Here is a 109,700-nt window from a genome sequence, read left to right on the forward strand (position 1 = left end):
ATAAACTTATGGAATTGTATTAAAGCCAATGAATAAAATGAATCATAAATCTTGAAAAAAAAAATTTAAATATATTTCAAGAGGCTAAAACTTAAAATTAAAAGATGCAAATATTCTATTACTTCACTTGTGTCCCATTATTCACAAATGTCTAACAAAAAGAGAGACCAAAGGAACCAAATATAAACTTATGGAATTGTATTTTTTAAATCTAATGAATAAGATGAACCATAACTCTTGAAAAAGAAAATTTAAATGTATCTCAAGAGGCTGAACAAACTGAAATACTAAGATACCAATAATCTATTACTTCATTTGCATCACCATTATCTTCAAATGACTAACAAAAACAGAATACCAAAGGAACCAAATATAAATTTATGGAATCGTATTTTTTAAATCCAATGAATAAAATGAAAAAAAAAAATTAATTAAAATACTTAAAATTAAATCTATTAATTCAGTTGCATTAAAAATGGATAATTATATGTTATTAGCTTGAAATCGATGAGTCCTTTTGAAGCTGTTGTAAGAAGGCCAACGGTGAGTACGTAACACGAAGAAGTAGCTAGCCGCCATCAGGCATGGGCCATGGGCCGTGAGCCGTGGCCGCAGACGAAGAAGTCGAACCGAGGTCGCGGCTGCCCCCACCGCGTGGAGCCGCAGAGCCGCAGCCGAGCTAACATTGGCATTGGGCAAGCGAGTTCGGATAGGTAACCTCCGCAGGTACAGGTACGTGTACGTCGGCGGCGACGCGGTGGTGCAGGCGGGGTGGGGGGACCGGAGGCACACAACACAACGGTTCCCAACCACGAACCTTCCCAGCGGTCAACAGTCTTGGATTGCAACTCACTCGAACTAGATGTGCGTCTCAAACGCACCCGAACACTCTCAATCAGGGTACTACTCAAAAAGCTACGACTGAACTGAAGTGCACGGTGATTTTTTTTTTAAAAAAAAAACAAGGATTACGTTGTGGTGTGTGGTGTGGTGTGGTGACACGATTATTCTTTATATTTTCTTTTTGTTGGATTATCACAGTGACTCGGTGCCAACATGCCGAAGATCTTCCTCATCAAGAACAGGTTGCACCAGCAACAGCTGCGGCTTCAGGAGAGTCAGAACGCCACAAGCAACAAGCAGGAGCTGCTCATCGGGGATTCGCAACCCTTGAGTCTCATCGTTCAGAAGAAAGATGGTAACTTCATCATTTTAACGATCTTATCTTTTGTTCTTTAAATCTAGCCATTAATCATTCCATCAAGTTCCAACAACCATTTTTTAAAAAAATGTACGTTGAAAAATATTTAACCAAATCAAAAATCTAATAAACTTAAAATACAACTAAATAACTAGATTATGTTGAGAATATTTCTTATAGTTATTATAAGAAAAAATCTTTTAAGCATCCATAACAAATTTAACATTTAAAAATAATTACTTATCTATGTAAATTTTTTAATAACTTGTGACTCTTAAATTTATATATTTGAAAAAGGATATTTTAGTTTCATTATTTATACTTCTGTATGAATAATACACTTTTGAGCTTTTCTAAATATAAAACGAAAATTAGCATCAATTAAACGATAAACTCATTAATACAAATGATTGACACTAAAAACATTTACGTGCACATTTATGAAACAGTAAAATTAGAAGGTCATATTTCTCATAAACTATAAAAGAAAATTAAGTAGATAATTGGAAAGATATTTTATAATAGTAAATTATAAAACTAATTTTATTTTTTATGATTGTGAATGTATTTTTAATGTCAACTTAAAAGTATATAATTTTTCATTTTGATTCGTCCATGTTTTAAATATCAATATTTTCTTTATATATCATGATGATAAACTACTGAAAAACATTTAAAACTAAGAAATCCATTAAAATTTCAATCTAATATAAATAAATAATTAATGTTAACAAATTTTTTGATTATCTGACATTTATTTTTTAAATCAGTATCAATTATGTTACTTAACTAAACTTTATAAAAGTTGTATTTTAACATATATTAATATGGAAAAACAAGAAACACATATTTTCATTACATTTTCTAATAAACAATTATTAATTTTAATTAATGACATTATATTTTTTATTAAGCAAAATTGGAATGTTTTCTTTTGTATTTCGGGTTCGTCGCTTGATGGCTCGTTCAAGTCTCTGCACAAGCCTCAAATTCTAACGTTACGCAACTCCAGGAAACAATGTGATTCAGTTTTATAGAAAATTTAAATGAAACGCCTCGTATTTGATTATTCAAAACACGAATCACCTGTTTGATACGTCCGTAAAACTGTATAATCGTACCGGTTCCTCGTTTTTATCGACGGTCCCAATCTCGGACCCTTCTCGGTAAAACTGCCCTTGAAATCGACCCCCTTCACACTCCTACCCTCAAACCAGTCCGTTTTAACCCTCCAACAATCCAACAAGTGAACATGTTAATCTCTGTATTTTTTATTTAATCATGTCGAATCCACATCGAATGTTTTCTCTAGTATTTCTCTGTTTCTTTGTGATGAAATACTTTTCACTAGATTAGTCATTAAGAGATGACAAAAATAGAATGAGCTTCGCCCACTGAAAGAAGAATGTAGATGACGTAAAAAACAGTCGGTTTTCCATGAATCGTTCTTAATGGATGTTAACGGTTATCGACGATAATTCCTAATGCATCTCCTTTTACCGAAATTCGAGTGAGACAAAGCGTACGCCTCAAGGCTCGGCACTAGGGTCAATACCATTTCATTGCCGAATACATCGTGTACGAAATAATAAACGGAAGAACAGCAAAAAATTATTTCAATTGTCTTAACTTTTATACCCACATCAAATATGTTGAAGTATTTCTTTCATTTCAGCACTATAAAAATTCTAAGTTATACTTTCATTAAAAGAACCAAAGCTTCTGAACGCAAAAACAAAGAACTCGATTAACATTCAAGTCGTACTCGAAATAAAAACGTGCTCGTCCCAAAACAACAGTTACTAAAATACCTTCAAGTAATTTTTCGACCTTCGCTTCGTCCAGTTTTGCGTCGATTTGTACGGTTTTTCGCCTCGACAATGGATCATTGTTCTTCGTTCACAAGATGACCTTCGATCTCTCCGACTTTTAACCGTAATTTTAGTTTGATTCTCTCCGGTACAAGATTGTTTTTAGCATTATATAAAAATAAAGATACAACAACAACAACAAAAGTATTTTTAGAAGTTTCCTGCAACTGAAAACCTACGACGCAGGACTGTTTCATTCGCAGCAGAAACGACATTGTTCCTGCATGCCTATAACAGAACTCATCCTTTTAAAGTACGCGCACGTGTCCGTGGATCGATGAGCAAAAACGGGGGGGTCCGAAAACACCTTTGTCTATCAGCAGATCCACGTGCACGAATCGATCGCGTTTCCCCAATCGCATCGGAATCCGAGATCGCGGAGAAGGGTACATTAAGGTTAAGTTCAAGGTGAAAAATGCACCATTGCCCAACTAACAGCGATCGGAACGGAAGAAAGTGGTCGGGGACTTTCACCGCGGCGCGTAACTATGATATAACTCCGGTTATCTCATCCGATCCGGGTCATTATCAACGAAGAAACCGTGCCGTAATTTCACCTACTTTTTCCTCTTTCTTCGCGGCGCATCGCCTCGTTTTTTGTTTATTGCGATCACGTACCATTCGGATCTAATAAAACTGATTAATTTCAGTCGATGAAAAACCATAAAAGCAGCCCCTTATTAAGACCGAACGAAATTAATTATTTTATATGCCCTTTTGTGTACGAGATTGTTTGCATTATTTATGACGTGTTTTTCCTGTCGGCGCACATTTTCCTTCCATTATTTAATGGTCGACGATTAGTTTTTATCTTATCAATTTTAATTGATTGCTTCTCATACTTTTTGCCTCAATCAATCACAAATTCATTGAATAAACTGAATACATTTGTTAACATCTTACAGGGATAAAAAAGGTAAAGAATTGAGGCCGCAAACCGCAACATAAAAAGCCCATAAAAATCAATTTAGAACCTCACAGAAAAATTAATTTTGTGGTAAAAATAGAAATTTTTGAGGTAGATAAAAAGACGGCTAATTTTGGTTGGCTAATTGGCCGACATGTGTTTCCCACACAACATCTGCCTCAACCTTTTTCTGGACAATAAAAGTCAATGAGTGGGTAATACCAGTGATTTAGATTCCCGTACCAGAAATCACGTTAATTTCGTCGATAAAAACCTCTAATTACTAGTTAATAACAACGATAATAATAACCATGTATTATGTATTTGAAAAACAAACAAGTGAGTAATAATATTCAGCAGAAACATACAGCGAAAGAATGTGAATTCCGTTAGTTGATTGAGTTTAGCCAATAGTAAATATTATTCCTCCGTTTCGAATCCATTAACATTTAAATATCAACAAGGTTTCCGACTTTTTTTTCAAGACGGTTTCCCTGCATTTATCTCGATTTGCATTTTATCGCCGAAACCGGCGCTCAAACCAAATTCACCTCGCTTCGTTTCACTTGTGATTTGTTATTCAAGGATGTACATTGAACTTGGCTTTTTTATTATTTTTGTTGTAATTTATGCATGTGTATTATTCGGAACAATGCGAATGTAACAATAACTCAACCTGTCTCTATCTGTCTATCTCTGTCGCTTGGTAAGACACCAGGAAATACAAGTTCTTTGTTCTAATTGTTGGTTGTTCAGGTATTGGAGAATAACTGGCTGAATTTTGAGCCAGACCAGGAAACTGTTCTGCAACCAGTTTTCTCCAACATTTAAAAAAGAATCGTTCGGTTGAATAATGTTGATTTCGTGCAGTTATCCTTTCAAGGCCCCTGCTAAATCGTTTCGAACCAGACCGAGCAAAAATAATTGCACGCTTTTACTCTGGTTTATTACCCAGTTTGGTTGTGTGTGTTCTCACAGACTTACCTCTTCAAACTCACTCATTTTTACATTTAATTATTAACATTGCTCTGCTGAGACAGGATGGAAAAATTTATTTTACCTTGAGAAACTAGTAGACATTTTTACAATCATATGTTAACAGATATTATATAAAGCTTAACGGTATAATAGTTATTAATAACCGGTAAAAGGTTAGCGTTGTGTTTAGAATGTTTAAGTACTATTTTCACAACACCAGGAAACATAATCCTGGATCAATGTCGAATTTTATAGGTCACACTCTGCAATTACCAACTCCTGCAGACCTGTTCTCAATACACAACCAACCACACATCTTAAAACAAATGTTCAAATTTATAAAAAAACTCTTAATTGTTGTATATTAATAAACAAATATAAATTATGTAACGTACACACACACACACACACACACACGCACGCATTCAGACACATTGAACGGTTATAGAATATAACGGATATTGTCCGATTGTTTTGTCAAGGTTCTATTAATTAATATTTTCGCGAGGTTCGGTCAGGTCAACAACCGCGCACGAAGGATACATTATCTAATTAATTTGAAAGTCAAATTTTTTATAGGCTCTTTTTAACAAAGCATTACCATACATCGATACCATTATTGAACAACGCTCCGTACAAAAAATAAACTCTTGAATCACTCTTTGTGATTCACTCCCCGAAACTTGCACCTAAAAAATTGTTTAGTTGCTCACCGAATCATTGTAAAACTGGGTCAGCTTTGTGTATGTAACGCGACAAAAGGGACGAAATCATAATGGTTTCATGGTCTACTTACGGTGAATTTAAATGGCCGACTTTAAAAAGTGAAAACGCCGTTCAAGGGAGACCCATTTCGGTCGATTAACACTCGCACTAGATGTTTAAATTTAAATTTAAATCAGACAGACACTCGCACAATGTTATTTATTGGGTCAAAACAAGGATGTTACGACATTCGCTCTGTGCATTTTCATACCGTTCATTCACCAAAAACAAAACAAACTCACTTATGCACTTTTCAATTGTTCCAATGAATATGTGCATGCATAATGCTCTGTGTTATCAACTCTCCATTTCTCTCAAATTATTTAACATAATAACATAATAAGCTTCTAAGCCTTTTCTATTTATTTACAGAAAAAGAATCGTCAGAAGATTTGCGCAAAACCAAAACCCCACCTCCAGAAGACAAGCGTCCCCAAGAGCCGACCAGAAGGTTCAAGTCGTCGATTCTAGGAGGCGGCGTCCCCTACAGCGGCCACGTGCTGACCCGCGCGGAAAGAAAGGAATATCCCCCCATAGTGAACAATGAAAAGGTCACGATCCCCCCGGCAAAAAAGCCGCCAGAAGACACGCCCAAACCCCAGAACTTGGCTCCGATCAGACACTTTTCCGTCATCCAAAGAACACCGAAAACCACCTCGAAAAAGGAAGAGGATGTCGACACGAGACTGCCCCAGTCCATAGTTATGCAAGAGCCCGAACAGGATCAGCCGATCGACTACCACATCCCAAAGCGACGCGGCGAAGTGGAAGACGAGAACGAGGAAAAAAGGATCAGAGAACAAAGGAGGTCTCACTGCAGCAAAGTGAGCAAACCTCTCATTTCCGTCAGGACTATCGCGGGAAAGCTTCCTGTCACCATGTCCTGCGCGGCGGGACACGGACGAGGATCCTCAGGTGGTCAAGGCGGCGGCAATCAATCGAGTAATAATTCGGGAGGCGGAGGCGGCTCCATAAATTTCACTGGGGGCTCCTCCGGAGGAAGCAGTGGAGGATCAATGGGCAGCGGAACTGGAGGTGGAGGAATGAACCCAGGAAGAGACGGACGTCAAAACTACGGTCCTAGTAGTCCCCCAACTGGAAGTCTACCTCCTTTTTATGAATCACTCAAAGGTATATTTTAGATTTAATTATTTCTCTTTCGTTAACTACACATATATTTTTATAATTTTAAACATATTTTTTGAAAAAGATGTGAATTTTTTAGGCGTGAACAACGGCAACAACTTCAACGCTGGTGGTAACTTCTCCTCAAGTTACCTCATGTCCAACCAACACATCATGGATTGCGACACGGGTCAAGATTTGGCAAACTTAAGTCTAAACGGTTGTCAAAGCCCTCCAAAACAGTATTCCACCTTACAGAACGCCTCGTATGGCATAATTATGAAAGACGAAACCGACCTGGAGTTCGAATCGAAAGTGGATCCCATGAACCAACTTCTGCCGGGCGGTTATTCAAACTACGACGAGAGTATGATGGTTGACATGGTCTCCGGAGCAGTCGTCGATCCTCTACAATTCACCGCCACTTTAACATTCTCCAGTTCGGCAGAACACGCCCTCCTGGAAAGTCTTTCAGACGCGGCAGATTTATCAACATTCCTACAAAGATTGCCAAGCGAGGACAACAACGAAGATGAATTGAACTCCAACAACATGCACTCCCCATCCATGACACCGGATTCATCAAACATTCATCAGGTCGAGAACCTCGACGGCTTCAACGACAACATCCTGTCCCGGAACTACGAAAGGAATTACAATCACAATTTCTCAAAGATCTACCAGGACACTCTGCCGTCATATCAATCATCTGTCAACAACGATTCCCTTCAAGTGCAACTGCAGCAAAACCAAATGCTCTCTCCGACGCTCTCCTTCAACGGAAGCGGTCTGGATCTCGACTCCCCGACAACCATGTCTCTTCCGAGTCCCGGAGCCGCGAGCTGCAGCCTCGAACCACACGACAACGGCAGCATCAGTCCTCCGGCGAACGTCACATCGAGGAGAGACAGTGCGAGCAGCGAGGCGCCATCTCTACAAGGCAGAGTAAATGTCCTGCAACGGGTAAGCATCAATATGATGAAGGCACACGACACTTTAACTCTATCACTGTTAGACTTGAAGCTCCGTTTGTAAATATGCCCGAAGTCAAATTGTTGCTGAACTGAAGTCCGTATTCTCTTACTAATTGAATATCTTTTGCAGCTTGGTTTGCCCTCTGAAGTGCAGTTGGAGTTTGTGAACGGCGGACACGGCATCAAAAATCCTTTAGCGAGTCAAGAATCTGTACGGACTGGAACCAGAACTGAGGAGAAGACGAAGGTCGCTTCAATCACAACCGAAGACGGACAGACGAGTTTCGTCTGCAGGATTTGCAACAAAACGTTTACGCTGCAACGTTTACTGAACAGACACATGAAATGCCACTCGGACGTCAAGAGGTACCTTTGCACGTTCTGCGGCAAAGGTTTCAACGACACCTTCGACCTGAAGAGACACACCAGAACCCACACAGGTAAACAATAAGCCTATTATTTGATGAGTGAGCGCTTGACTAAAACATTTCTTAATTTGATTCACAGGAGTGAGACCGTACAAATGCAGTCTGTGCGAGAAATCGTTCACGCAGAGGTGTTCGTTGGAGTCGCACTGTTTGAAGGTGCACGGTGTGCAGCACCAGTACGCGTACAAGGAGAGGAGGACAAAGGTGTACGTGTGCGAGGAGTGCGGCCACACCACGAACGAGCCGGAGGTCCACTATCTGCACCTGAAGGACAAGCACCCGTACAGTCCGGCCCTGCTCAAGTTCTACGACAAGCGTCACTTTAAATTCACGAACTCGAACTTTGCAAACATGCTTTTGCAAGTACGTACATAAGTATATTTTTATTATTATTTTTTATTCTTTTATTTATTTTTATTTATGGAGTTTAGAACGTTTAGGTTGGCTTGTCTCTCGAAATTTTTCTTAAATAAATGTCACGAAGGAGACAAACTCTCTTAATTTCTTCTGTGATAATATTTAAATTTAATCTCTTCAACTTGATAACTGTGAAGTTATCTTCAGGAAATGGAACACAAGACACTTCATGTCGTAACAAGGAAGACGTAAACGTCGCACAATCTGAAAAATAAATAAGCGGAAGAGTTAATGAAAATCGGGTTTTTTGTGCAATCAGGTGGAAGGAACTGGGTTTTAATTATTTTGTAAGTTTAGTTTAGTCCAGAAAAGAATGGAACTGTATAGAAGAGACTTTCAATACGAAACTGGAGCGTAGTTAGAATTCAGAATGGGTCGTTCTTGGGACAATACAAAATACAACACAAAATAGTTTCTTTCTTCTATAATAAACTTTTCTGGGTGAGGATTCGAATTCGACAGAGAAACATTCTGAACTTTAACACGTTCCTCTCTTATTTTTGTTCTGGTGCTTCATAGTATACATGATGAACTCTATGGTGCTCTAGAATTAAGTTAGTTCGCTACACAATGGATTATTTTTTACTTTCGATTTCACTTCGATCTACAACGAACAATACTACTGCAATACTTCATTTGTACTTAGTCTTGTTGAAAAGTGAGAAATTGTTAATATTTTGTATGTATGTGTTGAGTTTTTTGTATATAGAGAAAAGTATTTAGGATTTTTATCTACTTTAAGTACCTTTTTTATCTTACTGTTGGACTTTTCGGTTCGACATTGTTAGTTGTACTATTTAATTTTATTTTGCCAGTGTACCTATAGAATGTTGAATTGAATTATATAATTTATCTCTTTTATCTATCTTTTTTTACATCACAGTATTCATGTCTTCTAGATTTTGTATATTTATTTTCAAGGAACTGAGAATTGTATGTAAAACAGCTTTTATTTAAAATGAAAACGTTAGCTTTAATCACGAATCTACATAATTAACTCTTTATTTTGTATTTATATATCTCATTTTCGATGTTAAAATGTAGAACAAAATATGTATCTTTTCCTAACGATTGTTATACAAATAAATTATATACATATATAAAGAGCAGGAGTTTTATTTTGAAACTACCTTTCGAACGATTCAAAGTAAAATTACGTTTTCACTAATTCCTATTTAAATAAAATACAGAAGACAAGTTATTGTACTTAATTTTAAGACTTCTACAGGTAAGTTGTGCAAAATAATTTCAACACATTCTATTCCAACACTATTGAAAATGTCCAACATGTATCAATAACATTACAATTTGACACATACCAATTTAGCCAACACACATATATTATTACATTATATTTTGTATAATTATTAATGTTATTAAATGTCCTTTTTGTTTTCAGGACTGAAACTACTGCAGCTGCTGCAGAAAGTGCGACTCTTGAAGTTTCAGACACAAAGCGGATCTCCAAAGAACTGAAGAACAAAAACCACACAATCTCAGCAATTTTCTTCTAATAATTTATCTATGTTATTTATATAATTTATTATAAACGATTCCGTCCCAGTTTTTTTGGCACAGTTTATCCCCTTTTTTGTTATCGGAACAAAGAGGCAGTCTTCTTAATTTCTTCTGTGATAGTGATTTAAAATTTAATCTGTTTACTTACGTGTTACTTCGAGACTACAGATATGAACAGTTGGAGCATTTTTTTCATTTTTCGAAAAAATGCGGAAGAGTTAATGAAAATCGGGTTTTTTGTGCAATTTGGTTTATGGAACTGGGTTTTATTAATATGTAAGTTAGATTAGTACAAGAGAAAACTGTAAAGAACTTTTACAGGGACGTCGTTAGAATTCAGAATAATGAATAAATAATATTTCAGTATTTTATTCTGAACTTTAACACGTTCCCATTAATTGTTCTGGTGCTTCATAGCTTTGATTTAACTCTATGGTGCTCTAGAATACATAGTTCGATCTTCAATGGCTTTTTGGACTTTCATCTCGAAAAATCTGCAACGATGACTGCAATATTTTTGTATTTTTAGTCTTGTTGAAGTGTGAGAATTGTTTGTTAATATGTATGTATGTATGTGTTGTGTTTTTGTACATAGAGAAAAATGTTTAGGAGTTTTATTATCTACTTTAAGTACCTTTTTTAATCTTATCGTTGGACATTTCAGTTTGACATTGTTAGTTGTACTATTTAATTTTATTTTGCCAGTGTACCTATAGAACGTTGAATTGAATTATATGATTTATCTTTTTTAACACTCTTTTACATCACAGTATTCACGCCTTCTAGATTTTTGTATATTTGTTTCAAGGAACTGAGATTTGTATGTAAAATGGCTTTTATTTAAAACGTGTTAGCTTTAATCATTCTACACTTAACTTTATTTTGTATTTATAACTCTCATTTCCAATATCACTTAATGTTAAAATGTAGAACGAAACATGTATTTTTTCCTAACGATTGTTATTACAAATAAATTATATACATATATAAAATGTATTTATTTATACTTTTGTGTTGATTCAGGAAGGTGGTGATCGCACAAAATAAAACAAAAATACGCAAAAAGCGCTATAATTAAATCGACAATATAGAATCCATAAAAATACATCGTCACTAGAAAAAGAACGAGGAACATCGATGCACAGGTCTTAGTTCATTCATCCACTTCTGAATTACCCTGTATTATTAGAAGAACACTTGTCGAAACTGCTCTAACTGGTGTAGTGCCTATATTTCTTATTTTTGTTTTTTTTTTAATTACACTATTAAAACTCAGTCTTTTGTGAATATCCTGGCGTGGCTCATAACCTTTGCTTTCTTCAATAATTTTCCTTTTCTCTTTTTCTTTTTCTTTTCTGTGGTTTCTTTCTGTTCATCACAGCTGTACGTTTGTTTCTCGTAACTGGCCAGTTTGTCCGGCAGACTTTTTGACTTGCTCAGGTTGTTTTTCTTCATAGGAACATCGATGGCAGTTTGACGTTTCAATCTGCAACAAATTCATTGATTATCCGTCCCATTTATAAGATGAAAAGTGAGGGGAATGTTAGACTGATTATGGTATACCCTATTGGCTTTTTCTTGGCAGGTTTTGGGTCCTTGACCGGCTTTTTATCCGATCGTTTCTTTCTATTTTTCCTGCAACAATCGTTTAATTATAACTTATTAAAAATTTTGATGAATTACTTTTGAGGAGATGATAGCATATCGGGTGGTACGAAAACACCCCCTCCATGTCCCCAAGAAAGAGGCTCTTCAGATTTCATCCCAAACCATAATTTGTTCTTTAACGACATTAACTTGGCTTGAACTTCGGCCAATTGATGTGTTATTATGTTTTTCCTCTCTTGCAACTGGGATCTAAAAAATATCAAGGATCAGGATAGCATTTCTATTATAAATAGGAGCTGTACTTGTTTGTTATTGGTTGAGGTGTCTTTGATCTTATTATATTTGGTTCGCTCATCATTCCTTGTGATGGAATCAAGTCGCAAACAGTTACTCCGTTTTTTTTCGTGGTCAGTTCCGTATCGGAATCCCCATGAATCTAAAATTTATAACTTCACTTTATTGACCAAACACATTTAATGTATTGAACCTCTTTTTTCTTGATACTTTTTTTCTTTCTCCGTCTCCTTCTAGACTTTTTGCCTTTTTTAACAGTTTCGAATTCCTGTTCAGTATCAGCAGAATCGGAATCAGATTCAGATCCGTAGCAGTTGTTTAAAGACAAACCCAAAACTGTTTTGCAAATCTACCAAAAGAAATGTAATTATTAATTATTATACTATCTCAAGTTGTAATAAAAAATTGAATAAAATGTGTTAGTTTTCACCAAGTTACACACACGTTAAGAGAAAAGTATCAAATTAATATCTTACCCAATTTTGGCGATGTGAGGTTTAGGAGTAGTAAAATTATGTAAAAATATTTGAAAAAATCTACTTTATTAATTAATACTGATCTCAATGTGTAAAATTGTTATAAAAAATATCAAAATCTAACTTTTTAACTCTCCTATGTAAAATAATTATCCAACTAAAATTCATTAAATGATAAACTCTCCCTAGAGTTATTGACTTGAAACTGCAGAGAAAATTTATCATTTATTAGGTGAAATCTAATCGACAGAAAAACTAGAAGTGGAGGAATATGTCAGAATTACGGGCAGAGGTTTTCTCGGGGCTGAAGGACTTTTGACCACCACTTTCTGGGACTTGAACGACTGTTGTTGCTGAACATGAACAATCTTCTGCCTGACTGGTCGTTTTGGGTAAACCATTTCCGGCGATGGAGGAGGAACCGTTGGAAAACCGTCACCTCTTCCCACCTCGTTCGATGACGTACTTGATGAATCACCATCATCGCTAAAGAAAGAACGGAAAAAAATGAGAAATGTAAAAATAAAAAGATTTATAGTAACACAAAATAGCAACAATGAGGCTTTTAGAAAGCTAGAACACTTCGTCATCAACAATGTTTTTGTTAGTACATGTTAAATAATCAAATACGAAGGTTTTGGTGTATTTTTACCTATTATTTCGGTATAAAATTGTGCAAAAAGTGTGTGGAGTGTTTAGTTGTTGATAAGTTGTTTTTTTGCTTTAGTTTTCTTTAGTTTTTTTCTTCTGCGCCTGAAAAATTGGTATACAGAAGTAATTACAAAAACATATGCAGTTGTAGTCATTAAAAAATTCAAAAGTATACAACTGTAGAATATTAAGTATATAAAACTAAATTAAGTTTATAATTGTTAACTTATGGTATACTTATCCCTTTTGTTATTTGTTCTCTTTTATATTTAAAACATTTTTCTCAAAAAAATTATTCGGTTGACATCAAGTTGTAACTTGCAACTCGTGCAGCAACTCACCTTGAGTAGTCGCTCAATCGAATATTAGTGGGCTCATCCGCATTGGAGCCCTCTTTAAACAATCTCTCGACAATCTTTTCTCTCAGTTTCTCCTAAAATAAAACACAACAATTAAAACCACAGAAAATTTATTAAACTCCCCAGACCCCAAAATAAGAAAACAAAAAACAGTACACAAGATCAATAATTTTCGCGGAAAATCGGGAGGACGCAACACAACATGCAACTGACAATAAAAAAGTAGGCCAGATAAATCAGGAAGGCTAATTTCATGTCACTTCTGCTGACCTTTTTCGGATCATCGTCGTAGTAATCCAGGAGCGTTTGGCAGAACGATTTGCCCATTTGTTCATAGTCCTGGGTGTTGAAATGAGTGTCAGCTCTGTTGCCCAGCGTGGAGCCTGCAAATGTTGCTTCCAGGGTGTAACTGTTAGCTATTCCCATCATCCACATCACTACTCTTCCTGTTCCTTCTTTTGCTTTTTGGATGCGGAACGTGCAAGACTCGAATGAAAACTAGGAAAGAGGTAAATATAATTAATAATTTCTAGGAGAAATTGTCACATTTACTTTATCGGCAGTGTTCTTATGCAACATAAGAGGGAACACCTGTTCCTGCAATCGTCTTTCGGCACCCCTACGAGTCTCGCAGCCGTAAATGAAGATGTTGTGGCGTCTGGAATGAGCGTGGAAATCACAGTAAAGGGCCACACCACAATCTTCCAATAATCTACAACAATTACAGTTGTTCATTAGTAGCAGCAAAAAACTAATTCATTAAACAATCATTTACCTTCTGACCATTAATTTCGTATACCAAATAGAAGGATAAGCATCCCGTATGACAGTTCTATATTGTCTATTCAAATCTTTGGCAGCCAACGAACAACGATTGTTGCCGACGATCACACCGTCCGGATTCAACATCGGTACTATCTTAAAAATAAATTTCTCCCTCAGTTCTTTTGCTGGTCCCGCATCGCTCGTCAAAAAGTCTAGGCAACCCTTCATCATCCACGAGGAAGGAGTCTCCCCCGGGTGGACCCTGGCAGTCAAAACAATCGCCCGTTTCTTCTGCAAGACAAATTGGACAAAAAGAGTCTTTAACATTGACAAATACCTATACTTACTGGATTATCTCCTGAATTCGGAGGTGAAGTTATGGTAATATAATAAACATTGTTTCCAGCTAAAGTTTTACAAAGCAGGCGTACGGAAGTGTAAACGGATTTGATGGGATGAATTGAAAGTTCATGGAGATAATCCTGCAAATCCGAGTAAGTGTAAGGATAACAGTTAGCGATGTACACTTCGTCTTTTTCGTGTGGGAACTCCATTGTAAATGTTAAGGTATATGTCATTTGTTGATCCGGATCATCTGGACTCCTTCAAAAGAAATAAAATTGCTTTTTTTTAAACAGTGGGTAAGTAAAAGAACATACACGTTGTCGTTTGAGTAATAGGTGATGTTGTCCCCACATCTTCTCCAACCGATTGAATGAAGTTGGGCATCTCTTTTAGAGTACATTACCGGCCTCATTCCTTCATTATACAAACTGTTTTCTTTGGAGAAATTCACGATGGAAAAGCTGAAAACGTAGGTACTCAATTAACTCAACAACCGGAAACACATTAATTCAACGTGCGTCAAAAACTAGGAGTTTCGTGTTGTCTAGACACGAAATCATAAACTTTCCGTTCACTTTTCCTCGTTCTATGACGAATTTCAAACACGGAAGCTAATATACATTTTCAACGAATGTTTAAAGTTTGCCAATTAACCCTTTTATGGTTTTCAATTCAGAAACTATGAATTTAATCCAAACAATAAAGGACAAATTACTTACCGATAAAGGTATCGTTTCTTCATGTTGGTGACGCGGAAATAGAACCATTGCATGTGTCTGTTTGTGTACAGGTCGGAGCGCAGATGCAATTCGTAATAGTTGGATGTGATTCGGACGGCCCTCGCCAAATTGCCACATTCGAATCTCGATTCGAACTTCAGAGAATCTTCTTCCGGGCACAAGTTCGAGGAGAGCAAATATTTACTTCCGCCCACACTCGATCTACTAAACTGAAAAGTGCATTTTTAATTAGCAGGAAATACATCACTGCACAACGTTATTTACATAGTTAACAGCACTGATGGGATTGTACTGAAAGACGATGATTCCGCATTCATCTCCGACAGGTTTGGGTTGCACCTCCGTTCCAGTGACCACGTAATAAGGTTCCACTGTCGGGGGAACGTAGCTTATGTGGGTCACCCTTTCGTCCAACACCTTTGGCAAACAAGCACTCAATCATTAGTTAAATCAGAATAATTTAATTTGGAAGTTTACTTGGCATTCGGTGGGCCATCTGGGCGGTTGTATAGAAAATGAATGTTCCTTGAAGCCACCACCGAATAACTCCTTGCTGATGGACTCTCGGACGCGATTTCTACAGTCGTCATCCTCGTTCTCCGAATAGGGAGGACGGTTTTTCACCAGGAAGTTGCTGAAGAAGCTCGCCGAACCGGTGTACTGAGGCGGGAATAACGTCGCCTGCAGCGATTTCACCTGACTTTCTGAAATTTGCACCATTATCACGTTTCTCACAAGTAATGATGAAAGTATGATTCAATCACTTTTCTAGGTTACTACTCCTTGAAGGACTCAAAATTTAAATAAACCATTACACATAAATATAAGAATCGGACAAAAAACATAAATTTTTATACCTGGATTGCAATAATTGGTACATGAGGATGACTGAACAGGTGAAATGACAGTGTGGATTTACAAGTGGGATAATCGGCCGAGGTTAAAAGTTAAAAGGTTGCGAGTGACGAAAATAGATGCGTGTCACTTTGTAAAATGAATTAGTTGCATGTATTTTTAGTATTGGACGTTTAATGTTAATATTATACCAGGACAAAGTAAATACTAACTCATATATAATGTAATATTGTTAGTTCTTTATAATCAACATTTTATTTTAAATGTTAAATAAACTCGACGATTTTATTTTATTAGATTTAGAATTTAAAAATTAGATCTCCTACAAAAATGTGATAAAAATGCATCTTAATATAATTTTCGAGTTACTCAAAGCTAATTTAAAAAAATGAACATTTGAACCCTTGTAACCCCAACACAAATCTAGACAGAACATTTAAACTGATGTGAATTCTCGATAGCATAAAGTAAACATAATTGCTTGAAACACGCACTGCAGTCAATTAAAATCGATCGGCTCGTTACAAAGTATCACAAACGGATAAATTGGTTAATTGACAACAGAAATTTGAGCCGGGACAAAAGTTTACGTTCGCAAAAGAAGCGGGAGGAAAAGTTTTGAAATTCGCGAGTTCACTAACCTGCTTTGTCACTTTCATTTTCCAAATTCATCGTAAAAAACTAATGTCCGGAGAGAATTTTCACTAATCATACATCACCCCTTATTTGTTTGTTGTGTACTGTCATCTTGACATTAAAAATTTCCTCATGGTTGTTTCTACGTTTTCCGGGCAGTCGAAAATTGAACACAATTGTGGTGTTTTAATGGAAGTTCGTGCGCGACTGTCTTACCAACAGGCTCAGCGACTTAATATTTCCATGGATATCACTAGGGCTGATCGATACCCCAAAAAATTGCCCGGGACGGGAAAATCAATTTTTATTTACATCTCTCAATCATTCACCCACATTTACACTCATATAATTATTAAAAATAGTAATTGGTTAATTTAATAATTTATTTTAATATACAGAATATACAGAATATACAGAATATACAGAATATACAGAATATACAGAATATACAGAATATACAGAATATACAGAATATACAGAATATACAGAATATACAGAATATACAGAATATACAGAATATACAGAATATACAGAATATACAGAATATACAGAATATACAGAATATACAGAATATACAGAATATACAGAATATACAGAATATACAGAATATACAGAGAATATAGAAAATATATACAAAGAATATAGATCATGGGTGGCTAAGCTCCTTGATAGTCCGAGCCATTTTTCAAAATTTGATGTTTCGCGAGCCGCAGTATTTAAAATGTATGCAAAAAGATATTAAAACAATTTGTTTGCAGAAATTATATATTATTGAAAACATAAAGTACAAAATATGTGTATTGAATTTAAATATTAAAAATTAAACACATTTATTTTACTTCTCTTGATAATTCTGGAATGAAAAGGGCATGTGGCTTACTAGCCGCAGTATGGCCACCTCTGATATAGATAATATAGAGTATGTAGAGAATAGAGAGAATGCGGAGAATATAAAGAAGAGAATATCGAGAATATAACGAATATAGAGAACATAGAGAACATAGAAAACATAAAGAATATAGAGAATATGGAAAATATAGAGAATATGGAGAATATAGACAATATATATACACAAAATATAAAGAATATACAGAATATACATTCTATATATTCATACTTAAAACATTTTTGATTCTCCTACCAAAAAATTTAAATAACTCTCCAAAAATACCTGAGGTAAACGGTTACCAAGTGAAAACACAAATTATCCATTGTTCCACGTTTATTTTCGTCTGGATGCGGTTTAATGACTGATCATTTCGCAGCCGCATAAACACACGTTTATTAAAAATTTATAGCTGGATTTCGTGCCAAAAACGCGACCTGCCAAAATTATATTTTTATTACTATCGATTTAATTAAATATGAAATGTGGAAATCGCACCTGTGCAACTGTTTGTTTTGTTTTGTTTTTGTATATATATTATTTAGTAAATATTTACATACATATAAAATCAATCAAATATATTAACATTAAATTAATATAAAGTAAAAAATTGGAAAATATTTTAATTTTTCAACACAAACCATTAACATTGTCAATAAAATTTAGAAATTGAGATAAGAAACAAGTAGAAATATATTCAGAAGAAAAGGGAAATTATTCCTGATATAATTGTACTTGTGTGGGTTAAAATAGGAGTTTCGTGTTAAGAGTGAATAAATATTGCACCAAAAAGCGAAACGGATTGTGCAGGAACGACGATCGGACGATTATGCAGTAAAATATGTATGTGCTGTTTCGTCCCAAACTTGTTATGTATTACTTGATGGATCAATATCTAGTCTTGTACTTGTATATATAGTTTCAGTCTACTGTTACGTCTTAGAAAGCAAGTTTAACTTAATTTTCAATAAAATTTAATTATCTAAACACAACAGATTTATAGATACAAATCCCTTTTAATGTTAACATAAATTAGTTATTAAAATATCTTGTAATTTAATCTCAAATAAACAATTTTATTACCAGGTCCAATAAAATCTCACTTTACAGAAAACCTTGAAACTCTCCGACACAATTATTAATAGAGCCAAGTGAAAATCAAACTGAACGAAAACACACATTCAACATACCAATTTCCATTTTATCATCACGTCTGAAAATGATCCTGAATTTTAAAAACACTATAACCAACACAGAAATCAACAGGTGAATAATGGATTGTGGTCCGATTCGTTTCGTAGTTTTGAATGGAACGGCAGAAAATCGAGAGAATCCCATAAATTTCATACGCTTGGCAAACATAAATCCACTTGGAATTCGACCAAAAACTGACACATTAAAAGGGGAAATTTTTTTAAGATCTACCAGAATTTTTTTAATTAATATCAAAAGGAGGCGAATTTAATCGTAAATCAAATGTTTTGTTACGATTTCAAAGGATTAATTAATCTAGACTCAAAATATTATTTAAATCATTATATAATTAACTGTAATTAAATAAATAGTTTCGAGATATTTTTTAACATTTCAGTCATTATTAATGATTTATATTTATGAAGGTGAAAAATTAATAGGGTTCTTTTTAGAAACACTTGAAGGCAGTAGATGCTGAAATATTGGAAAGTAGTTTGTTCCAGTCGGTGCCAGTTTCTCGTGATCACTACATATTCGCCACATTTTATAGAATCGCCCTAATCGATAACTATTTTTGGCTTCAAAAATTTTATTATTAACATGCCTTTGTATAATTAACAATAAAAAAATCTATTGAGCCACTGCAAAGCAAAATATGGATTAAATAAATAGTCTTTATAAACCCTCTTGTTGAAAAGTAATTTTAGTTATACCATGTGTTATAAAATGTGTTTTATGTAAGTCACTGAAAGCATAATGGTTTTTTGATATATTATTTTTTTTTCAATTCATTATTAATTGATTAATTATTATATGTAAATAATAAAAGTACGGCAATAAATAAATTGCAAATATTATTTTTTTTACTTTTAAATATACTCAACTACTTATATTACTTAAATATGTTACTTAACAAATGTATACATGTAATTTAAAAATTTAAATATATTTTAAAATGTTTAATTGACAGGTTCGCCAATAATGCAACAAATAACACAAAAAGTTTTGTCTATTATTATTTAGCTTCAACAAATTCAATTTATTTTAACGATAAAAAATAAATGTATTAACATAAATTAAATTATATTGCACTCTTACCAAGCATCATTGTTGTTATTTAATTCTCAATATTGATTTTATTGAGTTGGTATGAATTCAGGTTTTCTACGTTAGACAACAGGGGGTTTTCTATGTTAGTCAAAGTCGTTTTAAGGTTAAGTTAGTTTACAAACATTTCCTACTCCTATTAAATAAATGAAAGGTTTTATCTTTGTTTTTAAATCTTTATTTGTTAATTACGTAATGGTTGTAAAATGATAAAATAATTCGAATAATAAGATATCAGTGACGGCTATAACCCAACTTTTTTGTCTACAGAATCTTAATAAATAAAACTGATATAAAATGGGCAGAAAAGTTACAATAGCAAGTTCCACCCTAAATCAGTGGGCTTTGGACTTTGAAGGCAACAGAGATCGAATTCTTCAGTCGATCTTAGAAGCTAAAGAATATGGTGCAAACTTTCGAACAGGACCAGAACTTGAAATCAGGTTAATTTTTTTCTTTTTTTTTTCATTTCTGTTAGAACAAATTAAACGTTTAATTTTTTAGTGGTTATGACTGTGAAGATCATTTTCATGAAAGCGACACATTTTTGCACAGTTGGGAAGTTCTAGCGGAACTGCTAACTAATCCCATTTGCAAAGACATGTTGATAGATGTTGGAATGCCAGTTATGCACAAAAACGTTGCGTACAACTGCCGCATCATATTCCTGAATCAAAAAATATTATTAATAAGGCCCAAAAAGGCAATGTGTGATGATGGGAATTATAGGGAGTCCAGATGGTTTAGCAGTTGGAAGAAAGAGAAGCAGATCGAGAGTCACTATTTACCCAGAATTATTACCAAAATAACGGGACAAACGGAAGTTACATTTGGTGATGCAGTGATTTCTACCAAAGACACATGCATAGGTAACAAGTTAACAACAACAATTTATATAACTACTTATATCAATTTTTGTCTAGGATTTGAAATCTGTGAAGAATTGTGGTTTGCTAAAAGCACCCATATAGATTTGTCTTTAGATGGTGTTGAAATTATCTGTAACAGCTCAGGAAGTCATACTGAATTAAGAAAGGGATATGTAACAGTGGATTTGGTGAAAAGTGCCACCATGAAAGCTGGTGGCTGTTATGTTTTCAGTAATTTGAGGGGATGTGGAGGTGAAAGGATGTACTATAATGGTTTATCTTCAATTGCCTTAAATGGAGATATATTGTGTGTAGCCAAACAATTTTCCCTTGAAGAAGTGGTGAGTAAAAATTTATATTCTTGCTGCCATAAATCTTTAATTTGTAAATTTAGGAGGTGATAACAGCAACAATTGATTTGGAAGACATTAGGACATATAGAAATGCAAAAAGAGCACATGCTCATATGGCAGGTGATAGTAAAGCTTTCCCTCGCATCAACGTCGACTTTTCATTATCACCAGATCATGATGCAACCCTTCCAACAGCAATGCCAATGCAATGGGTTAGTCTGCGACCAGAACAAGAAATCGCCTTGGTACATACAAATATTTTAATACTTTATGAACCAATTGAAAACACATATCTTTCTATTAGGGCCCTGCTTGTTGGCTTTGGGATTATCTTCGAAGATCGGGGCAAGGCGGTTTCTTTTTGCCTCTAAGTGGTGGAATTGATTCTTCTTCAACTGCACTCATTGTGTATTCAATGTGCAGACAAATTATAGATCTAATTAAACATGGAGGTAATTGAAACACTTATTATTAAAAACATACAGTTATTGTTATATATTGTGTTTGTAGATGCTAAAGTATTATCAGATTTGAGAAGAATCACAGGTGATCCAGAATATACTCCTAAGTCGGCTTCTGAATTATGCAACAGGTTTTTAGTTACTTGTTACATGGGGACTGAAAATTCTTCCAAAGAAACCAAACAAAGAGCATCCTCTCTGGCTGCATCAATTGGAAGGTGAAATAATTCTACTATTTATAAATATATTTATGTACCATATATTTGTTTTTCAGTTATCATATGCATATTGTGATAGACAAAGCTGTAAACGCAGTTTTAGAAATCTTCAGCACCGTAACGGGAATGTTTCCAAAATTCGCAGTGAATGGTGGTTGTCCAAGACAAAATTTGGCACTACAAAATATCCAAGCCAGACTCAGAATGGTTTTGAGTTATTTGTTTGCACAATTAGTTCTATGGGTGCGAGGTAGGCCTGGAGGGCTGTTAGTTTTGGGATCCGCGAATGTGGATGAAGCCTTGAGAGGTTTGCTTATCTTTATGCCTTCCTTAGGAGGAATATTTTAATATTGAATTTTTTTTAGGGTATATGACGAAATACGATTGTTCAAGCGCCGATATTAATCCGATTGGCGGTATTTCGAAGACGGATTTAAGAATGTTCATGAACTACGCAAAAGATGAATTCGGCATTCCGATTATAGGTGAAATAATTACCGCACCGCCAACAGCCGAATTAGAACCTTTGAAGCATGGCCAATTGGCACAAACTGATGAAGAGGATATGGGAATGACATATGCAGAACTCAGTCAGTTTGGAAGGTTAATATTTTTTCCCTAATTGTAAAGCCCTGGAAAATTAATTTCTATAACCTTTTATCATTTTTTTATAGGTTGAGAAAGATAAATAGGTGTGGGCCTTATTCCATGTATTGTAAACTAGTTCAGACGTGGTCTAAGGAATTAACTCCAAAGCAAGTAGCAGAAAAAGTGAAGCACTTCTTTAGGTTCAGTTCTTTATCAGTTGTGTGAAAAATTTAAATAACATAAATTTGTTTGTAGATGTTACGCCATAAACAGGCATAAAATGACTGTTTTGACACCCTCTTATCATGCTGAAGCTTATAGTCCTGATGATAATAGATTTGATCACAGGCCATTTTTGTATAGAGCAAATTGGTCCTGGCAATTCCGAGCCATTGACAAACAAGTAAATTTTATATTATTTGTATTGTACATCATAAACATTTGATTATTTTAGGTCGAATTTCAAACTGGTGTTAAACGAGGAAATCAAACAAGCACAACACACTCTAATAAAAGACCTGAAAATATCAGGACAGGAGTAACAGTTTAAATTTACACACATAAAAGAAAGGCTTAAAATAATAAAGATTAGAACATTAAGTTTTAATTATTTTATTAATTATTATTTTTAATAAACATTTTAATATAGATATATTGTTGTTTTTTTAAAACATCTGCAAGTTTATTGTATTAACCAATGTACAATTTTAATAACTCACAATAAATTAATTAAACCTGAATTTAACTTATAACAGGAAATAGAAATTATATTAGTAGTTATTATCACAGTATCAGTAGAAATTATTTTATACCAAAACTTGAACTTCATAATTTACATATTTTCATAGCCATTTTTAACATTATGAGTAGTTTTTGCGTATAAGCAAACATTAAATATATTCATTTATGTAAATTTATATAATTAACATTTGGAGACAATTTACCCTACTCAAATAATTGTCATCTTAAATATGGAAATAGTTTCTTTCAGCTGCCACAAGTAATATGAAGCTTAACTAACAATTCATAATCATCCTGGTATTTGTGATTCAATTGTTTCCCTTATTAAGTATACATGATACAACGTCCTATTGATTAATTGAATTTAAAGATTATTTTATGTAATCTTAACCTAACCATCATATTCATAGTCAAAATTTCTGAACACACCAATGACTCAATTTGAAAAGGCTTAATATAATTGATGCATTGTCACGTCGACCTTTATACTTATCAGACCAATCATATTCATGAAATCCTCATAAATAAATATAGATTATACTGTTTGAACAAGTATGGAAATAAAACATTTCGGAACAATGTCACTCCAAAGAAGCTCTTTACAATTGAAATTATCAAATAACTAAAAATAAATGATTACTTGCCATAAAGAGATTGTTTTAAAAATCCAACATTTAAAAATGGATAACATTAAGGCATGAATAACAAGCGTATTTTTGACATATTAACAATAATTAAATATGTTTAAACCTTAGGCACTTTGAACATTGGTCCATGTCCAGGAATAATGAAATCAGCCAAATCTAAAATCTTTTTTCTGTTCTTCTCATGTAACTCAGGATGCATGCTATTCTCCTTCCAAATCTGATCATCCTCCAGATCAGCTTCACACTCGAACAAATCGCCGGTAATTGCATACATTCCATCTGGAGTGTAAACCAGCACAGTCACATCTTGACTTGTGTGTCCAGGAGTTGGAATTACTTTAACATCTTGGTTTATCACGTATTCTTCGCCGTTTTTGAAATCGTGATCGTAGTATTGATCAGTGTGCGACACATCAAATCCAACAATGTGCAAAGCGTTTTTAAACAAGTAGTTGCAACCAATGTGGTCGGAATGACCGTGTGTGCAAACCACGAAGTTTATATCCATGGGGTTCAAATCGTGTCTGGCTAAATGATCCGTTAATTCGTCACCATCCCAGGAATTTAATGTGTCCACTATTATGTTTTGAGGACCCTTAATTAAGGTACAAGAACCTCTTGCGTAGTAACTGTTGTTTTCATCGAAGGAGTAACCTTCGAATAACACTATAGGTTTGTTGCTCATCGTATTTCACTATTAAAGCAGATATATGTACGCGTACGTATTTGCCAATGTTTTTAATCTTGACGCTTATTTTTATAGGTTATGTAAATATGTGTAACTGGTTGCATATATTGAATTACTACTTTGATCTGTTTTTACCAAAAAATTTCAAAATAGAAATATCACTAAATTAGTACAAAAAATACAATTCTAATTTCGGTAAAATTGCATTATAGAGGCCTGAAATTATGTTAATTCCCGTAGGCGCATTTCTATTAAGAACTTTCACAACGTTGCCGCATATGATATTTTATTACTTATTGAGATATTTTGTGACATTCTGATATGAGTCACAAAATGATGTATGAGTACATAATGTACATTACAAATAAATAAAACGCTGCAATCAATTAAAAATTTCCTTTAACAAACTAAAAATGAAAAAAATTTCGGAAACAAATTGATCTGATGTCCCAAACTGACCCTTTTTGCCCTCATCCACATGTATGATTGTAGCATGAGTGTAGATCTCATCTTTTCAATTATACAGTACAAAAAGAGTTTGATCCATCTGAATCCTGAAAGAAGCATCATATATATGATACAGTAAAGTACAATATAGACAGTAAATCTCCCATTATGGGACAGACTTCTACTGTCTCTGTCATGCATGATGTCTCTCTCTAAATTCAGACGGGTCAAATCCTTTTCATACTGTATGTCCTCCACCCATTTAAGCCAAAAAAAATTAAAATATTGAGTTATCGACAATTTTTTTTTCAAAATATTAAGGAGTATGTTTTGAACGAATAAAAAAAATAATATTTCTTAAAGGAAAATTAATATTAAATTTGAAAAAAATCTGATTTTTGCGATGTTTCCTAAAAATTTTTATCAACATTTTTTAACTATTTTTTCCAAAAAATTTATCAAAAGTAGCATATTTTCAAAAAGAAATAAATTGTAACATAACTTTTCAATTGTTTCGTTTTATAAAATAAAAAATCAAATATTCGTTTCATATATATATATATATATATATATATATATATATATATATTAAATATTCTATTTTTAGACGTGATGAAGAACTTGCCTTGGTCAATTGAAAAAAATCAAAATTTCATAGAGAAAAATTAATTTTAAACTTGAACAATACTGATTTTGATGTTTTTCGTCGAAATATTTGATAATTTAATAATTTTTATGAAATTAAGGTTTCGTTTTATATAATAAAAAATCAAACTTTTATTTCATATATTTTTTTTAAATATTCTGTTTTTATACGTGATGAAGAACTTGTCTTGGTCAATAGAAATATATCAAAATTTCTTAGAGAAAAATTAATTTTAAACTTGAACAATACTGATTTTTGAAGCTTTTCGTCGAAATCTTTGATAATTTAATAATTTTTATTAAATTGAGGTTTCGTTTTATATAATAAAAAAATCAAAAAATCAAATATTCTATTTTTATGCGTGATGAAGAAAGGGTGTCATATCATTCGAATAAAGTATCATCCGAGTAAAGGCGAAGTGTACCCGTACGCGCCCGAAGTTCTCGTGTTCCCATTCAAAATTAACGCGCGAAAGGTAGAGCGCCCCGTTATTTAAGGTTTATATTTCGGGAGCCCGGTTGCTAGTAATTAAGTGTTGCCAACTGTTAAACATGTGGATTCTAGTCAATAGTAGTTCTGAAATCATTTGTAATGCAACTTAACCTAAATTTAATAAACAAATATAAATAGAGATTAATTTCGACGGTATATATTTAAGGGATTGTAAGTACTACTTTAAACAAACTGTTTGACAATAGTTGTCAATGAATAATATAACAACATATAAATGATAATTTATCACAGGGTTTAAATCTTAATATAACATAAGTCAAAAATAGTTGGAAACTTATTTGTAGTACATTAATGGATTAGATTAGATGTACAGTTATGTACTTATATAACGAACATGTTAATGAAGAATGTATGTAATTTGAAACTTTTTTGGGTGGGATTAAAAGTAAAAGACCATTTGTACTAATGTAACAATTTTACTTAACATTTGTAAGCAACAACAATTAATAAAGTAATTAGCAACAGATTGTTATACAATCCTATTAGTAAGTTAATTTAATAAACTAAATAAATCATCATAAGGAAATAAATCTAAAACCATTAGATTAAGTTCATGTAATATCACATTGGTGGATAATCTGAAATTAAAGATAATTTAACATTGAATAGTTCTTTTTTAAATCATTTTTACCTTATATTGGGGTATAATTAACGTGAAATATTCCATCAATAATAATAATCTGAAGCATTTACTGTTATCTGCACAACAACCACAACTTTGCAAAATAAAATATCATATTGTAACGGCTAAAATATGAATATATTATATATAATATATAACTATATTTAAATATACATATTACCTCTATTATATGGAGCTGAAATGCTTGTTCAAAATAGACATTTTACCATCTTTTATATAATTATTTACCTTATTGATCTTGCCTCGTAATTAAACACACATTTAGCTTTAAACTTAAAATTTTAAAAATATGTGTGATTATAATTTTAATTGCCTCTGATTGAACTTCTTGTCACAGTATGAAGATGAATGGAGGAAAACCGGTACTAAAATACATATTCAACATAGATTTTTCAACAATGTTTTGTTAATTTAAATTACCTTAAGTTGAACAAAGGAACACAGATTTATATTCATCACAGTAAAATGTGATGGTGGTGGAAAATCGGGACTAAAAAACATATATACAAATACATATTCATTTTAACAAAGTATTTAAATATATTAATTACCTTGCGGTTGGAGGACTTTCGGTGCTGTCGCAATGCCAGAATTCCATCCTGGACGACAACAGGTGCTGAAATATATAGTCCGATTAGACTTTTCAACAAGCATCTTAAATATATTAATTACATTACGGTTGGAGGACTTTCGGTGCTGTCGCAAATCCAGAATTCTATCCTGGAGGACAACGAGGACTAAAATATATAAACAGATTAGACTTTTTAACAAATATCTTAAATATATTAGTTACCTTACGGTTGGAGGACTTTCGGTGCTGTCGCAATGCCAGAATTCCATCCTGGACGACAACAGGTGCTGAAATATATAGTCCGATTAGACTTTTCAACAAGCATCTTAAATATATTAATTACATTACGGTTGGAGGACTTTCGGTGCTGTCGCAAATCCAGAATTCCATCCTGGAGGACAACGAGGACTAAAATATATAAACAGATTAGACTTTTTAACAAATATCTTAAATATATTAGTTACCTTACGGTTGGAGGACTTTCGACTCTGTCGCAATGCCAGAATTCTATGCTGGACGACAACGAGGACTAAAATATATAAACAGATTAGACTTTTTAACAAATATCTTAAATATATTAGTTACCTTAGGGTTGGAGGACTTTCGGTGCTGTCGCAATGCCAGAATTCCATCCTGGACGACAACAGGTGCTGAAATATATAGTCCGATTAGACTTTTCAACAAGCATCTTAAATATATTAATTACATTACGGTTGGAGGACTTTCGGTGCTGTCGCAAATCCAGAATTCTATGCTGGAGGACAACGAGGACTAAAATATATAAACAGATTAGACTTTTTAACAAATATCTTAAATATATTAGTTACCTTACGGTTGGAGGACTTTCGACTCTGTCGCAATGCCAGAATTCTATCCTGGAGGACAACGAGGACTAAAATATATAAACAGATTAGACTTTTTAACAAATATCTTAAATATATTAATTACCTTATGGTTGGAGGACTTTCGACTCTGTCGCAATGCCAGAATTCTATGCTGGAGGACAACGAGGACTAAAATATATAAACAGATTAGACTTTTTAACAAATATCTTAAATATATTAATTACCTTATGGTTGGAGGACTTTCGACTCTGTCGCAATGCCAGAATTCTATGCTGGAGGACAACGAGGACTAAAATATATAAACAGATTAGACTTTTTAACAAATATCTTAAATATATTAGTTACCTTACGGTTGGAGGACTTTCGACTCTGTCGCAATGCCAGAATTCTATCCTGGAGGACAACGAGGACTAAAATATATAAACAGATTAGACTTTTTAACAAATATCTTAAATATATTAATTACCTTATGGTTGGAGGACTTTCGACTCTGTCGCAATGCCAGAATTCTATGCTGGAGGACAACGAGGACTAAAATATATAAACAGATTAGACTTTTTAACAAATATCTTAAATATATTAATTACCTTATGGTTGGAGGACTTTCGACTCTGTCGCAATGCCAGAATTCTATGCTGGAGGACAACGAGGACTAAAATATATAAACAGATTAGACTTTTTAACAAATATCTTAAATATATTAGTTACCTTACGGTTGGAGGACTTTCGACTCTGTCGCAATGCCAGAATTCTATCCTGGAGGACAACGAGGACTAAAATATATAAACAGATTAGACTTTTTAACAAATATCTTAAATATATTAATTACCTTATGGTTGGAGGACTTTCGACTCTGTCGCAATGCCAGAATTCTATGCTGGAGGACAACGAGGACTAAAATATATAAACAGATTAGACTTTTTAACAAATATCTTAAATATATTAATTACCTTATGGTTGGAGGACTTTCGACTCTGTCGCAATGCCAGAATTCTATGCTGGAGGACAACGAGGACTAAAATATATAAACAGATTAGACTTTTTAACAAATATCTTAAATATATTAGTTACCTTACGGTTGGAGGACTTTCGACTCTGTCGCAATGCCAGAATTCTATCCTGGAGGACAACGAGGACTAAAATATATAAACAGATTAGACTTTTTAACAAATATCTTAAATATATTAATTACCTTATGGTTGGAGGACTTTCGACTCTGTCGCAATGCCAGAATTCTATGCTGGAGGACAACGAGGACTAAAATATATAAACAGATTAGACTTTTTAACAAATATCTTAAATATATTAATTACCTTATGGTTGGAGGACTTTCGACTCTGTCGCAATGCCAGAATTCTATGCTGGAGGACAACGAGGACTAAAATATATAAACAGATTAGACTTTTTAACAAATATCTTAAATATATTAGTTACCTTACGGTTGGAGGACTTTCGACTCTGTCGCAATGCCAGAATTCTATCCTGGAGGACAACGAGGACTAAAATATATAAACAGATTAGACTTTTTAACAAATATCTTAAATATATTAATTACCTTATGGTTGGAGGACTTTCGACTCTGTCGCAATGCCAGAATTCTATGCTGGAGGACAACGAGGACTAAAATATATAAACAGATTAGACTTTTTAACAAATATCTTAAATATATTAATTACCTTATGGTTGGAGGACTTTCGACTCTGTCGCAATGCCAGAATTCTATGCTGGAGGACAACGAGGACTAAAATATATAAACAGATTAGACTTTTTAACAAATATCTTAAATATATTAGTTACCTTACGGTTGGAGGACTTTCGACTCTGTCGCAATGCCAGAATTCTATCCTGGAGGACAACGAGGACTAAAATATATAAACAGATTAGACTTTTTAACAAATATCTTAAATATATTAATTACCTTATGGTTGGAGGACTTTCGACTCTGTCGCAATGCCAGAATTCTATGCTGGAGGACAACGAGGACTAAAATATATAAACAGATTAGACTTTTTAACAAATATCTTAAATATATTAATTACCTTATGGTTGGAGGACTTTCGACTCTGTCGCAATGCCAGAATTCTATGCTGGAGGACAACGAGGACTAAAATATATAAACAGATTAGACTTTTTAACAAATATCTTAAATATATTAGTTACCTTACGGTTGGAGGACTTTCGACTTTGTCGCAATGCCAGACGTCTATCCTGGACGACAACAGGGGCTGAAATATATATTCATATTAAATTGAGGATGGGGTAATGGTTGAAATACATTTTAGTTTAGGGACTTTCATATTCATGATGTATCTAAGAAGATAAATTACCTTACGGTGGAGGAGACTTTGCTGCAAAATAGTGAAGAGGTGGTGGTGGTTCCACCTGCAAAACCACCTGGGCCACCTCAGGAGCACGCGCAACAGCCACCACGGGTGGAAAACTTTCCAAGGGTGGTGGTTTGACAGGCGCAAAATAGTGAAGAGGTGGTGGTTCCAGCCTCAAAACCTCCGGAGCCACCTCAGGAACATGTGCAACAGCGACTGCAGTTGCTTCACCATTCACCTCTTCTTCTAGTCTTACGCCTGCCATTTGCGGTATTACAGGAGGAACAGGCGCCTGAATATTGGGTACGATGTCCCCATCATCATATATCGCAATATCCGGGTTTATTACCAATTCTAAGCCATCGACGAGATGGCTTAGACGGCGAAGGAATAAACCTATGTCCTGTTCTTCCTGTAATAATCTTTGTGCGTTTTCTGCAAAAAAAATATTATATTAATATTTTGTGATAAAAGAGATGAGAGTTTATATACCTATCCTCCTATTTAGTCGTGTGTAGCGTGCCCGGGGGGTATTTGGCTCTTGGAGGCCCCGCGTCATTCGCACCAAGTCGCTTGCCTTGGCGTTCTCCATGTTTAAAAGATGAGTAACAAATACCCAAATGTTAGGATGTTTCCTCCCAATCATCCTAACTAGGGAATTGTGGAATGATTCCACAGAATTATTTGTCCTCATCTCTTCGCCAAATACCGACACATTTGCCCTGGTCCACTGGCGTCTTAGGTAGGTGACAAATGCGGTAATCATTTGTTCCTGTCCTTGGACGCCATTCCTCATCCATGCCTCCACTTCCTCAATACCAGCCGCAAAATTATCTTGAGGAAGAAGGGGTAGTACCATTGCCATACGTACCCCTTGTCCAATATTGTTCGGTACATTGAGGTGCCCAACAAGCCCCAGTTGCCGACCTCTTAAGTACACTGCCTTGGCATAGTGGAACCAACAGCCCACAATCCTCGTCCCCGGATATGTGTCCATAATAGCCAAGCGCAGCGCCCTTTCATAGTCGGCCATAATGCTACCAACAACTATTTCTCTTTCAAACACCTCCTCCTTGAGGTACCTTAGTATGATATTGTATGCTGCCCTATCGCGCCTCTCCATTAATACATACAATATCGGGAATATCGTCCTCCGGTACCTCAGGTGAATGATGAATAGTTGGTGGGCATCCCCAATGTGTGGGACAACACTAAAAGTGCCGTCCATGTGCAGATTTACTTCTCCCAATCGTCGAATTTCCTCGACAACAGTGGGAGAGCAAAATACAACCATGGACGCTCCTGGTTGCCCCAGTAGCCCCCGAAATACTGGCCTCCTTTGTGGACCGGCCTCCGTCGCAAATCGACTAAAACTAAATAACATCCATAGTTATAAATTGGTTTAATTTTTTTTAAATAATCAAACAATTATTGTTAAAATCAAATTATAAATAAAAATGTTACGAGATATTCATTAAATTCCTAATTATTTCTCTCCTAAAGTAAGTTATGAAATAAAAAAATAACAAAATGGGTGACAAAAAATTATTATATTAATATAAGGATACATATTTTATTAATAGATATAATTATAATAATATATGAATATATTGAATATGAAAAGAAAACGTACCATAAAAAAATTATTTTATATAGATAACTTACCGTTCCATTCGCAAGAACTCAGCAAGTTGTTCTAGAGAGCTAGGGATTGTTGGAACTGTGGCAGTCCGTGCCCGATTCATCATTAAATGAATGGCACCCGCGTAACCTCCTAGACGTCTCGCAGTTTCAACGTTCCTTGCCTCCTCCTCCACATAAATGGTGTGAAGTGGCAAAAGCTCTCTTGCGGCACGGTCCCTTAAAATTTGCTTGAATCTCAAATTTTCAATTACCTCCAAATTAGCGACGTGATTATGGGCATTATTAAGAATTAAATCATTCTTAATAACACCCCTGGCATTGCACGTCTTCCTCCAACAGTAGAAATACACTAGATTACCCGGAAAAACCTGACGGTAATACGCGTGCCCCGTCTCTCTATGAAAATAGAGAGTAGAATTGCTTCTACTCTGAATCACTTCCATAATACGATCCATTTTAAAAAAAATAGCGAACACAACTACACCCAACAAGTTTTCGTGAAGAAATGACCAAATATTCTTCGATTGCATTAGAAAAGATGTGAAACATGCGCAACTTAAAACATTTTTTATAAGAGCGGCAATTACTAAAAAATCCCTTTTCGGAAGCGCACTTTGTGTTATGCCGACACAAAGTCAAATAAACATTGGGTTCGTGCGCAATTTTTTTTGTGTGGAACGGGACTGCAATTGAGATCTCATATATATATATATATACGTTATGTATTTTGAATCGAATATTAATATCAAAAACTTTTTTATAGTTACAGTTCTTATTGTTTAATTCGTATAATAATTGTTGTCCTAATTCTAAAATATTTATTCTAAAGGTATTTTACTCAATTATCATATTATATGTTGGTAATTAAGAATTATACACTATCATACGATAGTTTTTACCATATCGTATTCGTATTAAAAGTTAAATGTATAATTAAAATAAACAGATAAATTCAAAAATAATAATATATTAAACAAAACAAAATATTAATATTAAATGTGTTTTTGAACAAAATATATTGTAAAATACATATAAATAACAACTTAAATGTAACATAATACAAAATAATTCTATAAATAACAACAAAAATGAAACAATATATATAAATACAAAATTATAAAATATAATTGCTATTGTATTAAAAAGGAGGAATCTTACATTTTAGTGAGGTTGGATGTTGGATTCACTAAATAAAATGTTCCAATAAAAATAAACTATTTTGAATTAAAAAATTACAGTCTCATAAGCCATAGATGTTTTGAAAATATTTTGGAATAAGTAATGTTGATTTTTCATTGGTTTAGTAATATTTTTTTATATTCTTTATTTTATATTGTTTTTTTTTGTTCATCAAGATACATGAAATATATTGTAAATTAATTAATGTAATAAATAATTCAAATAGTATATTTGATATATTGTTTAAAAGTTTAAATACCACCCAAAAATTCGTATAATACAGTAATATATATTAAAAATACAATAATGTATACAGTTTAAACTTTTTATTTATGTCATATAGTTTATTGTTAACCAATCACATTTTATCATATAAACAAATATAATAAATACGATACACAATAGTAGTTTTGATTAATCATTAGTACATAATCAAATATAAATAGAAATTAATCTCGATGTCACAGATGTATGTGTTAGGTTAGGTTAGGTTAGGTTAGGTTAGGTTAGGTTAGGTTAGGTTAGGTTAGGTTAGGTTAGGTTAGGTTAGGTTAGGTTAGGTTAGGTTAGGTTAGGTTAGAATTTGTTGTACAAACATGGTAGAAAATGACCTAAGTTTGACCAGTATTGTTGTTATTAAAGAATATTATGACTTCAAAACTATGTCATGTCATAGATCAAACACTTATTAATGCACACCCAAAATGTGAAATAGATTGATTGCAAGGTTTTTGAGATTTGTTCCAAGTCGTCGACGGTGTTTGTATAGAGAATTTAACACAAGGAGACGCCGCTCTTAAAGTTTAAAATTTTATTTATTATAATCATGTGACATTCTATGAAGAAACATGTGTGTTAGTAGTTATTAGTTGACATAGTTTTTTTTATGTATATAAAATAAAATATTTATTACAATGCTAATTGTAATGGATTAATGGTACAATCCATAATATAAAGAATGTTTCTATCCATAATTAAAAAGGTTAAACTGCTCCGATTTTCCGTTAAAAACAAAGAACATAATCCAAAATGTTCCACATTTTTGGATAATTGTAAAACAGGTAACAAATATCAATTAACTTTTTAATTTAATATATCCTGAATATACGATAATAATAGTCATATATTTTAATTTTATATACGTTTTTTGTATCACATATATTTACAGGCCTGTGTGTAATTTTTAATATTATATTTTAATGTTCGAATTTAAAATGTGGACATAAATAATTGCATAGTTTTTTAAACAGAATATTAATTTTGATTAATTTGATAGATTTGAAAATTGATAATATGTGGATATAAATAAGATATAAACAAAATAATAGAGAAAAATTCACAAGATATTATTATTAACTAATTTGTTTCAAAATTTGAAAAATAAAACACTTGCTATTATAAAGACAAATTTATTTATAAAATATCACAGTTTGTAGATAATGTTTTAAAAGTATTCCAGTTCAATATCTCTTTATTAAAATTATTATTATTATTTAAAAAACTTCATAAACCGTGTCATCAATTTAACGAAGATTCTTCCTTTGTTGACATAAACAATACTTAATTTTTGTTATGTACTCGAAGATGACTATAAGTCCTGTAACAAATGTAAAATCATATACATTCAAATAATTTAATGAATGTAATTAGATTATAAAATTGTTTATCATATCTATTTTAGAAATTAATTTTAGGTTACCTAAATTAATAACCCTGCACCTACTCCAAAACAGATTTATATCTACTTCGCATATTACAAAATACCTACTCATTTCCACCAGAGTTACCAAGATAAATTTGTATATTCTACGGTTTGCTATACTGGAGACGCAGTTTTTAGTCGACAGCCCCGGTCCAAATCCCTCGAGCCGCTGAACGCCCGGAGGCATGGCGCGGTCGGCTTTCGGATGCCTTCGCATTTATTCGTTTGAAGTCGAGATTTAAGCGAACGATATGGACCCTGAAGAAAGAACTTGAACAATACTGATTTTTCCTTAAATCTTTTATCAAAAATTTATATAATTTTATTAATTTTATTTCAGAAAGCTCTTCAAAAATAGAATCTTTTCAAAAGAAGAAAAGAAATAGAAATAAAATATTATAATACATAAAAATGTTAAGTTTTTGTTAGATAAATATTTGAAAATCTTATTGTTAAAATATTTATAAATTTGGAACAAAACCAAAAAGTTACGTTAATTTCAAGAAAAAATCTCAAAAAATCTGTAGTTTTCAAATTTAAAATTATTTGTTCTCTAAGATTTCATTTCATAAAATATAAAAACGTTATTGACAATAGAAAATATCTTATTTTTGATGAATTTTCCGAAAAAAATAGGTTAGTTTAAGTTAGGTTTCCATTTCTTTTTTTTTTTTTGAAAATATTCTATTTATTATTATTTATTAAATAAAACCGCAGAAATCAACATTTTTTCAAATTTAAAATAAATTTTTCTCTAAGAAATCAGACAAATGAAACACAATAAAAATTATCTATAAATCAATGAATAATCGAACTAACACAAATTAGTAAACACGGAAATAAATGAATACTACAAAATAAATGGATGTACTTACGCAAACACATGTTAGAAATGAAATGTTAGAAAAATTCACAACGGCAACGTTGAGTTTCGAGTTCCAGAGTTGCCAACTTAATTTTAGGCCGCCAGTTACTAATTACAAATTTAATTAACATTGTGAAGTGATATAATTAAAGAATAAATGTAAGCTGAATTATATGACGCCACCAAAGATTAAATACGTAAACGTATAGCATGTATGTCCCATGCTTATTCACAGATAAAACGAAAGCAACCATTATAATATGTATTATTTTCAGAACTTTTTAAATATTGCATTAGTTGTTTAAAATTTATTTTGTAAAAAACTTTTGTTTGAATAAGTTTGTATCCCTTTAAACACATAAATAAGAGAGGATTAAAGATAAAGTCCGATCATAAATTAGATTAGATTACATTTATCAAAATTAAACCAACATTGATACATTCAGATATGAGATCTAATTATCCGCACGAAGCCAAACGCAGTTCCCACCACGGCGCAACTACCTACTCAACTCATTCACCTCCTTCAATTAAAAGCGCATTCTCCCATTCTCGTCTTCCACCTTGTTAACGTCGCGTCGCGCCGCGTCTTTACCACAAAGTCGGATAGTTCGTTCCGAAACCATCGCATCCTGTCTTATCCGGGATTACCCCTGCATTCAGGCGCCACCTCGCACCACAATTCAAAACCACGCACCTGTTCTCACGTTTACCTGGGGCACAGGTGAGTGGGGGCCGGTCACGTGACCGACCACTTTTCACCCGAAAAAACAACCGACACAAGAGACAAACCGCGCCTACTCCGCGCTATAGACCGTTGGAAAAAATGCGCTTCACCTCCACAACCAGTGCGAAAATGTGCGGTGCTGTGCGCGATTGAACGGCCAAAATGCGGACGTTTTTATTTTTTACCTGTCTGGTCGCGTACTTAGGTACGGCGGTCCAGCAGGAGTCCCCGGATGAGTACTACAACGGACAAGGCGTCAATCCGGACATCGCTCAATCCAAGACTGAACACCAAGGTGGTACCGTCGTGGCAGATCAGATCTTCTTCACGAAAGACCGGAGCCCCTATTGGCTTCGGAACGATCTCATCATCGAACGGCAAGCCGAAATGATCGTTGAGCCTGGTGTGATCATTAAAGTTGAGCCTCAAGTTGGGATTACGGTGCGCGGAACGTTAACTGCTGTGGTATGTTCTTGTTGTGACTTAAGTAAGGGTTGTGGTGTCTTGGATAATTATTATATAAGCTAGCGCATCCTTTTGGGCTATACCACAAAATGGAACCAGATGAGATCATGATCAATTGGAAAATGACTAATTCAATTCCACGAACGTTATCTGATAATTATTTTTTATTATTTTATTTCGGTAAAAATCAATACTCATTTTTACTAAAGTTGTACGTGATTCCAATGAAATCTTTAAAAACTGTACCCATATTATAGACATCAATAATCAGTTCTTAAAATAGTAAATCAACTTCTTAAATAACGGTTTTTGTCAATGGGAACATCTCAAATTTAAACGATTTACACATTTTCATATAAATATAGCAGTCAAAATCCAATTAAAGTAATGACAACTAGTCTGGTCCTACATTTAATCAATAATGACACTTTGATGACCCTTTGATTTCCCATAACAAAAGTCATGAAACCCACAATTACAAGTTTAAAATTATTTATTATTAAGTACGACTTCTACGGTGTTTGTGTGTCATTGTTATTGCATTTTCGCAATCCATTGTTGTTGTCATTTTCGATTTTCCCATAACGTGTGCAATTTTTCAAACAAATCCTGCCAAAACAATTATAGTACAATCATTATTTTAATATTCCTGATGGTTTAATTAAACATTTAACCATTTACGGGTCAGTCTCTGACTCATTTAATTTATTTAAAAAGTGATTCAGTTATTTCTCGACACGTTTTGCAATTACGACACTAAAAAATATACATTGATATGGTTTATTGTACGTTTTAGGTTCGGATGCATTTTAGAAAGTTACGTATTGCCTAATAATTTTGTAAATGAATTGATTCGAGTGTGCGTACGAGAGAAATCGCCTCACAAGGTTTTCCTGTGTTTTCTTATAAATGTATTAAAAATTAAATTAATACAACAAGTTTAATAACATTTGTTGTAAAGCATGTTGTTTGGTTCTAGAGTATTCGTGTTAAAAGCGATAAGTACACAATAAAATTGTTACTTTATTGTGACTTTTACATTTAGTGATCAAACAATCCAAAATTCTTATGAAATTAATTGTGACTCATCAATTTGTCAATATTTTAAATACTTAAAAATGTTAAAACATGATTTAGATAAGAATTAGTTCAGGTCTGATTTTCTTGTCATTTTAATACTTCAAAGTGATGCCATACAATAACAATTAGAAGCCTCTCAGTTTGAAAACGTTGACCCTTTGTGTATACCTGGAATGTGCCACCGGAAAGGGAAATAATGCAGTCAATGTTCAGGATGCTTTTTGTTGGTCTATTCCAAAACCTCTCGTAAATACAAAATGTGCCATTAAATCGATCATAATTGCTGTAAATGTAAATATTTGCTCAATGATTATTGGCAGATCAGTTTTGTTTATTTTTACAACATCTAGCTAGATAAAACAGCAGGTTTAAAACAAACAACCCATCGCAAACATGCAGAAAGTGTTGGTTTTTACTTCTGTGCCTTGATATGGTTGTAAATCACCGGAAGATCACTTTTACCTTCAATTGCGCAATTCGGAATGACACAATTAAAAACGAACAACGAAAGAAAAAAAGTGATCAGATTCCACGATTATTTACTACGATGTGCTGATGTAAAGTAAAAGTAAATATGTGTGGAAACGGTGACCCACATAGTAAACCAAAGTTTACCCGCAGCCAATTTTTTTTCTATTGTCTCAACGCGTGAACGTTTTTGATAAAAGTATTTGTTGGACATTTGCTTATCTTGTTTTGTCTGATTGTTTAATTAGCTAGTTGCATTAATTATGAGGGAAATGTGTAACTTTTATAGATTAGATTAGATTAGATTTAATTTAAAATATTTATACATTATTTTGGTATTAATTAAAAATTAATATTGTTGATTGACCCATTAACATTATATGAATATTTCACATGGAATTACTAACTGGTGTGAAAATCCGTTACATCTTCAAACAATCCCATTACGTTGCTGTACCATTGTCCATTTTCCGTTTGTTACAAACTTATAATGCGTATAAAATAATTGCGGTAGAGTTTTTTTGCTTGATTCACTCTAAATTCCTGGTATGAAATCATAAATAGCAACATTTGATCAATGAACGTTTCATAAGACGCATACCACTTCCTTTATAAGCATTACTCACCGATTTTTCTTTCAGTTGGAGGTAAACAAGTTTAACTCGTACTATTTCAACGTAATTTCTCTCTAATAAAATGAACTGTGACCTGACCCACATTTATTTTACAATAATTAAAAATAGATACTGAATTAAAAGTGTCAATTAAGCATCACTAATTTAGTAACTGGTGACTAACGTTGCAAGAATCTGGGTGATAAAACATCTGTAAACATCAAAAAGCTGTCTTAGATACTTTTTAAAGGAGGCTAAAATGTTACCGTTAAAGTACTCTTAACTAGATTTTATCTCTGGTGTTTTATTGTAGTTTCTTTGTTCCGTCTAAAGTCAAGGTTTCTGTTGCGCTTGTCTATTATTGATCTTGCGTTTTGAAATGCAATTCGAACGAATTGTGGCTGTTATTTCGTATTAATTTCGCTTCAGGGCAAATGAAATCATTATTGCATTGTTTAACACTGAAAGTTTTTAAGTTTTTTATGAAAGATTCTTCTAAAATTTTACTTTATGAGTTTTGAAATTATAGTTTCTCGTTTCATATGGGTATTACGCTACTTGTATTTCTTATCAATATTGTAGAGAATTTAATTCTTTACAACTTTTGTTTTCAACATTTTTTCATACGTCGAACCGTTGTCGAGATATAGGGCAGCGATCGAGCGACTACAGTATCATTTGAGGTCAACTAGTAGTCTCAATCGAAAATACGTAGTATAAAGTTATACTATAAACTCATATAAACTTATATTTTGACATCCCAAAACTTGTCTCAAAATTCAGACATGATTGGATGGCCGCAACTTAAAAAGTCAGAGGCCAAAAGTCACAAAAATCAATTTTTTGCACATTTTTCGTAAATATCTCGTTTCCTATAGGTTTTATGCTACTTGTATTTCTTAACAATATTGTAGAGAATTCAATTCTCTACAACTTTTATTTTAAACATTTTTTAATATGTCGAACCGTTGTCCAGATATTGCGCAAAGAACGCGGCTACAGTATCATTTGAGGTCAAGTGTAGTCCCGATCGAAAATATGTAGTATAAAATTTATATATTATTGCTAAATATATAATTATCATTTATTATTATTATTATTATTATTATTATTATTATTATTATTATTATTATTATTATTATTATTATTAGAGTCGGGAGCACTTGTATAATATATTGGAGACAATGTCGATGTATATGTCATGCTACATATATGTGTGGAAATGGAAATTAAAAATTAGATAAGTATCCAAAAAAATGATTGAGTATAATGTAATGGTTAATAAAAAATGATGAAAAATGTATTTTCGATTCGGGCTACCTGTTGACCTCAACTGATACTGTAGCCACGCACTCTCTACCCTCTATCTCGACAACGGTTCGACGTATGAAAAAATGTTTAAAACAAAAGTTGTAGAGAATTTAATTTCCTGTAATATTGATAAGAAATACAAGTTGCGTAAAACCCATAGGAAACAAGATATTTACAAAAATTTGTAATTTTTGTGACAAATTTATAGCTGGGTATCTCGGTTTCCGAAGTGAACTCCCCATAATGACTGTGGACTAACAGTTCAACAGCACCGATTTCAAAATCTCACCGTTGTGTTTGCGCTCCAGTAAGAAAATTCGCCGCTTTTTTCGCCGTTTCTGTTCCGCATGTGATTTTACCACGAACCGGAACACAAATCATCTTCAATGTGTGCTTAACTGGTCGTTTTTTTCTTTTTTACTTCACGTGCGCAGGAAAGAAGAAACTTAATTTGTATTCAAGGAAGAGTTACTAGAGGACATTGCTCATACATGCATGCTTTGTTTTATAAGTATGTAACGATGTTTTTATGTTAGGAATTTTGTATAGCCAGATATTTTATGGTTATTACGAGTGACAATATCTTCTAATGTCAATTTAGTTTGAATTTTATTGCTGACGTTTGACACGCAGTGTTAAGTAATTTCCATTGTGTTGTTTAAAAGTGAAAAACCAGATAAGACCGAGAAGAATGGTTTGTTGGCGTTGCGTTTGTAAACGAGAAGGTTAGATGAACGAGTGCACAAACACAAAACGACTAAAAACCGGGATTCACGACTACTTGTGCCATTGACCTGGTAGTACCGTAGTGCTCAGCCTCCTCCCGTCATCCTTTCCCTTCTTTTACACGCTCTTTGTTTCGTTCACTCTTAACATAGAACGTGTGTACAATTAAGGGCAATTATTTTTATTAATCCGTACGAATTTCTTCTTCTTGGCGGTTAATCCACCTTTTATTACTTAATTATGATGCACCAAGACATTAACCTTTAAAGAAGCGTGGGGTTAACTTGCCGAATAAACCTGAGAAAGACATTTTACGTGGGCGAAATCACTCATTTAGGATGCAGGAAATTATAATTGAAAGAGACAATGATTAATTCTGGTTCTGGCAACCAATTAAACAAAACTATGACAAATACTCGTACAATTTTAAATGGCTAAAAAATTGTTTGTTGTTAACAGGGAACTGATTCCGAACGAATAACATTCACCACATCCGAACTGACAGCAGTACGCAACGTAATCCTGCCAGACATTAGATTAGTAGACGGGCCAAGTATTTTAGCAGGACGAGTACAAATTAAACACAAGGACCAATGGAGATCTGTATGCACCAACTCCAAAAAGTAAAGAAACTAATTCATACATTTTTACTTGGTCTTATTTATGTTTTCTTTACAGTTGGACAATAGCAGACATGGAAACAGCATGCCGCCAACTGGGCTTCCAAGGCGGCACCTTTTTGAACTGGTACAACCGACAGATGCCCCTAAAACCACGTCTGTTATACGAAGAACCAAAATGCAGGGGCACAGAAAGCTCCCTACTTGAATGTCAGTGGAACAGTAGACAGCTAGGTTCTGGAGTCTGTGATTATCATCCGGACATAGCGATAGAATGCAAGCCCAGACATGATCTCAGAACTCCCTTTTGGCGCGGCCTCAAATTCGAATACGCCGATAACCAGAAACGATTGTCTTTGCACAACACTTTGTACTTTCAAGAGTCGTTGTCCAGGCTTAAATACGTTGACTTGCTGTACGCAGGCGTTGGCAGGAATGGTAACGCAACAAGCGCCATCGAAGTACTAGGAGTACCTCCAGAAATCACCAACGTTCACATAGTTAATTCAGCTTACAACGCCATCAACATCACAAAACCGGAGGCGCCGGTCAAAATCAACGACTGTGACATCCAGAACAACAGAGGGTATGGTATTTTCATCAACTCCAGCTTCGGTTTGGCACACATCCAAGGTTGCAACGTCAAATCGAACGGTGGTGATGGTATACGATTCGTGCACGCGGAGGAACGACCGGAAGAACGGGCCGACAAGTTCGGTTACAGAGACTTCTGTCAGATCGCCACTTCATCCAGTCAAACTTTTCCCATACAACTGTATGCGGAACAAACTGTCTTTTTAAACAAAGAGAAGGTTTGCGAGAAAGTTTTCACAACAAAATACGGACATGTCATAACTTTAAATTTGATCAGAGCTATTACAACCAGAAACGACAGTGGAACTATTGAAATTTACGACGGATCAACCCTTAATCATAGACTGTTAACGACTTTGGTTATCAGGAATAATACGAGGCCACAATCTATCACAACAACAGGCAACCAAATCTTCGTCAAGTTCAGAGCTGACGCAAGGACTGATTCCGCTATTTATTTAAGAATCTTGTCGGGCTTGCAAAAAACCTTCGACTTAAACGTAACCAACTCCAACGTCTCCTCGAACATCGGAAGAGGTATTTCTGTAGACAATCTTCGTTCACAGGTGCACGTACATAAAACTTACGTGTCTAAAAACGAACATGTAGCAGGTGTGCATGTGACCAGTGGGGTCGGTGACGTGAACATTACTGAAAGTGTGATCAATTTTAATGTCGGTGATGGTGTTAACATAACGTACACGGGAGGAAGCAGGAACATTTCCAGAAGTAAGATTTCATCTAACGAAGGTTACGGTGCCGCAATTTGGCTTAATCACACTCAAGAAACCGAGTTTGTGTTCATCAATCAAACCACTGTGATACAATACAACGAGTTCGAAAAGAATTTGGACATTGGTGTGTTGCACGGAAATTATTGCGGTGACGCCTTCTTCAACATCACTGGCAACTCCTTCACGAAAAGCTTCAGCGACGCTCTAGAAGTCTTAACATGTTGGATCGGGACGAACACTTCCACAAAACTGCAAATCGGCCACAACGTTTTTAGAAGCAACGAAAGAATCGCCATCAAGATTTATCCGGCAGTCAATTTAAACGCTAAAATCGAGTACAACCATTTTAAAATGGGTACCTTTGGCGCTCTGCTTATCAAAAATAAACCTTTGGAACAGTTCAACATCCTTCCCACTGACATCACAGTGCGGCAAAACTACTTCATCAACAATACCGGGACGTTCGTAGTGAATCTAGCCTTGTCACCATACGCTTTGGATCAAAAACTGTTGTTCACTCGCAATTTCGTCAAAAACAACAAGATTACCGAACCATTCCAACCGGATGATGGATCAGTTTCGAATCTTAACCCTAGAAGTAGAGTCGCTGCACCAGTTGTGGTCGGTTCCAATAACGTGGACGTGTTTAGGAACATCATAGACAACCCTGATAGCAAATACGAAGTCGGGAGCCACTTAGAGGATCAAAGCAAGACAATTAATTGTACCTACAATTGGCTGGGTGACCCACAAGAAGATCGCATTTTTGAACGTCTTTTCCACAGATATTCTAGATACAATCTGGCCAAAATCAAATACATTCCTTACCTGTTACACAATTCGAATCCCTTAACGACCAGAGTAATGGAACAATCGCTTCACGTACCAAGATTCTTTAAGGAAGGCACCAATGTAATAGGGGGTGAAGTGGAAGGCGAAGAAACGATAGTAAAAGGCGAATACGTGGTGGATAAAGACATAAACATCAGACCCAACGGAAAACTAACAATCGAACCCGGCGTGGTTATTAAATTCCCACCTTCCATAGGCATGCTAATCGGAGGACGACTGGAGGCCAACGGAGGTGCCCCAGACGGCATCAAATTCACTTTAAAGGAAGAACTTTCGTTTCCTCCCGAAAACGAAACTTTACAACTCGGAGAAGTTAACGAAGAAGACCTGGTGGAGCAAATTACGCCAGAGTCTCTTTTACCCATCAGACTTCTGGGTGGTAGCAGTGAAACGGAAGGCAGGTTGCAAATAAGAATCAATAATCAATGGGGCACAGTTTGTAATTATGGCTGGACCATAGAAAATGCGGCGTTGGTTTGCCAGCAGTTAGGGCACGCGTTGAATCCCAAGGATTGGTACATGGAAAGAAGCGAAATTCCAGATGCTGGAACAACTGAAAAAGTCATATTAACAAACGTGCAGTGCGATGACTTCGACATGGACATTACTAAGTGTAAGGCTGAAAGGCTGGACAGTTTCGAAAATAGTTGCGGACATGAAAATGATGTTGGAGTGAGGTGTTACAAAACTTCTTGGGCTGGGCTGAGGTTTGGGTCGTTAGCCGAACGAAGCAACATCCAATTTATTACAATTGAGAAGTCTGGGTTGCTAGATTATGCCACCAATTCGTTTAAGCCTGCCTTGCAGTTAGATTTTGCCAGGCAAAACTTTGAAAACATTAAAGTTTCTAATAATTATCACCACGGACTTGGTGTTATTTACTCGGACATTTACACTGACGACACAGTTAACAACATCAAAAACTGCGAATTTACGGATAATAAAGGTGCTGGGGTGGCTTTTAAACAGTATGGCTTTGAAATTTTTGGTTCTACGATTGAAAGAAATTACATTGGTGTTAAGCACGACCCTATGTTAAATGGTTTACATCAAAGAGAGTTAGCTGGATGGTTTACGAAAACTGAAGATGAAACCTCTTTTGAACCTTCTGTAATTCCAGAATTAACTGACCAAAATGACATTTACATAGGACAAGGACGACATATGTATTTGGTCACATCCAAAGTAGAAAATGAACAAATTTCGAGAAGTTACAAGATAAAATGTGACCCAGGTTGGGTCATAGGAATACAACTTCTAAATCCGATAGAAAATAGAAGCACGGAGAGCATAAAAATCCATGACTCCCTTACATACAATTTTGTATCAGACGTTTGGATATTAAAAAGAGACCTAACAATCTTTCCCACCACTTCTACAGCACCTGGAATCATTATAGATTATTCCAGCGGCCCAAAAGCATTTGGAGGCACTGTTCTGATGCTCAGCACGATCAGGGCACCAGCACAAACGATTTTCAAACGAATTGTCAAAGGACAAGTCCCAACCTTAAGTTTACGAAGGACTAAAATTAGGAATAATAAATATGGCGTCCACTTATCCTATTATAGTCGATACTTGGACGAACTTGGCAATCATTTTTTGAGAAAAGCCAACGAAACTTTAAAGATGATCGACTGTGAGATTTCACACAATGAAAACGAAGCAATCTTCACACATTCACCATATTGGGACTTACATTACAGCAACCTGTCAGAAATCACAATCATGCTAAACACCTCCTTGATTACAGATAACGGAAAGGGTATCTTTCAGTTTTCACGCGACATGAGGGCCTCTAACAACCTCTTCCATTACGTCCTTCAAGACAACACGATCGAACGTAACAAAGCAGGAGGTTTCGACATTAGTTTGCCGTACGTTTGGCAATACAATGAAAACTTTACTCACACAGTCTACATGGACAATAATACGTGGGCTAATAACAGAAACTTTGAATGGGTAGTTGATGGGCACTTCTCCTCCTTGAACCTCACAAGAGAAACCTACAAAAATAATTATTGCAAAACTGGCTTGCTCACAATAAAAGGCATGGAGAAAAAGATGTACATTAGAAGGAATACAATCCAGGAAAATAACGGCAAGTACATGGTGCTGTTCAGTTCTACAAGTCAGTCAGAGATAATTGGCAACGTGCCGGCGTTATTCTATGAAAACGAACTGAAGGACAACAGATACCAGATGAAAGGAAGAGGTTTTGGCATCCTGCAGTTAAGAAACGAACCTACATTCGCTGTAGGCTTCAAAGGTATACAAAAGGTGTTGCTAAGAAGAAACCTCTTCACTAATAACGCTATGGATTATCAATTGGTGGCAGGAATAAAAACTGCTAAAATTAATAATTATTTGGACGTGGCAGAAAATTGGTGGGGAACAACACTTGAGGAAGAGATTAAAAATGTCATCTTTGACTTCGATGATTGGAACGACCATGCCATAGCTAAATTTTTGCCGTACCTTTTGAGTGGAGAGTTTGAAGGTGACTTATCTATAACTTACTATAGAAATACATCAATCGATATGGAAAATCTTGGCGGAAGGATTACCGAAAACGTCGAACTGCGCAACAAAGGATCTCCATATATCATCAGGTCAGATCTAACAGTGATGCCAAACACGGTTTTCACCATCTATCCTGGTGTTGTAATGGAGTTTGCTCCGAACGTCGGAATGCTTGTTCTAGGTAGTCTCATAGCAAAAGGTTACAAGGACAACGAAATTATAATGAGGCCAATAACCAGAAAAGAAAATTTAATGCAAGACGACGGTTCACACCCCTCTTACCGTGACAAAAGATCCCCTGAACTGCTTCTGGGAGGAGAGAGCATAAGACTTTGCAAAAATAGAGGATGCGACAGCGAAATTCTACCAACTCAAGGCTTCCTCGAGTACTTCAACAAAACAACCTTGCAGTGGATCCCGATGTGCGACCCGCGATTCACCGAACGCAACGCCCAAGTGGTTTGTCGGGAGCTGGGTTTCGAACCATTAAACGCATACTTCGAACACGGTGTCCGAATCGACTACCACAGCAACAGCCTGTCCAGAATTTGGACTTGGCCCGAACCACTGCAGTGCATGGGAACGGAAAAGAAATACGAGGAATGTCCGATACGACTGAACGGACAACAGTTCGGACACAGGCACCGTTGCGAGTGGGATTCAAAGTTCATTTTTATTAGCTGTGACAACAAAAGTCCGGAGACCAAGAGTTATTGGGGAGGACTGAGGTTTGCCGATGCGGAATTTGAGCAAGAGTTGTACTCGCATCGGATTCACGACGCTTACACTCACACCACTAAACAAACGGAAGAATCAGTCTTGGAGTACGTTAAAATTGAAGGTGCTGGTATTTTGCACAACGAAAAGTCGTCTGCTATTCAGACGGTCATTAAGAGTCCTAAAATTAATTATTGTACCGTCAAAAATTCGGCCTTCCACGGGATTGATTTAATCTCTCCTTCAAACACTATGAATCTGTTACACAATGACATTTCGAACAACATGGGGATCGGCGTTAATATTTTATCCTTGTCGGGAGAAGGCAAAGAATCTGACGAGTCCAGCTTCACGCCTTTACGTGCTCTAAACTACCCCTATAACTTATTCAGCTTGGTGGACATTTGTGATACACACAAGGAAATCAGGATAGAAGAACGCATACTCCTGTATTACAAATACGACAACCACCCAGTGAATTGCATAAAAATCTTCAGGAGTGCCTACAACATCAAACCATTAGGTTTCAGACTGCTGCAGTTCAACCTGTTCAACACCACCACACAATATGGTATACCAGATTTTATAAGTTTGTACGACGGTGACATTTACAACGTTTCTTCCACTGTCATCGGGAGGATCTCGACGAATTCGGAGAACGAGAAGAAGATGTTCAAGACAAAATTGCCGAGTCTCAGCGTCAAGCTTTTTGCCAACGGTGCTTCCAGTGATCACGGTTTTATTGCTGAGATTGTTACTCTCCCAATGTCTGCCATAGGATTTAGTACGTATTTTATAAAATAAAAAAAAATGTTTGCTAATTTATTGTTGAATTGTTCAGATCGTGACGTGCAGCACAACATTTCCAGTTCTATGATCAACTACAACAGACAAGGAGGGATATTGTACAACTCAGTTGGAGAAGTGAATCCGGTTGTTACCATTGAAAAAACACAATTTAAGGCTAATTGCAGGCAACTTTACGGCAACTTCACCACTTGTAAATCTGCAATTCACATGGACGTCCAAAACACTCACACAATTTATTTTAGAGTAAGAATGCCTTTAAAATTTTAATTAGGGATAGTTTTTTATATATTTTTTTTTAGAATAATCTAGTTGATACAAACCAAGGAGGACTTTACATCAAGGCAGATTCCAGAGGTTCAGCAACATCTCTAAGGGGCTGGATCCACAATAATCTATTCGTTAACAATTCGAACCTGCCCACTTTATACGTGGAAGGAAGACAATCTTCTCCCTATCAAGAAGTGACCATTTACAGAAACTACTTCACCAGAAACATCGCCCAATACCACAACAACATTATTTTGAGACAAGTTGTTTCAAATTTCACTTATAATTATGTTAAAAGAAATATTGGTCAACAAAATTTGGAGGTGTCCGGTTTTGATCGTGTTAGATTGAATATCTATCAAACTACTACTCATAATGGATTTTATCAGTAAGTAAAAAATAATTTACAACAGCAAATTGCCAACAAAAACATCTGTTTGCAGTAATTTTGCAGTAAATCGAGACAGTAGATCCACCATCGTTGCAGGAACAGCTGGTCAACATTATATCGATAACATCTTATGGAATCCCGATAATGATTACGAAATGATCACTGTAAATAGAACACTGTAAGTACCAAAGAATATCTGCTTTTAATTTTTAAATTATATATTATGGACGACAAATAATTGATTTTAATTTTCGATTTTTTGTTGCATGATTCAGATTCGAATTTAACAGGTAAGATTGAAAGATTTAGCTTGCATCAAATTTTTTGGTGGTGTTGCTTTCAATACTGTCTTTTTTGTGATGTTTGTACTTTGGTTATAACTTGGAGCTTGGTCTTTTAATAAAAAAAATATATATCAAAGACATATAACTCCTTAAAACTCAAATCGTGGTGTTTGTGTTTGCACTCTTTCTTTGTTATCTCACATTTTAATTTACAGTGTACATATATAAAGGTAGGGTTTTAATCAGGGTTGAAAGGTCACACAACCATCACGCTTGTAAATAGAAACTTTGTAACAGCCCTGGTTATAAAAAACAACCATTAATAATTCAAAAAGTAACAAATTTTATTCTCTTTAGCACCCTTCAATTGTGGAACACGAAAATCGACGCCGCCAACAACTACTGGGGTGTGAATACAAGTCTGGCAGTCAGAGGAAGAATCAGGGACCAAAGTGACGACCCGAAATTGTTGGAAGTAATTTTCGAACCGTACTTGATGAACAACAAGACAGTTCTGGATGGAAAGTGTCCACCAGGTTGGGCTTTGGTCGGCGAAACTTGTTATATGTATGTTGGTGCTCCTATGAGCTTCCCGGATGCTAAATCTTTTTGTCAAGTAAGAATACTGTTAATTTTCTAATTTGCTTAACTAACGATTAATTCATTTTAAGGCTGACAATGCTTCAGTTCCTTATTTGATAGGAAACACCAATTACGTTTACTTGTATGACTTTTTAAGAAGTCAGCATCAATGGTATCTATATTCTGATAAGGTTTGGGTGCAGCATATTGACAGAATTAGTGAGTGTACTGCCTTTGCGTACCAAAATGTAGAAACCAGTGACTGTGGCGAAAAACATCCTTTCATCTGTGAAATTGGTACGTTATATCTTTAAAATATATTAAAACATTATTTTTATTATTGTCTTTTATAGATCCTAAAGTGTCGATTAAAATTTTACCACGGCCAGATGATGTGGTACTGATCTCAATCATCAGCAGTTCACTTTTGGCTATAATTTTACTAATTGCCGTCATTGCCTGTTGGTATGCCAAGTCTAAGTTTAGGAAAGCTCAAAGATTGGAAAGAAGAAACAGTATCAGACAAAGCTTAAACTCGTTAAGATCAGTAGGACTTTCCCCGACTTCATATTCAGAAGCTAGCTACAGGCGCAAGGCTGCACTGGTAATATTGCACACATTCTTGTTAATACACCCGAAACTATTTATATGTACTTGCAGGCATCAAGATCAACAGACACGTTAACAAAAGATTACAAAAAGATCAACGGCTCCTTCGATAGTATGGAAAAATCAGTCTATAACTCGTCAATAGAAGACAACCATTCTGTGGACACGTACACGACAAATCCGAATCCGTTCGGACCGACAATCGAACTGCATAAATCTCCGAACAGATACGAAAACCAATACGCGAAGCCTCACCAGTACGATTTGGGTTACAAGAACGCCGGATTCAAAGACAACTCCACGTTCAACAGTGCGTCCAATTTCCAATCACGGTCCGACGTCGACGACAGAACTCCGATCATAGAGTCGCAGAACGGCGGATCGTTCTACCATCCGAGCGACTACTACAACGCGGACACGTTACCCCTGAGCAAGTCGCAGTCCACTTTCGCCGATCGCGGCTACGCAACCCCGAGTTTTGAGTACGTAGAAGACAGACCGCGGTCGGATGTCCTGGAGACGAATTTCGATGAGCCGGTCCCGTCGAGGTCCAAGAGTGAGGCTGTTTTAGAGACGAATTTCGACTTCACACCACCCGGGGGTAGCCCGCAGTTTAATCACCCACTGAGCGACGAGAGCAGGAGCAAGTCGCAACCTTTGGAGACGGCGATGTGAACAATACTTATACCAAATGCATTCCGTACTAAAGTGCACTTAATTTATTATATTAACATGATGGAAAGACTATTTTTGTAAAACAATTTCTCTGATGTGATACTAGAACAATACGTAGACGTAGATTAGGGTAAAGTTGTTGAAAATCACGTGTTTGTGTTCAAAAATAATATGTATTTCGAAAATATTTATTGAGCATCTATTATATAGTTTATGGACCAAAACGACTGTGTGCGATAAGTGCAATTTTTTTATATTTTGTCGACTTTTGGAGTTTAGGACATTTGATGTTAAATTACAGGATTATGTTATACGACTTTTGTAATTTTATACAAATTAAAATATTGTTAGTGTTAAGTGAAATAATTTTAACTGTAAGTTGTAATTACTTTTTAGTTTAAGATCTCAGAAAATAAAATTTGTACATATCTCAAAACATTTTATTTTTCTTCCTTCAGTCTGTTCGTGATGGCACATTAATTTAAATATAACTTTTATGTGTGTAAATGGTAACATATAATAAATTCAGGATACACCAGTCCGTTAAGGCTTCAATATTTACATGTTGATGTACCAGTCGAAAACTGTTTAATACGACTGAATTTTTAAAGAGACATCATACACGACAGATACAGTAACAGTCTGCAAATTTACTTTGTAGTGAGAATATATTACTGCCTCTGTCGTCCATGATGTCTCCTTCAAAATTCAGTAGGATCGAAAGCTTTCCAATCGGTATATACGTTTAAGTATCATTTTGTTTTTACTATCTTAAAAACACTTCAGACAGTAACCCTTAGAGCTAATACTTGTTTTCAAACTTTAAAATTTTATTTTAGTCTTATTTTTGATTTATATCTTACAGTTGATTTTAAGAAATATTTATGCTGTTGCATAAGGACATTGACTTTCAGGACACCTTGAATTACAATAGTCTTCACCCATTAGTAATAATTAAAATTAAACAAAACATTTCAAATATATTTATTTGGACACGAAATATTTACATAAATAGTGAGCCTACTTAAACAGCATGAATAAGAACTTAACTAAAACTAATAACATCACAGTAATAAATCTGCAATTACAAACTGAGTTAACTATGTAAGTAAACAGTCTCATAATACAATAATATTACATAGTTGTTATTCCCCAAAAAAATCTTAACATAAGACAAAATCATCGTTAATATTAATTAAATGAAAAACCAGTTGAAAAATCGAAAAGTCTTTTTGTTTCGTTCAGTGCCTCTGGGGGCCGCCGACGTTGGGTGACCTCGAACGGAACCTGGGCCCGCTCTCGAATCGCCTGCCGCTGGAGCCGCCTCTGCCGTTGAAGCCGTTCCTCTCAAACCCGTCGCTCCTGCGCTGAAAGTCGCGGCTGCCGAAGCGCCTGCCGCCCGACCTCATGGGGCCGCCGTTGCTGGAGTACCGGTCGGAAAAGCCGCCGGAGGGCCTGCCACCACGACTGCTGCCCCGGAAACCCCGGTCGGAGCTGCCGTAGCTCGAGCCCCTGTACGGCGGGCCGCTGCGGCCTCTGCCTCTGAAACCGCCGCCGCCACCACCGCCGCCTCTGCGGCTCTTGCCCCTAGCGATCTCCACTCTCAGTTTCGAGCCCAAGAAATCGGTGCCGTTCAAATTATCACACGCAGTTTCCGCATCGTCCGCGTTACTGAACTCGATGAATGCGAAACCGGGCGGTTTGAACGCCACCCACACCGAGTTCAATTTCCCGTACTTTTCGAATTCGGTTTCTAAGTCCTCTTTTTTAATGGTGTCGGTCAAACCTCCGACGTACACTCTGGCTCCCTTGTCTTGGTCTCGGTCGCCCATTTTCTGTGGAACGTAGAATGAGTGCGTAGATAATATTTAACAGACTCTACATTTTTTTTTTGGTTGTTGCTGAATGAGTATAAGTGGGGATCAGTCGTTTGGGCGAATATGTACATCATAGTGATTGTTTATTGGGTTTGGGGTTTGGATGGTAGCAGTTAATTGGGTAGCACTTGTACAGCGGAAATACTTAACTAAAATTGCCACGCTCTTCGAATCAATCGTTACGTTCGTCACTGTTTCCAAGCAAAATCGAAAACAAAATGTCGGAGAGGACAGGGCGTCGTACATTTTTTACTTATTTTGTCAAATACTATTGAATCGATATTCGCAGCCAAAACGGTGATTATGCAATGTTATTTTAGTACAAGAAAATACGTTGCGCAGATCGCAGAACTAGTTTTACAAGTAGTTACCCAATTATCGAAGCGTAGATCAGCGTTGAATACGAAGAAATTGTCTTGGCTGACACGAGTGTGGCTTTCGTGATTATTGATGTTTGCGGCAACTCTATGCACTTCTACAAATAAACGAGTGCCGCGTTGCCAACTATTTCACAACATCATATTCGCATCAGTCATCCAAATAACATAAACGCTCTAAAAAACATACAACTAATCCTGAATAATAATTTTATATCAATTTTTGTAATAAGTAATAGAAATAATTAAAAAGTTCTACCATAAAGTTATTATTAGTTAAAAAATATATACAAATTTCTCTAGAATCATTACTTCTAACAAAGTTTGGCAATACTGCGGTATATTTAAAAACAAGTTTCCGGTCAAATCCGTGTTTAAATAATCTGAAAGTTTGTTTACAAACAGTATTTTGTTAAACCGGTGATTCCTATTTACTTTTCGCACCCATTATTTATTTATTTTAATTAGAAATTTTGAATAGATTTTGATTTATCGTTAGTTAATAGTATGATTGACTGTTGTGGTTTTCATTGGTGATTTATTTTGTGAATGATGGTTTATAAATAGTTTGTAAACAGGCTAAAACCACTTTGAAGTGATACAATCCATTTTCTTAAAATAATAATAAATTCACATATTATTATATTGTTTGTGACGTATATACAGAGATAATGTTTTTAAAACACAATGATACAGGTAAAAACCTTTAAAAATAAATGCAATATGCAACTCAGACAACATATAACGAGGTAACGGAGCTGCCAACTAACCCATTGGCTCAAAAGTGAAATTAAAACGTCAAAAATTTATATTTTAACTCATTTTATATCGAAGATTTAATATATTTACACACTTCTAATTAAATTAATCTTTTATAACCGAAAGAAATGTTTTGCTGAAGGCCGTGTTCAAGGTCGTACGTTTTGTCTCTGTCGCAGCTTCACCCCGAGCAGATTTATAAAGTCGGCGCAGCCAGAAAATGAACGCTAGTTTGATTGCAACCCGTTTGTGCAACGCAGGACGTCGCATTTGCATCAGACAGTTGCAGAGTTCCGCCGCAGTCATGGCTAAAGTAAGTCGATTATAATTTTTTTAAAAGTTATGTAAGACCATGTTAAATGTAACATGTTTTGTTTGTGTTTTGATTTGATTAACCAATGAATCAAAATTTATGCGGTGATTTGCTGATCATTGAATCTGTGCTGACAATATGAAGAGATTTTGTTTTAATTTGCGTTTATTGACGAATGAGGTTATTTCCAGTTTGTTATAATATGGTGGGTCTAAAAACATGTTGATAAGTCTTAAAATGCACGGTCACAATGTCAAGGGCAAGCTTGAGTTTACCTAAACAGTTAACAATTTGTAATTTAAATAACAGTATATTTTATCTGAAAGTCTTGAATTTAAAATTGGCCCTTTCCTTAAAATAAAAAATACAATATATCAAAATGATTTACCTCGATTTCGCAGTCTTTTTTAAATATATTTCTTCAAATAATGAAATTTGTACGATTTAATTAAATAACAAATTGATGGAGTTATTTCATTTCATGAGACAAAGAAATGGTATTGAGTTTGTAATTAAAAGGATGAATAAATAATCTAATACACCTTAACATTATTTATGTATGTTCATGTAATTGATTCTCACTGAAGCAAAACTAGTTGTAAATATCGATTCCTAATTTAAACTTCACTGCATTATTAATTTTTTTTCGGAACAAAGTAAAATTGCAAAATAAATGTTTGTATGTTTATCTAACATGTGTATGTATTTGTTAAATATCAACAGAGAAATGTTATAATCTTCAGACACACCACTTAATAGATTTAAATAATCACGAATTTTTTTACAGATTGGTGATGCTATTCCAAACGTGGACTTGTTCGAAGATGTGCCCACAAATAAAGTCAACCTCGCCGAATTGTCCAAGAACAAGAAGATAATTGTCTTCGCCGTTCCTGGAGCCTTCACACCTGGTTGTTCTAAGGTAAAAAAATCAACCTTGTAAACAAATTGGAAAGTACAGCAATTTGCGGAATTTCCATAAAACTGTATACATCGACAACAATAGCAATAATTGCGGTTGAATGAATAATTCGTTTCAGACACATTTGCCGGGTTACGTGGAAAAAGCCGACGAATTGAAAGCCCAAGGAATCAGCGAAATCGTCTGCGTCTCCGTCAACGATCCGTTCGTGATGGCTGCCTGGGCCAAGGATCAAAACACTACCGGTAAAGTTCGCCTTTTGGCCGATCCCCAGGCTCAACTGGCCAAAGCTCTGAATCTGACCGTTGACATCGCACCACTTGGAGGAGTCAGGAGCAAGCGGTACTCTTTGGTGGCCGAAAACGGAATCATTAAGTCTTTGCAAGTGGAACCAGATGGCACTGGTTTGTCTTGCTCTTTGGCTGATAAAATTAAAGTTTAATTTCGAAAATCATATACAAACACTTTATGTTTTTTTTTTGAACTATTTTTAGATGTACAAAATCGTTGTTAGGCAATTACAATTATTATTAATCAATTAATCAATCAAGAGTTTTATTTATTTGCAAGGAAAAGTCGAAAGAATGGATAAAAAATGTATTTTCACTTCAAGCACATTTATTATGTTCTTGGTCTTTCTTGCACTCATCCTTCAGTGCCTTCTTGAGAGGTTTCTCCTTGAATTCCAAAAATTTCTCACCAGCAACGAAGCTTTCACCCATTTTAATAGTGGTCTTTATAAACAACCCCAGACTCAACTGGCTAAAGCTTTGGATCTCACCGTTGACATCGCGCCTTTTGGAGGAGTCAGGAGCAAGCGGTACTCCTTGGTGGCCGAAAACGGAATCATTAAGTCTTTGCAAGTGGAACCAGATGGTACTGGTTTGTCTTGCTCTTTGGCTGATAATATTGAACTTTAATTTCAGAAAGAATATACAAGCACGTTGTTTTTTTTTTTGAACGGTTTTTAGATGTACTATCCGCTCCAGAATTGCATTACCACCTCAAGGTTCATTTTCGCTTGCAGTGTTCGGCGTTGCTCACGACCGATATTTGTGGAGGGGATCATTTTGCTTGGTGTGCTCGGCGCTACGCACGACACGCAGACCGAATTTAGCGATTAAATCTTGTACAATACGATTCATTCTTTTGGGATTTTATTGTTTCATTTATGAATATTCTCTTTTCCGTTCGTGTTAGGGCAAATAAATTGATGATTACTGGTACAACTTATTTATTTAGTCGGTTACAAATGTTGTTGCGATTAGTTGCTCAAAACATTATTTGTTCTAATAACTATAAACTAAATATACTAACAAATACATTTTTCAAAAACATACGTTTTAAAAGGAACTATTTTAAATTGCATCAATACTTGCGAACAACAAGTATAAAACATAATATCTATATCACACACATGCATTTTTTAAAAACAAACATTTTAAAAAGTATAACATATAACTTATATGTTATTATTGCTATTACATAAATTTCGATTTCAGTACAATATTTACTGATGAAAAATGTAACAAAAATATAATATTCCCGAATAATCAAAATAATAAATAAATATTAAAAATAATAATTTAATATTTGGTGTGACCAAGTATTGTGCAAAAACTGAATAACCATGGAAACCACAACCGTAGCAAACAGTATAGTGTCAGTTCTTATATTTTTATATAATAATTATTTTAGAGAAGCGAAGTTTAATTAACGTTATGTTTCTTTTTATAATAATAATTTGCAAACATTACGCGTGGAACAAAATAGTCATATTGCTTACAATCCTTATTTTACAATCCAATTATTTTAAATAACTAAATTAAAGGTAAACTATTGATTGACAAAAAGCATTTAATTTATTGTTCTGCAAACAGCAATAATTATGAAGTTAAATGAATGCTTTAATTTAGTTCCTTGAAAATAATAAGGTGGAAAATAAAAAAAAAACTCATGCAATTATTCAAAAAAATAAATAAAAATAAATTCTGTCCCATATAATTTTCTTGTATTTATCTTATGGAAACATTCAGTTCTCGAGAAATTTGGGATATATTCATCCCCTGTTCTTTTAAAAGAATAATAATACGTGTACAAATTTCGTTATTTATATTGCGCTGCATCTTGTCTCGTTATATCGAAGGTAATAAATGAACCGCATGTTTTACGAGACGGTCAAATCATATTCGTGGTGGGGGAAGTGAGTAGTGCGCCAAGCGATACTGAATTGAAAGTGGTAATGCAATTCTGTAACCGATAGTACAAAATCGTTTTTAGGCAATTACAATTATTATTAATCAATCAACCAATCAGGAGTTTTATTAATTTGCAAGGAAAAGTCAAAAGAATGGATAAAAAATGTATTTTCACTTCAAGCACATTTATTAGGTTCCTGTTCTTTCTTACACTCATCCTTTGGTACCTTGTCGAGAGGTTTCTCCTTAAATTCCAAAAATTTCTCACCAGCAACGAAGCTTTCGCCCATTTTAATATTGGTCTTTATAAACATTGCGGCTTTCTTCAACCTGTACGCTTCCATGTCATTAATTTTGGGCATATGCGTCGAAACAACGCCTTGCCGACCTAAAAGAACAATTATTAATTAAATCCACTATATTTAATTATGTATTATACCAAAACGGACGATGGAAGTCATGTAAGGTAGAAATTTTTCAATGTGACCAACTTGCTTGACGAAAGCACAGTCGACACAGTTATTTTCGCCTAAAACGGCCTTGACAACGTTGTTAATAAATCTGGATACCCCAACGGCTGTGGTTAAACATAAACCGTCTGCGCAGTGGCTCTTTTTTAAAACATTATCTTCACCTTCCGTTATCGATCTGTGCAGATTCAGCAAAGCTGCCTTTAATTTAACTGGATTAATTATTTAACAATTAGGCGGTAATATAATTTTACTGTATCGAGTCTGTGTTGCGGTCTGACTTGCGAAAAAATGGGAACAATGGTATAAGGAGTACTTCCGCCAACGATTGGTGTTAATACTTCAGAAGGATCGCAGCCAGTATTGGTACCGATGTAATAATTAGCCATCATGGTCGGTACTGACGTGATTCCGATGATTTTGCGTTCATCGAAGACACCAGCTTTTTTATATTCCTGGAACGTTTCAGTACTTAAATGTGCAAATAAAATGATAGGGCTTTTACCTCTACGACCATCGGCACTAGACACTCAACAGGTGGTGACTGAATGCAAAAAATCCCTTTGGGATTGAATTCGGCGGCGTACAAGGCGGTCATTCTGACATTATCGACGTTCCTCTCGAACAGTTGTTTGGTGGTCTCGCCTGATTTTGTTTGACATCCTCCCAAGTGCACCAACACATCAGCACCCTAAAATTCTACGCTTTAAAATTGTCTATGAAACGAGTTTTTCTTACTTCAATCGCTTGTCTGATCACGTGTAGTCCTCGAAAGGATCTAACTTTGGCCTTCGTATCAATATGACTTAAGTCCTCGGCCACATTGCACACTTCCTTGTTGCTGTCGTACAGTCTTAACTCGTTGATGTAAGGACTTTGCTTGAGGAGTAAAGCAACACTCTGGCCGATTCTTGAATAGGCATTGATTATAGTCACAATGGGTTTTGTTGGTAACGGAGGCTGACAGAGTTGGGTTGCGAGTTGTCTTCGGTAGAAAACGGACAATTTTGGGAACATTCTGGCGAATAATCACATTTTTATGCACTATTTATGCATATCATACGTCATACTTTAACAATCTTGTCACTTTTGACAAAAGTTCCATTATTGGCCAAATAAAACTTCAGTTTTTCAATCAACATAAATTAAGAAGTACTAAATATTTTGTAAGTCAAATTTTTTTAACTTCTAGACATATAGGTCATTACAAACAATTTCTTGTAACAAGATTTTAAATGTTTCCAATTTGGGATTCATCAAAATTATAATGGATCTAAAAATTAAACTCTTTACAATTAATTTGATACGTGTATAACCCTCTAGATGAAATTCAGAACGGTTTTGGCTATGACAATATTCTCCCAGTAAATTCCTTATTATCCTTTATTATATACATAATAAAAAAGTTTCTGTTTGACACGTCCCTAATGCAATAAAACAATTTCGGTTGTTATAGTGCCGGTTTATTGTTTACTTTCTAAAAAATAACTCTAACACTTAATTTAGACAATCACAAGACAAGAAATTACAAAACTATGAATCTATGGCCTTAGTACACTTCCATATTTAATAAATGATGATGGGAACAAGTAACGATAAATTTTAAAGAGCATGTCAGTTTTAACAATGTCGACACTCAACAAATAAAATTATATTTAATTGTTCTTCATTTTGCCGGTACTTAGAACAAAACTGGCCCCAGTTTTACCGGCCTTAATGCAAGATCTCAAGGGATAAGATCCACCTCTGGTGTAACATTTACCGTAGGAAGCGCTGTCGCTTTTGCTCTTTCTGAACAGTTTCAAGCAACGGGGCTGCTCCACCTTCACCTTAATCTCGCTCTGCTTTTTCTTGAGCAGCAACAGTGAATCGGTGTGGCGCAAAGAGTTCGAACTGCCGTGACTAATTAGATTGTCACTGCACGAAGTGTTTGGCTCGGCTTCTTCCAAAATTGTTTGGACGTTGGACTCTTCTTTTTGCGTCACGTCCGACGACGTGTCCTTTAAGGACGGCTCCTTGGACCTAAGCTTAGAAGTGGTCGAGCTCAAATCGGTCTGTACCTCGGTGGAGTTCTGCGGGGGATGCGTCTTCGATTTGCTTTTCTTCTTTCGTTCCTCCTTCTTCGGTTCGGTCCAACGCACTTTCGGCCTGTCCTCGAACTGTTCTTTCGTCGGCTTCCAGTTAGCCCAGTAGGTCTCCTCCAGTTTGTTCATGATCTCGTCCGAGATCTTTTTGCGGGACTTCTTCGATTTGTCGCCCTGCGCCTTGAGAAGGCTATCGATAACGCCGTACTGCTGAAGGATCTCGGTGTAAGCCATGTGCTTTCGGTTTATGACGTACGGCTTGCGTGGGGGGTGCACGTAAATTGGGGTCTTGTAGTCGTATTTGTCTTTCACGTGCCGGTTGTGAATCGAACGCAGTTCATCCTTGTAGTTTCTCAAGTCCAGTTTGCCCGGTATATAATCCTGCAAATTGACGATTAATTGGGGCAGATTGTGAGGGGTTACGTACGTACTTGTTCTTCGGGATAGAATTTGGCAAATCTGGAGTTGAAACGAGGTTCGTCCAAGGAAGAGTAAGCCATTTTGGAAGTCATAAGACCATAATTTCCATAGACGTCAATGTAAACTGGTATTTGTCAAAACTTGACGGATGTGTGGCGTTAAATAAAACAAGATCGGATGATATAAAATATTTATTAGGTAAAATTTTTCAATAATAAAAAAAATCACTAAACTTAACATTTGTATTGCAACTAATATTTAAAAATGTGCGACATAGACATATAGAAATATGAATTACAGTGTACCATCCATTTAGTTTTATATACACATAGATACATTTCAGCGAATTATATTTTTTTTTTTTTTTTGATTTTCTCACCAAACACATCTCATTATCACAATACAAAAGGATTGATAAGTTTGTGATGCATTTATGGCGAACGTGCGTGCAAAATGAGATAGCGAGATCCACGCACGTTCCTCCTGATATTTGGTAAATTCGTATTTACATATTTTGATGCGGGGGTTAATATTCAAAATATATATTCCGTACAAAAATCTATTCACAAACTCAATCAGCTTTTCACAATCGAAAAAATCCTGGTGAGGAATTTGACACTGTCAAAGTACAAAAGCCTTCTCAACAATAATAATTAAAAACAAAATTCGATTTGAGCTATTTCTATATGACTACTTATTTATATCACAAAGAGTTAAAAATTATATTTTCACAAGAGCACTGAATTAGTGCAAAAATACTTAAATATATCACTGGTTTTGCAATTAAAATATATTACCCACTTTTATTTTACACTGTTATATGAAATTATTGTATTTTTTTGGGCACAGTATGTTATGCAAGGTTTAAAATTATTCCTGAAGTAGTGACAAATTATAGTGGTAGGATTTGCAGGACATACTGTTGGTTTTTTGGTGCATTTTGCTGATACAATTATGCTTTGAGTTTTTGTTAAAATTCCATACTGATAGATTAAACTATGTATATTTACGTCAATCGTTTTAATTCCGATTGATATCTGTACAAAAACTCGCCACACTTAAAAAATGGCAATTGTAGTTTATGCGGTGGGTTGGGTAATATTGTAAATATAAAATAATATATTATTATATCCTACATAATATATAACACAACTAATCATGTGATTATAGAATTTTTTGACAAAATTTTCAGAATTTCAGTTTTTTTTTATTTTAATTTTATCTTCTACAACCGTACCTCATACAATCGTTTACAATGATTCCGCTTGCACAATTCTTCACTTCGTATTAAAAATCACTCACACAATTTTAAAAAAGTCTTTAAATTTGTTAAAAAGTCCTATAATGCATTTTTTCTCTACACTTTTTGGAACAACAATTACATTGTAAATTTTACATTTTACACCCAATGCGAGAGGCCCCAAAATCGGAAACCACACGGAGACGACAACATTCAAAAATCATCCAAACGAAAATCGCCGCATCCGGTGCGATTGTCGTTCTGGGGGCGGTTTATGCGAACGATTTCCAGCCCCAGTGGTTGGGAGCTGCACGTCCGGACGTCAAAAAATTATCCAGAAGAGGGGCAGTTAATTTCGCTTTGTAAAACATTGAAAAACAATGGCAGTTCGTAGGCAGCTTTATTCGAAATTTCCAAGAGCGTGGGGGAAAACTTGAACTTGTATGGCAACATTATTATGGCTCTTTCGGATCAAAAACGCGCTCGTCACCACTTGATTCTTTTAAGGCCAAACGTTTTGTTTTTCTCTTTACACTATATCTACACTAGTATTGACTTTTGAGCAAATTTTGTAGGTCTAGAAAACGGTTTGTCTGTCACAGTGGTCACAAACCGTTTCGTTAATTGTGTACAAAAATATATCGTCAAGATTAATTCGGGCGCGTTTCCGACCTACTGCTGTTGTACAATTATCTGTTGAGTTTCTGCCGAAATTAACGGGTGGAATTCACATTATTATCATTATTATTATTATTATTATTATTGATGAAGTGGTGATGGATTTTTCGTTGTGTGTTATTTTCTAAATAAGCTTCTATTCTACGAAGTCAGACCTTCTCGACTTTTATTACCGTTATCTGTTTGTGGATTAAGAGAATCTGGCCGAAAAAACAAATAAGTATTAGATAACCCCCTCATGACTTAACCGTAACCTTTTTGTGTGTTACAATTGCGAGGGTTATCGATTGTGAAATTGAACGGAAAGTCTGAGTACTATTATTTTTATGAACGTGTAAAAATATCATGTATTAGTTCCTATTATTAAACCTTATTTTGTTTTATATTTTTTTGAGATGCAGCAGAGATTAACGACCGGCCCGGGTCACACTTCCTTGTTAGAGAAAACAAAAAAAAAAACAAGCCGTCAAACCATAAAAATAAAAACCAAAATCCGAAACGTCGAACAACAACAAAACAAACAAAAAATCCAGCGTTTCGAGTCAAAAACCAGGTACAGAAACCGCGAGCACGAGATTTCAGGGCGGCGGCGTCGTCGTCGGGTCGTCGGCGGAGCGCTGCGGCCAAACGGAAGGCAGGCTGCCCATCAGCGGGGTGCGGGACAGTTCGGTGGGCGACGGCGACCGTCCCCCGACCTCGTCTCACCAACAGAACACCGAGAGCTCGCCGCCGTGGTCGCCGGTGTGTCGCCACGCCGTCACCGACCGCGCCTTCAACTATAAATTAACAAAAATTATTAGTCAACAAATCGCACAAGTTACCTCTTAAGAAGATACCATCATCACAACCCAAAATTACTCAGGTACAGATGGAATTTTCTTTCGGTTAATTGTTGATAATTACAATACAATTACACTATTCTCTGAACAATAAAGTGTGAAATATTATGCAGGAAAATTTAGAATATCCTCATTAATAACAATTCCAATTGTGTTAGATTTTCAATAGTTTTAATAGTATATTATTTCACAACAATGTCTTATTCTTATCAAAGTTTCCAATTCATTTTGGACCAAATGATTAAAAAGTTAATTATGAATTACATATTAACAAGGTTAAAATTTTACTTACAACGTCAAAGTGTTAAAGTTGTTGTTTAAAACATAGTTTAATTTATTTGACTGATGAAAATAAGGATATTATTAGGATGTCGACAGAGACCTACATGTAATCTATGATTGCTTAACTTGATTTGATGAGTATTCTGAATATTCACCTAACTAACTCACTAGAAGTTTCTGGAGAATGTAAAATGGTGTTGATTTGAAATTTTTATAGCAATTATAGCTTAACTTGAACTACTTTCCAAATTTATTTCAAACAAAATTTCCGGTTGAAATATTAAAAAAAGCTTTTGATTGGTATAAGTAGATATTTCGCCAAAAATGGAATGTGATGTCAGGTACAAAATAGTACATATAAGGGTTATTTTGACTTTTTTTGGTAAATATTTACTGTACTAATCGAAATGTTGTTAATATTCAATTCAACACCCTGTACAAAATTTGGGAGTACTAATAATGATTCCTAATGTATCACAAAAATGAATTTTTTCCATCATCTAATGTGTAAATTAGGCGAATCACCCTGTATGTTACAACCCTTTTGAAAATCAACATTTAGTGTTTATTTCCACATAAATAAATATTTATTATACCAATCGAAATGTTTTCAATATCCAATCGAATTGTGATGTTGTAAGATGCATAAAATAAAAATAAATAACAAACACCCTGTGTGTTACAAAATTTGGGAGTACTAATAATGATTCCTAATAATATGGCCCTTTGTTAACGTGTATGTCAAAAATGAATTTTCTACAATCATCTAATATGTAAATTTGGTGAATCACCCTGTATATTCAACCCTTTTGAAAATCAACATTTAGTGTTTATTCTCACATTCGATACGACGCAAATGGGTTTAATGTAAAACAGTATTTTTACGTGTGCAACGTGAAAAAGTGGAGTCGAATCGACATTCACAAAGAAGCGCCTGAAGAAATCGGTCTCTCAGTAGTCTGAAATAAAATATTTGCCAATAAAGGCGCCTTATAATCGGACATTTCAAGGGTCATTTTCGCTCGGTATTCGTCGGGCGGCTCGAGCGCTTTTCAAATATTTCGAGCACCGTGTACTTCATGGCGGTAATGACAAAAAAGAAATAAAAAGTAAAAACCCTCCTTTCTTACACTCACAATTAAAAACTATACGTTCGTACCGAAAAAAAAAGAACGCAGAAAACTCATTTCTATAATGCACCGTGTCTCTAGAGTCTCCAGACTCCCGTTTTCGAATGGGGGGGAAAATTTTAATCCGACAACTTCGTTAGCGAATTTCGCGTTAATTAAAGGTGTTTATCAATGCGACTTCCGCCATCATCTAATTTATTCCATCGATCCCAATTTTACTCTTTTATCGACTCCGAAATGCTTCCACGTTTTTGTAAAGCACCATATAACAGCAAATCAATGCTAAAAATTAATAATATTGTGGATTCCCCAGCATTTAAAAACATGCTGATTAGCATTCCATATCGACTTTAAATATAAAACCTGAAATGACGTGAAAAAATAACACACCTTGAATCTCTAGTTCAAGGCTAAAAACAATCACAACAATTTTACACGTCTTCAATTTTTTTTCACCTCTCTCTTTCATTTCATTAAATATTTCCCATTTTATTTTACAAGAGGGTTTTTCTAAAATTTGAATCCCTTTTCCCCTTGGTGATCTTTGGAAGTATGTGGTGGTACCTCAAATACCACGTCACTTAAGTTAAGATTTAACTAACTGAATCTATTTGACTCAATCATGTATTTTTCTTAATATTATACATTTTCTGAATTTAAAACTGTTCTAAAATTTGGATCCCTTTTCGCTTTGATGATCTTTGGTAGGATGTGGTGGTAGTTCAAAAAACAGTTCACTTAAATTAAGATTTAAATAACTGAATCTATTTGACTCAATTAAGTATTTTTCTTAATATTATACATTCTCTGAATTTAAAACTGCTCTAAAATTTGGATGCCTTTTCCCCTTGGTGACCTTTGGTAGGATGTAATGGTACCTTAAATACCACGTCACTTAAATTAAGATTTAAATACCTAAATCTATTCGACTCAGTCATATATTTTTCTTAATATCATACATTTTGTGAATTTAAAATTGTTATAAAATTTGAATCCGTTTTACCCCTGATGATCTTTGGTAGGATGTAATGGTACCTCAAACACCACGTCACTTAAATTAAGATTTAAATAACTAAATCTATTTGACTTAATAATGTAGTTTCCTTATTATTATTATACATTTTCTGAATTTAAAATTGTTCATTTAAATGACAATTTGCTAGTTCCTTCCTTTCTCGTTCCAAGTAATTAGTTTACGTCGAACGACTACATTCATACAGATTTTATTCGTACAAATCTTCCGTTAAAAACGGAATAAAAGAGAAATATTTAATTGACATAAATGCGGTTATTAGTGGTGGAAAATTGTGACGGACGGGTCTGCGAAACGAGGGTGGAAATCACGCCGGCAGAAATCAATCGGCGAAAATACTTTCCCCGTTTGCATTTTTTATGCGGATTTCGGTTTATGCATCAATCAATATGCAGTTTAGGGTGAGTCCGACCGAATGGGCGGACCTTCCACCCTTCTGTTACACAGCACTGGAATCAAACCGTGCTTTTTTCATAATTTCCCAATTCGCAGTACTAAATTACGTTGGTGTGAACGTTGCGAATTGTTGTAAATGTTCGTAGTGACCTTCACCGTCACTCAGACTGGTTCCACGATTTCGTGAATAGCGAAATTTTTTTGCGGACCCAAATGGAATTCGTCGTCGTCGGCGATTACGTAACCATTTTGTGTGGGTCGTACAACTCGTACGTTGTTGTTTACTGTGTTTTTGTTATGTTAATCCTCGCCGATCTGTGTTGTGGTGATGCAACACAATTTAATAAACACTTACTTGTTGCATCTTCTCGAAATCGAGATAGGGTCTTTGTACGTGCGCGTTCCTCAAATGCCTGGACCTCTTCCTCGGCGACAGCTCGTAGTGGAGCAGCTTCGCGGGTGGACTTTGACTTCTGCCCTTCTGCAACAGCTGCAGCTGTCGCCTGCCGCCGGGTTTGACCGCCTCCAGCGGCGGTGACGTGCGAAACTGCACCGGAGTCGCCATGCTGGCCAGCAAATGGTGAACCTAAACGCAAACCCATGGATCACCTCGCTTAACTAATTAAGTCACCAATACTGACCTCTTCATCGGACGAACCGGAATGCTGGACCGTACCGTCATCCCCGTAGCACTTCAAGTAGGGCGAACAGGGCGAGGCGGGACTCAAATTCCCGTAATGCGACATGTTCTCCTCGTTCTCGTCCGGAGTTTGGCGGTGTTTATGCGCGGTGTCTCCGACCTGCGACCATTTCCTCTTCTCCGGCAGGCAAGCTGAGGCTGCCCGGAGGGGACGGGCGCCGGAACTTGTGCTGGGGACGTTGGAGGTGGTGTCGGAGGTCTTTTTGTCGCCGCCGTTGATGACTTCCAGCTCCTCCTCGGAGCTGTGCGGGTCGTGTTGGTCCGGAGCCGGGCTCTCCATCGAACAGCCCGTGTCTGCTGGTGAAGCGCTGCTGCATGTCTTCTCCCTCACTGCTATAACATTCGAACAATCGTTGGAAGTTTCATGTGGACGGAAAAATTGTGTTTTTAATTATGCATTTATGGGCGACACGCAGATGACTTGGAAACACACACGACCCTATTAAATGTAATACAATGTTTGCATGTTATTAATATTAGTTCGTGATGTGTTATTATTCTCGATTTTTTTTAATGTATAGTCAAACACAAAGGTTTAAATAAATATATTATGGTAAAATACAAACTAGAGGCATATTGATCCCGTGCCTTTACAACCTGAATTCACGACTGTTTCGATAATTTCTTGAAAATCGTTGATTGTTATTTAACTAAGTGTTCCTGTACACGGTACAATCGATAACATCTTACATGTGCAAACTATTTATTTTATTTTTAATCAAAACCTATTAAAAGTTAGAACATAAATTTCCGCAAAAGTAACGTAATTCAAAAGCCTCATTAATATTAATGTTTGAAATAGTTAAAATAAGCTTCTTTAATACAACCGCGTAAAATTGGTTGCCCGGTGTAATTGAAGATAATGTGCCGCCATCTATTGCAATTTACATTAAATCTCATAATAATCAAACTCATAAATAGATTGTGGTCCACGGTTTTCTGCTTAGATAACTTGAAATCGTCGGATAGGATTGTAGATTAAAAATAAAATTTGAATGACTTAAATATATGAACAAAATATTTAGACTAGACTTAGACATTTGAATTATTAATATTTTTTTCCAAAAATTTTAACAGATTATTAGACTAACTGAAGTGTCTTTCAGAACACACTTTTATTCATTTTTGGCATAGACATTATGCAAAGAATATCCTATAAAAACCATTATTAGTACTTCCAAATTTAGTTAGACCATCAATCAGTCAAAATTTTGTAAAAACATTAATAACTGAGAAACAATTAGGTTTAGGTTGTATGGTATAAACGTTTTATACATCTAGAATTTAAAAATTCAAATCTATACAGAGTTTACATTATAAATAACAAAGATGATATTTTCAGTTACACCGGAAATGAATTTTTATTCAAAATAAATTAGAAAAGAAGTTTAAGTCATGTTGTAATTAATATAAGAATTTCAAATCAATATTTTTTTCTTGTTTCCTGCATAGCATATCATTACGTCAACTCTGAAATTTTACATGGAACATCCTAAATTTGACATTATTTTTTAATATATACATATACAGTAGGAAAAGCGTTTGACCCGTCTGAATTTAGAGAAAGATATCATGCATGAGAGAGACAGTAGAAGTCTGTGGCAGTGGGAGACTGTTTCTATTGTATATGATGTTTCTTTCAGAATTCCGATGGATCAAACTGTTCGTACTGTAAGTATAGAATATCTGACATATTGAGAAGTAAAATTATTAATTTAAGAAATTTGTGAGCCATAAAACTATTCTAGCAACATATAACAATGATATATCAGATATAATTATTTGTTATTCCTCCGACTAAGTTGCTAGGTATCCTTTCCTCCAAATCTTGAAATTTGAAATCTTAAATATTTTCGAAGAAAATAATCTATTTTTACGATTATAAGAAGCATATCAATATACTTCTCCTATGAAAAAAAAAAAATAGCATACTTAACTACTTTAGACAGAAACCCTTTATAAAAATAATACTGCAGAATTGCTGTATAAGCCATAAAAATACATTAAAAGTTGTTTTACACAATATATTGGTAGCGTTTATATATTATATATACCAATATTTCGCAAGTGCAGGCAACATTTTTACCTTTAAGTTATTTTAGTAAAATTCAATGTAATTTTGAATATCTAAACTTACCAGAAAATTACAGGAAAATAGGACTATCTTCCAGCAATTTACTAACCAATTTCTGTATCAGATGTAGCATAAATTGAAGAATTGGGCAACAAATTGGTGATCCAAAACAGTTATAATCGAAATATTGTCTAGACGAAAGGTCGTAGCCCCTCGACAGTATTAATATTAACCCGGCACAGATTAGAAAATATTACGAAGCAGTAGGTGTCTAAATACTTTTCGAACTGTCCCGCATTCAAATATGGAATGTTGCAGACGCCGAACGGTCCGAAAAATCACCAGATACAGTTACAAGACTTACTCATCAACAAACGCCCAACAAACGTCCTGTTTATCGTACACCTTATTTCCTACCCAACGAATTTTTTAATCCGAACGTTCGAAATTTGATTTCAGACGTTGCCGGGGCGAGACAGACAGAGACGGCTGAACGACCGAAAGCCTAGTGTATAATTTAAAATCGATAATTATTTTATTAACACGTTTAATGGCAATCGCCGGTTCGGAAGGGTCATTAGAAATTATAATTTCGCTCACGCCCGAACGGCAACCAATTTTCGTCCGTCCGACGTTGATTAACACTACGTAAAAATCCTTTCGGGAATTAATTGGAAATATTTAATAAACACTGTGCAACAGGGGTTGCCTAACGTAAACCGTACCGAGGTGCCGCCATCTACATTTTATGTTTCCATTTGTTTAATGAGGCGGTGGCAGTTTTAAATAAAAACGGTATTCAAAAGCTCATTGTCCCTGTGATCGATACGCGGGACGTTTTTGTTTTGCGTACGTTTTTTCTGTATTTCTGATGTGCTGCATTCTTGTCGAGTCGATTATTCAATCGGGCGACGTAATTAGCGACAATAAAAATCGTTCGGAACACGTTTCAGTCCGGTTAAAAAAAATGTTGCAATATCAAGTTTGTCATGTAACCGTGCTCGATTAATGAAACGGCCGTTGCCAACTAATTGGTTTTAAATTTAATAGAATTCCATAACTGCTTGAAATTTTATTAATATGCGTTGAAAAAAACAACAGAAACGCCGAGAAAAAACAAAATAAACAGTGATTAACGAACGTAAACTTTTCGCCGGTTCTGTTTACAGAAGATCGGCAACGTAGCGGTGATGTCAGCGTCGAAGCAAGGAGCACGACCTTTACAATGTTAATTACGCTAACGTAACACACGAATTTAAATACACTCGTACGAATTACACACATTACGCTATTTGATTTCTAGGATTGATTTAGTAATAGTAATACCACTGTGCAAATTTAACTATACATACAGTCTTGGCAAATTTCAGGCACATATGTTAGTAGGAAAAACGAATTCTACGGGGTGATTCACCGAACTTATTCATTAAAAATTGTAACAATTTTATAGCAATTATTTAACCTATACCTAAATCCAGTAATTTTTTTTAAATTTATTTAAAATGCTTGTCAAGTTACCCATTTTGATGTTGGTAAGTTTATATTTGGCATACATGTGAGCAAAGAAAGAATAATCTTAAGGAATTCCTAATATTGTTTACAAACAGAAATATATAATCAATATAATTACTTTAAAACGTAATTACATTGAAAATAACAAAATTACTGATCATTTATCATGCACAAAATTAAATACAAATAACGAACACACTGTATATAAAATTTGGTTCTCCCTATAAGATGGTTCTTGGTTAACAATATACTAAAAATTGTTTAATTTTCCAACATTAAAAACTATTAGTTTAACTAGCCATTTTAATTATAATTACATGGATAATTTAAAAATAAAAATAACATACAAGGTATTACGTTGAAAATAACAGTTAATAAGTTAATCACTTTTTATTCAAAATAAATTAGGAAAGTAGTTCAAGTCAACTGATTATTACTATAAAAAGTTCAAATCAGTACCTTTTCCCTTTCTTCATAAATTACTAATAAATAAGTTAGATTAATCACCCTGTACAGAGAAAAATATTCATCAACAATCGACCTGTCAGAAAAAATCCTCAAAAGCAATTGGTTTAAGTATAAGACTTTGTATAGCCATTTTAATTATAATTACAAGTACAATTTAAAAATAAAAATACCTACAGGGTGTTACGTTGAAAATAACAGTTAATAAGTTAATCACTTTTTATTCAAAACAAATTAGAAAAGTGGTTTAAGTCAACTAATTATTACTATAAAAAATTCAAATCAATACATTTTTCCTTTCCCCATAAATTACTAATAAATGATTTAGATTAATCACCATCTATAGATATAGAGGTATAGCCATTTTAATTAAAATTAGATGTAGAATTTAAAAATAAAAAAAAATAAACAAGGTGTTACGTTGAAAACAGCAGTTATTATTAACTGTTGATATCACTTTTTTTTCAAAATAAATTAGAAAAGTAGTTTAAGTCAACTATAAATGTTTCAATAAATAAATTATATGAATCACCCTGTATAGAGCAAAATATACATAAAATTCGAAAATGTGTATCTTTATATTAGTTCTGTTTTTTATACGAATTGTACATGGAGGATATGTAGAAATAGTATTTTTTATGCTAGTTTGCTTTGATTTTTCCTAAAATTGTAAAACAATGATAGACGAACATTTTAAACTATTATTCTGCTTTACAACTGCGAGTGGCTACGAATACATTAAAATTACATATTAAAAATGTTTTTACTGACTTCCTTTTCTGCATTTTTACTGTCTTATCTAGTGTACTTAGTACTTGTACTAGTGTATTCGGTTAACGAATTTTAACAAATTCTATTAAAATATGGCAGCATATCTGGATATTTCTTATAGACAACCAAAAAGTACAAATAAAATATTGAAATAGAGGAATAAAATGAAAATAGTAATCTCCCCAGGACGGTTTCTAAAACTGTTTGCACGTCGGGAGGAAAAAACAAACGAAACACTAACCGTAGTCAAACTATTAAATACACACACACATAGAGACAACCAGTCTCGTGTATTTTTAGTCGGTTCGAGTTTTATCGCGATGTGCTTAACCCGAATCGTCGGATTGTTTACTTTAACGTTTGCGTTTGCCAAAAACCGAAAATAGTCCCCCCTCGACAACAAATGACTCTGTTGGAAGAAAACGTTTCGGCACATCGGGATGGCGAAATGATTTCAAGGCCGGCGTGAACTTGAGATCGAACGCGATAACAATCACTTTTAGAAATAATGTTTATTATTCATGGGATGGTTCGCCGGCCAGTACACCACACCCATGCACGAATCCTTCGGTTTCTGTTTGCGCCTTTACCTTACCTAATCTATCGACGTTGGTCGCCTCTATGTGATTTATCGCAACCGTTTTACGTTCCGCACTCGAATAATTGCCGAACATGTGTCGGTTTCAAAGTGACATTGGAGCAATGCAATAGACAGCATGGCGTTGCTAAACAAGCATAAGCGGGGAGCTTGCCAAAAAATACTAATTCAATCGCTTAAAATAGAGTTAATTAACGATTGCTGCTATTTGCTGCTATTTGTTGCTTTAACTGAACGAGGAAAAAACTTCGGAGGGTATACCAATTTAAAACTAATCGACCGTTAACTAAATGACAGTTAATTAACTGAAGATTATGTTTATTGGCAGACTGTTTACTTGAATTTTAATTGTTTGCGGTATGGTATCGAATATAAGACTATAAATAAAATGTGATGAACATTTTACTTTATCTAATCAACGGATGGTTGATAACAGATGGCAGCACACTTGGCCATTTATTGTAGACAACTCACACTGCACAACTACATTTTAAATCGATCACAAATGGAACAAAATTATTAAAAAGTGATTAAATATTAATAAAATGTATCGAAAGAGGGTCAGTTAAGTTATTTGTGACCATGTCATTTACAACGATTGAATTATTAATGAGGCCGAAACACAGTATTAGTTGGTGACAATTAATAATTTAACCTCGTGTGTGTTTAGGAAGAATTTCAAGTTCAAGTACAACTAATCAAACAACGAACTGTTATTCAACCATTTTTTTTATTTACTATATCTATTTTTAATTTCCATTTCCTCACATTTACACAAAACACTTTCTTTTGTACTTCAACCACGAGTCACTCCTCCTCCTCCTATTTTCATTGATTTCATAAGACTTTGTTTAATTCCCATATTTGTCCATGTACCAGAATTGAATTTTTATCTTCGTTTCACGGTGAACTTCCAACTTCAACATATCTTGAAGATATAAATGTGCTGATTGTGCGTAAAAGAAGTGACCACTGCAACAAGATGTTCTTTAAAAAGCCCGAGTTGGACCTCGAGTTTTTAATTCATCCAGTTTGTTCATAAATGTCGCAGGAAAAAGGGCTGAGCTACCTATACACCCTTCTATGTTTCCGTAGAAAACATCTCGAGATGTTATTTGCTGTATTAACTGATCCGAAGTCCCATCTTCAATCTTCATATCTTCAAAAATTACCATTGATAATCAAGTCGTAATAATGTATGGCCTCTGCTGCTTCTCGAGTAAGCGTAACCACTGAGCAATTTGTCAACAAAATTCTTTGCATACATTTCACCAAAAGATTCCTTGAGTCCTCTTCCGTCCATTATGTACCCTGTGCTTCCAAGAAAAGACTTCAGCATATGAAATCCTCCTAATTTTACAACTATTGTACATAATGGTGAGTTAGCATCTGATGTAGCTATCTTTGCACGTGTTTTAGAGTAGAGGGGTTGATCAAAAGTAATCACACACGTTTTTTGTCCATGTGACTTAGCAATATCGACAGCGCAGTGTGAAGTTGTGTAAATAATATCTACGTGACTAGCAGGATTATCAATAAAAGGAAGAAACATAACTTAAGATCTCAACTTTCCATACAGCCACAAAAAATCAACTCCCTTAATGTTATTTTCTGTAAATGCTTCATCATCGTGTAAATTTTCGACTTGAACTTTACTGTATCCAGGTACGACTAGTTTTTCAAAAACTTGAAGAGATACACGTGTTATGGCTGCCAACTCTTCCGCACTTGATTTGGTTGTGCATTTTTGTATCCGTTCATCGTAGAGAACAGTATTTTTTCGAGTCACTGTCTTAATCACCCGCATAACATGAAGAGTATTGTTACCATCAAGAGTTGTACAAGTGCACCAGACTCTAATGATAATAACGAAAAATGATAATTATATATTTAGCAATAATTTATAAACTTTATACTACGTGTTTTCGATCGGAACTACCAGTTGACCTCAAATGATACTCTAGCAGTGAGCTCTCTGCCCTGTCGACAACGGTTCGACGTATGAAAAAATATTTAAAACAAAAGTTGTAGGGAATTTAATTCTCTACAATATTGTTAAGAAATACAAGTAGCGTAAAACCCAATCGTGCATTTTGTTAAGTCGATTATTCGATTTATTAATTCCGTTCCTTAAGCAACACCAACTTGCCCGATTCGGTTTAACAATTGCAATTTTCGTTCTGACATTTGAGATTGATAAATGCCGATACTTTCCAATATTGATGGTGACCTTTCCCTCAAAAATCCACACGCAAAACGGTTATAATTGAAGGATGGTACTGTTTCGACATCGTACCTTTTCATTAGCGATCAAATCAAAACAACGCAGAGATGTTCTCCGCTTCTCTTCTCGGAATAGTTGAGTAACGGTACGTAACCTTAGGCCTGGCCGTTGCGCTAATTAAAGTGGTCATTGTAAACAATTTTAACGTACGAATCACCACTGCTCCTTTGACATTCTCGCCTTGAACTTGACCGTTTTGTAACCATCGTTGTTTACACACCGGGAATCACGTGATCCTGTTGAATAATGCGCCCGGGTTTATTTTTACCGTTCGCGATTTTACTACGCTCGTATCTGGATTAAAAGACCCACTTTATTTGCTCAAAAAAAAAGGATGACGATGATGATGATGATGATGAGATCAGCGAGATATTTGTTTGCGAAACAGGTTTTGGCACACGAGAAATGGTGTTCGCTAATCGTTCACTCGGCATTGTTGTCCAAATTTGCCACAATCGACAATTGTTTTGTCGGTGTGTCGGAAAAAAACGCTGGATCCGTGACGAAATGCGGCTACACATAGTGAATTCGCAATGAAGGACTGGGACGTTGATCCGATGCTTTATTATTCCGCATCTCTTCTCCTTCGCCTCCTCGTCGGCTCTTGTCGAAAACTGATCCATTCCGATGCAGAAAAGTGGCAGTTACATAACGCATCAGTTATTAAACAGTTTCGCAAGAGTGTCAGATGCTGGCTGAAGGAAGTGCCATGTGTTTTCTGGCGCAGCCCAATTACTCATTAGCACATTTCCCCTGCGTTTATCTAATATTTTATTAAATATTAGAAAGTTTATACCACTGCGTGTGCATATCGATGTGAACCAGCGCCGATTAACAGGTGCATATACAGAGCGAATTATGCAAACGGCCAATTTTCGAGAGCGACGACTAGAAAGTTGTGGTTTGCTTTATTTTTGCGGTTTTGTCAATTTACGCGTGTTTCGAGGCACGATTGTTTGGTACCGCGCACTTCCTACAATCGTGCTTCTATTTACGGACGACCACGCTGTATTTGTCTGCGATAAGATAACCAGATTTTTTATTTATAGTCTGTGAATCATGCAGGTTTATGATATTGGAGTGCCATTCAAATTCGTAATGATCAACTCCAGTAGATTCTTAACCTTTTGCCAGGAATAAAATTTTAATCAAGACAGACTCCTCCTTCTTCACTGCTTTATCCAGGATCCAAAGAATAGTAAAATGAATTATGATCCTAGTTCATTAATGCCATTTGATTCTACACTCATTCGAGTATTCACACACTATGAATCATCCAGTTTTGTGTTATTAGAGTATCATTCAAATTCGTGATGGCAAACTCCGGACTATTCTTAATTTTGACTTTTTTATGGAATATATTGCCATGAATAAAATTTTAATCAAGATAATATGTTGTCAAGATCGAGAACCATGCTTAGAAAATTAAAGAAATCTTTAGAGTATAATACACTCAAAAATTCCTCCTTCTTCATTGTTTTCTCCAAGATCCAAAGGATTATGGTGCTTCCTTTAATACCATTTGATTCTACATTCATTTAAGTACTCATGTGCTCTATTAATCATCCAGTTTTGTACTAGTAGAGTGTCATTCAAATTCGTACAGGTCAACTCCAGACAATTCTTAATTTTTACTTTTTTATAGATCATACTGCTATGAATAAAATATTAAACTAGGCAATATATTGCCTTTAAGAACCTTGGTTAGAAAATTAAAGGGTCCTTACAGTAAAATACATTCAAAAACTCCTCTTTCTTCATTGCTTTCTCCAGGATTCAAAGGATAGTTCATCTAACTTTGTATTAGTGAAGTGCCATTCAAATTCATGATGGATAACTGCAGCCAATTCTTAATTTTATATTTCCTAGACAACATATTGCCTTTAATAATGGCAATACCTTTTCAGAACGAGAATTTTTTAGAAGATTAAGGAATCTTTAGAATAAAATATTTTCAAAAAACGAGGAGTTTTTTTCAATGAATGGATGTAAAATAGATTATGATGATAACCACTAATATTATTTGATTTCACCTTTATTCAAGTAATCATGTGCTCTGTGAATCATTCAATAGATTCTTAATTCAAATTTTTTCTATTGAATTTATTGCAGGATTAAAGATTTAATCAAGGCAATATGTTCTCAGAACAAGGAATCTGGGGTTCACCACATCACCCAAGACGGATCAAAAACTCTTTAATCTTCATATAGCCAAAAACTTGTTTGCTTCCTCCATGACCCAAGAGGGAATAAAATGGAATTTAATGTCATTTAATGTTACACTCAAGTATTCATATATATTCTTCTAAACCAACTTTTCCAGTGCGTGCCCAACGTCACGTAACAATCATCTTCAAAATCCGTAGGTTCAACCTTGACAGATAAATTGTATCGGGATCCATAATCCCCGTTTCCTTTCAATAAAATGCACTGCTCAAAAACATTTTCCTTATCGTGACTCAAAGGGAAATACAAATATTTTCGACAATTTCGATAACAGCTGGTTTTTCGTTAGTAGGCACGATAATTTTTGAAATTTGCCTGTAAAAAATCGATTTTCATATATCAGTTATGGTTATTAACAAACGGTGTCATTCGAAAGTAAAACCCGACAAAAATGTTAGTTAATTAAATATTAACATAAATTACCTAACAGTATACATAATTAACCGAGCGTTGAGGAAACGTAAACAGACGTTTTATTTTCGTGTAAATTTATGTGTAAATCGTGGGAGATTTCCGAGAAATCCGTTCTATTTATTGATAAGGGACAGATTCACCATTTTGACCTTCGATTATCTATATTTTCGTAGTGAATCACTTGTTTCTGTTCGCACACAACATATAAATTATATATGTACGAGTTGGGGAAAATGTGGAACAAAGGAAAACAGGAAAATATACATTAATTATTCATAAAGGTAATTATGAATTCCTTAGCAGAACTTCGCAATTATTTTTTAATATAGACGACGTGCAGTTAAAATTTCTGGACGACGCCAATGAAAACGCATTTCTTGATTGACACCAATATAAACGTTGAAATTCAATTTTAACGATCAAATAGGATAATTAAAATTAGTAGAACAGTGTTATAAAAATCCGACTTTATACAAGAAAGCACATTCAATTTCTTATCGTCTACAAATTAATAACGTTGGAAACCTACGTGTTCATTAAATGGAAAAGTGTCTGTTAAGTAATTAGTAAGTTATTGTTGGTCGGTTCTATTTACTAGAATTTGTATCTTATCAACCGTATTTTGGCTATTATAATTAAAAATGTGTATTCATTTTAATTGTAGCCATAAACCGGTTGTTAAATTTCTATAAACAATTACATAACAATTTCATAATTAATAACAAAAACATATTCAAAGTAACAAATTAGGAAACGTTACAATTTTTCAAGTGAAAACTAGTCTAAAAAACATTTAATTTTTTAATAATAGTTTTTAGAAAGTGGCTCATTAAAAATGTCAAAGTTGTAAAAGTATAAAATTCTTTAAGTATTCATGCTGTTGTATTCAATAATTTAAAGAAGAACGACCAACATATATTATTTTAAGGAAAAATAAACAGCTTGTCAATCCTGACTTCACTTTTGAAAGCTTCAAATGAAATATCGTTCAAGCTGCAATAATTCAATTATGAAAAAAAGAACCACCAGCAGATACATACCCATAGGAAAAGTTAGGTAAAGCCGACAACAGCGTAGCACCCGACCGGAATTCAGCCAGAAATTTTTTCGGCAAAATCACAAGTCAAAAAAGTCGAGATCGAATCAGCTGTTCGATCCGTTAAAATGAAAAGCTGGCGAGTGGTCGTAACGAAAGTGAAACAAAGAACCGACCTACCTGAAGACAGTTCCGGAGTGTCCACATCCTCGTCCGATTCGGTGCCGGAATCGTGGTTCTCGTCCGTCTGCAAAAAATCCGATCATCACTCTCACGAATAATAAATGCATCGATGAATAATTGAGACGTGTCATTCGGTTTTTTCGTTTTGAACACGTCCCGACCGTTTCAATATCGTCTTGGGTTGGGGACGTGATTGGAAAGTGATTTGGTCGGGATGAATTCGTGTTAAGCGGGACAAGGGTGGAAAATTGATTCGGGAACGCGGATCCTTTGTTCTGCGGCTCCGGCCGTAGCAGCCATTTTTCCGCCACTGTTGTGACCTTCAAAGACTTTGAAACCGGTGGAAACGGGCGAATTTTTTTTGCTCACACGAACCTTTTCGCCGTCCTCATTGATCGAATGGGTACGGAGCTTGTGCGTGAGGAACTTTAGCATATTTTCCTTCCGGGTCTTGTTGCCTGTGTGGGACGCCACTTTGACCGGATTTGTTCCACTGCTGTTTAAATTAATCGCGCCACTAAATATTATAGTCACGAACTCGCGAAAGCATCCTGGAACAGCGATCCGGATTCGGGTTGGGATAATTTTTTTTTTGGCTGACTCTAATGACCGGTCATTCTCGAAACGGAAACCGACAATCCTCCACCTACCCGTGCTCAAATACTACTGATTTTACTCCACACAGTCAGCTGCAATACTACACTGGACTGGTTCATGGATACTATTCGAGGGGCGGACGCTACAACTCGCTCCTCAATTCAATAAAAAATCAGCTCAAATACCACTATAGCTTGACTACTACTATTTAACAACTTTCAAATAACAATTAATTCACCAGTTTATATCAAAATATTTATTCTTTAAACGTTTTTTGACCCGGTTAAAAAACACAACCGACAACGCTGCACAGGTTTTTCTAACATGGAACAGTCTATAACCCATTGATGACAAAGGAAGGTTTGATCCAACGCCGCGCTTTCATTGGCCAACTACACATCAATTCCGGACTCTTCCAGTATATTCTCTCTCACTCACTCCAAACCATTAATACTTTTGTTCAATGCAAGACGTGTGCTGAGGTATACGTTATGGCGAATGATGAGAAGGAGATGAACTGTAGTACATCGAATGTGTAGGAGCGAGAGGGATGGTTCTTGAGCGGCTTCTTGTTGGATGTGTGTTAGTAAGGTTGGCGGCGAGTTTTTTCTAAAGGTGGGAAGTTTTCTTACTTCCATGCGGAAATTGCTGTCTTGGAAATTAGAATATTTAGCAGCAGCGACCTAAGCTGAAAACTAAGTATTTTTGCTCCTAATATAACCTTATCAATTTATTAACCTTTAAAAAATGTATATATCTATTTGTATGTACATATGTATCTATTTCTAAAATTTATAATATTATTTATTTTTTTTCTTTTCAGACAAAAATGTTATTGTCTAACTTTAATTTAATTTTAAATTGTACTTTATTGTATATTAAATATTCTAAGTTTATGTTGTTAGTGAAAAGATTCAAACCAAAAAAAAAAGTTTTTCAACACAATTAAAAAATATTTAAATATCCACAAACTTTTTTTAAATTAAAAAACGTACTTAAAATAATTCAAGAAGTCTACATAAAATGTCTATAATTTACTTTAATTTAACATAGATGTCGCTGTACACTCCAAAACATTCTGTCATTTGTCAGTCAACCAAATTTACAAACACATTTCAATTTTATGTTATTTCACAATTAAAACCTAAAATAATAAAAAAATGGCCTTTAATTCCGTGAATATATCGGTAGAAGCGCCAATAGAAAATCAAATTCAAGAAATAACATACGATGGCACCGAAATCTACCAACCGTAAGTAAACCGGCTTTAGCACCACATTTCCTTAATTTAAACAATTTCTAGGCCGCTAACGTTGTCAGAAAGTCTCGCAAAATACGCACAAAAAATCGACTTTAGTAAAACAACGGAAGCAGAGGTGAAAAAAGAAGTAGAATCGAGTGATGAAGGCAAATCTGACTCTGACAGCAAAGACGCTTTCCAATCCTCTTTGTGGCCTTGGGACTCGGTGAGGAACAAACTCAGAAGCGCCCTAACCGAAGTGTGCGTCCTCGCCGATGTTTTATCCATTGCCAAGGAGAAAAAATACATGGTGTTGGACCCCGTTTCACAGGAACCGTTGGAAACTAAACCTATGGTACAGATTTACGCCCGGAAAAAAGCATTGTTTGGTAATAAATAAATTGTTTGTTTAGTTGAGGCCATCATTCGTGACTGAAAATATTTCAGGTGCATCTCATGTCTTGCTAACTGGGGCGGAAAAACTAAAGGCATGCCAAAATGAACTGGCACGAAACCGTACAACACCCGGTTTCCATATCGAGTTGCTGCGACTGCGCCAGAATTGGCGACTGAAAAAGGTTTCGAACACCATAATCGGAGATTTAAGTTACAGGACGGCCGGTTCGAAATACTTACAGTCGGGCACCTTTGAAGTAATGAAGGCGGAGGATGAAGACAAGACCAACAGTCCTCCGAGCAGCCCCGTGCCGTCCGCTGCTACGACTTCGAAAAGCGCCAGCGCTCTGAGAGTTCAGATTCCGTCCGAGTTGCAGGGGGTTGCTTATATTGAGGTTTTATGTCAAAAAGGTATTAGAAAAACTCGCTATGAAAAAATTTAAATTAATTAATTTGTACGTTTTAAGACCAAGAAGACTTGTGCAGCATCAATCTGAATTTATTGGGTTCGGGATCGTCGTCCCCGAGTCCAGACCTTCATTGGCAACAGAAACTGGAGGCGGCACAAAATGTGCTTTTCTGCAAAGAATTGTTTAATCAACTGGCCAAAGAAGCAGTCCAGTTGCAGTCTCAAATACCGCACATGGTCGTTGGTAATCAGATTATGGCAACAATTTTACCCGGAATCCAATGTATAATAGGTAAAAATTTTGTCAGTTTAACAAACCTTAATTTTTCATCAGTTGTTTATTGCAAGGAAATATATACATATATGTATATACATCAGATGTTTATTGCAAGGAAATACATACATATATGTATATACATAAGCCATTTTAGCTATAGTATTAATAATTAAAATTATGACTGGTATTTATTAGGGTTGTGTCACACGACGAACGGTGAAAAAAAGCCACAAGCTCCAGTGCCCAACAGACCTGAGCACGATCACGTTCTTGAGCACAGTTTGCACCAGTTATTGAGAGAGGTGCACCACAAAAACACCCACCATCCGTTTCCGCATCCGGCCACGGGACCGTTGGGACCATCCAAGAAACGAATGCTCGCAGGTACCAAACTTATCACCTGAATAAACGAATTCGGTTTAATTTTGATTTGTAGGTCCGATGGCCGCGGATCGGCACGAACTTCTCGAAATGACAAAAACCGAAACGCTTCTGGAGCAAATCGTGAAACAAGCACAGCACTTCATAATGCGCATGCGCACTGAATATGTACTAGATACTATAGCGAAGGAAGTCAAAGATCCGTTGATCTGTTCGCACTGGAACACGCTGAACAGTCCGTTGCAGTCGTGCGTTAAAATTAATATATCCACGCACGGTTACGACGCGGTTTGCCGGACGCCGCTGGTCATACATATCGGCACGAGGAATTTGAAATGTATTTGCAGGGATGGCAAAGTCATGAATATGAGTTATGAACCACAGGAGTTGAGAGATTTAATTTTTTGTCATATCAATCAGCATCAAATTTTGGCTGTTCAGGCGCTTGCTAGAACCATGGGCTGGCAAGCATTAGGTAATTCTTCCTTTAAACAAACTTTGAAAATAACCAACAATATTATTTATTTGTAGGTAATTCAAACCATTTAGGGACAGGACCAGTTGAACCTTTGGGCAATGCTAGCTCGTGTCTTCTGGCGTCTCCTACAGGCGACAGGATAATAGCAGTAAAATGCGTGCCAAATCAGAATGCAATCCAAGTTTCAGTTGCTCATTCGCCCAGGACTGACTTCTTTCCCAGTCGTCTCGTTACAGAGAGGAAATGGGAACATTTGGGTGGGCAATTTAGAGATGTTAGATTGGACAAGATGGAAGGTCGAAATTTTTTGCACAAGATGGAACTGTTGATGGCCAGTCTCACTAGTAATTTATAGATTTAAGTACATAATTCGTTAGTATTAATTTGGTTTAAAATATTATTTTAAAAAGTTTAATTTTATACAGTTATTTAATTGGAATAAATAAATGTTTTGTTTGACCAAGTATTTTATTATTGTGTAATAAAATTCTGACATCTATAGAACAAAAATTTTACATTTTTACAAAAGATGTAAATGTAAATTAAATCAATTAGAATTAAGTACAGAAATAAATTTAAAAGAGTTTTAACAAAATTAACCCACATGTATTTAATAGTTTATTGTAAGGACATGTGTTCTAAATTAATATTTATGATAATTATTTAATAGGTTATCCTTTATATGGATATATATGGTATGTGTATAATAATACTATATGTATTACACAATATTGGAGGTAAAAAAATAAATGTGTCAAATATATAATACATTTACAAGAGTAGTTTAAATAAAAAGGACATAAATATTTAATAGTTTATTATAAAATTATAGTATTTATGCCATTCACACAATTAGTCCAAATTTGATACATAATATCAACAACCACTCTTAATATAATGATCATAACCTTCAATAACAGTGTACATTACATAAAAATCTTTTTCATAAGTAAATACATGTGCTGATCGACCTCAAAACTGTGTAAATTATTGGCGTCCCCTTGAAGTCGCATTAATAGCCCACCAAAAGATACATATGCAGCCAACCTACTGCTCGATTCCATCGCCACTTCGTCCCCCTCAATTCTGTACACTTTCCCGGACATAACATACTCGAAACTGTCCGCTCTCGAGCCTTCCGTTTCCAGTCCCTGGGGGTTCCAGTCTCCACCGTCTGGATAGCCGTCCTCTCGCAGTGTGGTGGCAAGTACTAAACGGAATTTGTCACCTAGTTCCATGGGATACAGCCAAGAATTGATGTCGAGGATCAGATCCATTTTGAACGATTCACTTTCGCAGTGCAACCGACTGACGCGGTCAAATTTCTTGCCTTCCGGGTCGATGTCTTTCACGTTGAATATATCCTCAAAGAGTACTCCTGCCATTTTTTAAGAACTATTTGGAAATTATGACTGTTTTTGGCCTTGTAACTTGTGAAGCGATACACAATTTATAGAGGTTATGTTTGTGATATTTTTAGGTTAGTTTGTAAGAATTTCTAGATCAGTTTCAGTGTCACCAACAGGATAATTTTAAAATTCAACTTAATATATATACTTGAACCAACAAAAACAATATAATTATTATATAAATGACTTTGAAGTTGACAAAAAAATTTAGTTGAATAATGTAGTAAGTTAAAACTCAAATAAAAAATAATCTGAAAATAAAACTTTATATTCTAGTTAAATTTTTGATTTTACAGGAAAATAATAGATACAAATAAACTAAATCATTAATACAAACTGTGAATTACAAATAAAATCATTTAAACACTAACATAAAATATATACTTAAACCAACAAAAACAAATATAATTATTATATAAATGAGTTTGAAATTAACAAAAATATATATTTGAATAATGCAGTAAGTTAAAACTCAAATAAAAAATAATCTGAAAATAAAACTTTATATTCTAGTCAAATTTTTTGTTTTACAGGACAATAATAGATACAAATAAACTAAATCATTAACACAAACTGTGAATTACACATAAAATCATTTAAACACTAACAAAAATGGAAGAAAACTTAACCTTACTATTACACAAAAAGTTTAGTAAAATAGGGAAAAATAAAAAATTTTTCTTAACGAGTACAATCATCAAAATGCGAATCGTAATCAGCCTTGCATAAGAAGAACTTGTCGCAGAAGTGACACATTCTGGAATCACTCATAGATGGGATGTTTTTGTAATTACTATCACCGCAAATCGAGGCATGGCCTTCGATCACATTTCTATCAAATTCCGTATTGCATATCGGACAGATGACTGTACTCAGCGAGGGCATATTATATTCTTGCTTCACATTGATGTCCAAGTTTTTCATAAGTTGATCATCCGGCAAGGACCCCTCCGGCGAGCTTAACCACGAGCCCGACGTGACGGTCGCAGTTGCGTTCGAAGACCAGCGACTTGGCTTTTTCCTCGCACTGGTCACCCTAACTCTGGCCGCGTAACCGTCCTCTTCGTCCGAATCGGAAGCGGATATCGGATAGGGCTTGGGAGCCCTAGTGCCGAAAACCCGCGCCTGCATTTCCAGCCGGGTGCTGATTCCCTCGTGGTACTCGTACAACAGCTTCGCCTTCTCCTGGCGATTCATTTTGTCGAAGTCCGGGTTCTTGAGCGGATGACTGGGGCTGAGACTCTCGTAAAACGAGGCGGTCAAGGGGCCCAAGGGATCTTCATTCTTATCTTCCTTGAAATCAATGAATTCCTCCATTTGTTTGGTGTTGTTTTCGAGGAGATTGTACTGCTCCAGCATCTCGCTTTCAGTCATGCCATCGTACAATATGTGGGCTTCTGAAAGTTGTTAAAATTAAGTCATATAAAAATGATAAAAAAGTTACTCAAATATAAAATAAGCGAAAAATTTCATAGTTGGCCATGGACTTGTAGTGGGGGAAATTAAAACTTTAAAATTTATGTTTAATTTAATAACACAATATTAACCACATGTATTTAAGAGTTTATTGTAAGGATGTAATAACTGAATTGTAATTGAGAAGTGTTCTAAATTAATATTTATAATAATTATTCAATAGGTTATCCTTTATATGGATATATATGTGTATAATAATGTATTACACAATATTGGAGGTAAAAAAATAAATAATAAGTGTAAAATATATAATACATTTACAAGAGTAGTTTAAAAAAAGAACATAAAATGATAAAAATGTTACTCAAATATAAAATAAGCGAAAAATTGCATAGTTGGCCATGGACTTGTAGTAGACGAAATTGAAACTTTAAAATTTGTATTTAAATTAGTAACAAAATATTAAAGTAGAATTATTAAATTAAATACATCCAATTGTTAAATGTTATTTTGTATTTTGAGTAATATATATTAAATACGTAGGTCACATGTGCATGTATCAATTCCAGGAGTTAAAACAATTGATATTCTGCATTCTGATTGGTTGGAGGCGGACAAACAATTTTTAAAGTTTCAACGGTTTTGGGTGAGAATAGGACGCGTCCGCAGTTTTTTCAATTTATCGACAATATTCACCGGATTTTTAAATCTAATCTCTCTATATAAGAGAATCGTATGCTGATTTGTTTCTTCCGACTGATTTGGGGAATTTCCACGACTGATTTCATGAAAACATGGAGATATTTCGGGTAGGTAATTCTTTTACACTAAGCAACAATTATTTTTGTCGTATTATTGTCGTAGTTCATAGTTATAACACAGAATAATGGGATATAATAAATAAAATAACCACAAATTACTAGGTGGCTCTGAATTTGTAATGGTGGATAGTAATGGAAGGTTAATAAAATATTTAGATAACATTAATTAACAGTACTTGAAATTTTTATATTTCAACATATAATTTTAATATGATTTGATTTTTGTGAATATAGAGAGACCTGGGATCAAGTGGGTTTCTACCATAACTTACCCCTGAGTCGTTTTTTGATTAATGATATATCCATTGTTTCAAGGTCACAAATATGTAAAGACCCACCACCTCACAAATTATAGTCAACTTTGGTTGAATTGAAAGCACATGCATTTTTCAACTTATATGCTCTTACGCGTACAAAAGGGAGGTGAGATGTATCATGTTGAAACATTTTTACTTAAATATTAAATTAAATTTAATTAAAAAACAAAAAGAATGTGAAATAGTGAAACATTAGTTCTTTATTACAATGAAAAAGAATAACGATTATTTAAAAAATAAATTGTTTAACTAACATGAAGTAGTAGAAGAAGTAGTTGTGTTTAATAATTATGTGTGGCGACATATATTTTTTTAACCCTCAAGTTTGAAATAAATTGCAAATTGCAATTTTGTTACATATATTCAAATTGTTATACTTTTGTAGGAATATAGGGATTATTTAAAATCGAGCGACCTCTATGAGGCATCACCACAATTAGATTCTAAAATCTTTTATAAATTTCTACTTAGGGCTCTCTTTTATTATAGTTTTAATAAAAAATTAAAGAGGGCACTATGAGTATTAAACTTTTATATAACTTAGTTACTTAAAAATTTGATTTGCTAAACTAATATTAATTAATCCAAGGGTTTTTTTGTAAAAGATTTTTCCCACATATTTTTTTTAAACATTTTTAAAAATAGTTGTGAATTACAATTATATGATTATATTGTATATTTCTGAACGATTTTGTATAAATATTGTTTCTGGTTTATATGTATGTTAGTTATTACAGTTTCTGTCAAACAAATTAATAAAATCCTAATGTACAAGTCCAAAAAATAAAACGCAGACGTCGAACCTTAAAAACGTTAACACACAAAGACATTTCCCCGTTCGATTTTGGGGCCAATTTAAGTTTTCCCGACAGAATCGAACCGATTGGCTTTCGGTTCGGCAAATGGAAAGCATCAATCTTATTCGTCGTTCGGCGGTTTATTATTATTATTTTTTTTTCACGTGGCGCACACAAATACGAAACGATAAATCAATGTGGAAGAGCTGTCACTTGGTAGGAAGCCACCTCGAAACTCTCCTCTCCTTCTCGTCCCTCTTTCAGATCCTTTCGCTCCTTTTTCGATCCTTTCGCCGCGGCTCCAAATTAAATTGTAAATCTCCCGGTTTTTTTTCTCCTCGCGTGTGTCTGCGGTTTCGGAATCCAATTTTGTCGAGAGAAAAGAGTTTTTTTCTTTGTTGCGCTGTTAAAACTGTATTGGTTGGAACATTTGAATTTACTCACAAAATGTGTAAGTGGGAGGAGGGGTGTTACGGTTTCGGGGGCGGCAAGTAAAGTATGTTAACACCTATTGTGTGGACGTTGGAAATGAAAACCGACCGGTTTCGTTTTATTGACGTTTTTATAAGATATTATAATTCGGAAAGTGGGGGCATGGAGTCGGCGGCGGCGTGGGGGACGGTCGGGGAGTGTCACCTCCTCGTCGCAGTCGAACTCGATGTGGAATATCAATAATGTGACCGAAGCGATTGCCAAGACTCAACATGGCGGCGTTCCTTTTCCTTCCTGCCGTCGCCGACGCCGCTAGTCGGGGCGCCGACGTCGCGACGCTGCACCCGTCTCTACGTGCTTCTCCCGTCTCTCTGCCGTCCTCGTCGGATTCGAATGCGCGCCTCCGCATTGATTTCGCCGGTTGCGACCTGGAGATTCATAAAATTGCAAACTTTATACAGCCAGAATAATAAAAAAAAACAATTTTTACTTAAAAAACTCAACTACTTGTTTAATTTCTAGAATTTCTAGAATTAAGTTAAGCAACTAAATGGTAGAAGTTCAATTAAAAAAATATATAATTAGGAATTTTAGAATTTTAGAAACATTTGTCTCTTGAAATAAAATAAATCATTAATAATAAATCAATTAATTAATGAATATATCTACAACACCTATAAATTTATTAAATTATACAGTGGGGTTACAAACCTCTGATAATTTTTGATTGGAACAAAATATCGACATCAAATAAAAATTATATAAGATATGGCCCATCTAACTAAATTTACTGATTTTATGATATCTTATATGAAAGGTATTTTAATTTTTTATTTATAGCTATTTCACCCTAAAATCAGATGAGTAGTTACTAAGTTACAGGCGATCCATTTAATGTCTTAGCTTAGCTAGAGCTTCGGAAAGCAAACATTGTCAGTTACTAAAAAAATCGATATACCTATAAAAATAGGGATTACAACATTTACAAAACAGAAGACATTTTTAGTGTTTACTTATGAATAATAGGTTGACTTACAGAAGTTACAGGATTTACAGAATTTACGGAATTTACAGAACTTACAAAATTTACAGAATTTACAAAATTTACAGAATTTACAGAATTTACAGAATTTACAGAATTTACAGAATTTACAGAATTTACAGAATTTACAGAATTTACAGAATTTACAGAATTTACAGAATTTACAGAATTTACAGAATTTACAGAATTTAAAGAATTTACAGAATTTACAAAATTTATAGAGTTCATAAGATGTACAAAATTTTAAGTATTTACGAAATTTACAGTAATTACGGAATATACACAATTTACAGAATTTACAGAATTTACAGAATTTACAAAATTTACAGTATTTACAGAATTTACAGAAAATTCAGAATTTTCTACTAAGTCTACAAAATCTTTAGTATGTAATGTGTATAAATTGTATATAATTTGCAAAAACTGTTAATTTAACATCTGTTATATTAAGTGTCCAAAACTTATAAATCCTAAAAAATATTGAAACTTATAAATAAACATATAAATTCTGTAAATCAGCCTACATAATTTTTTATAATTTATTTAATAGAATCTTATATTATTATATTATATATATTATATCTTTAAATGTTTTATAAAAGTTGATTTAAATTATTTATTTAAGTTCGTAAACTTAAATTTAATAATTTATTGATTAAAGATTTAATATTAAATATTTTAAATAAATAAATTGAACGAATATGTTGGTGGTGTTAAGGATGCAAACGACCGTTGAGAACAGTTGAAACGGCCGGAACAGTCGGAGCGGAGAGAGTTAGCGAAAAGAAGAGCGGATTCGTCGTCGAATCGGCAATGCCATCTGCGCACAAATAACAATAGTACAAACGGCGTGGAATCGTAGAAAAAGTCCGGGTCCAATCCGAGTGAAATCCTGGAAAAGCGGTTGCGCTTTGCGCTCGCTCGTTCCCACCTACACAACCCCTGGGCGCGTTTCGCCCCGAAAACCGAATGCAATAAGATTCACATTCCGAGAAACTCGGCGAAACGGTCGAAATGCGATCGCGATTGGCCGACGCGTCGCGACGAATCCAGACCCGAATTTCTCTTATTGTCATTGCAAAATCGCGTCCAATCCGCCCAAATTACAAATGCGGAAAACACCCACCCGTTTCGAACCCGGAAACGGATGCGCTGCAAACGGAACAACCGACCGAATGTATTGATTATTGTCCACCGAAACGACTTTGCGTTCCTTCTCACTTCCGCTGCAACATTTTTCTCGTTCACATCAAACGACGTAAATTGCTCCATATGTTTCCTCCAAATTTTATAGGCAATAAGATAATTATTCTAGATCACAAATGTCGATGAAACTCTAAACTTTATAAAAATGGCGAATGCGCCAGTGTAATCGTTTATATAGGACTCTGAAGAGATCCAATAGCATTTCTGTATGAAACGACATTTTCTGTTAAAACTGCAGTATTTCTCACATTCTCGTCACATTCTGTTTTCACCAAATTGTATATGCATTCATGTAATTATTCTAGATCAAAATATTGATGAAAATCTAAACTTTATAATAAAATGGCGAATGCACCAGTGTGATCTTTTATATAAAACTCCGAAAAAATCCAATAGTATTTCAATTCTATATGAAACGACCATAAAACTGTAGAATAATTCGGCGACATAAATGTATATTTGTAGGTGCAGTAATAGAGGAATGGTGGAAAACAAAGGAGTCTGGGAGAACATGGTGCCACCTCCCCCAGTTTCTGGGGGCTGCACCACCGGAGGACATTACCCGGAGCTCCACTCTCTCACTCCCGGCGACAGGGCTGCGGACCGGGGTCCGGGTTGGAGGGATGGAGGTGGGGAATCCGACGCTCGAGTGTGGAGAGTTATTGCCGAAGGATTTCAGTTTAAGGTACGTTTTCTGGGGGTATTAAACTACGGTTCTGGATTGAAATTTTATTTTATTTTTATTTTTATTACGCTAGTTTTCTGTTATTTCATTTTTAATAGCAACATACTTCCAACGTTTTTTACCAAAGTAAATTACTGGTAATTTTTATTTTACTGCTGGTAAAATTAGATGATAATTTCACTTTTCCTTGAACATTTTTACCCTCGATAAGCGTATTCTGAAAATGCATAACTCAGTTTATGCATCGAATCCAACACACATATTCAACCCCCATTAAATAATTTCCCTCAATAACAACGAACACGTCGCGAGGCGTAACCAATCTACGACTAACACTACGACTACGACTACGACTACGAAGCATGGTTAATTGGATTTATATTTACGACTAGTCTTACATTAGATAATCGATATTTCTGTAAACATTTGGGTTCCATACGGAACATCAAATTATAATACAATTCACTGTCTATTCCTGTTCTATTATTATCCCTTTTGGGCTGTGACACAAACAATTCTTAGCAGTTTGATAGTACAAAAATATAAAATTATAAAAAGTATCTTAAAAAATAATAACAGTTTTGACTTCTGATTTATTAGAATTTGCAGATTTATTATTTTAGAGAGGAATTCTTCAGTTTTAGGGAATTTTACAGATTATATATATTTAAATTTTGTAAAATTTACAGATTTATTATTATTTATAATTTTATAAATTTTACAGAATGTATAAATTTCAAAGAATTCTCTAAAATTAATTAATCATTAATGTAAAATTTAAAATTTATATAATATAAAATTTATAGAATTTATAGAATTTATAAAATTTATAGAATTTGCTGAATTTATAGAATTTACAGAATTTATAGAATTTATACAATTTATAGAATTTACAGAATTTACAGAATTTATAGAATTTACAGAATTCACAGAATTCACAGAATTTACAGAATTTACAGAATTTACAGAATTTACAGAATTTACAGAATTTACAGAATTTACAGAATTTACAGAATTTACAGAATTTACAGAATTTACAGAATTTACAGAATTTACAGAATTTACAGAATTTACAGAATTTACAGAATTTACAGAATTTACAGAATTTACAGAATTTACAGAATTTACAGAATTTACAGAATTTACAGAATTTACAGAATCTACAGAATTTACAGAATTTACAGAATTTACAGAATTTACAGAATTTACAGAATTTACAGAATTTACAGAATTTACAGAATTTACAGAATTTACAGAATTTACAGAATTTATAGAATTTACCGAAATTACTGAACTTAGAACTTACAGATTTTTTAGAATTTACTGAAATTACAGAATATATAGAATTTACAGAAAATATACAATATTTACATAATTTATATTATTGCATAAATATGGTTTTAATTGAATATATTTTATGGTGTTAAAAATGGCGAATGCGTAGTTATATTAAATTAGTGTTAGTAATTTAACTAAATTAGTTTATATAAATAAAAGATGTTCGTTCAATATCGAACATAATTATAAAATGTTTGAGTTGTCCTCCCGAAAAATATTTCATAACGTTGAAAAACAAATATGCAAGCTAATTACGACGAATTCGTAGCGAAAGAAAGTGGACGGGCGAAAGGGCGCGGGAGTAAAAAAGCGGGCGCAAATAAAAACGCCACCCCGATCCAGAAACCGGGAGTACGGGTGGGAACAGGGAGAGCGGGAGAGCGGGAGAGCGGGAGAGAGCCGGCAATAGTTGCGCTGCAGTCGCAGATATAAGTGAGCGTGGAGGCGGCGAAGGAGAGTGGAGGAGAAGTGGAGAGCGGCTCTCGGACGGGATACCGGATGATGGTGGGGGATCATGGGGGGTATCTACATCTGCTGCTGCTGCTGCTGCTGCCGTTTGCAGGCGTACGCCGCGATTCCTCCAATTCCCCCCCGACTCCCGGCACTCCGAGCCGGCAGCTTCGATTGCAGGCAATGCCAAGTTTGCACGACAAATATAACAGTCGCAGCTAAGTATCGGCTTCTGGGAGGGGGCGGACCAGCTTGCGCAAATATCTTCGTGTTTAACTTGTACTTGGATAAATATCCAATCCGAAATTAACGCTTACCTACTTTTTCTTTCTTTTTGTTGCTGCTTTGGCAAATAAAATAAAAACGCGATTAAGGTTGGACATTAAATTTTGTATTGTAGATTTCTAAGGCCGGCAATTTAGCATCAATTTCCATAATACCCAGTCAGAAATAAACACAATACGGCACTAATTTACCATATATAATAATGGTTTAAACAATTTTTTAACGTCGATCGTGGATTTGAATAATTTCAATTTACATGTTTGATATGGACTTAATGGTACATTTTATCATAAAGTAAATCACCAAATAGAGGCAAGTTATCAACATGAAATAGCAAATTATTTTCCGTAATATTTTTCCAGTTGGCGCGGACTATAATTTTATATAATTAAGTTTTGCATATCTGTCTGTTGGGAAGGCAATATTGTGCGGCAGGTCGGTGTAGCCACTATTGCCACTATTGCCACTTTTCCCCTTTTAACTTTACTTTAAGAAACAACCAACAACTTATACATTTTAGACCAACCAGTTTATACAAGTGTCAAACAATTTCTATTTCTCTACCATTGTATGTTAATATTTACACTACAAATTCATTAGGTGATTAATTTCGTAAATTAAATGACTTAAAATCGAATTAATTGTAATAATAATATAAAAAGTATTTTTATTCCTTCATTTGAGTTAAAAATATCTTTACTTGATGCAACTATCATATATTTTTTAATTACTATTTTAAAAATATATAATTTTTGTTAATTGTATTTGTGTTCCTATAAACTATAAAGTAACTACAAGTCTCTTATTAATGTTAAAATCTTTTCTAGTTGATGCATATTGTTGATTTTTCCATTAATTCACACTTTAAATTCGATAATTAAAATATTAATTAAATGCTTATAAAACTAAAAAATTCTAATAAAAATAGTGAATTGTGTTCTTGTCTTGTAGTTATAAGGTTGTTGGATTTGCGTTCCTCGGTCATATTCGCATATACGTTTCGCACGAGATAAAAATAATCTCGAATGTAATAGGCGGAAAACATGCCATCTTACAACTAATACTCATGCACACAAACAACCATCAAATACTTTTTTTATAGATTCAAATCATACTTAACAAAGAAATATAAATAAATGCCTACAGATGGCAGAACACATTGTCAACAAATTTTAGGCAACTCATATTACAACTTTGAAATTTTTATAATAAAATATTGTATAAAAATTTTTTCATTGATTTGCATAATTTACAGAATTTTCAAAATTTACAGATTTAACAGATTTCACAAAATTTATATAATTCTTTTACAGAATTTGTAAAATTTACAGAATTAACACATTTTACAAAATTTATATAATTTATAGAATGAACAGAATTTATAGAATTTACAGAAATCATAGAATTTACAGAGTTTATAAAATTTACAGAATTTTACAAATACTCATGCACATAAACAACCATCCTTTTTTATAGATTGAAATCGTAATTAACAAAGAAATATAAACAAATTCCTATAGACGGCAGCACATACTGTCAACAAAACTTAGGCAACCAATTTTACAAATTTGTGATTTTTATAATAAAATATTGTATAAAAATAATTTCATTGAAATTGAATCATAATCTCTTACATCTTTTGGCACTTGTCTTCCTTGTAATTTCGATAATCAACAACGGACCCAATTTTCGAAAAATTGAGGAAACGGAATTAATCAAAATTGTCGTTAAGTTAAAGCCAATTTCCAATTAAATTACCATATACCCCCGAAAATTTGATTATTATAAAAAACGGCGCACCGGTTTGATTAATAATATAATAAGGTTTTTTGCGGAAGTGATTACCGTACAACTCAATCACTAGAATAGAAACAGCCGACTAATAACACGATAAGTTTAATTACCAACCCGAAATAACAATAATTAGCCGAATTATTTTTTAATTGAGCCATCATTATTACAGACGCTCAGGGAAAATGTTGTTTTTTAAGTAATTTAATTTTATCAACAAACGTATGTAAATCGACTTATTAAAAGTGAAATGTGCAGTTACGGGTTTTAATTTTATACAATTACGAGCGTAAAGCAATGTTCGTTTTCGACGAAAATCATCCTTAACTCGAATATCGCCATCGCCATTACTCGATTACAACTATCAGACAATAATCGGGGCACATCTATAATTAGCCTTTAATGAGCTTATGTAAATTTTCGCGGTCGCTAATTTTATTATGTTTAATGTGACGCCGATAATTGACTCCTATAATAATAATATTAAGTCATTAAAACGGGTGGATTTTTAATCATGTGAAACGGTCCAACGACAGATCCGATGCTAATTTAAAAAAGAAACTGTACATCCGATGATTTAGTTGGAATTGATTTAATCGTCCGCAGTCAGGATAATATTGGCGTGTCGGATGGCCGTTTTTTCCGCGCTGCTTTCAACATATCAAAATAAGACATTTATTCACTTAAATAACCGCGGGCGACGGCCGGTTGGGGTGAGTGGGGCCGGTGGGGTTAAACGGGGACCCCCCGTCCGTCCGTCCGTCCGTCCGTTCGTCCGACCGGGGCCCGAGCAACAGCCGCAACGCACGCCACCGCCCAATATTTATGGTCGCGGGCGAATCTCACGATTTTTTTCTTCTCCTTTCAACTCTCCGCCGTGCCGATGCTACCGATATAAAAAAATACGCGCCCGATTTATCGGCCGGCATGTACGGAATATTATGTTAATGGTGGTCGCAAATCACGGGCCGACTTTCTGCGGCTCGCGTGTGAAGATCACAATGTTTCTTCATCTGGTCTCCGTCTCCGTCTCCGTCTCCGTCTCCGTCTCCGTCTCCGTTGCGGCGATTCGATAGTCGAGTCAGTAAACGAATTATAAAAGCAATCAGTTAATTTTGTGTCTATTCATTGTTTACATTAATTACATTTTTCGGTGAGGAAAAAGGACCGGGATGACGCCACAAATACACATTCTCATTCATTAGTCAAGGTGTGCTGCGGTGGCGCCGAATGTCATTAAAACGACAACAATTCTTGTACGATTCTTTAGTTGTTTGGTTTGTGAGGATAGGCTGAAAGTGCTCAATTTAAAAGAGATTAGTCGGCGAAGAATAATTTCGTTTGCTAGCGAAACTTAATGGCGTTATAAAGGGTTGAAAATCATGTGTACGGTTCGCATTATAACATCGATAATAAGTTGGCGAACGTCGAATGGTTTTCGGAACGGCGAGCCGCATTTTTAATCTATGAAGATGCAATTAATACTTCATTTTCTGCCTTAAGTGTGTTATACTTTGTATACGAGACGTAGACGTTTGTTATTAACTTTAACCCATTTAACTCTCGACTTATTAACCGGGACTACTTTATTACCGGTTCAGTCTTTCCAAATAATAAACATCTTGTTTGCTATTAACAAAGAACTTGCTACATTTAATAAACATTTAAGGCCAAGGAGTAGTCAGTCATTTTAAAATATTTATATTTAAACATACTAATTGTTGATTACCAGTCCAATATTTTCAAAAGATAAATCGTTGTTTTTGTTTAAGAAAATCACATAAATAAACATTACAAATATTTAAAAAAGTGTTTAATCATTTATTACATTGATTTTGTTTTAAAACCAGAACATCTTGTTACTTAATATTAATAAATATTAATAAATCTATTAAATAATTACCAGTCCAATATTTTCAAATGGTAAATCGTTGTTTTTGTTTAAGAAAATCACATAAATAAACATTACAAATATTTAAAAAAGTGTTTAATCATTTATTACATTAATTTTGCTTTAAAACCTGAACATCTTGTTATTTTCTTAAACAGAAACAAGCGATTTACCATTTGAAAATATTAAACTGGTAATTATCTACAATTTGTATGTTTAAATATAAATATTTTAAAATAATTACCTTGCCTCTACATAAATAAACTTTACATACATTTAAAAAAGTGTTAATCATTTATTACATTAAGTTTGCTTTAAAACCTGAACTTCTTGTTATAAATAATTTACTCTTTTGCCATTTTTATATTTTACTCCTTCTTTTATAGAAATAACTTTTATAGCCAGTTTGTAAGATGTTAGTTACACTTTATACATAAGATGTTATTAATTTTAATATATTAATTCTTGATTAATTAAATGACACAATTTTGTTCCTAGTTCAGTATTTTCAAATGGAATTTTTAAGCTGTTCAAATGCAATTTAAAAAATCCCTTAGACAAAAGTTGTAATAGTGGCGTAAACATATCAAAATCTTAACGTTCAATAAGTTCAAATTATTTAATTTGTTAATTTAGATTTAAAATTTAAATATCTATATAAATTATAGAATTTGCAGAATTTATAAAATTTACAGAAATTACAGAGTTTATAAAATTTACGAAAACTACAGAATTCACAAAATTTTATAAAATTACAAAATTTTACAAATACCCATGCACACAAACAACCATCAAAAACTTTTTTTATAGATTGACATCTTAGTTAACAAAGATTTCACAAAATTTATATAATTTTTTTACAGAATTTGTAGAATTTACAGAATTAACACATTTTTTCAAAATTTATATAATTTATAGAATGTACAGAATTTATAGAATTTACAGAAATTATAGAATTTACAGAGTTTATAAAATTTACAGAATTTTACAAATACTCATGCACATAAACAACCATCCTTTTTTATAGATTGAAATCGTAATTAACAAAGAAATATAAACAAATTTCTACAGATGGCAGCACATACTGTCAACGAATCTTAGGCAACCCATGTTACAACTTTGTGATTTTTATAATAAAATATTGCATAAAAATATTTTCATTGAAATTGAAATGTAATCTCTTATATCTTTTGGCACTTCGTGTCTTTCCTTGTAATTTTGATAATCAACAACGGGCCCAATTTTCGAAAAATTGAGGAAACGGAATTAAATGTTCCTACTTCAGTATTTTCAAATGAAACTTTTAAACAGTTCAAATTTAATTTGTTAATTTAGACTTAAAATTTATATATCTATACTTAACTTTTCAATTAATCAAATTTGTTTAGATTTAATAAAAGAAATTATTTTCAAAAATTATTTAAAAGATATATTTAAATAAAAAATATCAATGTCACATAATAATATTTTCAAGTTTTTTATATTTGATGTTGAATAAAATCATTTAAGAATGATTAATTTTGCTTTATTTTTATATTTTACTCCTTTTTTTCAAATAACTTTTGTAGGCTGTGTATAAAAGCTGTACAAAAGTTATTAATTAGTTATACTCTATGTATCAGATATAGATATATTAATATTTTACCTATTAATTCTTGATTAATCTAACGACAGTTCTATTATAACTTGAACATTTTCAAATGGTAAGCACCCCGTTTGGATTTAGGAAAAGATCTTGAACTCCTCATTACAATTTAAAAAATCTCTGAAACAAAGTTTTATTATTAACGTAATTATTTAAAATTTTAATGTTTGGCGATGAGCAGAATGATTTAATTTGTTAATTTCTTCTTAGAATTAAAATATTTTGTTATATATTTCTATTTTCTTACTTTTTTTTATAAAAATTACCTTTTATAAATTTGAAGATGTTCAAAAGATGTAAGGATTGTAAAAAGAATCTTTTTCTATTAGGATGCAAAAAAAGTGTTAATTATACTTAACTACTCAATTAATTAAACTTGTTTAGATTTAATTTGTTAATTTCTTCTTAAAATTAAAATATTTTGATATACATTACTATTTTTTCTTTTTATAAAACAAATCTGTGAAACAAATTATATTATTAACGTAATCATTTAAAATTTTAATGTTTAGAGTTGTGTAATTTGATTTAATTTATTAATTTCTTCTTAAAATTAAAATATTTTGTTATACATTACTATTTTCTTACATTTTTTATAAAAATTTCCTTTTATAAATTTTCCAAAAAAAGATGTTCAAAAGGTGTTAGGTTTATAGAAAATATCTTTTGTAGATTTTCTATTAGGATGTATAAAAAGTGGTAATTATACTTAATTAAACTTGTTTAGATTTAATTTGTTAATTTCGTTTTAAAATTAAAATATTTTGTTATACATTACTATTTTTTCTTTTTTAAAAAAAGCTCCTAAACAAAGTTATATTATTAACGTAATCATTAAAAATTTTAATCTTTAGTGTTGAGTAATTTAATTTAATTTGTTAATTTCTTCTTAAAATTAAAATATTTTGTTATACATTACTATTTTCTTATATTTTTATAAAAATTACCTTTTATAATTTTTCCAAAAAAGGTGTTCAAAAGGTATTAGTTGTATTTGTTTGTAATTCTTGATTAACTAAATTTGTTTAATTTTAAGAAAAGAACTTCTTAAACTTTCTCAAGCAAAATTCAACAGGAAACGAGATAATAAAGTTTTATTTTTAGTGCTTAAAATCTGGAAAATAATAAATTATTTTCCAGATCTGAATTTTGTAAATTTTTTTAGAAGGACATTTAGAAAATGAGGTATATTTGTACAGAATTTAAAAATATCAGAATGGCAAGCGATAATTTGCATTTTTGAGATCAGCAGGAACATTTGAACTAGTGTGTCAAAAATAGGATTCGGTAGGCCCAATCTTTCATTCAAATCAACAATTTCAAACAGCTTTTGCATAAGGATGAACTCCATTATTTTTTATCTCGTTTTTTGTTGCACTATTACATTCTTGTTGAAAAAATGTCTTTTTATGTATGTGGTTAAAATTTGTCAGATAAGTTGTGTACAGAGCTGCAAATTATTTATATTAATTTTGTTTTAAAATGGTTAACATTATTAAAATTAATTTTGCCTCTTTTATATTATTTTTTAGAACATTTATATCCATACAATTTTTTTACTTGTCCTTATGTTAGAATTAAGACTTCGTCTCCTATAATAACAGTGGAGTACTGAATGTCATCTTTTCCTAGACGACAAAAACTTGCTCCGTTGTCTAAGATGGATCATTAATTATCGAAATTTCAAGGGAAATTGTCGGTTTGTCCGTCCACAACACTCCTGATCAATCGATTGATCATGTGTCTTTCACATCCAATGTTTTCGATACGAGTGGAACTTCGAGTGTGAATTATTGTTCTACAAACCGAGTTTTTGTTCACAATATTGATAAGTGAATAAAATAAATTTTATAGGAAACATTCAGAATCAAGTTGTTTCCATCTTATATTAAATTGATGTTATTCTCCATTTATAACCATAAAATAGATGGCAAAATCGTTTTTCCACGTCCATTGTGAATTTGGGTAAGGAATTAAACACTCGAACACAATTGAAGTGCGTGTCATGGTAACATTGACATTCCACGTACGAGCGGAGATTTAATATGTGTCGGTTGTTGTTGTGTGTCGCTCCATCTATCATTCGGACAATTCGCCAAGTCATCTGCCTCTATTTTAAACTGGCCCGCTTCTATGAATAACATTCGAGAAACGAGGGACAATTTTTGGGTCTAATTGCTCAGTAAAAACACACTTTTAATCACCCAATTCGGTTACGATGGAACTCGAATCAATACACTCGAAAAGACCAAACGACGAAAAGGCGAAAAGGCGAAAAGGCGAAAAGGCGCAAAGTTTTCGTGCGGGGCGGCGGCAATCGATTTTAAAATTCAAACAATATCCGAAAGTAATAAAAGTGGCCCGATCGCGGAAAATTAATCCGCGGAAGTTTCGGAAACGGACGGATTTGTTTTGTCTTCTCCCTGCGGCCCGCTCCTAATCCCGCCCTTATCAAAACTCGTTCCGATTCTGACTTATTCATTGTCAGCTTACTTCAAAGCGAATTTGAATAAGTTTTACGCGCCGAGAGTCTTGAGGACTTAACCCCTTCGCATTCGGGTAAATGTGTTCGAAAATGTAATTAGGAATTCACGAGGAGGAACGAACGGATTAAGGTTTTCAATCCGATGCTCTTTAGACACCAATAATGTTCTTTGCATTTTCCACGCTCCGGCGCTAATCTCGCTCAGTCCTCCCCACAATCGTTCCTATTTTTCCTACGAACTGATTCGATGTTTGTTAATGGGCCGAAACAAAAGGAGGAGGATAGATCAAAGGGACCTAACTGGACGTTGACTTTGCTTTGTAATGTAAATTAATGTTACGCCGACAGTTCAGTCAGGTAGAGCCCGAATCGATTATTAAAAAAATATTAATTCCGAAGCCGATCATTAGCTTTTGTTTTTACTATTTTCCCCTCCGTCACAAAAGCCGACACTATTATAATTGCAAGACGGAAATCGGAAAGGGTTAAGACGAAGAAGGGATGATAATGGAATAAGACTTTGAGCTAAATGGGGGCTTAACACTTGTAGCGGTCTCTCCGTAACCGGGATTGAATACACATCGACCATTTCGAGGATCCTCCATAACTAAATACCCCGCCCATTAAATTATTTGTATTTGTCTTGTTGCGAACTAATCAAATTAACTCGGTCTGTTTCTCAACGCTCAACGCTCAACGCTCAACGTTAATCTGACGATGCGATGGAACAACAGACGAACTTTCCACTTTGATTTGTTGGGGATGTTTATTGTGTTACGTTGACAATTATTCGAGCTTACGTGAATAAACTTGAAACTTGTCTTCTTTGTCTAAATTTAAGACAATAGATGATGAATTTCTTATACAATTTCTATATTTAATACTTTATTGAATTTTGTTGCGTTTGTAAAATTACACAAAGAAAATAAAACAATGGATTGATGGTATGAAACCGGTAATCTAGTAATGTTGTAATGGCGTATAGATGTTGCGGAAGTTTAATGTGTATGATTAAGGTCGAAATTGGCAACACGGTTGTGTATCTACCATCTATAAGGATAACAATATTGCAAAGTGCTTTTCGAACTACCGAAACTAAAGTCAATATAACATTGTAAGCTGTCCAAACCTGTACACTAGTCCTTCGCTATCCCGTGCCAGATATTCTAATATCGACAGGACGACCTTAATAAACTCACCTCAGATACACAAGTGGTACATTTAATCGTTTTAGTTCCATTAATTCGAAGTGTAACCACTGAAAGCGACAGGAAAAAATGGAAAAAAGTCCGTCTTTAGCAAGTGATCAATACGAATAAGTTAAAAAAAAGTAGTGAAGAGGAAAAGAGGCATCGAAGCCGAAGCGAGTCGAACGGGGCATATGGTAAATCTCTAATATATAGTGGGAAAGAAAATTTGCATGCGAATCTGTCACACGCTAAGCCCGATTCGGTATGGAAACTTCTTCTTCTATCTCTGATCGTCTGAATAATAATGTATTCAAAAAGCCACCAGTCATAGCCGGGCTTTGTTATTACTCCGACTTTACGGGAGACTTCCCTCCAAAACCGCCTCACTTCATCCCGATTCTCCCTTTTACAGATCCGGATTTCCGCCGTTTTATTTCGTTTGTTCCTTTTATATCGTAATTATTGTTTATAATATTGTTTGGTCGATACAGTACATAATAATAATTTAAAATTAAATTAAAACGTCTATTGGGTTGCCTAATCTCGACCACTGACAGTGCTGCCATCGATAGAATTCTCCTGCAACTGCATTTAATTTCTTAAGATTAATATGTTTTATACAAAACAATTTAGTTTATTTGTGAAGTAATCGGCTTTAATTTATGGGAATCAAAAAATAACAAGTTGCTGATGTAAGTTTTATTAGTTCTAAACCGTTTAATTCCAAACCAATCAATACCAATGACAAACATAATAACTGAAAGGAAATTGATAAAATCAGCCACAACTAAGCAGATAATTTAATTGAAACGGATGTTTAAACGATTCACCATCGAAATAATTGATTTTAATTCGAAGGATGTGATTTCCTTCCTCGTAATTGCGACACTGTCATTATTAACTTTGCATCATTGCCTTCGGTTTAATTTTTTCTACATCCCAGCAACAAAATATTTCTTAATCGGTTGTTGTTATCTTAATCCCCCGTAACATTCGGGGGTGTATTTACGACTAGATAAGGGTGTGTAATCAGGTAATCAGAATCAGCACTAAACCTAAAAAACCGTATTAAGGTCAACCGAAATTTAAGATTTCGATATCTAAACGTGTTCTTGATGCGTCTTTTACGTATGCGTGAACTTTCATTTTGACGTTTTGATGGTGACAAATTATGTCGGTATCAAATTTCAATAATCCACCCGTCGCAGCGTACGTATCGGCAAGAAGTGCTCGAAACGGGACGAACAATGGAGTACAACAATCCCTTCGCCGCGGGGGCAACAATAACATCGGCTACCATGACTGGACGGTTCCATTGTGGGTGCGAACGCTCTCGATTTTTTTTTCCCATTCAGACATTCAGAACGGACAATTATATCATTGAATTGGGACGGACGGTTTCGGGAGTCGGGAGCGGGATAAAAAAAACCGGTGCCAATTTGCAGAGTCACGGTTTCGCAATAACTATCGCGTTGACGGGCAGTTTTCACCCTTGCGACAACGGATTAATGGAACTGACTGATTTCAATCTGGCCTAATGTTTAAAAAATGATAACTCGATTTGGTTATGGGAACCGTTCCTCTTTGCCGCAAGGAATGCAGCAAAAAGAAAAGGGGATAAGAGGGAAACAACAGGAAATATTGGCAAAGCTAAGAAAAAATAAAATGTTGAGAAACTATTGTTATGTTAGTTAACTGGGTTGTCTAAGATTTGCCTGTCGAATGTGCTGCCACCTGTATACGACTTATTATAAAATTATATGAGAACCTTGAATAACATTTAATTATCACACTCTGAATTTTTTTTCAGAATTAAGATTCCCTAAAATTAAAAAAAAATAATTCATCATCTATTTATGGGAACGAGTCACCAATAGAATTGGTTTCAGTAAAAGGACAATTATATAAAATCATGACCAGAAATTGAATAAGAGCAATAAGTATTGTTTCACTAATAATATAATTGAAGAGCTTAAACGTTGTGGTTTTGGAGGCGTAGCCAGAAAAGTGACAAATTAATAAATCCGAGAGAATCGTTCAATGAACTTCGATAACTATTATTAATATTCCCACATGACGAACCCGTCATTATTTGTCTATTCAGGTAACATTCACTCGAATCGGCCTGCATAGATATTTATGTTGAGTGTAGGTTTAAAAAATGCCTTAAATTGGACAGACCAGATTGATTCGACGATGATGGTTTTTTATTACGATCGCTTATCTGATTTGACGGTCCTACAGAACAGATGTTTAAATGTAATTTTCCGAAGTGGTCGCATCCTTCGTTCGTTTCTCTCTGTCCTCTCTCTGTTGCGAGTGTGTGTTCGAATCGAAATCGGTTCGGAATTAAACGTTTATCGAACTACTATAATTATGGATAATTCGGTGATATTATCTACCACAAAAGGACGATTTATGCTTTTTTATTAGCTAATAATTGACCGCGTTCAATTGATAACTGCACTCTATTTGTTCATCACTAGACCAACCAATCAGCGTCGTTAACATTACGACATTGTGTTCAGCAATCTCACGAACACGCCGATTGAATTAAATTAAGGGCATCGCGATGCAATTAATTAATTTTATGCGTCTCATTTGAACCGAGACAAAAGGTGTAATGTTTTAAGGCCGTTTCAGTTTTCCGTGGCCGTTGGGGGGTGTCGCGGTAACGTCGACACTGAACGTCTTTCTTTGTCAAAGTAATGATGAATGTCCCCCAATAATAAAACGCTCCGAAACGCCGCACAAAACACTAAACTTTAAAACCTCGCCTCGCGCTGCAATTAGAATTTAATTAATTATGCCTTATGAATGACTCGTTCCTTCCTTTTTACCGGGACCCTCGCCGTCGTATTTCTTGTTTTTATATTTATGGTTTATAGGGAAAACCTAAAAGGACCGTGATGAATCGATCCTCGTGCATCCGAATCACAGTTCTTTTTTGTCTTCCTCCACTCTTATTAATGAGGCCGCATTATAAATTTTATGTTGGACTCATTTCGTCATATAATATTGAAAGGTTTTACAGAAAACCTCCCTTTATAAAACTAATCCTTGTTTTTTAAAATTTAAATAATTTTTGTCCTGGTTATTATGTTCAAAAAATATAGAACGTCCTTTATAAATTTTATAATTACATAGTTAAACAATAAAGAAATAAAGAATTTAATTTCCATTATTAAGAATAACTTCCAAACACCTTTTTTCATAGAAAGCAATAAATGGTCAATAATATTTGAAGTCATATTTTGCCAGGACTTTTGTTGAACCGTAAATAAATCTTACCGACTACTACTCTTTGTGTCTTATTTTATTGTTCACTACCTCCCATAAGTTTTCAATGGAGTTTAGATTAGGAAATTGACATGGCAAGTTCATAACATTAATTTTTTCCCTTATCTTGTTGAAAATAAAATTTTAGTGGATTATTTTCATCTGAATATGGTACCATGTTGTTCCTCAATATCTCTTTATACATAAAACGATCCATTATACCCTTTATTCAAAGGAGATGGCCCATTCCAAATTTTGAAAACCATGTCCAATATGGTAAACTTTTCAGGAATGGTCACCTTACATATAAAATCTCATCACTGCCCACCAGATTAAAATTGATTTCATCACTCCAGATCGCTCATTTCCAATCAAGTCCATTGTAAAGGACTCAACTTTGGCTCGTCTGTTCTATTTTGATGATAGTGGTTTTTTAGCTGACCTTCTTGTCTGAAGATCTTCTTGTAGTAATCTGACTCTTGCAGTTCTTAGAGAAACATTAATTCCAAGTTGTACCTTTTATTTTCCAGGAACTCAGGAAAGGATCATTTTTGGAGTACTATAAAATTTGTTTATCCTGAAACATATTGGTTTTTCTTGGTATTTCAGTTTTAGAAATACTTACTGATATGTTTGTATACAGTGTGTTTATAATTGGAATAAATTATATTGATTTACTTATACAGGGCGTTAGGAATTTATGTAAGTTATACTTTAGTAAGTAATAATTTCTGCCAATATATATGTATGACAAAAATTTATTTATCGACATTTAGTTTTTCTTTATTTAACATGGATGTGCTACTAATCCATTATTTTTAATAACTTCTAAACACTAAACTTCTTTTTTCATTGATTTCAGTAGCTCTCCAATATAATCCAGAATTAAATAAATCAGAATAAAATAGTGGACATGTGAATTATAAATAACATGTAGGAACAGAGTATTTCAAAGTGTAGGAAATAATTGAGTTTAAAGTGTATAAACAGTTTCGGTGGTGTGATTCGTATGGGGGCGAGTATTCCCGCGATAATAAAGAAAAGTGGATAGTTTGGTCCATCGGTTTGGCGAGTAATACATCTAGAGAGCCAATCTTTCAACGCCTGTCAGCTGTCTGGCGCGCTTATCTCCATTGTTTCTTTATTGTCTGCAATCCAGTTATCGATACGCCCGGAATACACGTTCCTCTTGCACTCCGCCGGGGCCGCGGCGAGATGGATGGATTTTTTATGGGCCCACCACTACGATATTACAATTTCAATTTCTTTTGCCAGTCAAATGCGAGTAGGTAACGAGGAAAAATGATCCGGGACGCGCGTTCACATGAGTGATACTCGGCTTCGTGTGCAGACAAATCGCTTTTGAGATTTGATTTTAGCCCTCGCGCGCTCCTTTTCACCACCCCCAATTAAAACATGTTAATTGTCCGGCCGTTCCAAGGGAAAACACACGAGAATGATGAACGTGCCATGGACATAAAGACATCACGATGCGAATTATTTTTCGGAGAGTGGAAAGAAAGACGGGGGTTGCGAGGGGGGTGAACTGACCAGAGCAATCGCCATATCTGATATCTTTCCCAGGATGAATCGGTCCCGAGCGGCTCTCATTTTTCAATATCCTAAAATGTTTCGGATATGAAATTGACCGAGAACGATATTGACGTGGATAAAAACTCAGAAACCCTCCTCTGTCTTCTCTTGCAATAAAGTTTTTTCTATACACCACACCACAATAGTATGAAACTATTAAACACGTACGTGTAGACTTGGTTGTCTAAGTTCATCATCGGAATGTGCCGCCATCTAGGTGTTCAAAATAAATTATAGTATTGCATGATGTTAGGATGGAATGCGATTCCCATTCCCGTTGATAAATTCCGGCTAATTTCAAAATAATTACAAGATCGAATGGCAATTTTCGTGCGAGTTATACACGTAATTATGTGCACGGGGGTGTGATTAAAAGCGGGGGTGGTTCCTCGTGTGTTATTGTTCCTGTAATACGATCGCGCGCCCGAACACTAATCTAAGATGTCTAAAACTGGAAAACAGCTGATACAATCCGGACTAAATTAGAAATTGCCTCGTAATCATATTTGCACCGTATTGATTAATAATTTCGTTATTTAATTTCACTGTGAGTTTCGACTTTCCTATTAAAACTGAGACGCAGGGTGGAACTCATTTTACTAACAAACTTTATTGTCTATTTATTTTGTGAATTAAATAAAATATTTGCATAATTGTTTACTGAAGAAATTACTTCTTGTGTTAAGTGTGTTGCCTAAGATTTCTTATACGAAAGTGCTGCCATCCAACCATCATTCATTTAAGACTATTGTGACACTAATTAGAATAATTATTTCTATTGTTTTAAATAATTATTAAATATTACGTGCGTACCTACTTAATGAGAAATCGTCGGTGTGTGTGTTCTAATTCCAACCCTGTCCTGGAAAACGGGGTGCGGAACGGTTGTTCAATCTGATTTTGAATCCAATCGCAGTCAAGATAAAACACATTAACAAATTGTGTCCTAATTAGATTGGGCAGCAATCTGACGTGTTCCAACTATGAACCTAGAGGAGAATTTGCGGGGCGGTGTAAGGAGAACGGGGGGCGGCGGATTTACGAAGCGAGAACCGATATGCGATCCAATTAGCTCTGCACTGCTCCTCTGTCAAAACTAGCGCGCTACACTAATATTATCCCGGGCGGATTTTACCTAACACCTTGCCAAAAATAAATCGTCTGTTTGTGAAATTATGTAGTTGCAAAGGTAAAAATTGGAGGGGTAAAAATGTTTGGCGCTGAATAATGAATTCGGGTGGATGGATTTTGATTAAATGCGGTAATTAAATGATATAAGAAATGGGTGGAACGAAAGGCAGAAGGTAATACGTATATTCGTAATAAGACGGAGGCAACGATATAAGTTAGTGGCTGTTTTAAATTAGGGATGCTTCTGCACCTTTACGCCTGCCGTTCTGCCGTTCCGTTCCTAAAAGGTTTTCCACTATAAAATGATTTAGATTTCTCCTTGGAGGACTTTAATTTCCTTTCAACTTGTTAAATTATATTAGGGACTAGTGAAAACTTATTAAATATTACTTACCAACGAGCAGAACGTTTGCAAACTTACGCTTACAAAGCCTCGTCGACATTGTCATAAAATTCCTCCTCCATTCTTCTTAACAAACTTAAAAATTCATACGAAACCAAAACTATTAAATCCCCCCGAGAATTTCCATTCGATTAAAGGCGTGTGTAGGTATTGAAAGCACAGTTTATTTTATTCCTTTTCCACGTTCAATAATTAACTTCACTGATGCCGGTTTTCCGATTTGTATGGACGCACCGAGGTCAATTAACAGCTTTCAATAAACGCAATTATTTGTGCGGTTTTAAAAATCGAAATTCAATTAGTTTCTTAGAGTTATTCTGGCCCTTAAACATTGCGGATAATTAATAACACTTAACGTCCAGCACAAAGAAATCTGCTTCGATAACGTGCCGCACACCGATCCAAACTTCAACAACAAAAATAGACCGTTCGTTTAATTAATCTAAATAAGTAAGTTACGTTGGTTGCCTAAGACTTGCTAACGCATCTTGGCGCCATCTACGTGCTTAATAAGATTTGTGTGGTGGCAATAGAGATACATAGAGTACATGTGTTAATTTGATCCATTTAAAATATTGTTTTGAAGGCTTGTGTGTTCAGGTTGCCGCCCAGAAACCTCTCAATTTGAAAACAGATGAAAAATCATGTGATTAATGTGCAACGGAAGCGCTACATAACATTTTTTTCTGTCTGTTAGTTGCACCTATAATTTTTACTCTAATCCAAATACATTTCATCGATTTATTTTTTTTTCTGGACGAATTATGTTGTAATTTCCTTATCCGTATCGAAAAATGAATGATGCGCTCCCGACACGAACTTATTATTGAAACAGCTATTTGACAAGCAATTTGTTTTAGTTTGCTTTCCATTCCAATAACACAAATAACAACGGGCCGAATGATTTTTCCGACCCCCCTTTTTTTACGTGTTCAATCGAAATTATGTCGATTTATCATGACGTATTAACACCTCGAAAATTTAATGGTGTTATTCCGGCAATAGAATGCGTACACTCCAGTCAATACACGGTTTTTCACCTGGAAAATACGGTGATTGATTGATTGTTCTGTTTGAAGAGTTTCAAAGGAAACGTACCGAAATAAAAACAGTATGATTGATTTGAAACGTTGATACATTCAGTCGACGGCTTCGTTGAAGAATGAGGAACGAGGACGGAACGAGTGAGTGGAAAAAGGAAGAATTAGATACAGAACGCAGATACCAAATGGTGGAATACAAAAGTGTATAATTTAATAGCGAGAAGATTTCCTGCGATACGGAGGGGTAATAAAAATGTTTTAAAAATGCATCAAAATAAGAATAATTCATATTCGGGACGATGGCAGCAGAAAGGGTCCCATGATGGCATCAGGGCAGTCAACGTAATGATAGGTTACCACTGCATATAATGGGTTACCTTAAATGACCGGGCCCATTTTATGGAATTTAATTTGTTTTTATAGCTTTGATTACTGCTCGCTATAATTTGAAAACATTTTAATAAAAATAAGTCGTCGTGCCTCTCTCGCTCTAACCGTTTTTCGCTGACCGAAAGGAGAATTACGGAGCAAAAAAAACGTTTGATTGATGCGATGCGATCTGGCGTTTAGTCCGGACTACGAAATTATTTTTTAGAATTCGCCTCGGATGTATTTTTTAATCGGCCCACGACGTTTGAAAAATTTCGGATCGATCGCAACGTGGAAAATGTTACGGTCCAATTTACACTCAGTGTTTGTCCAATCGTGCCATGTTTCATCTATCATAATAACCAATAATTAATATTGATCGGGTCCGATCACCTGGAAACAAATATTAATGTTGGAATTGAACGAAGGCTACATCATTTTATTTTTGATTGATTAGATTCAACAGAAAATATCTTGACTACGATCTATGTTGTTTTAGTTCTGGTCAATTTAAGGGTGGATTTATAGAT

The 109,700-nt window shown here is 34.5% G+C and overlaps 14 protein-coding genes and 2 long non-coding RNA genes across 21 annotated transcripts; 5 read left to right on the forward strand and 11 right to left on the reverse strand.

Moving 5' to 3' along the window:
• Positions 1-748: 748 nt before the first annotated feature.
• On the forward strand, positions 749-11,144 carry LOC109597530 (transcriptional regulator ovo-like). 3 transcript variants are annotated; one of them, XM_049969528.1, is made up of 6 exons: positions 749-1,198; positions 6,095-6,853; positions 6,948-7,810; positions 7,952-8,261; positions 8,329-8,612; positions 8,814-9,764. In XM_049969528.1, exons 1-6 carry the CDS (start codon positions 1,057-1,059, stop codon positions 8,856-8,858), a joined length of 2,403 nt encoding a protein of 800 aa, XP_049825485.1. In that variant the 5' UTR covers positions 749-1,056; the 3' UTR covers positions 8,859-9,764. The 3 variants fall into 3 exon arrangements, with proteins under 3 accessions (XP_049825485.1, XP_019868805.2, XP_049825486.1); XM_020013246.2 differs by having other exon boundaries at positions 750-1,198; positions 6,948-7,792; XM_049969529.1 differs by lacking the exon at positions 8,814-9,764 and adding an exon at positions 10,066-11,144 and having other exon boundaries at positions 751-1,198.
• A 95-nt stretch (positions 11,145-11,239) lies between these two features.
• Positions 11,240-17,094, reverse strand: LOC109597504 (cytosolic carboxypeptidase Nna1). Of its 2 annotated transcripts, none has more exons than XM_020013205.2 (16): positions 16,919-17,094; positions 15,900-16,126; positions 15,687-15,839; positions 15,402-15,631; positions 14,997-15,143; positions 14,685-14,940; positions 14,348-14,625; positions 14,125-14,284; positions 13,843-14,070; positions 13,555-13,646; positions 12,847-13,048; positions 12,280-12,435; positions 12,095-12,228; positions 11,868-12,041; positions 11,748-11,819; positions 11,240-11,670 (listed from the first exon to the last, which is right to left on the reverse strand). In XM_020013205.2, exons 1-16 carry the CDS (start codon positions 16,947-16,949, stop codon positions 11,457-11,459), a joined length of 2,754 nt encoding a protein of 917 aa, XP_019868764.1. In that variant the 5' UTR covers positions 16,950-17,094; the 3' UTR covers positions 11,240-11,456. The 2 variants fall into 2 exon arrangements, with proteins under 2 accessions (XP_019868764.1, XP_019868763.1); XM_020013204.2 differs by having other exon boundaries at positions 14,348-14,628.
• A 3,142-nt stretch (positions 17,095-20,236) lies between these two features.
• On the forward strand, positions 20,237-23,241 carry LOC109597524 (glutamine-dependent NAD(+) synthetase). Its single transcript, XM_020013233.2, has 12 exons — positions 20,237-20,254; positions 20,371-20,543; positions 20,605-20,969; positions 21,024-21,310; positions 21,364-21,567; positions 21,627-21,774; positions 21,833-22,001; positions 22,058-22,308; positions 22,367-22,604; positions 22,676-22,789; positions 22,845-22,992; positions 23,044-23,241. Exons 2-12 carry the CDS (start codon positions 20,398-20,400, stop codon positions 23,137-23,139), a joined length of 2,166 nt encoding a protein of 721 aa, XP_019868792.1. The 5' UTR covers positions 20,237-20,254; positions 20,371-20,397; the 3' UTR covers positions 23,140-23,241.
• Positions 23,186-24,820, reverse strand: LOC109597525 (metallo-beta-lactamase domain-containing protein 1). Its single transcript, XM_020013236.2, has one exon. The coding sequence runs from the start codon at positions 24,660-24,662 to the stop codon at positions 24,075-24,077; it is 588 nt and encodes a 195-aa protein (XP_019868795.1). The 5' UTR covers positions 24,663-24,820; the 3' UTR covers positions 23,186-24,074.
• Positions 24,821-26,760: 1,940 nt separating this feature from the next.
• Positions 26,761-27,860, reverse strand: LOC126266199 (uncharacterized). Its single transcript, XR_007548662.1, has 7 exons — positions 27,708-27,860; positions 27,587-27,651; positions 27,466-27,530; positions 27,335-27,404; positions 27,075-27,279; positions 26,903-27,018; positions 26,761-26,849 (listed from the first exon to the last, which is right to left on the reverse strand). It is a non-coding gene; the product is annotated as an uncharacterized LOC126266199 (long non-coding RNA).
• Positions 27,861-31,138: 3,278 nt separating this feature from the next.
• On the reverse strand, positions 31,139-31,948 carry LOC109607312 (uncharacterized). Its single transcript, XM_020023815.1, has one exon. The coding sequence runs from the start codon at positions 31,946-31,948 to the stop codon at positions 31,139-31,141; it is 810 nt and encodes a 269-aa protein (XP_019879374.1).
• A 2,922-nt stretch (positions 31,949-34,870) lies between these two features.
• Positions 34,871-35,426, reverse strand: LOC126266200 (uncharacterized). The gene is made up of 2 exons (XR_007548663.1): positions 35,246-35,426; positions 34,871-35,074 (listed from the first exon to the last, which is right to left on the reverse strand). It is a non-coding gene; the product is annotated as an uncharacterized LOC126266200 (long non-coding RNA).
• Positions 35,427-36,857: 1,431 nt separating this feature from the next.
• On the forward strand, positions 36,858-51,529 carry LOC109597523 (protein bark beetle). 2 transcript variants are annotated; one of them, XM_020013231.2, is made up of 11 exons: positions 36,858-37,236; positions 41,895-42,058; positions 42,114-48,259; positions 48,317-48,528; positions 48,585-48,940; positions 48,996-49,121; positions 49,219-49,233; positions 49,585-49,843; positions 49,899-50,106; positions 50,163-50,413; positions 50,470-51,529. In XM_020013231.2, exons 1-11 carry the CDS (start codon positions 36,934-36,936, stop codon positions 51,091-51,093), a joined length of 8,664 nt encoding a protein of 2,887 aa, XP_019868790.2. In that variant the 5' UTR covers positions 36,858-36,933; the 3' UTR covers positions 51,094-51,529. The 2 variants fall into 2 exon arrangements, with proteins under 2 accessions (XP_019868790.2, XP_049825562.1); XM_049969605.1 differs by lacking the exon at positions 49,219-49,233.
• Positions 51,530-52,061: 532 nt separating this feature from the next.
• On the reverse strand, positions 52,062-53,451 carry LOC109597511 (RNA-binding protein Rsf1). The gene is made up of 2 exons (XM_020013215.2): positions 53,342-53,451; positions 52,062-52,928 (listed from the first exon to the last, which is right to left on the reverse strand). Exon 2 carries the CDS (start codon positions 52,923-52,925, stop codon positions 52,335-52,337), a length of 591 nt encoding a protein of 196 aa, XP_019868774.1. The 5' UTR covers positions 52,926-52,928; positions 53,342-53,451; the 3' UTR covers positions 52,062-52,334.
• A 762-nt stretch (positions 53,452-54,213) lies between these two features.
• LOC109597512 (peroxiredoxin-5, mitochondrial) lies at positions 54,214-55,887 on the forward strand. Its single transcript, XM_020013216.2, has 3 exons — positions 54,214-54,419; positions 55,207-55,341; positions 55,460-55,887. Exons 1-3 carry the CDS (start codon positions 54,327-54,329, stop codon positions 55,781-55,783), a joined length of 552 nt encoding a protein of 183 aa, XP_019868775.1. The 5' UTR covers positions 54,214-54,326; the 3' UTR covers positions 55,784-55,887.
• A 1,803-nt stretch (positions 55,888-57,690) lies between these two features.
• LOC109597513 (malate dehydrogenase, mitochondrial) lies at positions 57,691-59,107 on the reverse strand. The gene is made up of 5 exons (XM_020013217.2): positions 58,748-59,107; positions 58,515-58,700; positions 58,264-58,464; positions 57,979-58,210; positions 57,691-57,927 (listed from the first exon to the last, which is right to left on the reverse strand). Exons 1-5 carry the CDS (start codon positions 59,024-59,026, stop codon positions 57,716-57,718), a joined length of 1,110 nt encoding a protein of 369 aa, XP_019868776.2. The 5' UTR covers positions 59,027-59,107; the 3' UTR covers positions 57,691-57,715.
• A 343-nt stretch (positions 59,108-59,450) lies between these two features.
• On the reverse strand, positions 59,451-60,654 carry LOC109597526 (uncharacterized). The gene is made up of 2 exons (XM_020013237.2): positions 60,525-60,654; positions 59,451-60,474 (listed from the first exon to the last, which is right to left on the reverse strand). The coding sequence occupies exons 1-2, from the start codon at positions 60,603-60,605 to the stop codon at positions 59,665-59,667; spliced, it is 891 nt and encodes a 296-aa protein (XP_019868796.1). The 5' UTR covers positions 60,606-60,654; the 3' UTR covers positions 59,451-59,664.
• Positions 60,655-60,689: 35 nt separating this feature from the next.
• LOC109597527 (uncharacterized) lies at positions 60,690-79,034 on the reverse strand. 2 transcript variants are annotated; one of them, XM_020013239.2, is made up of 5 exons: positions 78,750-79,034; positions 78,372-78,438; positions 66,753-67,141; positions 66,467-66,697; positions 60,690-63,207 (listed from the first exon to the last, which is right to left on the reverse strand). In XM_020013239.2, the coding sequence occupies exons 1-5, from the start codon at positions 78,807-78,809 to the stop codon at positions 63,133-63,135; spliced, it is 822 nt and encodes a 273-aa protein (XP_019868798.1). In that variant the 5' UTR covers positions 78,810-79,034; the 3' UTR covers positions 60,690-63,132. The 2 variants fall into 2 exon arrangements, with proteins under 2 accessions (XP_019868798.1, XP_019868797.1); XM_020013238.2 differs by having other exon boundaries at positions 66,753-67,144.
• A 1,009-nt stretch (positions 79,035-80,043) lies between these two features.
• LOC109597510 (mediator of RNA polymerase II transcription subunit 17) lies at positions 80,044-82,611 on the forward strand. Its single transcript, XM_020013213.2, has 7 exons — positions 80,044-80,223; positions 80,275-80,600; positions 80,659-81,018; positions 81,075-81,308; positions 81,489-81,677; positions 81,730-82,149; positions 82,206-82,611. The coding sequence occupies exons 1-7, from the start codon at positions 80,132-80,134 to the stop codon at positions 82,505-82,507; spliced, it is 1,923 nt and encodes a 640-aa protein (XP_019868772.1). The 5' UTR covers positions 80,044-80,131; the 3' UTR covers positions 82,508-82,611.
• Positions 82,612-82,954: 343 nt separating this feature from the next.
• On the reverse strand, positions 82,955-83,645 carry LOC109597514 (DNA-directed RNA polymerases I, II, and III subunit RPABC3). The gene has a single exon (XM_020013218.2). It carries the CDS (start codon positions 83,535-83,537, stop codon positions 83,079-83,081), a length of 459 nt encoding a protein of 152 aa, XP_019868777.1. The 5' UTR covers positions 83,538-83,645; the 3' UTR covers positions 82,955-83,078.
• Positions 83,646-84,050: 405 nt separating this feature from the next.
• LOC126266268 (uncharacterized) lies at positions 84,051-86,122 on the reverse strand. The gene is made up of 2 exons (XM_049969923.1): positions 86,071-86,122; positions 84,051-84,958 (listed from the first exon to the last, which is right to left on the reverse strand). The coding sequence occupies exons 1-2, from the start codon at positions 86,102-86,104 to the stop codon at positions 84,243-84,245; spliced, it is 750 nt and encodes a 249-aa protein (XP_049825880.1). The 5' UTR covers positions 86,105-86,122; the 3' UTR covers positions 84,051-84,242.
• Between the last annotated feature and the right edge of the window lie 23,578 nt (positions 86,123-109,700).

The sequence above is a fragment of the Aethina tumida genome, chromosome 7 (genome assembly GCF_024364675.1).
Source record: "Aethina tumida isolate Nest 87 chromosome 7, icAetTumi1.1, whole genome shotgun sequence".
Classification (NCBI taxonomy): domain Eukaryota; kingdom Metazoa; phylum Arthropoda; class Insecta; order Coleoptera; family Nitidulidae; genus Aethina; species Aethina tumida.

What these genes read in the sequence shown, in the direction of transcription:
- LOC109597530 (XM_049969528.1), top strand. Translation starts at nt 1,057, where the DNA reads ATGCCGAAGATCTTCCTCATCAAGAACAGGTTGCACCAGCAACAGCTG. An exon ending in TTTTTATGAATCACTCAAAG is followed by an intron (nt 6,854 to 6,947) that starts GTATATTTTAGA and finishes TGAATTTTTTAG; the next exon opens with GCGTGAACAACGGCAACAAC. An exon ending in ACACACCAGAACCCACACAG is followed by an intron (nt 8,262 to 8,328) that starts GTAAACAATAAG and finishes TTTGATTCACAG; the next exon opens with GAGTGAGACCGTACAAATGC.
- LOC109597504 (XM_020013204.2), bottom strand. Translation starts at nt 16,949, where the DNA reads ATGAATTTGGAAAATGAAAGTGACAAAGCAG. An exon ending in CCCCGAGAAAACCTCTGCCC is followed by an intron (nt 12,436 to 12,846) that starts GTAATTCTGACA and finishes TTCTTTTGGTAG; the next exon opens with ATTTGCAAAACAGTTTTGGG. An exon ending in ATGCTATCATCTCCTCAAAA is followed by an intron (nt 11,820 to 11,867) that starts GTAATTCATCAA and finishes CGATTGTTGCAG; the next exon opens with GAAAAATAGAAAGAAACGAT.
- LOC109597524 (XM_020013233.2), top strand. Translation starts at nt 20,398, where the DNA reads ATGGGCAGAAAAGTTACAATAGCAAGTTCCACCCTAAATCAGTGGGCT. An exon ending in AATTTTCCCTTGAAGAAGTG is followed by an intron (nt 21,311 to 21,363) that starts GTGAGTAAAAAT and finishes TTGTAAATTTAG; the next exon opens with GAGGTGATAACAGCAACAAT. An exon ending in TCCGAGCCATTGACAAACAA is followed by an intron (nt 22,993 to 23,043) that starts GTAAATTTTATA and finishes TGATTATTTTAG; the next exon opens with GTCGAATTTCAAACTGGTGT.
- LOC109597525 (XM_020013236.2), bottom strand. Translation starts at nt 24,662, where the DNA reads ATGAGCAACAAACCTATAGTGTTATTCGAAGGTTACTCCTTCGATGAA.
- LOC109607312 (XM_020023815.1), bottom strand. Translation starts at nt 31,948, where the DNA reads ATGGTTGTATTTTGCTCTCCCACTGTTGTCGAGGAAATTCGACGATTG.
- LOC109597523 (XM_020013231.2), top strand. Translation starts at nt 36,934, where the DNA reads ATGCGGACGTTTTTATTTTTTACCTGTCTGGTCGCGTACTTAGGTACG. An exon ending in ACTCATAATGGATTTTATCA is followed by an intron (nt 48,941 to 48,995) that starts GTAAGTAAAAAA and finishes ATCTGTTTGCAG; the next exon opens with TAATTTTGCAGTAAATCGAG. An exon ending in ATGCTAAATCTTTTTGTCAA is followed by an intron (nt 49,844 to 49,898) that starts GTAAGAATACTG and finishes ATTCATTTTAAG; the next exon opens with GCTGACAATGCTTCAGTTCC.
- LOC109597511 (XM_020013215.2), bottom strand. Translation starts at nt 52,925, where the DNA reads ATGGGCGACCGAGACCAAGACAAGGGAGCCAGAGTGTACGTCGGAGGT.
- LOC109597512 (XM_020013216.2), top strand. Translation starts at nt 54,327, where the DNA reads ATGAACGCTAGTTTGATTGCAACCCGTTTGTGCAACGCAGGACGTCGC. An exon ending in CCGCCGCAGTCATGGCTAAA is followed by an intron (nt 54,420 to 55,206) that starts GTAAGTCGATTA and finishes ATTTTTTTACAG; the next exon opens with ATTGGTGATGCTATTCCAAA. An exon ending in TCACACCTGGTTGTTCTAAG is followed by an intron (nt 55,342 to 55,459) that starts GTAAAAAAATCA and finishes AATTCGTTTCAG; the next exon opens with ACACATTTGCCGGGTTACGT.
- LOC109597513 (XM_020013217.2), bottom strand. Translation starts at nt 59,026, where the DNA reads ATGTTCCCAAAATTGTCCGTTTTCTACCGAAGACAACTCGCAACCCAA. An exon ending in TGATCAGACAAGCGATTGAA is followed by an intron (nt 58,701 to 58,747) that starts GTAAGAAAAACT and finishes GTAGAATTTTAG; the next exon opens with GGTGCTGATGTGTTGGTGCA. An exon ending in CGCAACACAGACTCGATACA is followed by an intron (nt 58,211 to 58,263) that starts GTAAAATTATAT and finishes GTTAAATTAAAG; the next exon opens with GCAGCTTTGCTGAATCTGCA.
- LOC109597526 (XM_020013237.2), bottom strand. Translation starts at nt 60,605, where the DNA reads ATGACTTCCAAAATGGCTTACTCTTCCTTGGACGAACCTCGTTTCAAC. An exon ending in AATTCTATCCCGAAGAACAA is followed by an intron (nt 60,475 to 60,524) that starts GTACGTACGTAA and finishes GTCAATTTGCAG; the next exon opens with GATTATATACCGGGCAAACT.
- LOC109597527 (XM_020013238.2), bottom strand. Translation starts at nt 78,809, where the DNA reads ATGCTAAAGTTCCTCACGCACAAGCTCCGTACCCATTCGATCAATGAG. An exon ending in CACTCCGGAACTGTCTTCAG is followed by an intron (nt 67,145 to 78,371) that starts GTAGGTCGGTTC and finishes CGAATGTTATAG; the next exon opens with CAGTGAGGGAGAAGACATGC. An exon ending in ATTTCGAGAAGATGCAACAA is followed by an intron (nt 63,208 to 66,466) that starts GTAAGTGTTTAT and finishes GTTAATTTATAG; the next exon opens with TTGAAGGCGCGGTCGGTGAC.
- LOC109597510 (XM_020013213.2), top strand. Translation starts at nt 80,132, where the DNA reads ATGGCCTTTAATTCCGTGAATATATCGGTAGAAGCGCCAATAGAAAAT. An exon ending in CCGGAAAAAAGCATTGTTTG is followed by an intron (nt 80,601 to 80,658) that starts GTAATAAATAAA and finishes AAAATATTTCAG; the next exon opens with GTGCATCTCATGTCTTGCTA. An exon ending in CGGAATCCAATGTATAATAG is followed by an intron (nt 81,309 to 81,488) that starts GTAAAAATTTTG and finishes GGTATTTATTAG; the next exon opens with GGTTGTGTCACACGACGAAC.
- LOC109597514 (XM_020013218.2), bottom strand. Translation starts at nt 83,537, where the DNA reads ATGGCAGGAGTACTCTTTGAGGATATATTCAACGTGAAAGACATCGAC.
- LOC126266268 (XM_049969923.1), bottom strand. Translation starts at nt 86,104, where the DNA reads ATGGATATATCATTAATCAAAAAACGACTCAGGG. An exon ending in AATCAAAAAACGACTCAGGG is followed by an intron (nt 84,959 to 86,070) that starts GTAAGTTATGGT and finishes AACAACTTTCAG; the next exon opens with AAGCCCACATATTGTACGAT.